At 34.6% G+C, this 118,156-nt stretch overlaps 9 protein-coding genes and 1 pseudogene across 11 annotated transcripts; 4 read left to right on the top strand and 6 right to left on the bottom strand.

Annotated features, from left to right (window-relative positions):
• Positions 1–15,137: 15,137 nt before the first annotated feature.
• On the bottom strand, positions 15,138–16,477 carry LOC140814408 (24-methylenesterol C-methyltransferase 2-like). The gene has a single exon (XM_073173368.1). The coding sequence runs from the start codon at positions 16,417–16,419 to the stop codon at positions 15,328–15,330; it is 1,092 nt and encodes a 363-aa protein (XP_073029469.1). The 5' UTR covers positions 16,420–16,477; the 3' UTR covers positions 15,138–15,327.
• Positions 16,478–36,922: 20,445 nt separating this feature from the next.
• On the top strand, positions 36,923–41,286 carry LOC140813928 (uncharacterized). Of its 2 annotated transcripts, none has more exons than XM_073172740.1 (13): positions 36,923–37,271; positions 38,618–38,729; positions 38,864–38,976; positions 39,095–39,217; positions 39,341–39,543; positions 39,684–39,759; positions 39,886–39,972; positions 40,100–40,180; positions 40,301–40,333; positions 40,441–40,494; positions 40,582–40,702; positions 40,812–40,882; positions 40,971–41,286. In XM_073172740.1, the coding sequence occupies exons 1-13, from the start codon at positions 37,107–37,109 to the stop codon at positions 41,052–41,054; spliced, it is 1,323 nt and encodes a 440-aa protein (XP_073028841.1). In that variant the 5' UTR covers positions 36,923–37,106; the 3' UTR covers positions 41,055–41,286. The 2 variants fall into 2 exon arrangements, with proteins under 2 accessions (XP_073028841.1, XP_073028842.1); XM_073172741.1 differs by lacking the exon at positions 36,923–37,271 and adding an exon at positions 38,415–38,540.
• A 5,611-nt stretch (positions 41,287–46,897) lies between these two features.
• On the bottom strand, positions 46,898–52,443 carry LOC140814084 (serine/threonine-protein kinase STY46-like; annotated as a pseudogene).
• Positions 52,444–65,046: 12,603 nt separating this feature from the next.
• On the bottom strand, positions 65,047–66,939 carry LOC140814310 (heterodimeric geranylgeranyl pyrophosphate synthase small subunit, chloroplastic-like). The gene is made up of 2 exons (XM_073173251.1): positions 66,471–66,939; positions 65,047–65,947 (listed from the first exon to the last, which is right to left on the bottom strand). Exons 1-2 carry the CDS (start codon positions 66,801–66,803, stop codon positions 65,288–65,290), a joined length of 993 nt encoding a protein of 330 aa, XP_073029352.1. The 5' UTR covers positions 66,804–66,939; the 3' UTR covers positions 65,047–65,287.
• Positions 66,940–68,780: 1,841 nt separating this feature from the next.
• Positions 68,781–73,468, bottom strand: LOC140815281 (flavonoid 4'-O-methyltransferase 3-like). The gene is made up of 3 exons (XM_073174404.1): positions 73,231–73,468; positions 69,313–69,950; positions 68,781–69,202 (listed from the first exon to the last, which is right to left on the bottom strand). The coding sequence occupies exons 1-3, from the start codon at positions 73,385–73,387 to the stop codon at positions 68,903–68,905; spliced, it is 1,095 nt and encodes a 364-aa protein (XP_073030505.1). The 5' UTR covers positions 73,388–73,468; the 3' UTR covers positions 68,781–68,902.
• Positions 73,469–83,569: 10,101 nt separating this feature from the next.
• On the bottom strand, positions 83,570–85,429 carry LOC140814255 (flavonoid 4'-O-methyltransferase 3-like). The gene is made up of 2 exons (XM_073173175.1): positions 84,326–85,429; positions 83,570–84,206 (listed from the first exon to the last, which is right to left on the bottom strand). The coding sequence occupies exons 1-2, from the start codon at positions 85,094–85,096 to the stop codon at positions 83,907–83,909; spliced, it is 1,071 nt and encodes a 356-aa protein (XP_073029276.1). The 5' UTR covers positions 85,097–85,429; the 3' UTR covers positions 83,570–83,906.
• Positions 85,430–88,872: 3,443 nt separating this feature from the next.
• On the top strand, positions 88,873–89,439 carry LOC140814407 (uncharacterized). The gene has a single exon (XM_073173367.1). The coding sequence runs from the start codon at positions 88,873–88,875 to the stop codon at positions 89,437–89,439; it is 567 nt and encodes a 188-aa protein (XP_073029468.1).
• A 5,902-nt stretch (positions 89,440–95,341) lies between these two features.
• Positions 95,342–96,656, top strand: LOC140814966 (putative HVA22-like protein g). 2 transcript variants are annotated; one of them, XM_073174062.1, is made up of 6 exons: positions 95,342–95,471; positions 95,615–95,660; positions 95,788–95,886; positions 95,995–96,051; positions 96,195–96,258; positions 96,341–96,656. In XM_073174062.1, the coding sequence occupies exons 2-6, from the start codon at positions 95,629–95,631 to the stop codon at positions 96,572–96,574; spliced, it is 486 nt and encodes a 161-aa protein (XP_073030163.1). In that variant the 5' UTR covers positions 95,342–95,471; positions 95,615–95,628; the 3' UTR covers positions 96,575–96,656. The 2 variants fall into 2 exon arrangements, with proteins under 2 accessions (XP_073030163.1, XP_073030162.1); XM_073174061.1 differs by having other exon boundaries at positions 95,342–95,660.
• A 1,242-nt stretch (positions 96,657–97,898) lies between these two features.
• Positions 97,899–100,990, top strand: LOC140814405 (COBRA-like protein 1). Its single transcript, XM_073173366.1, has 6 exons — positions 97,899–97,926; positions 98,895–98,974; positions 99,058–99,511; positions 99,703–99,862; positions 100,217–100,470; positions 100,560–100,990. Exons 1-6 carry the CDS (start codon positions 97,899–97,901, stop codon positions 100,859–100,861), a joined length of 1,278 nt encoding a protein of 425 aa, XP_073029467.1. The 3' UTR covers positions 100,862–100,990.
• Positions 100,991–101,000: 10 nt separating this feature from the next.
• On the bottom strand, positions 101,001–102,403 carry LOC140814940 (flavonoid 4'-O-methyltransferase 3-like). Its single transcript, XM_073174038.1, has 2 exons — positions 101,585–102,403; positions 101,001–101,422 (listed from the first exon to the last, which is right to left on the bottom strand). The coding sequence occupies exons 1-2, from the start codon at positions 102,353–102,355 to the stop codon at positions 101,123–101,125; spliced, it is 1,071 nt and encodes a 356-aa protein (XP_073030139.1). The 5' UTR covers positions 102,356–102,403; the 3' UTR covers positions 101,001–101,122.
• Positions 102,404–118,156: the final 15,753 nt, after the last annotated feature.

Raw genomic sequence — 118,156 nt, 5'->3', positions numbered from 1 at the left:
TCAAACACCTTGGTACAAAGTGAAGACACCACCAATTTATTTTCATGATATAAGAGCTGACATATATTCAAGTCTTATACACAAGAAAATGAGACTAGAAGATTAGTGTTCACAACACCATGTGATCACAAAATCATAGTCCAGAGACTTAGAGATGCATTTTACAGAAAATTGACAATCCAGTTTCGCAGCAAGCGTGGTGATTCTGGACAACTTCTGAACCCAAAAATGAAAGATTCCAGAAGGTTTGGAAAAACAATGCTCCAGTTAAGAGCAGATAAAGAACTCCAACCAAAAGATATAGAATTTCTTAAGATAACTCTACAGATGAATGAAGTAGAGTTTGAATCCAAGGTATCACTGGAAGATGTCAAGAAGAGGATCAAAGAAAATTATAACGAAGATCCCTTGGCATGGTGGGAAAGAAATCAACTCAAGGCTTGCCTTAAGATCAAGGAAGGCAAAGAGTATGAATTTGTCCGTTGTAAACCTATCCCAATGAACATCATTGATCAGAAGGATATGCAGATTATAATCAAGGAACATTCAGACCTTGGTTTGATCAAAGCAGGTATGTCACCATATAGCAGTCCAGGTTTTCTGGTAAGAAATCATGGTGAGATTAAACGAGGAAAACCCAGATTGGTTATTAATTATCAAGAAATTAATAAAATTCTGAAATTCGATGTGTATTTTATACCTAGTAGAGAACACTTGATTAGTTGTATACGCAACGCCAAGATATTCTCTAAGTTTGATTGCAAGTCCGGATTGGCTAATTCACAGCTTTCTCCACACCTCAAGGACATTATATCTGGGAGGTATTACCAATGAAATTGGCTAATTTACCACAGATATTTCAAAGAAAGATGGATAACTTTTTAAAGATTATTTTAAGTTTATGTTTGTTTACATCGACGATGTTTTAATAGCATCTAAAGATATGAATGAACATGTTAAGCATTTGGAGATTTTCTCTAATGTTTGCAAAAAAGAAGGACTGGTTTTATCTGAAAAGAAATCAGTCATTGCTACAAGGAAGATTGAATTCCTCGGAATTGAAATCGATGAGTCAGGAATAATTCTGCAAGAACACATAGTGGAAAAGGTGCAGAATTTTCCAGAAAATCTCAAAGACAAGAAGCAACTTCAAAGTTTCTTAGGAGTTGTTAATTTTGCTGGGATGTTTATCAAAAACCTAGCAAAACACAGGAAGGTGTTCAGTCCATTGTTGAAAAAAGATGCTAGATTTATATGGACAGACGAACACACAAAAGGACTTATCCATTTAAAGGATGTTTGCAAAAATCTTCCAAAGATGGCCATTCCTCGATATGAGGATGATCTGGTATTGTATACCGATGCCAATGATCATTGATGGGCTGCAGTATTAACAAAGCTCACACCAGATGGAGAACAACCTTGCCGATATTGTAGTGGTTTATTCTCCGATGCAGAAGCCATAAGATGGCATATCAACGAGAGAGAATTTTATGCAGTAAAAAGGGCTTTTGAAAAATGTCTATTATTTTTACTTGCAAAGAAATTCACTTTGAAATTTGATAACACACAAGTTAAAGCTTTTTTAAGGAATAGAATTGAGTATAAACCTGAGAAGGCTAGATTATTAAGATGGCAAGCACTATGTCAGAATTATATTTTTGATATTGTGATAATTAAATCTCATGAAAATATTCTTGCAGATTTTTTAACAAGAGATGGACAGCATTGACATAGATGCTATTATCAAGATGCAGAGGCATTTGAGGGAACACCTTGAAATGCTTCTAACCGAGTTCAACAAGTTAGCTGTAAACGCAGAAGTTGCGGGAAGGCTACAACAAGCTGATAAGAGAATTGTCTCTGATCGAATTACGGGATGTTTACAAGCATATACTCAGTTATGATCTGTAACACAAAGGCCTTTCCTCCAGGGCATTGAGAGGCCATTGGTTTCTCAAATGGAGAGTTTTCGAGTACAGGACTCTATACATGTAGCGGGGGATTCAAATACCCCTTGCACAAGTGTTAAGTCGGGATCATCACGAGATGAGTCGGCTGAAACAAAAATTGAGACTCCTGATCCTTATCTTGAGTCTTCAAGTCAACCCTTCACCTCGGGGATTGAAGAGGGGGAGATCAACCTTAGGCCTCGTATTGACAAAGGCAAATCTAAGGTTGATACTAATGAAGGTGTAATTTCTCCATTTCAGGTTTATCAGAATAACTGGGAGAAATTGAAAACACGCATTGGCATTAACCCGGCTACAAACAGGGTTGATGTTTCAGGCAAATATCCCAGGATATGGATGAAACCAAATTCATATCCAAAGGAGGTCAAGGCATGGTATGAATTCGGGGCTCTTGCATCAGTTTATACTACATCACCCAGCTTTCCAGAGATCTCAGGACTACCAAAATGGATCCAGGAAGCTGTTCATGAAACTTGGGCGAATAATGATTATTTGTCCAGAGGAGATATTTTGGAGCTATACTTTTTTAGTGCAGCACCAGAACCAGCAGGGAAAGGTTCTCACGAAGCCTTTCATTTCAACAAGTTAAGGAGGCCATATTCAAATATTCAAAAATTTATCAAAGATCCTCCAACAGAAAAAACACCCCTGGTCGCTTCAATTACTGAAGACGACATTTCTACACGAAGAGCATGGGGTTTTTGGGTCTGTCTCACTGAGATGGACAAAGTCAAGTTACCGTTCAAATTTTATAATCATTCAGTGAACAGATCATTCCTGTTAAATACAATGACAGGAAAAATCACTAGTTTTGCAGAAGATTTATTCGAGAAAAAGAGAAATCTTTTGTGGAACAGCAAGCTGCCGGCTAGTAAAGAAACTCGCCGAAATTTCTGTAACATGGCACATATAGGAAGATGGTCAGAAAACATCTGCCTTGAATGTCAAAACCAGAAGGAACCGGAATTTGGTAAAGGATTCAAGCCGAGATCTGATCGGAAACACTTTACCGACACAAACACAAGTGGGGATGGACCACAATCACGTTTTCCTCGAGGACAACGAAAGCCAAAGATTCCTCGACAAAATTAAAGGTGTGCATGTGATCAACCCACTAGCACAAAAGAAAACCCACCATGTGAGTGGAAAAACAAGGACCACCAATAATAGGTGGTATGTGACTCGTTAACCACTAATAATAAAGTGGAAAAAGACAAGAGAACATTGTATACCAAAACTAAAAAGAATCCAATGAAGAAAAAGCAAAATAACTGGTCCCAAAATTTTATCTATAAAAGGACATGATGGAACCAGTTAAAGAAACCAAGATCAAAACTTTAAAAGATATATCGGCTGTATCTAAAAGTTTTGAAAAAGAGAATCAGTTACAAGAGGAAGCAAGTGGATGCTCTGAAATGGCTAGTAAACTGTTTCCAGGAAAAAGGAGAGGAAATTACCGCATACATCCTATATACTCATCGTCAATGGTATCTCAGGGAGATAAAGGAGGATGAGAAGTTAATTTCTAGATTAATAATCTAGAAAAAGTCATAACAAGAAGGGACCACTCAACCACCGTAGGGTCCATATGCAAGCTGTAAAGGCTTATCAAGATTTGAAGTCCGAGTTTCAAATCCGAATTAGCCTTCTATAAATAAAGAAGCAGAAGGAAGATGAAGGCATCGATCAACCTCTTCATTTTTCTTCAAAATCATTTGTAATATTTCAAGTTTATGCGAGTAGTGAGTTCAGCTACTGTTAGTAGCTAAACAAGTTTCTCCTCCTCTACAGGAGGTTACGATGTATTAATAAATGTTTTGTGTTTGAATAAAGAAATCTTTGCTCTTAGCCCCTCTCATGTATTATTTTCAAAATTTTATCTTTTATCGTACACTCTAAGGTAGGAAACGAATTAGAGTTGTGCCAAGTACTGCTGAAGGAATCTGCGTCGGTAACCATCGGTTGCGATCGCGTGGTTGGGCTGTGAGGAGCAGTCTGTAAAATACGGTGGATATAACCCGATGGTACTCCGGTCAAAGTGGTAAAAGATTTAATTTATTTTACGGAAGCATGATGGGCTATTATTTACAAATAAAAAATCAATTATTCAAAATAAAGATATAAGGGTAAATTTGGAAATTTAAAAGATTGAAACAAAGTTTTAGTGGGATGGGGAGTAAAAATAAAGATGAGAATAGGTATAGGGAGTTATTGAGAGCTTGCCCATATTTTAACATGTTCTGAAAAATAATTAAAATTTTCAATCAACATTTATTCATTTAATAAATGAAAAAACTGTAACCTTTTAAAAACTATTAATTATTTAAAATTTTGATAAAAATAATATATGATTGTTTAGATATATTTTTATATTTTTTTTATTAGTAACAGTTTCATTTACTCAGAATAAAGAAATCAATTTAACTGCAAAAGATGGTTATCATAATTTAACTATTCTCTTAAATGATATAAACATTTTTTATATAATAATATTTTATAAATAAATCAAAATTTTAATAAATTTTAAAATGTTTTTTTATCCGATTTTCAAATGTTAATACTTATTAAATTTAATAATGAATTATATAAAACAACACTTTGTTTATCGCTTAATTATAAACAATATAGGATATTTTACTTTAATTAGTCAGGCAAGCCAATTATTTATTTAATGAGCAAATGCGTAAACCTGATATTTTGAAGGTTAGTTGAAACCGTGATTCATAATTGTTCGGCTGACTTTAGGGATATCATATCACAAAAGTTCATATGAGACGGTCTAGTGAGTTTATTTTATGAGACGGATCTCCGGCCTAACTCAACTCATAAAAAAATATCATTTTTTATAACAAAAATATTACTTTCACTATAAATATAGATTAAGTCAACATGTCTCACGGATATAAATCTGTGAGACTATCTTACAAGAGATCTACACTAACACGAGTGATATATATATATATATATATATATATATATATATATATATATATATATATATATATATATATATATATATATGACAAAAACTTATGTGAGACGGTCTCACGGGTCGCATTTGTGAGACGGATCTCTTATTTGGGTTATCCATGAAAAAGTATTATTTTTTATGCTAAGAGTATTACTTTCTATTGTGAATATGGGTAGAATTAACCCGTCTCACAGATTATGATCCGTGAGACGGTCTCACAAGAGACTCACCCTATATATATATATATATATATATATATATATATATATATATATAAAGAAAAATATTATAAATTTTATGGATAATCAACGTATAAAGCAAAATATTATAAATTTTATTTCAAATGTAAATTAAGTTAATTAATGTCATTTAATATCGAATTTTAATGTATGTCTATATGATCTGATTATAGGATAGGGATAATGCTGATCCAATATTTCTGAAAATGGCTCACCTTATGGTGTTTTTTGTTTTTTGGACTTTCATTGAGCATCTTATAAGATTTTTAGAAGATTAAAGATGGGTGCTATAATTAATATAGATTAGAAGAGCAATCAAAACTTGACATAATGAGAGTTGTTATACAATTTAAAATACGAGAACATCGTCAAGCTTTCTCGACTTAGGCTGAGATACAATCAGCTTTATTTGGATGTTAGATAGGAATATAGTTGATAAATACTGAGTGGAGGCGAGAATCCTTGCAAGAGGGGGGTATTTAAGTGGGATCGACCGGTCAAAGCCAAGTCCAGACGAGCTGGCCAAAAATCTCAGGTGTGAATCTACTGATCTATCTATCTATCTATCTATCTATCTGTATATAGAATCTATAGCATGTCATTTTGTCAACTCACTAGCACCTTGTACCAAAGAATTCGGAAATGTACCGGCTTTTTAGCACGTACAACCATCAAACCAGAGACCAAAGCAGGCTCTCCAACTGGGGTTGGAAATATAGACTTTAGTTGAATGGAATTGCCTGATTCCATGGTCTTGGCTTAAACATCAAATGAGCTGGGATAGGGAAGTTTCGAATGCCGACTGGAAACTAAAATTGAGTTGTTATACAATTTAAAATACGAGAAAATCGTCAATTTAGTCCTTTTCCACCAAGACGCTGATGTGACATCGAAAAAATGCTGACGTGGTATTGTGAAATGCCGACAACATCGGAAAATTTATAATGTTTCTGGTAGGGATGACAATGGGGAGGCGAGGCGGGGCGGGGATCTCTTTCCCATCACCATCTCAATCTCCGTTTTTTTTCTAATCTGGGATTCTCCATTTAATATTTGCAGGAATTAAGTCTCTACCGGAACCCATATCATTTTTTATCTAATTGACCTAAAAATCACCATCTCAACTTTGTAGACATTAAATCTTCATTCTAATCATCATCGCTTCAAATAATATAGAAATGATAACGAGATGGGCCGGATTTTTCAATATCATAATCAACCTGACGTGAATTAAATCACTGTCCACATCACCGCTTCAAATATCGATTGAATTACAACAAAAATCTTTAAATTCACTTTAAAAAATATTTACAAAATAATCCACTTGCATATATAAATACTAATGTTATTTAAACAATACAAAATTTTATAATTAATGGTTTTAATTTTAAAAAAATGAAACCACATAATTATCATGTGGTGAATAGTTTGATCGTGCATGATATTTGAATTTTATGAAATTGATTTTAATTTTTTTGTTAATTATTAGGAAAAATCATAATCATCATAATTATTATTACTACTAGTAGTAATAACATTCTCATACCCGTCCGTGATTTGCTTCGGAGATTTGAAAAATTCTCAAACCTGCACTATTTCGGGTTTGGGGCTTCCGGGTTTCTTTTGCTAGGAAAATTGTCATCCTTAGTGTTGAGCCACGTCAACACTATGATGAAATAAAACTAAAACACAACTTTGATAAGTTGGAGGACAAAAAAAGCAAATATAAAAACTTAGAGAAATAAATTGGTTATTTTCTCTTAAAAAATTTGAGCCGTACTGTTACCATCAACTAAAAATGTTAGTAAAATGACATATGTTTGATCCTCCAAATATTTAGTAACATTTTTTTAGATCATCTTGGTTTTTTAAGAATATATAAATTTTAGAGAGTTAATTTTATACATTATTCAAGTGAACTCACGATATTATCGAAAACCCTCAATGAAAAATATTATATATTAACTCCTCTCATGTTTTCAAATCTCGAGCACATATATTTCTGAAGAGTGGGTCTCATGTGAGACCGTCTCACGGATCATAATCTGTGAGACGGGTCAACTCTACCCATATTCACAATAAAATGTAATACTCTTAGCATAAAAAGTAATACTTTTTCATGAGTGACCCAAATAAGAGATTCGTCTCACAACTACGACCCGTGAGACTGTCTCACACAAGTTTTTGCCATTTTTGAAAACAAGTACATACAAGTGTGTGCCTAAATTTGTAAAACAGAGAGAGTTAATAAATAATTTATAATCTCGAGATTTCATTAAAAAAATTGGGGTTTTTTTAAAAAAATATATAAATTAAAAAAATGATTAAAATATTTCAAAAGTGAATCTGTTATCAAATAGTGCAATTTGGGGCAGACTCTTTCGGATTCCAATGTTTTTTTAAAGAAATTAAATCTATGATAGACTGTCACAGATTCTGTCTGACAGAGAATTACGGATTCTATGACTCCATCCGCCTTTATATTGCGCTCATTTCATCGATTCATTTGCGCAAATGAATCGGAGGAATTTTGCGCAAATGAATCCATGAAATGAGCGCAATATAAAGGCGGATTGAGTCTCTGTCAAGGATTCTGATTCTGTTACAGTGTGTCATTTGAATGACACTTTTACAATATTTTAATAAATAATTTTAAAATTTATATATTTTTTAAAAAATCCCAAAATTATGCGTAGGATCCCATACATTTTATTCAAGATAACCAAAAGTATCATTATCTTTATATTTCTAGATAAGTATCTGATACCCTCGGGATAGCCCAGGTTGTGCCCGAGTCATGGACGATTCTTGTGCCTGGGTCATGGACGACCCAAGATACTGGATAGATGGCCAGAATCAGGACAAGTCAGCAGGAAAGGTTCATCAGAAGCCGGACGAGTGAATTCCCGGGAAGTCTTCTCCCCGGGTGTAGTAGCCCGAATTCCAAATTGGGTAATTAACGGATTAATGGTGATTAAGAAGGTTTAATGTGTAATTTTGACCGTGGTCATGATCGGACGAACCGAAGATGGTTCGGTAGCACCGAAGAGTTCGGACGATCCGAAGTGGGTTCGGTGGATCCGATCATGAGGTGTCAAGAGTTGATCGACACGTCAGTTTACATGCAAGTTCGGATGATCCGAAGTGTAGGTTCGGTGGATCCGATCATGAGGTGTCAAGAGCTGATGGACACGTAGGAGTTCGGACGTTCCGAAGTAGGTTCGGTGGATCCGAACATAGCCTATAAATAGTGCTCGGATTTCCTCATTTTGCATTGCAAATTCTTGAGTTGTGTCTCATATTTGAGAGGTTTGGAAGGTTTCTAGGGTTAGTTGTCGGTCGAGCGATAGCCAAGAGCTGCCAGGATTGGTAGTGTAGCGACGCCTGAGTTACGAGGCAATCGACATCAAAGGGCTGTCGACGGACGAAGGTAAACCCTAAACCTTTGGTAGTACTGGTTTTGCTAGTCGAGCATGGTAGTATTGTTCATTGGGTATGCTTTTGATGCGTAGGCTTGTTCTAGACCTGATTAGCGGTGTTGCGTAAGGCTAGGCTTGCTGTGATAGAGGTACGAAAGTACTATCCGAGATATCCTGGTCGAGTATACATCCTTATATGTGTTGCATGATTATGTGGTGCATTGATATATGTCATATGATGCATGCTATTATGTCACGTTTTATGATGCATGTTGCATTTCATGTTGAGCCGTATCTCCTTCGAGATAGCCTTTACTGTTTAGCTGTATCTCTTTCGAGATAAGCTATATCTTGTGGGGCCGCTCAGCCCTGTCTTGTCTTGTGGACGCATGGACACCGAGAGTACACAGTGGCCGACGGGTCCGGAGGGCTTCGGTGATCCGGGACATTTTAGGTCAACGTCTGTTCTTGTAGTGGATGCAGTGACCCAGAGGAGTACCGCGCGGCACTATCCACTTGGCGCCTCTAGACTGAGCATTTTGAGATCCTTTGTTACTCCTGTTTCTTGACTACCCTGGTATCATATCATAGCATGTGCATTTCATATAGGCTTGTATACTCATGCTTTTGTACTGGGCGTTCTTATCGCTCACGTCCTCGGTTTTGTTTATCTTGGACACCCCATTCCCACGGGGCAGGCCTCAGGTTGGATGGCTCAGGAAGAGCAGGAGGAGGACAGTGAGTAGCTGGTTGGTTTAGTTTTCAGTACTCTTTGATTCGATATGGTTGTACCGTATACTTTCTTTTCATTCTGAGTTGTTATGGATTTTCGATGGGGTTGTATAACTATCATTTGTTGACCTTTTCCGCTATTATCTCTGATTGTTATTAATTAAGTTAATTGCATGCTTAGTTCTTGATTAGTAGGTGATTCTGGAACGGGTCACTACACCGGGCCACTGGACGACCGGGCTCTTGTACAAGCTCCCGGGAACTTTCTACACGAGCCACCTCGATATGAGCACCGCACTCGAGTATACTAGCAGAATAAGATGTTGGCGACTGTCCCATCTCTGACACCGGGCCGATGGGTTGACAAAATCAGGTGGGCTGGATGTGACTAGTGTGAGATTTGACATGTCAGAATATAGGGTGTATTCAGCCGTCCTACTATAATTAGTAGGTAGCACGGAGAACGAGGTCATCATTACTTCTCCTACTATAAATATCATGTTCTCTCTTTACATTTACATTCATTCATTCACACCATTATCACAACCATCACTTGGTTACATTGGTTCTTGGCTTGAATCATTCACTGACTTAAGCATCGGAGTGGCCACGCCGGACACCCCTCCGGCGCCCATTCACGTGGTTATCTCCTTGTCTGCAGGTTACAGTGGAAGCTATAGATCACATATACATCTACTTTGCTCATTTTCCTGAACAACATTATTGATTTGATCCGGTAGAGCACCTGACCCGGCTCACCCATTTCACCCGGATTGCATGAGTATCAAATTCATTTTTCTTCACCCTCCCTCTCGATCCCGTTCGATGGATTTGTTTTTAAAGGATGTCTCTTGTGAGATGATCTCACGAGTCAATATTCACAATAAAAAAGTAATACTTTTAGTATTAAAAGTAATATTTTTTCATGGATAACACAAATAACCGATATTCACATCAAAAAGTAATTCTCTTAGTATAAAAAATAATATTTATCACGGATGACCCAAATAAGAGATATGTCTCACAAAATACAACTCGTGAGACCGTTTCACACAAATTTTTGTCTTGTTTTTTATCCTATATACAAATTTAATCTTTAAATAATAATCAATAATTTATAAAGGCTATACTAAAAACCTATTAGAAGTTTAAAACAATTGTAAGCCAAGAGTATTTAGAAAGATTTAGATTGACAAATAAATACACACACACATATATATATATATATATATATATGCATTGTAAATATGTGTTCATATGAGAACACATTTTATGGATTTCGAAGAAGATATTTGATAATAATTAAAAAAAGTATATTTATAAAATTATACTAAATCTTTATGGTTGTAGCGATGAAGTCCTCCTTGCTCCAAAAAGTGAAATTGTTCATTTTAGGCACCCCTCACCCACGGCCCGACTGAAATGTGAGAGGAGGTAAATTATAGTGACTCAGCCAATCAGCAGCAGCTAGACCTTATGCTACACCGCGTACAAAACATAGCTGACAAGTGACCAAAAAACAAAAAGAAGAAAGAAAGTCATCCCCACTCTTTCGCCAATTAAAGTTGTACATATTGATTTTGACACGTGTAAACTTCCAATATTCGAGTCTATTTTAGTAACATCAATTTTACTAAAATTGATTAAGGTGTGATTGTTATATTCGACCTGACTTTATTGCTTTGCAGAATTTTCTTCGTCATACAATCACTCGAATACAGTTTGATGTATGATCCAATCGTCCTCATTAATTTTAAAATATATAGGGTGGATTGTGTTGGATTAAAGGTAGGTATGTAAACGAACCAAACCGTTTGTGAGCTATTCGAAGCTCGATTCGATAAAAGCTCGTTTGAGCTCGTTTAATGAGGCTCGTTAAGATAAACAAACCAAACTTAAGCTTTACAGTATTCGGCCCGTTAGCTCGTGAACATGTTCGTTGGTAAATTCATGAGTAATTTTTTAGATGAAAAAATAATAGTTTTGATATTGATTTTGCATATTATTTATGAAATATATAGAAAAATCTATTAAATTTATTTATTATAATAAATTTACAAATTTTAATAAGAATAATATATATTTTTTTAAATATATAATTTATTTTTTAATTAATTTAATGAAAATTTAAATGTATAATTCATATTTATGAAGCTTGTTTAGTCTCGATAAAGGCTTGAATAAGCTCGTGAGCCATGCATATATTCGTTAAATAAATCTCGAGCTCGGCTCGATTATAAACAAACTAAGCTCAAACATTCAAGAGTTCGGCTCGGCTCGACTCGATTACATCCCTAATTAAAGGTATATGTTTTTAGGTTTATAGGCTTTCCATGTGAGTGAATGAAAATTTGGAAAGGTGGGTTTGTCCCACATCGAAAAAATAAAGTGGCATAGTTAAGTTTATATTGTGTTATACTTTATGGAGGTGTAACACAGTTAGGTCAAGAGGCTCTCTCTCGCGCATGTCGGCACAGGAGTGCAAATCATGGGCCCGATTTGCCTTGGAAAAAGGCTTGACTTTGTGTGCAAGCGTACGAGCGCGACCTGTGTGTCGAATGTCGGACTGATCAAGCCAAAAATCAGCTCGTTTAGCTGGACTTCTGCTTTTGATTCCTCCACTGATAAAGTTCAGGTACTACTTTTATTCGCTAGTCGGGCTGCTAGTCTGCCCGTTGTATCCTGGGAAACAGACGTCCGCTGGAACCTCAGAGCACATACCGGAGGGAGCGAATGTGTTTTAAGGAAACTGTACAGGCTACAGGCCTCGGTTTGGTTTTCGTTTCTTTTACACGATACTCATACTGTAAGCATCACGCTTGTTTCGGTTACTTCTTTATCTTTACAAGTTCAATTTTACGATATTGTTGTTAGCATTTTTTCCAACAGATTGGCCCCCATCTTTAACCCATAACACAAATGTGTTTTTTTTTTAAAACTGGGTTGCTATAATCGTAATCCAACCCATTTTTTTTTACTTTGGGTTGGGTTGGGTCGACGAGCTTATGTCGCTCTTGATAATGACACTTTTAATTTTGTAAGCCGAATAAAGAAGCAATTATACCTCGGAATATGAACTTACATTGACAGCTTTAAATGGTGATATTAAATTTTCATTCACCACGAGGATAATGTTCTCAAGACAAATCGAACTCGACCAAATCAAATTTATGCCATTTGGATTGTCCATGATCTCATTTAACGAGAAGAGTATCTTTTATTTTATGAATTGGGCTGTATTGGGGTTTTGTAGTTTTGGCATCCAAATGGGCCGGGTCAAAAAGTTGGATAGTTTATCATACAACAAATTTAGGCTAAATTCAATTGCTTTATTTAGATTATATATTTTAATTAAACCTAAAAATGAGAAGAAATTATAATTTAATTTATATTTTATTTAGATTACATATTTTATGAGATGATATTTGGTCAATTAAGAATCAATTTTGTTGATTTTATTTAATATTTTTACATATATTTTACCATAAGATCAATGCTTAGCATTTATTGATTTGACAACCTCGAGGATAATATACTCATATGTAAGATAGAATGCCTAACTTTTAGTCAGCAAGAACATGTCTTTTGTTTCTTGATCATCAATGTACCTGCAGGATGATGTGTTTATGTTTTTTTTTTTTAATATTTATTTGTTTTTATCATAGGCAGTATATGATTTTCCAATTCCTAGGTAACGTACGACAAAGTTGCAATGGTATTGTACTAAAAATTGAGAGATCCAAAAACCAAGTCCTCTCTTGAAAAAAAAAGAACACTGTCTGCCAGCAAGTGTGAAGCACCGTACATGCCGGAGATTCAGGAAGACTAAACAGAAAAATAATCGAGACAAATTTACTACTTTATGGGGTGAGTGTTTTTGTCCACTCAAGACATGATAAATATTAATGATTGATGATGAATCATAGTCACTCATCCATGAATCATAGTTAAGAGAGTTGTCATGATTTACGCACCCAAGTCACGAGAAATCTAGATGTAATCACAAGTTATGTGAACGCGGTCCGCTTAAACGCACTTAAGCTTGAAGCTCGAAAAACACGTTCAGCTTCGGAGAAAAACGGAAAAAAAAGGTTGAATGATAGTTTGATCGAATTAAGTGTAATTAAAGTGTTTAATTAAATGTGATTAAACACAATTAATCACATTTATTTATTTTAAATTTTTTATTTTGAATTTATGTCTTTTTATTTGAAAATAATAATTTAAGTTATAATTTAGATGTTTATTTTTTAATTTTAATTATTGATTAAACATGTCTGATAATGATTTGACAAATATTTATATTTTTTAATATGATCTAATTGCAAAAATAAATAAAGAATGTAATTTTGAAATTTTTATGTTTTTATAAATATGAGAATTAATACATCAGACTTAAATTTATCGTATTTATGTATTATTTTATCTATTTAGGTTTGAGATAATAACAATTACACTAAAGATAAAAAACGATTTTTCACGCTTAAGCCTGTACTAATCTCGCTTAAACTTGAAAAATTTGGAGCTCGACATCCACATTTCGAGACGCTTCACGCTTTTTAGAACCTTGTGAAATTGTATGGCTCAAATAAAAATTTTTGTCCAAAGACAAGAGTCCTGGAAAACTGGAATGGAACGTGTACAATTAGAAAAACAATGGAACCTCACTTTATTAGTACCACAATTTATAACATTATTGATAAGTACAAATGATGATACATGATTCATACTACACCAAATTCACCACATTTAAAAGAAAAAGCTAAAGCAAATGTTAAATTCAAAATACAAAGGTAAAGCAAATGAATATTTAAGGCCATGATAATGCTTGTTCGATGAATCCACACAGATACTGCAACTTTACAACAAAGAAATGCATAGAGATCTGCTAAAATTATATTAAACAACAACCAAAAGCATACCACATGACACCAATCTTGACAAATTGGTATATTTTACTCGGAAATAAAGATGCAGCAACAAATAGATTATAGCCAAAAAACATGCTCTATTCCACCTTCTTTCAAACTCAACACAAGTTCATTTTCATGATTGGAATACACAAGAAGTTATCTATCTACCACGAAAGCAGGCGATCGAACAACTCAATAAATTTTAGCTTTCAACGTGTAGTTACTCATTCGATAGCAGGAATGATGAACATATACAACCAATCATCGTTCAAAAGATACACCCCCCCATACATATCTCAAATGCCCGGATAAAGACCAGAGATTCAAAAATATCCTCAATTTTCAACTGCAAGTGTGAAAAGCTAATCGATGAGAAAGTTCTTAATCTATCACTGGACGCTGATAAGATTAACATCATCAATTTGAGTGGAATACCATGTTAAATGACAATCTACACAAATAATAACAGCTTACATCACAAGAACAAGACAATAAGAATAGTTTCATTTCCATCTTAGTGTTACAGGCTGTCTTAAATATTCAGAATATTAAGGAACACAAATGGCCCTCCAAGAATCGCCTAATTGAAAGACACTGAGTCATTCGCTAACTATGGCACATGCCATGTCCACTAAATAAATTACTTGTAAGTTGTATCAAATTAAAAGACAATTTACAAACAGAATATACTAGAACTTGGAACAGCTTAAGCTGTTTAATCAGTCAACATGTTACAAGATTCTCATTGGTACAAGCTTAATTTCAGCATCTATCCTAATGAAGCTACAGGACATATAAACAGATGAATTTCATAGCACTTTTCTTATATAAGATAAGATAATTAAGGAAATCCAAGGCAATAATATGTTCCAAGATCCCAACTTTGAGAATAAATCAGATAAAAGCAGACTTGATTATCTGTAAAAGCAAGCAAATTACTCCAAAAATCCATAAAGCTGTTAAATTTGAAGTCCCATGAGAAACAAGATAATTAAAAGGTAATGGCATATAAAAGAGACACCAACTGCCAGAAATCGATCCGGGCCGAGTAATCTTGATCGAACTACAATACAATATCTCCTAATCCGAACTGGAAGCGGGATTAATCTCGGGCTTTCTGCAGAGAATCATATGCATCGGAGTGAAGATCCCAGTCTCCCCACCTCGAGTAAGGTAATCAGCGGTAACAAACAGCATCTCATGCACATCCACCACACCTTTAGGCGCAATCCCTATCCACGCAAGAACGGTAACTAGAATGTGGTTCCTCCAGTACGCAATCCGACCCATTTTGAGCCGGGTCCACCATGGATTAGCCGGCGGCTTAGCTAAATCCTTCTCCTTAATCACTTCGAAACCCACCCTTTTCGCCACTTGAGCTATATCGTTGTAACTCCTCAGACCCGGCAACGCGTCTCCCCTCTCGATACCTTGGATGACCTCCACGTGTTCCGGGTTGTCTCCGTGGTACAACTCTGTGGTTACCCATTCATAGGAGACGTACAAGGATCCAGGTTTCAAAACCCTGTAGATCTCGCTGTACACCTCTTCGAGTTTCGGTGCATGACACGTAGCTTCTATGGAGTAAGCCCCGTCGAAGCTGTTCTCGTCGAAGGGCATCTGGAGGAAATTCCCGCACACCACCTCACACAGCTTGTCAAGCCCAGCCTTTTTGTTATGCATCCGGGCCCGCTTCACCTGGTACTCATTTATGGTGATACCCACAACATTTGCCCCGGAGTGACTCGCAATCGCACGCATCGGGCCGCCGACGCCGCAACCCGCGTCGAGAATCCTGGCTCCGGGCTTGACATTTAATAGATCCACCGCCATCTCCTCGTGAACACGGGTAGCTTCGCGGTGTGATTTACCAGGGATCGAAGGCGAAAAGTGGAAAGACTGCCCCCAACCCCATTCGTAGATATCCGTGACCAGATTGTAGAAGGTGTCCACAAAAGCTGGCACCTTTTCCGCCGTCTCGATCTCTTTAGGGCGGCGGAAGAAAGAACAGTACTGTTTGTAATTGTCCTGGACTTTTTCCTTGGCGATGGAGCCGCCGGAGAGGTTCACGGCGCGCTTGCCTTTCTGCTCCGCCGAGCCGAGAATGCAGACGAACCAGTACAAGCCGCCAGCTATGAGTGAGACTGTGCACAATAGAGAGAGAATATCCATGGATGGCAAGAAAGTTGGGGAAGATTTGAGAAAATGCACTTCTTTGTAAACTAGGCCGTAAAGGGGAAGTGAGCTTTATTCTGCAGCGGGGTCGTGGAGTTTCAATTACATGCGTGCTGTGCACTGCTCCGGTGTATTCAACTCGATCCATTTGCGACACGTCGACAAGGAAAATATTTATGATTTTCTTCGTGTCATCATAATTAATCAAGGCAGTCTATCGTATAATTCTTCTAAATAATTTATCAAAAATTCTAATTTTTAAATTCATATAATAATTAAATAATTTAAAAAATTCTTTTAATTCCTAATAGAAATACAACAATTTTTTTTTTTCAATTTATATAATGGTGTTTATATATATAATTTAAATATAAAAAATAGTAATAAATAACTTGTCGTGAATACAATTAATTATCAATAATTGCTGTCGAATGAATATTAAATTAAGGGGTTAACGTTGACGGATTCCATTTTTTGCAAATAAAAGTTATATGATATTCATTCCACCACGGAGTACATATCTTCTAAGACGGTCTCACGAGTATTTATCTTTGAGACATGTCAATCATACCGATATTCACAATAAAAAATAATACTCTTAATATAAAAAATAATATGTTTTCATGGATGACCCAAATAAAAAATAAGTCCCACAAAATATGATCCGTGAGACCGTCTCACACAAATTTTTATCTATTTCATATTAGGCGGTGGGCTTTACATTTGGTAATTAGTTAATAGTTATATTTCAATTAACTATAATTTTTGACATAATAATAAACGTCATAATCATTTTTCATGAATAAAATGACGTGTAAAAAAAGTCCGACTATCCTCGTCAATACAAAAACCTATCATATGGATTGTCGAAATATTTACCATGATTTCTGTATTAATTATAAAATTGTAATTAATCGTACATGTGGAGTCAATCGTTGGAATTTCGTGTATTTATTAGCAAACTTTATGTGTGTATTTAATCATGAGAATAAAGATTTGTCCTATGAGCTGTTCCCATTTTCTTATATTAATTATTGATGGTTAACTCGATCCTACCCCTGCGGACACTGTCCACAGAGGTCGATCTAACGACTAGAATTTTTCCGAGTCAATTTTTTTATTTTTTTTTAACATGGAGGTGGGTCCGGATCACTCATGTGGAGTGATCCGGACCGTTCATTACCCATGCAAGCAGTGCCTGCACGGATAGGGTGAAACAAACCATTATTGATTATCAACAAAATGACTCATATCACAAGGTCCGCAAGTACAATTCCTAAGATTTTTATTGGATAATAATTCAACATAATAAAAAATTTATGTACTTTACACACATACTTTATATTAATATTTTTATAATCGAATGATTGATCGAACTAGCCTATTTTATAAAATCGACCGTTTAATTAGACGGTCAGATCAGAAACTGTTAATTTATATAAAATAAAAATATTATGTAGTAAAAACTATATTTCAAATTTTAAGATTTTAAATATATATATAAAGAAAATAAATATTTATCAAAATTTAAAATCTAAACAATATATATATATAATCAAATATAATTATATATATATATTTCAAACAAAAAAAATCAAAATAAGTTATAATACTATTAAAATATTTTTTTAATAAAATTTAAAATTTTAATAATCATGTATATAACTAAAAATAAAATTTTAAATACAAAAACAATTTTTTGAAAACATATATATAAAAGAATAATCAAATTCTAAAAAAAATTAAAACATGTGAATCGGTTGAACCGGTTTTCACTTATTTTTTACAGTTTTTGACCGATTCTGAGGAGTTTGAAGTAAAAATGTTTTTTAGACTAGGTCCGACCGGATTTGTGATCGATTTCAGGTTGAACCAACCAATTCGACCTGATTTTGAAACAATGCTAAGTATAATACTCATATGTCGTGTTACGCTCGCAACGATTGTATTTTAGCTGCTAGTTATTGTTTAAATACCAAGTAATTTTGGAGGCCAAAAAATAATTGGAATTATAATTACAGAAAAAATGTCCATTTTAGAGCAATATAAAATTTTCCTTTGAGAATTATGAAAAGGGACGATGACTAGTAAGTCATTTTTCATTTGAGATACTAATGAAATAAAATGAACAGTATTTTTAATCTTTAAATTTATATGAAAATATATCAACTGATGTTTTACTAAAAAAAATAATTAGAAATAATAGTAAATTCAATCACTTCCAAGAATTTTTTAAAAAATAATGTTTTAAATATTTTAATTTATGTGTTAAAAAAATAAAAAAATATTCGAATAATAAGAAAAAAAACATGGACATGAATTAATTATTATTTGATGAAAATGAATGATATTTTTGTAGAATTTTGAAGGATATTTTTGGAGTCTTACAGGATAGATCCCACTCATTCAACATCCCTCTCGGCCCACTGTACAAAAATAATGGGCCTATCCGGAATTTAGGCCCGTTTTGACCACTAGATCCAATTTCAATACGGAAAAAATACTTCATAAGATGCAAACTTGCAAATCTCATGACTATTGTCTATTATCTGGTTTTGAATCATTTCAAAGTTACATTGGAGTTATATTGTAACCGTCGATTATAATTTTTAGTAAAACGACAAATGATATATTTTACAATTGATATAAGATTCACAGTCACGTTTTCAATTTGGAGTTTGAGTTTTAATTTTTACATTCAAACTCGATTAAATTTTTATTTATTAAATACAAGATTTTTAGAGTTTGATTTTCATCTATGAAGTTATCTTTTATCTTTATTTAATAATATGTTAAAATACAAAAAAAATTTTGATATCTCATATTCTAGTACTTGTGAGCTGCTTGTTAAATGTTGGGAAGAATAATTTGATTTTAAGTTTGACTCAAAATATGTTGGAATATATTATAATTTGACTCAAGTGAAATAATATCAAAAAATTAAATCAATATAAAAGCTTTATGACAAAAACTTGTGCGAGACGGTCTCACGGATAGTATTTTGTGAGACATATATCTTATTTGGGTCATTAATGAAAAAATATTACTTTTTATTCTAAGAGTATTCTCTTATTTGAGTCATCAATAAAAAAAATATTACTTTTTATGCTAAGAGTATTCTCTTATTTGAGTCATCAATAAAAAAATATTACTTCTTATTCTAAGAGTATTAATTTTTATTTTCAATATCGGTAAGATTGATCTGTCTTATAGATAAAACTTCATGAGATTGTTTCACAAGAGACTTACTCCAATTTTATTTAGTGCGTAATAAAATATGAAATATAACCGTTAAAAAAAACTAATATACTCGTGGGGGCGAGTCGATCCTACATTAAATCAATATGTCTTTTTTTTTTTTTTCCTTTTCTTACTTTCTTGGATATTTGAAACGTTATCTTTGATGATTATTTTTATTTTTTATTGAAAGTTTTCTTTCAATAATCGTTTTAAAAAAAATTATGAGATGCTTTTTCTATTTTCTTTTTCAAGTTTCACACTATTAAAATTGTTTCTTTATTTCCTTAAAAAATCTCAACGAAATTTATTGTTGTCACATCATTATTCTAACGAAACAAAAAATGGAAAAAAAATTCAAAATTAGTGTAACAAAATCAAAATTTGAAAAATTAATAGAATGAAACGCTGAAATATATCAAAAAAGTTATTTTTCCACGCACAAAGGTTTAAACTCTAAAATTTTAAGTTATTATTACAATATAAAATATTATATATATATATATATATATATATATATATATATATATATATATATATATATATATATTCTACTCAATAAATGTGAGAGTCATCTTATTATTGCTAAAGCACACAAATGTTGTAAGTACAAAAATTAACAATAAATTTAATGTGTAGAGATTTGAGGTCATTATTTTTATTTAGGTTGGAAATTAATACGAAATGTTAGTTTAATTTGGACGAAAAATTAAATAAGAAGTAATTTAATAAAATTTTAATATGTTTTGTTTAAAAAAATATATGAGAGATATTTCTTAACTAAGAAAGGCTTTACCACATGATAATGTCTTTTGTGAGACGTTCTCACGAATCTTTATCTATGAGACGGGTCAACCCTACCGATATTCACAATAAAAAATAATACTCTTAGCATAAAAAAAATTACTTTTTCATGGATGTTCCAAATAAGAGATCCGTCACACAAGTTTTTGTCTTATCCACAATACCAAAAATCATTTATTTTACGACTTTAAATTTAATTAATAATATAGATATACACTCTCCTAGCTCATTTTCAATAACATGTATTTGTTATATTATACAATCAATTATTATTATATTTGGAAAAATAATTTAATTATTTAGTCAAGTCTCATTGTCAATTAAATACTCACCAACTCTGAAGGAGACCAAAAAAGACCCTTCAATAATTGATGTCTTATTTCTCTAAAAAAAAAAAGAAAAAAAAGTATAGTTGATGTCTTGTTTTCAACCAGTATAAAGTATAATACGCACTTATATATATTTATTTATATTATATTATATTACATTATATATACGAAGAAATATATTCGATGTAATATAAATAATAAGCATCTCACAGATGTCAGATTTTATGTCGTGTAGGAGAAATATGATCTGGGTACAGTTGGTTCTGAAGAGAATTTCGAAGACTCGGTCCAAGTTATCTAATAGGCGTGATTTTTAAAGAAGAAAAGTCAAGATATAAAAAATAGAATACTTGAACAAATTATGCCACACTTTTGTTGTCCATTTTGTTATATACACATGATACCCTCGGATCGAGGATGGATCAGGCCTACTCTCGATAACCCAGATAGTGGACTAACGTTCAAAAACTCCTGAAAGGCCATTTACGCAAAAAAGCCCTGACAAGAAGTCATTTCTCTTGCACGAAGTTGGCTGAGGTCATCCATACCGACCTCCCAAAACACCCTTGATCATGGCAGAAAAGACATGGCCGACCTCCATGCCGAGCTCTCGCGAGTTTCCGAGCCGACCTCTCATATGGTGTTATCGCACCGATTGGACATATTCTGGCCGACCTCCTGAGCCAAGCTCCAACAAAGTCCAGAATATGGACGAACTCTTGCCTAGGAGAACTTCTATTCAGACATTAACGGGTATCCCACGTAAATAAGGCCCAAAAGAGTAAAGCCCGTCAAGATCTAACTGTTGGATAAATGAATAATGAAGAGGTGTTGAGTTGTATAGGGAAGTGGGATGTCTCAAGATGGCTTGTCCCACATTGAGAAAATCACCACATGAAGTTTCCCTAATAAGCTCCAAGTTGAGATAGGGGTTTGGGCCCCAAGGGGTACCAGAAGTTTTTAGAAGGGGGAAGACGCTAATACGATGTATCTTGGTGAAACACACACACGCGCGCGCTCGTCTCGTCTCGAGTGCGGTGCGGTGCGGTCTTTGACAAGTATTAATCTTTTTGGGTCAAATTTATTTGAAGAATAAATTGTTCAGTCACAAATTGATATACTTGGGCAGAAGTACACGCGCAAGGGCGCCAAATCCCGCGCGGATGCGCGCCTGAGGCTGTCTCGACCAGAACAGGGCGCGACTTCTCGCGCGGGCGCGCGCGCCCTACTGTCCAGAAACAGACCAAGACACGGCCCAAAAACAGAACATGGCGCGCGACTTCACGCGCAGGCGCGCGCGCCTTGCTGTGCGTGGCAGTGTGCTGCGCGCGGCCGCGCTCGCGTCCCTTGGCTGTGATGGCATCTGGTTTTGGCTCAAACAATGTGTCTCTTGACTGAAATTGTGTCTCTTCAATGTATCCAATCTGGAAAGTCATGTCTCCTCTATACATCCATTGATCATCTATAAATAATCCCTCCCATCAAATTTCGAAGATTGCTGGAAAAATCACTACACTTGTTCTTGCAATTTTCTGCTATTTCTCATACCATCTTGCTGCATAATTTCGTCCAACACTTGAAGGTTATTGCATATATATTGTTCGCTGAAATCAAGACTTGTAGTGCTGCAAAGTCTTGACGTGAAGTCGTTGTATCTTGGGGACGATTGCCTGCAACGTATAGCACTTTATATACGGGCAATTTCGTCTTGCGGAGAAAGGACTTTCCTTGCCTCGACTTGATATTATTGCTGCTAATTGTTCGTGACTACTTGGTTCGTGAATCAAATACGTCTCCAGGGTAATATATTTTTATAACAATCGCAAGACGAAATTTATCTATCATTGATATTCTGGATATGTCGACTCCTCCTACTGCTCCTGCGCCGGTGCACACCGCCCATGCTGCTCCTGCACACGGCGAAAAGCCTGCGAAGTTCAATGGTGCCGACTTCAAACGTTGGCAGCAGAAAATGCTATTCTACCTCACAACACTAAGCCTATCTCGATTCCTTAAAGAGGAATCCCCTGTCATTGATGTGGACGATGATGACTCCCAACGAAGATCTGCTGTGGATGCGTGGAACCACAGTGATTTTCTATGCCGAAACTACATTCTAAATGGACTAGACGACACGCTTTACAGTGTCTACTGCTCTGTTAAGACTGCCAAGGAGTTGTGGGACTCGCTGGAGAAAAAGTACAAGACGGAGGATGCAGGAGTCAAGAAGTTCGTAGTTGGCAAATTCCTTGACTTCAAAATGGTGGACGCCAAATCCGTAATAAGTCAGGTACAACAAATTCAAATTATTATTCATGACTTATTGGCAGAGGGGATGGACATCAATGAACCATTTCAAGTGGCGGCTATCATTGAGAAATTGCCACCGATGTGGAAAGACTTCAAGAACTACCTTAAGCACAAGCGCAAGGAGTTGAAACTTGAAGATCTGATTGTGAGGCTTCGTATTGAGGAAGATAGTCGATCTTCTGAAGCAAGAACCCACAAAAGAACAATGGAGGCCGAGGCCGAGGCAAATCTAACAGAATCGAGCACTAGCCACAAAAGAAAGCGCCCTCAAAATGAGAAGCGAGGGCAGGCCAAGAAATTCAAAGGAACTTGCTACAACTGTGGCAAGCCGAATCATATGGCCAAGGACTGTCGTCTTCCAAGGAAAGACAACAGAAATCAGAATCCAAGGCAAGCCAATGTCATCGAAGATAGGAATGTACCAATAGACCTATCACGACTTGATCTATCCGCAGTTGTGTTTGAAACCAACTTGGTGGATAATCTAAGGGAATGGTGGGTAGATACCGGATCCACTAGCCACATATGTGCTGAAAAAGAAATGTTCTCATCCTACACTACTGTAAGTGATAGGAAATTGTTTATGAGAAACTCCACGACGTCTGAAGTCGTAGGAATTGGCAAAGTGGTGTTGAAGATGACTTCCGGCAAAGAGATGACATTGTTGAATGTGCTGCATGTGCCAGACATTCGAAAGAACTTGGTTTCTGGATCGTTGTTGAGTAAGGCGGGTTTTAAACTTGTGTTTGAGTCGGACAAGTTTGTCCTTACTAAGGCTGGTGTATTTGTAGGAAAAGGGTACCAAGATAATGGTCTCTTTAAACTCAATGTAATGAATGTTTACCGCGATGAGGCGAAGAATAAAGTTAATGATTCTGTTTACTTGGTTGAATGTTCTAATTTATGGCATGAAAGATTAGGACATGTTAACTTCAACACATTAAAAAGACTTGCAAATTTAAATGTAATACCTGCATTTAAAAGAAATCCACAAGAAAAGTGTGAGATTTGTGTTGAAGCAAAGATGGCCAAAGCCCCATTTCATTCTGTGACAAGAAGTACCAATCCACTTGACTTAATTCACACTGACGTATGTGATTTAAAGTTTGTGCAAACTCGAGGTGGGAATAAGTACTTCATAACATTCATTGATGATTGCACAAGGTTCTGTTACGTCTACTTATTGAAAAGTAAAGATGAAGCTATAGAAGCTTTCAAAAACTATAAGAATGAGGTTGAGAATCAATTGAGTTCAAAGATCAAAATGATTCGAAGTGATAGAGGTGGAGAGTATGTCGCTCCATTTGAAGAATTGTGTACTAACTTTGGCATAATTCATCAAACAACAGCACCATACTCACCTCAATCGAATGGAGTTGCAGAACGTAAAAATCGTACTCTTAAGGAGATGATGAATGCGTTGTTGATAAATTCGGGCTTACCTCAAAACTTGTGGGGGGAAGCAATATTATCTGCAAACCACATTCTTAACAAAATACCACACAAAGGGAAAGATGAAACTCCATATGAGTTATGGAAGGGTCACAAACCATCTTATAAATACCTAAAAGTGTGGGGGTGTTTGGCTAAAGTAGAGATACCAAAGCCAAAACAAGTTAAAATTTGACCCAAAACCGTTGACTGCATTTTTATTGGATATGCCTATAATAGTAGTGCATATAGGTTTTTGGTGCATAATTCAACGATTCCTGATATTAGTGAAGGAACAATTATGGAATCAAGGAATGCAATATTCTTTGAAAACAACTTTCCTTGTAAGGAAAGAAAAGATGGTTCATCTAAACGGTCTTATGAATCTACTGTTGATTCTAAAGAAGTCAATGAAGAACCAAGACGTGGAAAGAGAGCAAGAATTGAAAAGTCCTTTGGTCCTGACTTTATGACTTACATGTTAGATGATGAACCAAGAACTGTTCAAGAAGCTCTATCCAATCCCGAAGCTCCTTTTTGGAAAGAAGCTATAAATTCTGAAATAGAATCCATCATGCATAATAATACATGGGAGTTGACTGATCTCCCTCCGGGTTGTAAGCCTTTAGGATGCAAGTGGATCCTTAAAAGGAAATACAAAGAAGATGGATCTATAGACAAATATAAAGCCCGTTTGGTGGCTAAAGGGTTCAAACAAAAAGAAGGATATGACTTCTTTGACACATATTCTCCAGTCACTAGGATTACATCCATTCGTGTTCTCATAGTTATTGCTGCATTGCATAACCTAGAGATTCACCAAATGGATGTAAAGACAGCCTTCTTAAATGGAGAATTAGAAGAGGAAATATACATGGAACAACCCGAGGGGTTTGTCGTTCCCGGACAAGAAAAGAAGGTGTGTAAACTTGTGAAGTCACTATACGGACTCAAACAAGCACCTAAGCAATGGCATGAAAAGTTTGACACTACAATGAAGTCAAATGGTTTCAAAATCAACGAATGTGATAAATGCGTTTATATTAAAGGTAATGCAAGTGCTTATGTCATTGTATGCCTTTATGTAGACGACATGTTGATTATGGGAAGTAATCATGAGTTGATTATAAATGCCAAGGACATGTTGAAAAGGTCTTTTGATATGAAAGACATGGGGTTGTGTGCTATAATTTTGGGGATTAAAATCTCTAGAATACCTGAAGGAATAGTGTTATCACAAACTCACTATGTTGAAAAGGTGCTTGAAAGATTCAGTACCTTAAACATTCGACCTGCTAGAATTCCTATAGATTTAGGTGTTCATTTAGCAAAGAATAGAGGAGAACCCAACTCACAACTGGAATATGCAAGGATAATAGGTAGTCTAATGTACTTGACTAACTGTACTCGTCCAGATCTTGCATATTCAGTGAATAAATTAAGTAGGTTCACAAGTAATCCAAGTAAGGATCATTGGAAAGCCTTAACGAGAGTGCTTGGATATTTGAAATATACATTGAACTATGGTTTGATATATTCAAAATATCCTGCAGTTCTAGAAGGATACTGTGATGCCAATTGGATATCTGACACAAAAGACTCCAAGTCCACTAGTGGGTATGTATTCACAATAGGTGGAGGAGCGGTGTCATGGAAATCGTCTAAGCAAACGTGTATAGCGCGATCCACTATGGAATCCGAGTTCATAGCATTAGACAAAGCCGGGGAAGAAGCCGAATGGCTAAGAAACTTCCTAGAGGATATTCCTTGTTGGAATAAGCCAGTGCCTTCCATTAACATTCACTGCGATAGTCAATCGGCAATAGGAAGAGCACGAAGCAGTATGTACAATGGTAAGTCTCGTGACATTAGACGGAGACATAATACCATAAGACAATTGATCTCGAATGGGGTTATTTCTGTTGAATATGTGAAATCAAAGGAAAACCTAGCGGATCCGTTTATTAAAGGTATAAATAGAGATCAAATGTACAAGCTGTTGAGAGGAATGGGCTTAAAACCCACAAAATAAAATATTTATAGCGGTAACCCAACCTTGTGAAGTGGAGATCCGATGACCTTGGTTCAATGGGACAACTAAGTTATAAATATTAGTATGAGTACTTGGAATAAATAAAGGCTCATTCCTACGAAATCCAAGTAGAAAAGACCTGCAACATGTGGTGAGGTTAAGTCTTCTTTTAATGATTCCTATACCTAAGAGGTAGAGTATGGCAGGATACTCTAGATAGGAGATCACCTATATAAGTGAGAAGTAATGGCCGCTTCAATGGAAAACACTTATGAATCTAAGATATGGTCCAGGGCCGAAACGGACACAACGTGAGAACAAGAATATGTTAGAGTTATTATTGTGTAAATACTATTGACTTGGTTTACATAAACGGTTGACTAGTTCAAGACATCGTGTCACTACTCAACTAGTAAATCCTATGGTATATTACTAAGAAAGGTTCAAAGTCAAAAGCTACCTATCCTAATGCAATAATAATTCACAATAGCTTTCAAGTAAATCTGCATACATGTATTAAGTTCATTTATGTGGGGGAATGTTGGATAAATGAATAATGAAGAGGTGTTGAGTTGTATAGGGAAGTGGGATGTCTCAAGATGGCTTGTCCCACATTGAGAAAATCACCACATGAAGTTTCCCTAATAAGCTCCAAGTTGAGATAGGGGTTTGGGCCCCAAGGGGTACCAGAAGTTTTTAGAAGGGGGAAGAAACTAATACGATGTATCTTGGTGAAACACACACACGCGCGCGCTCGTCTCGTCTCGTCTCGTCTCGTCTCGGGTCGGTGCGGTGCGGTGCGGTGCGGTGCGGTGCGGTCTTTGACAAGTATTAATCTTTTTGGGTCAAATTTATTTGAAGAATAAATTGTTCAGTCACAAATTGATATACTTGGGCAGAAGTACACGCGCAAGGGCGCCAAATCCCGCGCGGATGCGCGCCTGAGGCTGTCTCGACCAGAACAGGGCGCGACTTCTCGCGCGGGCCCGCGCGCCCTACTGTCCAGAAACAGACCAAGACACGGCCCAAAAACAGAACATGGCGCGCGGCCGCGCGACTTCACGCGCAGGCGCGCGCCTTGCTGTGCGTGGCAGTGTGCTGCGCGCGGCCGCGCGAGTTGTCGCGCGGCTGCGCGCGCAGCGCTGTTTCTGAAGGCACTCGCGTCCCTTGGCTGTGATGGCATCTGGTTTTGGCTCAAACAATGTGTCTCTTGACTGAAATTGTGTCTCTTCAATGTATCCAATCTGGAAAGTCATGTCTCCTCTATACATCCATTGATCATCTATAAATAATCACTCCCATCAAATTTCGAAGATTGCTGGAAAAATCACTACACTTGTTCTTGCAATTTTCTTCTATTTCTCATACCATCTTGCTGCATAATTTCGTCCAACACTTGAAGGTTATTGCATATATATTGTTCGCTGAAATCAAGACTTGTAGTGCTGCAAAGTCTTGACGTGAAGTCGTTGTATCTTGGGGACGATTGCCTGCAACGTATAGCACTTTATATACGGGCAATTTCGTCTTGCGGAGAAAGGACTTTCCTTGCCTCGACTTGATATTATTGCTGCTAATTGTTCGTGACTACTTGGTTCGTGAATCAAAGACATCTCCAGGGTAATATATTTTTAGAACACTAACAGTATCTAGAAGATCTAGCCAAATCTACAAGATTTAACTAAATTTTTCACAAGATTCTGAGGATTTAAATCTACTAAATCATGACTTTATTTCTCTCCTATAAAAACCAGGTTTCGTTCATTGTTTATTCATTCAGATATTCAAATTCTCTCAGTACACACATTACTCTTTCAATTTTCTATTCTCTGACTTGAGCGTCGGATGGATTACGCAGGAACAACCTTTCGGCCCCCTTCGAACGTTCTTGTTTGGGTCATCGGGAGTATCTGAATTGGTAGAGTTGGTTGATGCTTGATTAATGATCATATATAGTGCGACTTACATGATTATCTTGATTTACATGTTACAGTGTTAATTTGGATGTTATCCAGTACACTAAACATAATGGTGGCGGGTTCCTTCGTCATGGAAAATAAAAAAAATTAAGTTGGTGGTAGAATATTGTATGAACTAAGATATTTAGTAGTCAATTCTCTTTATGTCGTACAAACTTATCCTTTTTACACAATGATTAAGCATAACTAGAAAGAATCCTTGAATTATTATAATGTTTTGTTCGGTAAAACGTGATTAGTTTAATTTGGTAACATGTCACCTTCTAGTTTATTAGGTGAAGTATAGTTGTACGTACCACTGAAGCTGTTATCTTATAATATAATTATTGTATTTTTTAAATGGTTTTAAAATTATATTTGGCGATTATGAATTTTTTTTTTCTTTCCCTTTTTTATTTTGGTTGTGTTAACTTTTGTTCTCGCGTTGTGCAAATTATCTCGTATCTCGTACATAACCATTACGATATTAAAATATTTATGCCGATCGGTAAAGATACTAAAAATACTGTACCATTACGTATTTGTCGCCTTTACCAAAAATTATAGTCGGTAGTAATAGTGTAACATGCCAACTATGTTCAAGTGCATAACCAGCTCCCCATCGTTGGTTCGATTCGTCTACCCAGTAAGACCCTTGTCAACCTCAACAATATTTATCTCATTAATTCACGCAATCAATTGGTCCAGCGCTCACCATTACTTGAGTTTAATTGGCTTTTTAAAAATCATTATAGCCCAATTTTTAGCCCAATATTTAGCCCATTTCTTGAGGGTTTTCTTTCACAGCCGTCTCCCAAAAATGAAAACAAGAGGATGAGAGCTGCTAGTCTCCTACTGGTTGAAAATTTCACATGAAGGAATTTTTAAATATTTGATTATATTATTTGATGTTGTTTATCTATTCATTCAGCCCAGTATAAAAAAAATTTCTGGCTACGTCCCTGATTACACTCATTGCAATCAATGAGAACCGAACTAATGACATCGACTCTGATATCAATTGTAAGACCGAACGCTTTTCGTTTTACCAAAAACTACAGCGGATGATAATAGTGCAACTCAAATACTTTAAACAATATATTAGTCCAAGCATCATGATTCGATCACTCTACCAAAGAACACAATTATTACACTTATATATATATATATATATATATATATATATATATATATATATATATATATATAAGTGTAATATTGTGTGAATTGGATTCAAAATAATTACACCAGAGTCCAAGATATGGTCAAAGCCGAAGGCTGACATGTTGATGAGATATTACGCGGTAAAGAATACTTCTCCGCACTGCCTCTCGTTAGCCCACGCCCACCACTTTATTTTCTAATATATATACTTTTCTCTGAATAAATATATATGGTGTGAATCTGTACAAAAAAAAAAATTATTATGGAAAAAAAATTAAACATAAATTTTATGTGAACCTAACATTATTTTAAAAAATGAACAATGTATTCAATGCTTATGTTCCCTTACATTGTGATAAAATATTTCAAAAAATTTGATAATTATAATTTTATTTTTAATATATATCTATTAATTTAATTAATAATATAGCTCACTCACAAATTCAAATCGATATATATATGTACGTGTTGAAATTGCTCCTCCAGTCTTAGCATAATCTTGGTTTGATTGGTTGCTTAGTTAGGTGAAGTCTTGACCAACGTGATTTTCATTGGGAAATTAGCTTTCATTTGAATGGATTTTACTATATATACGATCAATGGTTTTTGGAATCGGAGGGGTTTGATACGAACGATAAGACATTGATTTAAATACATACTGAACGTTTGTTTCGAGTTATATGGTTTTACGTATCTGTGTTATTCATATATTTTGCATGTAAATATTTTTCAGTAATTGAACTATGCCATATACACAATCTAAATTTTAGTTGTTTCTTTGTTTGTGGAAGACACTTAAAATGTAAAAATGGATCATATTAAAAGTAATCCAGAGACAATTTATATTCAATATAATTCAAATAATAACTCAGGAAACATTTTTATTCTTTTATACTTGTCTGGTCTACATTTTTAACTTATTATTTGACTTTAAATTTCTTTTAAATATTATTTAAAATTTTGATGTGCTCCTTTACCAGATGAGAGCATCTTTTCCAAGTATGAGTTTGACTTATTATTATTATTATTATATTGGGTATGGGAGCTAAATTTAATCTTATCAAATCGGAAATTTTTTTCACTTACCAAACAATTTTTTGATATATATCCAATGTAAAACTCCATCTTTATGGTAGAGTGTTCCATCACTCGATTAAAAATAAGTCTTTTCTGATATGGTTTCATTGCTCCAAAAAGGTGAAATCGCTCACCTTAGGCGCCCCTCACCCCCGACCCGACAGGATTATGAGAGGAGGTAAATCATGGTGACTCAGCCAACCAACAGCAGCTAGACCTTATGCTACGCCGCGCACAAGGAGCTCCCCCTCATTGGAGAGAATTTAACTCCCACACTGCCGCTTGCGAGACTCGATCCCTGGTCATTGCTCCAAGATTTACTGCTGCTGACCAACTGAGCTAAGCCCATGCGGGCCTGGTATGGTTTCATGATTCTTTACTTATGAGACGGGTCAACCCTACCGATATTCACAATAAAAAGTAATACTCTTAGCATAAAAAGTAATATTTTTTATTGATGATCTAAATAAGATATCTGTCTCACAAAATACGACCCGTGAAACCGTTTCACATAAATTTTTGACATCGATTAAATAATTATCCATGTTCAATAATGGATTTGCACTTATATATAATTAAATCATATCTCCAATATAATTTATTTCTCGTGCCTCTAACATAATTATTACAAACTATTTCTATGAGGGTTGGGATTTGTACATTTAATTAACATAACATAAAAACTTCAGTGAAATGGCTTCATTAATCAATTTTGCGAAATATATATTTAACTCGACTCGATTCATAAAAAAATCATTATTTTTATGTCAAAATTATTATTTTTCACAAAAATAGATATGTGAGACCGTTAAAAAAAACTACTCATTAATTAAAAGGAGACAAACTAACTTACAAATTGGGGTTTAATTACGCGTAAAATTGTATATTATGTCATATTAAATAATTAATTTTATGTGATATATATTTTTTGATTGGGTAATGTTCGAGAGTGTGGTGTCAATGAGAACTCTTCCGATAAAAAATTGGGTTGAATGTTCTTCACTCACACATGTTTGAAGGAAAAAGTTTTGAAGACTTGAATTTTATTTCTATAATCTTAACCACAAACTTTTTATGAAAACACAATTATTATACAATGATATTTCCTATTTTTTCAACCTTTTATTGTAATATTTTATTTTTGCATACAAATTTTCCTTGATCACTACCGTATCAGTCATCAGAAAAAATAGTAAATGGGTCTTCTAAGATGATCAAATTATGTTTTTTTTAATCATCTAACTAGTGAAATTTTGATATTAGTTCGATAAATTTTCTTCTTCGCAATTTTTATTATTGAGTTACAATAACTATCTTATAAAAGTGGTCAGCACATAACGTTTGAACTACTATATGATTTAAAATATTAATATTATACAATTATCATCGACTACAATTTTTGGTAAAAGACAAACACATTATTCTTCGTTTAGATTTAATTCGGAAGATCCGGATATATAATATTTATAAGACATAATGAAATATATGTTAGAGTAGATGTCTAACGAGTGAACTTGTGAATTGGACTTTATCGACTCTTATAAACAAACTATTTATTTTAATATTGTTTTCTGAATTTATCCAATTATGATTTTTACTTTATTTGTATACTCATGTAAACTGCATATACATTAATTGAATATGCAATAGGTACCACGAGGTTTGTCTTTCAATGTAAAATTATGAAACTCAATAAAAAGCGTAATGTATATTTTAAACATGTTCCTAGTCCATTCAGCTGTCTAAAATAAGTGCAGACCGCTCGAGCTTAAGACTAACATCTGCTATGTAAATGTTTCATTGGTAAGAGCATGAAGATGTTCATTCATACAGATAGACTACACTAATTATATTTTCCAGTTGATTATTTGGAATTAACCTTTAGATTTGTATTTAACCTCAATGGTGATGTTGTCTCTTATAAAAGTTTCATGCAAGACACTATAACGGATTCAGTCAATGAGACTGAATCATAGCCCAAATGTCATCTAAGAGTTGGACGTAATTCCTAACGAGTTTATCTAGTTCCAATGTATTGCGACACCAGCGGTGCCGCTGCGCAAGCAAATGAGCAGATGTCACATCAGCGATCCAAATATATACTGAATAAGTTTCACATAATCTGTAAAATTGTGGCTAGAGGAGACATATCATTAGAGAGAGTCGTCTTTGTAGATTACATTGTTGATCTACTGATGAAGCCTCTGCTAGGACAATTGTTTGATAAGCATAATGACCAAATGGATTTGAGATCTATGTGTAGTTGGCTATAGATCAAGTGATAGATTGTTAGAATACGTGTCAAGTGAGCCAACTGGTGGCTTCTGTTTTATTGACTTTTATGTAAACATATTCTTTATTTTAATATTATTTTATGTTTTATCCAATTATGCATTTATTTTATCTGTATAATCATGTAAGTTACATAGATAAAGTCTTTGAATATACAATAGGTATCACGAGATCTGTCTCTAAACGTAAGATGATGAAACTCATTAGGAATTGTACTGTATGTTCTAAAATGATTCCTAATTGATTTAATCACCTAAAATAAGGATAAAGATCTCTCGATCTTGAGACTAACATATGTGATGTAAATGTCATGTTTCATTGGTTAGGGAATAGATATGTCTATTCATACATCTAAATGATAATTTGATGAGGCACTGAACAACCCTCCCTCGGACTTTCCAAGTGGTTATCATTTATCGATTGAAATAATCTAAGGTTATGGTTGTACATCATTAGTCCTTTGACTTGGGATAACGTGGAGGCTCTACGTACTAGCATGCACTTTGATCTATTTACCGACTCCATTGATGGTGATCAGGTGACGAAATTGAGTATAGTTTTGAAACATATAGGAGTCAATGTATTGAAGTCAGGGATTCATGACTCACATACGATTGAAAATATCTTATGTGATATGATGAGTTAATAATGTAAGAAATATCCGACCACAGTAACACATGTGCATTTTGGAAAGGTTCTTCCTCAGTTGCACATATCATGACATTATTATTATTCAAAGATATATCACATCGTTATCGAATTTATTTGCAACTCTCGATATATCAATGATTTTAGATTCAATTGAGATATATGAGTTCAAAGAACCGTACTGTACGCTAATTATAACATAATGTTCTTGCAGACACTATCAATGATACATAGAGGATCATTGGACGATGTTACTAGACCTCTTAGCACGATCCTATTGGTACAATCAGACTTGAGTTCTGACGTTCTTGATCAAGAAGTTGATGAAAAGAATTAGGTTAAATAAGGTAGCTCAAATAAAAACAAATGTTGTTTTGAATTATATGAAGTTATGAATCCATGACTAGTTGTATATCTGAATCATTGATAATCTCACAAGTATTGGATTATGTGTTCCAGTTAAGATAGTCGAATTCAATGAGTTGAATTTGGCGAGTAGATGGAGATAAAACATATTGTTTATAAAAGAGTTTATAAGTAGATTCCACAATTGGCCATCAAAGTTAAGCTTGAATGCTAATTAAGTGAGGAGATGTCAACTGCCTAATTTAGTGAAAGAAATCACAAAATATACAGATCCAAAAACTGAATTAACGGAAAATATTGTTTTTTTAAATTTTAGTTTTACATTATATGAACGATACCCTCGTCATATTGGCGCTATCCGATCTTCGATCAAATTATAACGAGTTGCTGATTATTTAATAAGGGAATTTAATATATGCAAATTAAATAATAATTGAGTAGTAGTGACTACTATGTAAGATTTTCATTATATATTTTAGAAGAATCTAGAATTAATTAATTAATCGATTAAGTAAATAATGATTATTTAATTATGTAGGATCGAGTGATTACCGCTTTATCAAAACTATAGCTAGTGCTAACGGTACAATTCAAATCTTATAAACCGCACAGCAGCTCAAGGACAATTATTGCATCCAACAATCTCCCTCCTAATAATTGCACTCCTTGCAATCAATGGGAATCGAACCCGTGACCTTGGCTCTGATACCAATTGTAGGACCGAGTGCTTATCGCTTTGCCAAAAACTATAGCTAGTGGAATGGTGCAACTGAGCAACTCAAATATTTTAAACTGCACAACAGCTCAAGCACCACGGTTCGATCGCCCTACCAAACAGGGACAATTATTGCACCCAACAAATTATACCATATCATGTTTTATCATTGATGAGATTTAATTATATATGGTATTATCAAAAACCGAAAATACAACATGAGATCATGAATCATCCATGGATTAAATAATATGATTGGAGAATCTTGATGCAACTCTAATTAGTAAGAGTCCTAGTTAGATTAAAAACCTAGTAGAGTTTTAACATGAAAAACACACAAATTAAGAGTCCTAATGAGATTCTAATTCAAGAGTACTCGTACTATTCTAATTCATGAAGGCAAAAATTTGTGTGAGACGGTCTCACGGATCGATTTTTCACTACAAAAAAATACTCCTACAGAAGTGGTTTTTTTCAATTTGTGAGACGAATTTCTTGTTAGGTCATCAATGAAAAAAATATTACTTTTTATGTTAAGAGTATGAGTTTTTATTGTGAATATTGGTAGGGTTGACTCGTCTCACATATAAAAATTCGTGAGACTGTCTCACAAGAAATCTACTCATCCATGAAATCTATAAATATAACATTGAATGTCATATTTAGGAGCTAGATTTTTTTCCTCTCCCTCACAATAAAACAATTCGGCCATGCAATTTGATTAAGAATCAAAACAAAGTTTAAGCCATGTCGATTTTTCTTTCAAGAAAGAATTTCTTGGATCACCACCACAACGCCACCATAACACCGCCGGATAGACGCCACCTTCCCGGGAATGGATCTCAATGCCAAATATTTTATAATTTTTTTAGTACAAATAAGAAACTGAACATCGTCTTCAATCATGCATGGACCAATTTGGAGAATTGAAGAAAGAGTTTATTCCAGTTGAAAGTTCGTAAGGATTGGATTTATGAGATAAATCAACTTCGTTCATCCCGAACTGGTTTGGTATCTGACGTTCTAAATACTATGGAAAATCAAATTTAAACGCCCTACGAATGGTTTTTAATCATACGACGCCCATGTACGTTTTGAACGTCAAAACAAATTTTTTAAAATTTTCGTTGTGTATTGGGTGCAATAAAACATTACACCAACAATATCGTTATCTAGCCATTTAACGTGTCAACAGAAAATATAGCATTGCGAGCTACCAATTGCGCCGCACCATTTGCCTTTATATTCTCTACTTAGGTGAGTTTGTCTGAGTAAAATAATTCGAGCCTGCCCGATTCATGAGGTTATTGAACTGGATCGAATCGAGCTCGATTGAACTTGAACGTTAAACTAATTAAACTAAAACACTTTCACTCAAACCTTAAGCTAAAGCTCACAAAAATATTAATAAAACTTAACTTTTGAGCTCGATTAGGCGAGCTAGCTCCTTCAATTCGAACCTAATCAACTTGAAGCCAACCTTGAGCAGTTGAGCTAGCTAGCTCCATCTTAATTAATTTCTTGAAAATATTTACAAAAAACAGTCCAATAAATTGGCTTTTTACAGCATTTAATCTCGATTTCTCAAAGTTTAATCTTATAAATCCAATGATTTTTGTTAATTTAATCATTTTTCATCGAAATGTTAACATGGCGTCGTACACATCACATCTATCATCTTCCATAACATATCAGCTAGAGCACATATGTATATATATTTTAAAAAATATCGATTTGGGCTCGACTCATTCGCAATTTAAGACTGTTAGTTGTCCCTACAGCATTCTTTTGAAAAAGAACTAGTTGAAATATTTAATCCAACATTTTTGACTAAAAGTACAGAGAGTGAAACACAAACGCAGATTCGCAGAAGGCAACAATTTCAGCTCACCAACCACCAATACATAGGAAGAAGAATATTTCAAAAATCTCAGGTTCATTTGTTACGACCAAACTCAGCTCGACCTACTTGCAATATATATCACCAAGTAAAAATATTATCTACTTTCGAAGACTAAAAATATATTTTAATAATATATCTCAACTATGTTGCGTGGCAAGAACCCCACGCTGATTCTTTCGGCAGTTGGCCTGGCTTATTTTGCAGTATATATAACCCTCGACTTCATTCAAAATCTTCAACATTCTTGTTTTCTCCAATATTGCACTGTTTTTTTACCACTTATAAATTATATTCAGAACAAAGCAAAAAGGTGTTTCGTTCTTTAATTCTTTCCCTTTTCCATTCTTGAATCGAAGGGTATATATATTCCACACACACACACACACACAGAGATATATACATTTGAATATACCCAAGAATGGATAACTGGAAGAATTTGATCCACCTGTTCGTGACGATATTTCTATCTTATTTCGCGTCTTTACTGGTGAACCCGACGATCGCGGACGTCACCCTGGCTGCCGTTTGCCCCGGAGAAGATGAATGCTCCCTCGCCATATATCTTACAGGCTTCCAGCAGGCGGTATGTTAATATATATTTATATAGCCGTCACCCCTTCCTCTATATATGTTATGGCCGGAAGTGTGTGTTGTGTGTGTATATAATATTTGATTTTTTGAAATTTATTTTGTAGTTCAAATTATAAAAATTGATCGAGATTATTTTGACAATTTTTGAAGTTGGCCTAAAAAAATGAAAAGAAAATAAATAAATGGTAAACTGGGAAAAAAAAAAAGAAAAGATAATCCATATCATCCGACCAACTTCGTTATCCTGGACACCTACTGTGCAAACTTTTGTGAACATCGATGAAGTGTCACTCACATATTAGATGTGATGAAATATAGAAAAATTGTATATCTAATGAGTGAGTGACACCTCATCGGTGCTCACAAAGGTGTGCACGGTAGGTATGCAGGATATCAAAACTATATATATATGTGTGTGTACGTGCGTTTTTCGAGGCGAAAAACATCGAAAATTTGAATCAAGTTTGTTATATTTTAATTAGAACTCGTTACATGATGAATTGATTTTCCCTAGCAAGATTATGGGATTCGAAAATTGGTCATCGATATGGTGTATGCATGGACAAGAAAAACTTTGTCATAGAATTATATCTTATCAATTGGATGTGTGTGTCAACTAATTTTGACTGTGTCCGCCTATGATTATTAAAATGATAAAGAATAATTGACTCTTTCTCTCTCTATATTACTTATTTGGCATACGCGATACATGTATATAACTTTTTTTTATAATTATAGATGGATTAAAGTGAAATTTGACAAATTATTAAGAGACTAAAGTGCTATTTGAATTGTTGTAATAAAAAAAATAAAAAAAAAGTGTTTGTTGAAATTAAAAATAAAAATAAAACAAAAGTATAGTAATAATATAACATGAGAGCAAATTGGAAGATCAAAAAACAGATGAAGACATTTTTTGGTCTCTACTATATATATTCTTAATAATAGTAATATATATATATATATATATATATATATATATATATATATATATATATATATATATATATATATATATATATATATATATATATATATATATATATTCACAATTTGAGGCCCCAAATATTTTACTAAAGGCTAGCCCAGATATTAATAAAGCCCGTTATAAAGAGAACTCGGCCCATTAATGTATTCCACGGACTGGCGTGGGGAAAAAAAAATGCCGAAAGTGGAAGCACACTCCGGTGAATCTACACCACTTTCCGACGAATGATGGATAACATGAAAATCTTAGGAAGAGAAAATTGTTCGATTCGAAGTAATGCTTTGCTTTTCTTATGATTATGAAACAAATAATATTGTTGAGTTAATGGTTTGGTGTGATTTGTAATGCAGATTGCAGGATTAGGTTCTGTGATTATGACGCCGCTGATTGGGAATTTGTCCGATGCTTATGGTCGGAAAAGTTTGCTCATGATCCCCATGATCCTCTCCACTATCCCGTTCTGTACGTAATTCTCATTCTTTCCATGTTTTTTTTTCGCACTAATTCAGCTCGTGGAGTTGATTTTTCGATTGTTGTAGTTTGTTTTAATCATTTGCGGAGTCTTTTTCTAAAAATATTTGTTCGTACACGTGCAGCGATATTGGCGGTGAAGAGGACTACTGAATTCTTCTATGTGTACTATGCTTTGAAGACTATAACATCCATGGTTTGCGATGGCGGCGTTATTTGTCTTTCTCTCGGTTATGTGGTAATTGTTAAGGATATTTCTTTGTTTTTTCCATTGCAAGAGCAAAAATAGGAATCGAGTTACGAAGCGGATTTACCTAATGATGTTTATAACTCAAGAGAATTACGTATTACTGCAGGCGGATAATGTATCGGAGGGGAAGCGTGTTTCTGCTTTTGGAATGTTTTCTGGTGTAATATCTGCTGCAACAGTTTTCGGTACATTAGCCGCTCGATTACTTCCGACTGCTCAAATTTTTCAGGTCTTTCTTCTCACATTATTTACACATTGAGTTGAATTTTATTGAACTGAATGTGCCATCCCATTTGGGGCAAAATCAAAGATGAAGGGATTGATCTAAACTTCCGATTGTATCACCATTCAGGTAGCCGCAGTTTCATCTGTAGCTGCAGTTGTGTACATGAGAATTTTTCTCAAGGACACTGCTCGTGATATTGAACCTCTAGAGGAACCAATCTTGAAGCCAGGGAAGGAAACAACTGAAGCTGGTAATGAATCATTGGAAAACACAGAGACCGTCAAAAAAATATCTTTGCCAAAGCATATAATTCGCTTGTTGAGTAGCAGGTAATGTGAAATTTCAGATTTTTGCAATCCTCTTGAATAAAAAGAATATGAAGATAGTGTTTTTTGATGGATTTTCTTTGTTATTGGCGTAATGAAATGTTAATCATGACATGTTATAATCTGTGATCCTCATATTGCAGCGTTACATTTTCTCTAGCATCATTTGTTGCTTTCTTCAATAGCCTGGCAGAGGCGGGGATTCAAGCTTTCTTGATGGTACTCTCTTTCTCTATATTGATGTAGCATAAGATCGTTAGCAAGATGTGCTGATAATTTGAAGTTATATGATGTAAAATCTCTTTTGTTTAGCGTTTACATTGTTGTTACCTTTCTTTACTGCAGTATTTCTTGAAGGCACGCTTCCACTTCAACAAAGACCAGTTCGCTGATATATGGCTCATTACCTACATTACAGCAACCATATCAAATGTAATCTCAAATTGCCAATTGTTAATATGTCATGCCACAATTGTCCGTGTTTCCTCGTCAAAGTTTAAGTGGTACTTGTTAGATGCACTGGATTTGTTTTGCTCACTACTCATTGGAACTTGTGCAGATGGTCTTGATGCCCGTTTTGGGTTCACTCCTTGGAGAGGAGACATTACTTTGTTTAGGACTTTTTGCCGGATTTGTTAATGTAACCACGCCTTCCAACTCTCTCAACCCTCTGTTTATTTGCAATAATTTTGTGGTAACTTCGTCAAATGTGGCTAATTTAATAACAAAGAAATAACATTTACTTTCTGGTTTTGTGCAGATGCTACTCGACAGCATAGCTTGGGCACCATGGGTAAGCTATTTGGTGTCATCTACAATTTTATATATTTATTTGAGTTAGCTGGACTTATGGTTCAGAACCATGGCATCGTTCTCATCATTAAATTTCACTATCTGCAGGTACCTTACGCTTCTGCTTTGTTGGGCCTCCTCCTTAGCCTTGCAAGTCCTAGCGTGAGTTGCTCATAATACATATCAATCACACTGTTTCACTATTATGGTAACTTAATGCTGATGAAAAGAATTGTTTTTCAAACACAGATAAGATGCATTATTTCAAAACAAGTCGGACCCTATGAACAGGGTATCGCTCAAGGATGCATTTTGGGCATATCAGCATTAGCCAATGTCGCGTCTCCATTAATTTTCAGTCCTCTTTCAGGTGATTTTAGAAAAAAATTATTTATTTTCTTATTCTCAAATTCGCGTAGGTAGAAGGCTGTAAACACCTATCTCGAACTAACGTTTTAACCTTGTTCTTCTAACTCCAGCCATATTCTTGTCCGATTCCGCTCCATTTAATTTCCCTGGTTTCAGCATTCTTTGTGTTGGCCTTTCTTGGGTAAGCACAAATCTTTGCCTCAAACTTGCAACAAAATTTTGAATTTTTTTTTTAAAATGCTAATCATTTGCTATTATGTAATGTGCAGTTCATTGGTTTCCTTTTAAGTACAATGATCAAGATTCTCCCAGTTTTGTCAAGACGACGGAATCAGCCATGCACATTGGCCTAAGTACTACTACTACTACTACTATACGTGTGAGTCGTAGGTTTATATTTTTGTTTCCGTCGTGTATTTCGCCGTGAACTTATTGTCATGGTTTGATGGCATAATGCCAATGAAATTTGTAAATGATGATTTCATTTATTTATGTTGAGAAGAATGTGTAAATATTATATGGTATATGCTATATGATTCTGCATTTGATGTTTTACAAGCAAATTTGGCAATTAATAAAATTTGTTTATCACGATTATCCTTGATTATTATTGTTTTTTCCTCGTTCAATTAAGATTTACTCATTTAACTATGAAGACAACGTTGTAAGCAAATTGGTCATGAGTGTTAATAATTAAAGCATTGAAAATTTTGGGAATATTTCAAAATATAATCTCGGTCAAACTATTTTTCTTAAAACATAGTCTCATGTTTTTTTAAAAAAAAATATAGAAGTTTGACCCATGATTTGTTTTTCAATATATGTTAACAACCATCTGGTTTTATTAGTCATATTCACTCTAATTATGTGTATAAACTTGATAAACCATTGTACGAACTGAAACAAGCCACTTGTCCGTGGTTTGATATGTTATCTAGATCATTGTTTGACCATAATTTTGTTATCGGAACCGTGAATACAACCCTATTAAGATTACTAAATGTTATCATGTTTTATTAGTACAAATATATCTTGATGGTGTTATCTTTGGTTTTACTAACTACAAATTATGTGAAAAGTTCTTTAAGTTGAAGCAAGAAAAAATTAAAATGAACGTGATGAAAATTAACATTTTTTCTCGAACTACAACTCAAATAGCTAGAAAATGAGATCTCCATCAATCACGCCAAGTAAACCAAAGAATTATTAAATAATTATGTCTTGGAAAATTGTGACGTCGCTGCTAGCCCTAAAATTTGACAAATATAATGGGAAAATCTCAATGGACATAACCATGTATTGAGGATTAGTTAGTTCGCTTCTGTATTTGATCGCTATCCAGCTAGACATCATGTTTGTAATTTGTTTATGTGCTCGTTTTCAAGATAATATGTAACAATCTCATTTTAATGCAGCTAAACCGTAAACGTATTCTTAAATATCTTAAGGGTGTGTGATCCTTGAGTGGGTCTTTGGTATCCCAAATATTCAAGCTTTAACCTCATTGAATACCGAGGTGCAAATTATGCATGTTGCAAAATTGATAGAAAGAGTACAGGTGGATCATGTCATTTACTTGGTGATAGACCGATATCCTAGTCCATCAAAAAGCAAACATATATTGCTACATCAACAACTGAAGCTGAGTATCTAGCCGTCAGAAGTTGTTGTGCACAACTGCTATGGGTTCAACATCAACTCGGAGAATATGATGTTCAAGTTGTTGAATCTCCAATCTTCTATGACAACAAAAGTGCTATAACAATCACCTACAATCTTATATTACATTCTCGGATCATGCATATTGATAAAAGATATCACTTTATTCGAGACCATGTGATGAAGAAGAACATCCGACTAGAGTACATCTCCACATATCAAGAAGCCTCTAACATCTTCCTTAAGCGATTACCACCAGACGCTAAGTTTTATTTCTTTCGTAGCATTCTTGATCTAATAAAATTAAATTTTCATAAATTTAGGGGGAATCAAAGTCGAGATGGTGAAATAGTATGTCAAGCTTGTACGCAAATCTGATCGTTCCGAATAGAGTTTGTGGAAACTTGACTCCATCATACGCTCTGGCCGCATTTATTTTTTAAACATATTAATCTTCTCGAACGGTTCAATATCTTTAAACTTTCAAATTATTTTAAATCATGCATTTATTGTTTAATCGACTATTATCCACATTTAAAATGTATTTATTATCACGCGAATATATAAACAGTCGGAAGTCTTACAAATTTTCTAATTTAAGCACGTGACATGACGACACATGGACTATCATGCAATCATATCGGACCATTTATATATTTCATTTTTTTAACTCTCATTGATCTTTACACACACTTATAAATTCTTTGCATATTTTTTGTTTTCTTGTTTCCTAACTTTCTTTTCAGAACAACTCGAGTCGTTCCACCTAGCTTTTCAGAACCAACAGTCTTGTAGTTCACTTCGAATCAGTCTTGGCAATGAAGGATGAACCAAAGGTCATTATGTTCAGAAGCCTTGGACTGTGAAAGTTTTTGGGCTACAACACAAGGGTCTCTAAATCAGAGCTCAACGAGCTCTTTGCCAAGATTGAACAATATAGAATAGGTTTCTCTCTGTTTGACTCCCCTCTGTCATCTCCCACTATTTGAAGAAATACCTCAAGGTGGAATACATGCTGCTTCCTCATCTGGTGAGAAAATCACTGCTAACAAAGGTTGGAGCCTTCGACAAAGTGCCCACGGAAAAATTTATGGGCATGGCGACCATTGTCTCCAAAGTAAATGTCAACTAATCGAACATTTTTTAAAAAAATTCATTGCCATGGTGAAGGGAAAGACTCGGTCTCTGGGTTTTGCAGTTATTTTGTGCTATCTTCTGGAACAACACAAATCAAGTCGGTGGATGTCCCCAAGTTCCACCCAATCAAGTTGATGAATTTCTCATTCGTCGAAGCATATAAGAAGAAAAACTTGCTAACAAGTGTTGAGATGTGGAAGTGAAGAAAGAAGAAGGAAGAACAGGAGCCCGCCAAGAAGAAAGTCAATCTGGCGAAGACACCAGCTAAAGAAACGGAGAAAAATCTGGTCTTATTATCTGACTCAGATTATGATGAGGGAAAGGAGAAGGTTCCCCTTACCCAAGTGTTTGGAGGGTCTAGTGAAGTTCCTTCTGTAGATGCAGTCCCTCCAACTCAAGCTGTCACCATCCTCTGCCAAAAAGAAGGTCTCATAACTTCATTCGAACATTTGTTTGGTTTTTTTGACAATCCATCCTCTGAACAACTCACCAAAGAGATTTCACTGCCACCTAATGGCCTCACCAACGCATTTCCTCCATCTCCATCCCAAATGTAACAGGTGCCGGAGATGATATAGTGAAGTCTCTATCCAAGTTTTATTTCGAACAAGTCCAATTGGAACCTAAACCGATAGAAGATGTGGCTAAGCCGTAGCTAGAACTGGAGCAAGACGTTGAAGCTCTCACCTATCCAATCAACAATCTAGTCGATGAACCAATATATAAGTCAAAGATGAGGATCTCTCTTCTACTATCTTAACCGGTCAAGAGATGGTACATCGGACCATTTCCCTGCCACTTGAACCGCAACCAGAACCGTTCAGAATCATTCCTGATGCCTCTTCATCTTAGACTCCCGCTTATTTATCGGAGCCCGATGATGAGATCTGTTGCCTCAAAAGCTATTGGACCAACTTCAATATCTCTCCAAGTCTGTCAACAGTCTAAAAATCAAGCATTTTGCTCACATTGTGGCCTTTGATCACTTCAAGACTCAGGCCATAAAAGATATAAGCTTTCTAGGCAAACATGCCATGAACACGAGTCTTGATCAAACAAATATGAAGAACCAAGCCACAAACATGAATGAAAACTTTCGGTCCAGATTACACAAGTCAAAATCATATGGACGCTAGGCTTGATCAAATTCAATCAACTCTTGGCAGCAAGTTGCAAGAAATTCTCAAATATATATAGCATGCTGATGTCAAAAAAGGGGAAATTGGTTACAAAAATCGTGAAGAACATAAGAGAAGAGCTGAGAGGGCTAAGTATGAAAAAACCAAGAGGGTTGAGGAGAAGAAAAGGCAGGATGAAGAAGCCAGGAGGAAGAGAGGTGGTGGAAGTAGTGGTGGCATTTCAAGTTTCTGTAGATAATTTTGTTCATTCTTTTCTGTAGATGTAATAGGTCTTTAATTTCTTGCAAGTTGTATCAATGTTATATATTATCTCAATGAAAAAAATTACTTTGTCTTAAGTCCTATTTTGTTAAAACTAGTTGATGTATTAAATGAACATAGTCTTGTAAAATTGTTAAATATATAATGCATGAGTTTTGGTAATGAAAAAACAACATCGAGATGTTTCAGTTTCCATATGTCGTTTTTATTTGTTTATAGGATTCTGGCATGTTGACAAGTGAATCCGTTTATTGCATTAACAGAAGTTCAAGCTACTGACATCATCATGAAATTTATCACTTAGATTTGGTTCTAACTAGATTCGTTAAAATTCTAACAATAACCCAAACGGTCAGACATCATCAGATCCAAACGAATATAATAAACTCAGTGTGCTCGATGTTATTAGATAAATTGGCATATACAATATCTTGCCAACTCCTAATTGACAAAATTGTTTCCTAAAATTTAAAGAGTCAACTTATCAGAAGTTAAAAAAGCCAAAGCCATAAAAAGCAAAAAGCAAAAAGCAAAGAAGCATTTAATGGAATGTATGATGAAGAGAAACTAACAATACCATTTTGTCAGGAGATAGAACATATTGTTGAAAAATTTTCTGACCGTTGGAAAACTTTGAGTATAGATATATAGATTCAGAACATCGAAGATAACAATCTTTCTAGTATATTCAATCTTCCACATATAAGATTTCGAGCACTCCAACACTTCCAATATCATACTGCTCACCCGACACACGCTTACTTATTTATATCAGAACTTCAAGAATCAACTTATGCTACCATTACCAACTGGAGTCACTCAAGCTTATCCATTGTAAAATCTATTGTTACTTGAGAACTAAGGGTTCTTAAACAAACAGATTAAGAGTTTCAATTTAGTCAGTGATAAGTTTTAATCGAAGTGAGTTTGTACAAAGATTGTACTAATTAAAGTCTTTTAGTATGTTTATTCCTAAGTAGAATAAGATGTAATGTAAGAGTTATATCTGAACATTCATGAAATATCGTTCCTTTTATTTACACAATTACTTCTGTTTGCCTGTTTATTCTTCTAGCCGCTAAATTAATTGATTGTTTTCTTTGAATATATTAAATATCACTTATCTGGTCAGACCGTTTCCGCACTCAAAATTCTCTTTAGCAGTCCAGTTTCCGTCTATCTCTTCAAGAAAATGTTTTAATAGCTAAAAACGGTTTAAGTCAACTAAAGTTTAGCAAAATATTATAAAAAGTTTGTACACCTCCTCTAAAATATGTTCCGATACTAACATGGAGTTTGTTTATTTAACTAATAAAGCACATAATGATAAGAAATAATATATGACCAAATTGATTCATCTCATTTAAAATTTCATAAATTTATCCATCTAAACTAATTAACATAAAAAATCTTTGTTTTTTTTTAAATGCAAAAATCTTTGTTATGTATTATTATTTTTATTACTTTCCAAAATAGTACGTATTTAAAAAAAACTACCAAAAATTTATTTTTTCACAAATTTTCTCATTTCAAATTTCAGACTCGATTCTTCATTTTTTTTTATGTTATCATTTTTCTATATGGGAACAATGGGCGCAAAACACCTCACCCAACCTCAATTTGACAAAAAATAAATAATCAGGTTAAATCAAGTTGATTTTCAACCTTGAATGCAACCTCAAGTAATTCTAGAATTCTTCCAGCTGCAGCTATTAATTTTTAGAAAACAAATATTAAAATATGCCAGTCAAGATAAAATACATAAGAGGATTGTGTTAATGAAATCTCACAGTAGTAGGACCTTGCAGATAAATGATCATTATTAGTCCAAACACACAAGTTACATCCAAAAAAAAGAAAAGAAAAGAAAAGAAAAGAAAAAGGTTCACGGTGACTATCTCACTACCAAAAGGCAGCACCAAAAGATTATTCGTGGAAGCCAAGTAGATATGTGGATAAACAAAAAATTCGAAAAAAAGAACATTAATCAAGATGAATCATATCTTAAGGCCTTGGCAATAAACACTAGAAAATTAAATAAAAAAATCATGGAGAACATTTACTTTGAAGGAAAAAACATCTAATGAAATGGAAATAAGACATTTTGTACATTGCAGATAAAGAGTTAAATCAGACAGGCAAAGACTTTAAATTCATGTTTTCTCATCAATGGTGATGTCCTCGTCGCAGAGCAGAAAAGAATCCTCCAGGTTTCTCCTTTCGGCCTTCTCCATCGTCACCCACCTGCCCATTGTGCAGGTAAATTAGTCGACAACGCGAGAATGCACTAGTGAATGACAGACATCTAAACCTTAAAAAACAAAATTGCAATGAATGATATAAATACCTCTTTGGATATCTTCTGAAAGATTTCTGTTAGTTCAGAAAAGTCAGGTCTCAAAGTCGGATCTTGCTGCCAACATCTCTCAAGAAGCTCAGAAAGCTTTGGATTAGTGTGCTTCGGAATAGTTGGCCGCAGGCCCTTTTGGACAACTCCAACTGCCGCTTGTAGAGGTGTCAAGTACTCGTAAGGAAGCTGGCAAGCCAAAAATAAAAGCACTTAGCCCGAAGCGAGCCAGAAGAATACCGATCCCAAGATTTCAAAAAACAAGGTAGTAATTACCTTTCCTGTTAGTAATTCCCATAGAACTACGCCAAAGCTAAATACATCGGCCTTGTGGTCGTAAGGTTTGTGTTCTATGACCTTCAACAGAATAACTACGAGTTAGAAAACTCAAAAGCACAAAAATATCCTACTAGAATGAGTGTGACAGTAATGACTAGAAAATTGTAGAGTAGAAAAGCATAAAAAAGAGCACACCTCAGGAGCCATCCACCGATATGTCCCTGTTTCAGCAGTCATAACACCTGTTTCTGTTTTCACTCTGGCCACCCCGAAGTCAGCAACCTTGACAACCTAAAACAAAAGCTGCTTTGAGATCTTTACAACTACAGAGCCTAAAAGACATCACCAAACTTGATAATCCACACGTCGCATGTGAAATGACGAAGTTTTTAACAGTTTTAAATTATAAAAGATGAAATCCCTAATACTTGGAAAAGCTAATGAATAAGATGGGTAAAAAAGGTCACAAAAAATTATCTCAAAATTTCAGAATAACTGTTTTTTGTCTTGTACATACATCATATCCAGCTCGAATGGTTTTTTTTTTTTTTCAAGTTGAGGATAAACCAATAAAACAAAAATTATCATGCATAGACCAAAAATAAATTACACAGATTTCTTCACAAGGATACAACATTAACATGGATGAACCTGTGAGGTGAAAAAAAGAATTCCACGAATAAAATCATGGTCATAAGTTTAATACCGTCGAGATAATTCAACGCATTTGAAGCATTTAACACTTACTTCATTTTCATCCATCAACAGATTTGCAGCCTTGAGGTCTCTGTGAATGATATTGTTCTGATGCAAATAGTTCATCCCCTTCGATACATCAATTGCTACTTTGAGTAAAGATGGAAGCTTAAAAGTACCCCTTTGCTTGTGTAAATAATCATAAACACTCCCTCCTGACATGAATTCTACAATTCAAGAAGCAAGTACAAAACAATAAATTTTTGAGCCAAGATTCCAAGTTGTAAGAATAAAAAATGTATCCAAAATTAACATTTTGAAAAGCTATGGTTACGACATTGACAAATACCTGTCACAATGCACAAGTTTGGAGGTTTAGTACATGCCCCTATAAACTGCACAACATTTTTGTGCCTAACTTTTCTGCAAGAATTACATACTGATAAAGCAAGAATAAAAGGAAAAGACGAAGGAAAACGACCGTGAAAGTAATGACTTCAATTCAGAACAACTCATAAGCATAAGTTAACTTAGGCAAATGAGTCAATATCAAAGTCTAACAAGAAATAGCATGGAAAAACTGATAAAACCTAAACAGCTAAACCAAGCACATGTAGAAATTCGTAGCACCAGAAATGTTTGCATGTTGATTGCCACCAATAAGCTACCAGAAAAGATAGTTTCCTAATAACAATTAAAAAATTATGCATTCACAGGAAGTAAAATCAAGAATAAAAAAAATTAATATTAGATTAATTTGATTGGATTCATCTCCAGTGTTTTCAGTAATGCGACTTTGAAAATGTGTGGTTGAAGAATAACATGTATGCTTGATTCCATTTTCTTACTTTATGGAATATTTCAAAATTTGAAAATATAATCAAAATGATTGATATAGATAGTAATATCATTATTTTTGGGAATATAGGAAGTTGAAATGAAATAATGACTAAATAAAAATGTGACATATGATGAAAATGTTTAAGAAAAGGAGGTGAAAGTGATATCTTTATTCCCAGAAAACAAAAAAGTGTTTTTGAAAGTGAAATCAAACATAGTTTTAAATTTTGGCCACTCTTGTGGTGACATAAATCCCTCTCCTACAACTCATGAATTAAGAATTGTGACAACAAAAGGTCTACTCGACAAGAATGAATTAGGCAGCATGAACAGTCTGCCTAATACCGGTGGTTGGACAATGAATCAAGAAATATATCACAAGATTCAAAAACAACCTCATTATATATACTTCTTGCGCAAACTCCTTCTGCAATTCTGTATTCAATCGTTCTGTCTTGAGAATTTTGATTGCTACTTCCTGACTGCAGTAAGTACCTTTATATCTGAAACAATTTTTCAAATGAATGAACACTTTACCTGTGAGCATAAGCTTTAAAAGAAGCATATCTTATACTTACAGATCACCATATGAGCCTGATGCTACTTTGGATTCAAATTTCAAAAATTGGGGATCTATCTCCCAGACATCAGAGCCGTCGGTAGGTATTTTCAAATGATCAGATTCACATTTGGTCTCCAATTTCCCACGCTCATCAAGAGGAGGTAAAGATTGTGGATTGGGCCAATAATTTTTCTGCAAGAAATACAAAACATAGATCATGACAACAGCATCAAAGAAAACTTGCAGTTGAAAAATCACATACAAGCTTCATTCAACCCCCATCTATAGTAGCCAACATAACTGAACAGCACTTGAAAATCACATCCAAGCTTCATTCAACCCTTAAATAACAGTTGTAGTATTTTTACTCTCTCATACTTATCTAACCATGAACAAGCAAGCATAAGAAAAAAATACCTCGAGCTTTAAAACTTGTTTTTCAACCTCAGTTCGAAGTTGTTCAACCTCCTGAAAAGTGAAAATATTAAAGGGTCAGTCAAAATTCTACCACTTAATGAACAGAAGGCCCTACAGAGGACCATTTTGTTTAAAGTTCAATTAGCAAAAATTACTCACTCAAATCAACTATATTCTTTTAAAGGAGAAACTATATATGTGCAGACATCTAAGAATATTATTCAAACAGACATCACTAAAAAATAAAATAAACCAAAGTTCAGTCGGAGAAGATAACCGACGCTTTCGCTCACTAGTTCTTCACAACTAATTGCTTCATCATGTTCAAGGTATTTGGCATTTATACAAGGTAAAAACCATTGGTCAACAAATAGGAGGAAGAGGAAAAAAACATTGCTCCAAGAAAGTACGATGCTCGTGAAAATGAATGGAAGCAGTTTGGATCAGAGATCGAAGATAAAAAAATAAAGTACCTCGAGCGGCCAGCCATCAACAACAAAGACGTCTAGTGAATAGCCATCCATTGTGGAGAAGGCATGTGCTTCCTGAATGTTAAGCCCAATTTCAGCTAAAAAAGAGGTCAGCTGCAAGGCCCAAGTAAATAATTCAGTCAAGAGGTACAAACATTAAGTGATCATCCTAGAGTAGTACCAATTACCTGACTCAGAAGCTTTGGTTTATCTTCTGTTGAGAAAGTAATCTCATGCATGGGCCTACATTATTGGTTACAAGGAAAGGTAAGTTCCAAAATGCACACTCCAAAACACGCCTGGTTACTTAAATGAACAGTACAGCCTTTAAGATCAATTATCAACAGTTCAAGAAAACGACACACAGGCCAATCCAAATATAGCACAATGCATTAGAGATTCAATGGCATGATGCTCGAACAATCCGCAAGCAAGGATAGAAAGAGTCGGATCAAAGCTCAATCGTATTGTTGCCAGGAAGAACTCAAGGGACAGGGAAAATATAAATTCATAAATTATTTTGATGTTGACAATGTTAACTCCAAGGGTTGAGCAAGCGCATTGATAGAGTGACGACTCAAAAAAGTATACCTTAGAAACTTGCCTCCACCGTCTACAGCACTGTCTCCATCTGGATTTTCTGATTTGCTAGGTTCCTAGCGCAAGAGCCTCAAGATTTGGAGAAGAACCAAAAGCAGGTGGGGGATGGATGCTGACCAAATAATGGTGGTAGATCAGCACATCAAATAAAACATAATGCACTCACTAACTGCTGTAAATAATTGAATAGATGTAATAGCAAATGACATTATTAAGGGCGACATTCAAGATAATTCTAAACCGAAGCCATACCTCCCCCTTTTTGGTGACTGTGAATGGACTGAATCCCCTATATTCCCTTCAGCGGCAGGTGCAACCTGCACAAGCCGGACTTCAAACGCCGGCCGTTCAGCAGGATCACGTGCAAGATGCAGTAATCGCTTGTGAGTGATTACATCCTCCGCCCTTTCCACATTCACATCCATCGCATACCTTGAGTGTCGAAACAACCAAACCATGAATCACAAGGTAATTTACAAATCAAATGGCAAAAAGTTTGTTATACAGAGAGAAATAACGAAAATCATCCACATGCAACACATCACAAAAAAGACGTCTCGTCGATTCATATCATGAATAGTGATTAGATCTGAAAAACTTGCTTACACATCAAAAAAACAAACATCAACATCAAAACATCGACAATTACATCCGTTCCGTACCAAGAAAAAAAAAGCTTTCGTTTTCTTTTTGAGAAAAAAAAAAACAGCTCAAAAATCTCCATACAAATGTATTTTTACTTTTACACACACAGACACACACAAAAAGTGTATACATGGGGCTATAAACAACACCAGATCAAAGTTTCACCCATTAACAAAAAGGTAAAAAAAAGCGACCGACCTCGCCGGAAGGCGATTAAAGTGCGCCCACAGCTGATCATCGAAAGCCGGCTCATGCGTCTCCGGATGGTGGGCTTCCTTGAGTCGCCTCAAAACCTCATTGTAAACCTCCACCTTCTTCCGCTGCTGACGACTCTCCGACGGCGACGATTCCACCACCCTACTCCCACAACTCTCGTTGTCTTCCGTCACCATTTGAAATTCAATGACAATTCTCACAAAATCCGATCAGAACCCGTTACGTATCTCCTCTAAACTCGATCCAATGGCTTCAGAGGTTGACGTTGAGACACAGGAGAAATGGGTTGATGTTGTATGCGGCTATATACGCAGTAGATGCAGAATTGAGACCCAAATCTGAATATTTTACGAGTAATTAGTGATTAGGATAATGGTGGAAAAGGTGTTATTTATAATACAATATCCTGTTTGGGTTTTGAATTGATTTTTTCTTCTACATTTCCTTCCTTTTCTATCTCGGAAATTGTTTGCTTCTCACTGAAACAATGAGTATGTTTTTTTTTTTTAATCTTTTTATTTAAAAGAAAAATTAATATTTTTATCTTAAACGTAATAATTTTTTATGAATCGAGTTGACTAAAAATTTTATTTTATAAAATGGATTTGTAAACTTTTCTCATGTGAGTTTTTGTATAAAGATCAGTTTTCTTGTGATACGGTGTGAGATCGAACTTTTGTCGTTTTACCAAAAACTATAACTGGTGACAATGGTACAACTCAAATATTTTAAACAGCACAGCAACTCAAGCAACACGGTTCGATCGTTCTTCCAGCAGTGACAATTATTGCAACCAACAATCTCCCTCATAATAATTGCACTCCTTATAATGAGTGAGAATCGAACATTTGACATTGGTTTCGATACAAATTATAGGATCGAATGCTTCTTGTTTTACCAAAAGCTATAGGTGATGGTAATGTTACAACTCAGATCTTTTAAACCGCACAACAGCTCAAGTATCACGGTTCTATCTCTCTTTTAGTAGGGAGAAATATTGCACATAACAGACAGTTTTGCGGATTTTTATCTGTGAAACGCGTTGATCTGATCTATAGTTATCATGAAAGTAATACTTTGATATAAAAATTATATTTTTTCACGATTTGAGTGGGTCAAAAATCTGTATGGTAAAATTAATCAGTGAGAATATATCAGAAAAATTATTATGGTTTATTTATCATTCTTTTGTGTACATAATTATAAAGTTTTTTGTCCCGATGATGTCCATGCTAAACATTATATCTCTAACATACATATACTCTATGATCAGTAGTATTTAATATAGGCATATTTCGATCTATAGGTGTAACTATTGCATTCAATATTTCTATTTTATAAGATTATTTAAAGTTTTATCACAATTAATGTATCCCTTATCATATATTATTTTTAAAATATATTATTTTTCAGGTGTGTGCCGTTTTTTCCTCGGAAATATTAGAGGGAAACTCGAGTAATTTAGTACTCCTTTAATCCAATTTATAAAAGACAAGATTTACTGAATAAAATTTTATGCTTCATTTAAAATGGTAAAAGTGAATTTATTTTATTTAGAAAGTGAATAATTGAAGGATATTTTTTTTTTTTTGACGCACTTTGAAGTGGAGAGTGACTTAACACAGTTTAGATAAGAACGTGGCAATTTCCATATTTAGTGGGTTCAAAACGATTAAAGCAAATTATTTATCAAAAACTTGTGTGAGACGGTCTTACGAGTCATATTTTGTGAGACGAATGTCTTATTTGAGTTATCTATGAAAAAATATTACTTTTTATGCTATTAATATTACTTTTATTGTGAATATCGGTAGGATACTAGGATTTACCCGTCTCACAAATAAATATTCGTGAGACCGTCTCACAAAATACCTACTCTTCATTTATATGTATTTTCACATCATGGTCAATTACGAATATAATTGATACAAATTTTATTAAAAAAAAATCATTGATGACGAGATATCAATTTATATCTATATCTCCTTCTATTTTAAGAAGACATGCAATAAACAAATTAAAACTAATATTTATGAAATTTCACGTTTCTCTCAAAGAAATAGAAAATTATTTTATAAAAATTGGAAAAATAAAGATAAAATTCATTTAGCCAAAATCTCGTGATATAATATATGAATATATACTGAGCATTATTTTGTCTTTTTATGTAAGACATTTTTACATGATTTTGATGCCTTCTGATTTACATTTTACATTATTTCCGCAATATCTTTTTACATATATATATATATATATATATATATATATATATATATATATATATATATATATAATATGTAGTGATATTTTTTATTGTATTTATTAGATTTATAATTTTATATCTAAATAAAAAATCACACACAAAATTATTAATTTTGTATATTTTATAATAAAAGAGATATTTGCTTTATTGAGTATATGTTTGATTTTACTATAAAAATTTTATGTAAACCAAAACGAAATTTAGACTTGATTGCAGGGGCGGCCCCATAAATCGGTCGGAGGAGATTATGATCTTCGAATTTAATATTTTCCACGATTTTTCGCTGCTTATTTTTATAGTTTTTTTTAAAAAAAAAAAAATCAGCTACAGTAAAACATCACTAAATTGAAAATTGATAAGATTGTTTGAAATATTTAGAAAGATGGTCGAATAAACACTTATATAATTTTATTTTTTTTGGTTAATTTAGTTCAGTTGATAAATAAATTATATATTCTCGAGTGTCAATGTTAATTGACTACAAATAAGTACGGAACAAAGCAAAACCGATAGGTTAGAACAAATCACAAACAAGGTTCATTAAGTAAACTGAAAGTGTAAAATGCGCAGGTATATTTCTGAATGTTCAGAGACTCAAGCTTTTATGTCACACATTCTCTTTGTGGAAAGCTCATACTATAATTAAATTCATGAAAAAACATACAACATTAAAATTAAATTCATGAAAAAACATACAACATTAAAATTAAATTCATGAAAAAACATACAACATACAACATTACTTTTTATGCTAAGAGTATTACTTTTTATTGTGAATATGGATAGGATTGATCCGTCTCACATATTGAGATCCGCGAGACGGTCTCACATGAGACATACTCTACAATTTATATATAATATGACAATAGGACAATAATTACTCTTTGATACGACTTTAAGTCGAACCTAATAAAAATTCGTGAATATCGGTAGAGTTGACTCGTCTTACAAATAAATATTCGTGAAACCGTCTCACAAAAGACCTACTCTAGGAGCTTTCGTGTTTCATTATATTGTAACGATTTCATATAAAGTGATTATGAATAGATATCTTGTGAGATGATTTCATAAATCTATATTTATGAGACGGATCAACTCGATTGATTTATACATATCTTGAAAAAATCTACTTTTAACATAAAATTTGATATGTGAGATGATCTCATAGAAGTTTTCGTGTTTGATTATATCATAACGATTTCATATAAAGTGAACCAAATCTTTTGACTTGATTGTTGCTTTAAGGAGATTTTCTTTATATAGCAAATCAAATTTCATATTTTCCAAGGTATTTCTCTGCTTATTTACAGATTTTTTTAGAAAATAATTTGAATGAACAATCGTAACGAAAATGGCAGTAAGCACCTAAAATACTTATTAATTATTTTAGTCAATGCTCGTTGAGTTAAATATGAAGAACGTGCTACAATTTTGTGTGTTAATTAATTAAAAAACCCATAATTATTAATTAAAATAGACATTATTTTCGGAAGCAATGTATTAAATAGACTTTAAATAGAGTACGCCCATAATATTATATACTATACAAAGATACACAAGGGATCAATCGTACCGATAATCCGATTATTTATGTATCTTTACATAAATAATGCATAATTATATCTTTATAGTTTGTTCATACTCGTAATCGTGTCCTCCAGTTTTGTGTGTGCTAAGCATATCCCTCAAGTTTAAGATTGTGTCTCAACTTCATCTCAACCGTTAGTTCGACATTTGTGACACCCTTGTCCCACGTCTTAAAAATGAAAAAAATTTAAAATAAGTTTATAATGAGCGACAGTGGACTTCTATAACAACTTGGGTTAATAATTTTCGTAAAGCGAAAACGAATACGAAGTAGATGATATAGGGGCTCATTGTGCAGTCACGCGAGCTCGGGCTCGGGCTCGGAGCCGGTCATCGGGATGGAACATCAGGAAATAAGTACTATGCGAGGTAACAGATATATGTATCAAAATCTGAAACATAAACAATCATAGACTGTCAACAATACTCATAACTCTATCATTCAGACTAGACTCAATCCTAGTCTAGGGATCCCGGTTTCCAGATGTGGTGTTCCTATATCGAATTCCGTAATAGAAGGAACAGTAATTCCATTACTCGATATAACCAAATATGGTGTTCCTATATCGAATTCCGTAATAGAAGAATTCCAATCCTATTTACTCGATATAACCAAACATCCGGTGTCCTGACCTAACCATCATGGACTGTAGCTCTATCGCTAATATCCTATCTTGAGACATCGTGCAATGTGCCCGTGGCGATCCCGTCACTGTCAGGCACTTCCGTCCCAAGATTTCTACACTATCCTGTGACGTCGTGCAATGTGCCCGTGGCGATCCCACCACTATCAGGCACTTCTGTCACAAGATTACTCGTTTAATACCTGCTATCTATAATTCAAGAGAACAAGTACATCAGTCAAATCAATGCAAATATCATTGCAATAAAGTAAAGTATGTGATTTAGGGAAACTCAAGTCTAAACCGACTCAGTCGATCTCCCAATACCACATTGACTTATACCTTTCTTTCGTCGGTTTCTGGCTCAGTCGAAGTCCTGAATTCACAGTCTGTCTGGCAATGACAATATCAATAATCTCATGTCAATATACCTTTCAAATCAATAACAATCTGATCAATCTGGATTTAATTCAAAATCAACGGCATAACGGTATAATTTCAATATCCCCGTCAATACAATATCCTCAAATCACAGTTACAATATATAACCCATATCCAATACAATCCGTAATTCAATCACAATTCAAATCTGTCTGGTATAAATCAATATACCCTAAAAATTCATAACAATTTCATAATCAGTCTGTTTCTCAATCTGACTTCGATTCTACGATGTCTAACATGTCAAGAACATCATATATGAATTCCATTCAATTCTGACAATAGCATAATTTCAAAGCATGTCAAAACGTAGCAAAACTTACGTCCAGTTGTAGCCTACGTTGCTAGGAACTCGGTACCGAAGTCGGATTACAATTTGGACGGACGGATTGATCGTAAATCAAATTCTGAAATTCAAAAGCGATTCTTCCCCGAAGCTCTCGTTTTTGTTTCTGAGGAATAAATTGCATGTATTTATATATATATATATATATATATATATATATATATATATATATATATGTGTGTATATACCTCGCGCATGCATCATGGCAAATGGCGCACTTTACGCGCAACACGTCTCGCGCATATGCGCGACTTCTTCGGCGCATATGCGCGAGGCCTATTGGTCTCGGCGCTTGGCTTAACAATCGCTGGCGCATATGCACGACACCTTTCCGCGCAAATGCGCCCAACTCTCTGGACCTCCCGCGCATGTGCGCGCATCCAGTCGCGCATGTGCGCCAACTTCTCTGGACCTCTCGCGCATGTGCGCCGATGCTACTGTCTTGCATCATGGGCTTCTGCCCTACTCGCGCAGATGCACGCCTACTCTTCGCGCATATGCGCGAGACCTTCGGCTCTCGCACATACATTTTCACACGTATTCTTATTTCGTGTCCCGATTATTCCTCTCATAATCATATCAAATTATAATTCAATAATTACAGATTATTAGGATTAAATTCTTGGGCATTACACATGATCTCTATTTTCAAAAACCTTCTCCAACTTATATCCTCTAAATATTACCAAATACTCTATTTATTTCATTTTCAACCCATATCCTCTAAATATTACCAAATACTTTCTTTTTTTAATTTATTTCATTTTCGAATACACATACACACACATAATTAATTAATTTCATAATATAATATTTAACCGAACTTAATTAATTCGCTAAACATGACACAACTACATGTGTATTCGACTATAATTCTTTAATTTATGTCTAAAAATATCACATTTTTATCAATTTAAATTAAACCAATAATAAGTGTTTGTAATAAATTGTGTTACGTATTTCTTTGTGATTAAATTGTTCATTAGTTTTATTTGATAACTATTATAAATAGTAAATTATAATTAATTTATTAAAAAAATTAAAACAAAGTTTGATTAACAAGATTGACCCACTTTGGTGCTTTATCTTGGTCGACCAAAACAAGACACCAAAGCATCTTGCTTTGGTCGACCATCTTGCTTTGGCAGCCAAAGCATGCTTTGGTCGACCATGCTTTGGTCGACCAAAACACAAACAAAGCATGACCAAAGCACCACCAAATCTGCTTTGGTCGACCCAAGTGTGGGTGTGTGAGTCGACCAAACTTGTGTGTGGGTGGATCCCTTCTTCTTCAAGCCACCAGTCGATCAACAAAATGACTATATTATAATTTTTAAATTATCTATTTTGTAATTATTTCTAAGTTCTTTTCAATCCTCTATATGAACAGTGATACTTTATAAATAGAGGATCACTGTTGCACACTCTAAAATGGAGGAAACAAATAGAGTACGGTTGGAGAGGATTTCATCCTCCATAATGAAGGATTCCTTCGTTATTGAGGACGGTTGGAGATGCCCTTATAAACTCTATCTCTCGTATAATAATCATTTTTAAAATCATTTAAAATAATAAATAATTTATTATTTTATTTTCCTGAGAGATGTATATTTTTTAGTAATTTTTGTTCAATTTAATTTAGATTGTAGAGAAAAAATATAATTAAAATATATAAATTATATCATTACCACTATTTTACACACACAAAGTGTCAAAAAATATTAAATATTATTATTATTATTATTATTATTATTTATGCATGATAAGAATCTTTCATTTTTATGTACTCCAACTGTTACAGCTATATATTCTTATTTTTTTCAGTTGTCACAAATATATAGTCCAGTTTCTATATTTTTTAACATTTTTTCGTGTATTTTACTAAATGATTCTATTCACCGTTTTTGAAAAACGTTATTTGTAGATCTTGTTTTCCAATAATTTTCTTAATATGTGTGAAAATTAACAAATTTAAATATTTAAGTCGGAAAAGAGATAATATCAAAAATACATATTTCTAACGATAATTCGAATGAAGGAAAAATTTTGTGTGAAACGATCTTACGAGTCGTATTTTGTGAGACTGATATCTTATTTCATCCATGAAAAAGTATTACTTTTTATGCTAAGACTAATACCTTTTATTGTGAATATCGGTAGGGTTGACCCGTCTCATAAAGATTACTTTCTCGTGGATGAATCACAATCCTAACGAAAATGGCCAACAAGAATTGTTTTAGTCAATGTTTGTTGAGTTGAATATGAAAAGGTTGCTGTAATTGTGTGTTATTTAAAATCAGTTAATTATTTATTAGGAGGTAATTTATAAGAATTATTGGGCGAAAACGACAGCGTACTTTCCGAAGTATTCCACGATTTATAAAAATAAATAATTATTTAGTTAAATAGACGTTAAATTAAATATAATTAAGATCCCCGATAATATATATTTATCTAGTCTTATGTAAAGATAGATGCACAGTATTTACGTGGCCAATCAGCATATTAAATTGAAAGTCGACACATTCGAGGATTGATTCGCATAATTTAAGGTATAAACCATGTAATTTGATATTTTAACACAAATTTCTAAGATATTATTTGCTAAGATATAGTTTATTATGAATCCAATCGCATATGCGGTCCATCGATAATGTTATTCGGTCCGTATTACATAAACTAAACTCGTTGACACGACTCGTATATATTCGAATAATTCGAAAGATCATTCGTCTCGTACTTCTGCAGCGTAATCCATATTTAAAAACTATAACAGAACGATACAAATTAAAACATGTTTAGCATATTTTGAAAGAAATCTACTTAATCAAAACTCCCATAAAATAAATATCGTGCTTAATCATTAAGAATTATTTTTTCAAATTTTTTTGTTGTATTTTTCCACTTGTGTAATTGGTAAAAAAAGAAAGAAAGAACACATCTTTTACTATTTATTAAGTTTAAGCATATTAGAATAACTGTTTTTGGTGTCTTTGGTCTGTTTTTTGGTTTCCCTATTTTGCCCCTATTTGATATCAAAATTATATTTTTGTTTTTTTTTTTAAATTTCAAAAAACATTTTTGTTTTTATTTTTTTTATTACAATTATTCAAATAGCACTTTAGTACCTCGATAATTTGTCAAATTTCATTTTAGTCCATAAATAATTATAAAAAAAAATTGTACACACGCGCACCGCGTGTGCAGAGTAGCTAGTATAAATAAAATGTTTGTATGTGTTAAAATGAAGGCTAAAGCAGCCCTTTGACTTCACAACGTTGTAAACATGTATGCGTACGTGAGACATGGCATCATAAGTAAGATCGAACTGACCATTTTAGAGATAATATTGAATATAGTGGTGCTCTCAAAGAAAGTGTTCGAGTCGATGGAGTCGATGAACAGCTGTTGATCAATAGTCTGGAGTTCGTCTCTCTCTACCAATACTTTCTTGTGAGAACATCTCATTCTGACTTGTCCAATGTATTTTAACTGATTAACGTAATTTACAAGCTATTGTATTCGAAAATTTATCAGCAGACACCAAAAAATAACGATTTCGAATTCTCACGATATAATATATTTAATAATAAGGTACGAAAATAAATAAAGTATATTTCGATGTGATCCGAAACTCGACATGAAGATGAGGAAGCAACGTAGACTGGATGATGGACAACTGCTGACATGGCAAAAGGTCCCCTGGGTTTCTCCAAAAGCCATTCCATCCTAGATTAAATACTGAATTTATTGCGTGTAATATAATAGTCGGCGGCAGTCCACGCGGCGGCTCGACGACGACGTCCAGTATTAGAGAGAATCGCCGCCGTAATCTGCGATACCAACACCAGTCTGAACTTCCCTACGAAACCACCCTATTGTGAAACATGTCTCGACACGATCTCCTCCACATATATCGGAAAAGAGTTTATTTTTTGTAAAATAAATTAATGACATAGACATTTTCCTGAATTAGTAGGCATACTTTCGTATGACGTTTGGAACAGGTCGTAATTATTTTTCGATGTATACCGAATAAATTGGCATTTACTTTTGTTATGATATTTGGAACACGTCGTCGTTATTTTTTGATGTATACTGAATAAATTTTTAGATTAACATAATCATTTACAATTCATGTTTTTAATCTTGTGTGACGTGCATGCTTGTGTATTTGGTTCACAAAATCATACAAATGATAATATATATATTCTATAAGATATGCTATATTATCTTTGAGTGAGTCTCATATGAGACCGTCTCACGGATACTAATCTGTGAGACGGGTCAACTCTACCCATATTCACAATAAAAAATAATACTCTTAGCATAAAAATTATACTTTTTCATGGATGACCCAAATAAGAGATCCGTCTCACAAATTCGACCCGTGAGACCGTCTCATTCAAGTTTTTGCCATTATCTTTTTGTCGCCCTCTTGAATTATATTTAGGAATTACGAAAATTGTGAAGAAACTAGCTAGGGAATCTGTTTCTCAAACGGTCAAACATACAAGAATAGGTGAATCAAATGAAACATTTATTTAATCTTATTGATTACTGAAGTTAAGGAGGCAAAAATAATGTTAGTTAAATATGTAGTAAAAAAATTATTATGAAATAATAATAATAATAATAATAATAATATTAATAACAATAATTTTATGAAATTGAAAGTAGTGAAGGTAACAACAATAATAATAATAATAGTAGTAGTGAAGGGACCAAAATGGTCCTTGTCGCCACTCCTCTTTACGTGAAGTTATCGAACATAAACCTAATTCATTTTAAGTCCATTATTCATGTGGACCACGTGTATTTTCAATCCAGCCCCAATATGTGGGGGCACCTCTCTCGTCTTTCCGATTAACCATATGTGTGTGTATATATATACATATATGTGTATATATATTTGATATGCTGCACACTTATATAAGTACCGATAAGATATCACTCACCTATTAGATGCATAGATGTGCACGGTATGTGTGCAGCATATCAAAACTGTATATATATATATATATATATATATATATATATATATATATATACACACACATATATATATATATATACTGATACTCATATATTAGGTATAACGAAACATAGAAAAATTGTACATCTAATAGATGAATGTCACTTCATCATCTGCTCACATAAGTTCTCATGATGGATACGCAACATATATATATATATATATTTAACTGTCGCTAATTTTAGCGACAGTTTTATGTAGCGACGGTTATAAAAAAAATCGTCATAATTTTAAAATCTTGCGACGATTTTGCAATTACCGTCGTTAAGCCAAAACCGTCGCAAATTGTCTATAAATATCCGCACATTCGGTCTATTTTCCTCCACACCACTTCATAACACTTAAATTTTTTCTCTCTTAAATGATTTTGGCTTTGATTTAGGATAAATTTTTTCGCTTTAATTTTTGATAAATATTTAAGTGTTAGTTAAGTTCAGAATATTGTTAACCACATGGACTTTAACAACGATTTTTCAGGACATACGACAACGATTTTTCACCGTTGTCGTATGTCTTTTTTCTTGTAGTGATGGAAGCTGCACTATCTTTTAGGTGTGCAACAAAGTCTACATAAATACCAAAATGTGCATTGCGGATACACTCAAAGCAGACAAGACTTCTGAAAAAAGAAGTGACATTTTTTATCACACAGTGAAGTGTGAAAACCACACAGAAAAAAATGCAAGTAAAGAACACTACATTTTAATATTTTATGATATGGATAGAAGTGGACCTTCAACGTGTGAATCCCCAACGCTAGTTTTGCTTCACATGTTTCCTATGAGGCAGCCTATCTTAATTAAGTTTCTTATATATTTGATTTTTCTATACATGTAAATAAACGTTTGTTTATTTTTCAATTTAAAATACAAACAAAACATAAGATTATACTGTGTTCTAACTTTTTTAATGAACTTGGACGTGATTAGAAAATTCATTGAATCTAGACATTTGGGTAACTGGGTGTTAGTCACACTAAAACGTGAGAAAACTATATGTTAGACCTATTATTCTCAATAATATATATCTTCTTCGGAGATTTTTTTAATAAAAAAATTAACAATCCATTATTAAAAAATTAACAACGTAATTAAATAATGGGAAATGAAAAGATGAGAAACTAAACACTTGTATTTATTCCATAATTCTATCCACGTTCAATCTGATATCTGAATAGTGATCGGTTTCATGAATTGGTGTACATGTATTGTAATATTAATTTGTAAAACAAAATGTCAACTCTTACAAATAAAAAATAATTTTAGAATTCATATATCTAATATGAGTAAGTTCATGCGGTTTCACATATCTATATCAGTGAGATAGATTAATATGAATTATATTTACAAATAAAAATGATATTTTTGACATAAAAGTAATATTTTCTCGTTAACGGAGTCAGGTTGGAGCTCAACAATCTTCCTCACAATAATTGCACCCCCTTGCAATCAATGAAAATTAAACATGTGAAATTGACTCTGATATCAATTGTAGGACCGTGTGCTTATAACCAATGGTAATTGTGTAGTCAAATCTTTTAAATCGTACAACAGCTGAAACACTATGTTTTGATTACTCTACTAATCACAAAAAGTTATCTCGCTTAATATTATGAGAAGCTTATTGTATGAAAAATATAATATAAAAGTTATAATAACTAGGAAGTTATGATAACTAAGAAGTTGGAACGTAGGAAAAGATGAAATTTTTGTAAGTTATTTTATAAACTACTTTGTTTCAATTATATAAAGCTTGTTTTTTTTATCTAACTTAATAATTCATTGGAAATATCAATTAAATAAACAATTTTTCAATTTTATTCTTTATTTAATGAGTGTTTATATATTAATGACTTGTTAAATTTCCAATAGTTTGTTAATCGCAAGATGTCAAAAAAATATAGGTATATTAGGGAAAAAAAATAAAAGAAATATTACCAAATATTGATACATGCAAGTTTGAAAATTTGCTGAAATATGCCAAAAATGGGTTTTTTTTTTTTAAAAAAAAAACATGTAGGTTTATAATATAGTAAGGATACAAATGATATGGTGAAAGTTAAAATATATTATATGAGTTTTACTAACTTTATTTCACATTTTTATAATAATGTATCTATTATTTATCCTAAAAAAAGTGCAATTAGAATTTTTGAAGCATTTATCAATGAAATTAGGAAAAGTGTGGGCTAAGACAATATTAATGGGCCTTTAAGTGATCCATAAACAGCTGTAGACTCCAAACGCTCCAGAAAATCAACGAACAATACAATGATTTGTCTTTCTTACCAGTCTTGTATATTAGATATTACCAACTATGGCCATAATGTGTATCCTACAAGGTCTTTAGTTGTATTTTAGGTAATAAGAAATTGTTTTCTTAACATTAAAACAAAAGAAAGAGATTTTCTCAAGGCGGGAAATCAAATTTAAGTAAAAACTTGTGTGAGACGGTCTCACGAGTCGTATTTGTGAGACGGATATCTTATTTGGGTCATCCATGAAAAAGTACTATTTTTTATACTAAGCGTATTACTTTTTATTGTGAATATCGATAAGGATGACCCTTCTCACATATTAAGATCCGTGAGACGGTCTCATGAGACCACTCCATTTATCACAAAAACTAAGGTAGATTTCATTTTATTTTTTGGGTCTTGCATATGAGAAGATTCCATGATCTAGAAGATGCAAACCACTATTTTTTCATAAATAACTCCATACTCTAATAAGCTGGACATAACACCCCATCCCAAGATTTCTATAAAAAGAATGGAAATATCGGACACAAACAACTACAGATTCGGGATCACACGAGTTACAAATGTATGATTCGTCTTTCAATAACGTCGTAAGTTTGCCCTCTTAGGGAAGAAAACCGATCTGATACAATTCTTTTCTGATAGTATATCAAAGCCACAGACGAGAGAACCCACCCAGCCATACAAATGGTGGGTCGCCTCTAGTCCTCCTATATGATGGAACAGTGTTGTACTACATTAGTTATCTAAATGTAGCTGTGACTTACACTGATTCGCCAATGCTAAAACCTCTATCAGCAGCATAATCTACAAAACTGTATAAAGGCAGAACTCTCTCACCGTATTTCTCGAATCCATCCAATGCCCTTTTAGCTTGAAACTTCAGATCCTCGGCTACTTCTATCGCCTTCTCAACACCGTATGCAGATACATAACTTTTAGCTTTCGTTTTTTTCTCCCCACCTCCCGTCCCTGATTTTGCTTCCAGAATATCATCAACCACCTGATACATAACACCCACAGCCTGGCCATATTGTCTCAGATGCTGAATCTCATCATCCGAAGCACCAGCTAAAAGGCCTCCACAAACTGCTGAGCACTGACCCATCTCACCAAACTTCTTTTCTTGGACAAAGTCAACTGCATTTGGTCCACCCTCGAGGTCCATAAACTGACCAGCAGCCATGCCAGTGGACCCAACTGCTCTTGCAATCTCAGCAATTACCCGAATGAGGCGAGCCTCAGGGATGATATCAGTTGGGGTGTGTGAAACAATGTGGCGGAAACCAAGAGGGAACAATGCATCCCCAGCTAGTATTGCCATGTCAACTCCAAATTTCGTATGATTAGAGGGTTGGCCTCTTCGAGATGGGTCATCATCCATACATGGCAAGTCATCGTGGATAAGCGAAGCAGCATGAACCTATTTATAGAGGCAGGTATGCCATATTTCATAAGAGATACAAGAATAATCAACTAAATCGATTGGTGAATCGAACCATTGCATTATTCCATACGGGAAGAACTTCCTTTTGGATTAAAGGTTTAGATACCTGGTTCTCAATAAATTTAAAACCTCAAAGGAAACATACTCGTGCCCAATCATATCTACCTGTAGCAAAGAAACGATTTCTTTTCGCGCATACTGCCAAAGAACAAATACTGAACGCCTAATTAAATAGTTTCAACTATCTACGAACCATTTCCCTGTTTCTAATCAACTCCAATCCATTTCTTGCATGACCGCGAAAATTATTCCAATTTTTTTTGTAATACAGGTAGTAAAGAATCAAATTGACATGAACATAGTCCACAAAGAACTAATGCTGGCACGTGATTCTGAGATTTCAGCAGTCAGCGCCAAAGGTACCAGTTAATTAATTTGGATGTCATATAGTAATAATCCACGAAACAGAAGGAAACAAAAATAAAGGAAGAAAGCTAACCATTTCAAGAGCACAGGCAGTGGGGAAGGCGGCTTGGCGATTACCACCAAAAATCTCACAGGCGGCGACACACATGACCGGCGGCGATCTTTTGGCGCCTTTAGCCAGAACCGAGTAGCGCATGGCTTCATAGATCCGCTGCGGGTACTGCACTGGAATAGCCTCATCGAGTTTCTGGTCGATCTCCTTAATCAGAGAGGTCCAGTAGGTTTTGAGATCAAATTGAGTAGAAACCGAAGCGGAACCGCACCGGATAGGGCGGCGTATGATCTGCGAAGTCGTCTTCGGGAAGGGAACCTGTGGAGATGCTGTGGTTATCGTAGGGAACACCATAATTGAGGCGAAATTGGAACAAATCGGCAGATTTTTTCTCAGACTCGGCCAAATTTCGACGATGACGATAAGGTGAAAGTAAGCCAAAGCAACCAAGCAAAAATTACATGAGCTACGTGGCAAGTTTTGGTTGATTAGATATGTCTGAACCTAAAAATGACCTAAAACACAGTGAGTAAGAGTCGGTCTAATGAATTCTTATTTATGACACGAGTCAATCTTATCGATATTCACAATAAAATGTAATATTTTTTCATGTATGAATCAAATAAAAGATCTGTTTAACAAAATACGATTCGTGAGATCGTCTCACACAAATTTTCGCCAAATAATAGTAGTATTAAAATAAGGAAAATTGTTATAATTTAATTGAGTAAAATATTTAATACAATAATTATTGATAAATTAAAAAATTAGAAAATTTGTACTTATGATTTAGTTAGCACTTGAACTAAGATAAAAATCAATTTTATCATTAACTTTAATAGTTTTTAAGCCAAATTACGTTTAAATACATTCAATCAAATGCACATTTTTATTTTAAAGATCATTTAATTTAATTTATTGATTAATTTTTTTAAATATATTTATTTACAAAATTATATCATGATAAATAATTACAAATCAAATATACCACTAGTTTTTTTATATTAAAACAAATATAATAAATAAATATCTGTCATCAGAGCCCGGAGTTATTGTCTTCGGTGGACCGAAGCAAAAATAATTACAATTTTTTAATTTTTTAAAAAATTTGGTATTGATCCGTTGGAATTCGAAAAAGTATTTAACGTGAGAGTTATAGTCGTGAATGAGTGAGATTTTTAATGTGTTATTGTATAGATGTTTCCGCCGCCATGCGCCGTCAATTTTTTTCCAAGAGATTCGTTTTATTATTATATATAACTTTTATATTGAATATTTTTTCGAATTTCAATGTATCAATAATAGATTTTGAAAAACTAAAATGATATATTTTGCTTCGATCTTTCGAAAAAAATATCTCAGCATTGTAATGATATATATTTATTTATTATATTTTTATCAATATGATAAAAAAAATTTGTATATTTGAGTTGAATACTTATTTATCAAATATAATTTTTAAATAATTTATTTTTTAAAAATATTAATTAATAAAATAAATTGAAATAATCTTGAAAATAAAAATGTATATCAATTAAATTTATAATGGTAAATGTACTTAAAAGCTATATAGGTTAAGTATGAACTTGAATTTTTAGGTTAATGGGTTCGAGGTGGAAATATTTTCGTAAGAAAAATAAATAAATTTTAAATTTATTTCTTGCAGGAGGAGCTTCAGTAAATTGCCCACACCGTTCGCCGATGCTCTAGGTTTTTTCTATCTGACTAATATTCCGATACACACATTACGTACTTCTATAGTTCGTTTTTTTAAATAAAAAATAAATCGTAAAATTTTTTTTTAAAAAAAAACAAAAACAAAAAAAAAAAACAAAACGTAGCGATTTCTTAAACAAATAGGCATTAAAACGCGATAAATAAATCAATTTTTATTATTTTAAAAAGACAATTTGTAATTTCGTAAATAATAAAACATATAATGTCTAAAAAAAGATGGGACCATGACCATTAAAAATGACTCATTTGTGATTTGACAAATTATTTTGGTTTTATTAGGAATTAAGTTAGGATATGTAATTTCATCTCAAATATGATCTATCGCGATGCACCACACGTTGAATGTCGTCTTATGGTACTATTTGGCGACGTATAATGTGCTCAGCATCGCTCAAATAGCGAATCGTGTGCGTTCATTTTCCCACCTTTATTTTGGTTTATCTGTCGACTAGACAAAGCTAACGCGTCACGAAATGTAAGCATTTGAGGACATAGAGCACACTCAACATCGCTGACACGTAGCAGGAAATTTTCAGAGATTAATTGAAAAATACTTTGACGTAGCTTGACTTATGAATAATGGGAAAGCAAAAGTAGAGCATTGAAGATAACGACATTAATGGATTCCAAGATTATTACATTTCGAACTCTAAAATCCCACGACAATAATACAATCAAATCAGGAACCACCACTGTCTGTCATTTCATGATATCCATCATGGATAAGCTTCTATAACAGAGACAATAGCTTTGATATGTTTCTGGGTGTATTTTGTGAAACCTGCCTCATTTATCAAGTGTTTCCACTCTTTACAAGTCCTCTCCTTTCCTCTGTCAGTGTGAGCCATCATCACCATGTCCAACGCAAGGCGAAACTCGCTGTACTCGTCATCCCCTTCGCCTTCTCTGACCACCGCCTCCACGATGATCACCTTCCCCTTGTCCTTAGGAATGGCGTCCATACAATTTCGCAATATTCGGATGCATTCTTCGTCGCTCCAATCGTGTAGCACCCACTACGAGTACATTGTCATGAACATAAGAGAAATTTTATACGTATTTGATCATGACTTAATATAATGAACAAGTATAAAAAAACTATTTATAGGTGTAAGATTATAGGTACCATAAGAAATGCGGCATCACCCTTTGGAACCATTTCGAACATATCCCCACCAACATGCTCCACACCTTCATGATGTGGAGCAATGGACACGACATGAGGGAGATCGTAGTTAATCCCTCGAATCCATGGGAAAGCATTCACCAAGGTTTTAAGAGCTGTCCCATCGCCACCACCAACATCCACCAGGGAATCAACCCCCTCGAATGCCTCAGGATATTGATCGATGATTGCTGAAACAGCCAACCTCGCATGGCTTGCCATCGCATCATTGAATAATTTACTATGATCAGGATTTGCTGCCGCATATTTCCACAAGTCGAGCCCGCCATGTGCGGCCTCAAACGGATAAGCACCTTTCAGCATAGCACGTCCGCGTAGGCCATGCCATGGGGCGAGCATCACCGGGCTGCTTTCGAGCAGGATGAGAGCAGCCATGCCATCTTTCAACAGCAATCGAGATTTCGGTGTCTGGGTGTAGCAGACTGATGATTCTCGGTCTCGAATTATCCTAGTTTGCACGAAGAAGCCATGGTGAATCAAGTATCTCATGATACGGTGGAGGGCAGAGGGGGAGCAGTGTAAGGCGACGGATAGCTCGGGGAGCGTGATGGATCCGCCGTGTGATTCAACGGTTTCTGTTAATAATACTTCAGGCGTGATTCGCTGATGGAAACCAGAAGAACTTGTCTTCTCTTCAGTGTGTGCTACGTGAAATAATTGGGAAGAAGAAGAGTAGAAGAAAAATGCGTAATTCTCCTTTCTCATGGAAGTTCAGAATACAGTTGGTTATCCTCAATTATTAGAGGGAGACTTTTATATACAACATGAATCTATCATAACTGCTATGTCTAGTATATGTCTAGTATATTCCCTCTTGGCCAAGATGAAATCTCAGCCACTGATTTAACAATTCTCCACCTTGGCTAGATCTTCATCTTCCTCCAGACGCAGTGACCTTGTGCAATATCTGAACTTCGAACCAGGTAAGGACTTAGTTAACATATCCGCTGAATTCTCACTCGTAGAAATCTTCTCCAGCTTCACCTTCCCTTTTGAGATCACCTCTCTTACAAAATAGAGCTTGACATCAATGTGCTTAGTTCTTTCATGATAAACTTGGTTCTTGGCAAGGTGAATCCCACTTTGACTATCACAATACACTTTAGCTATTGCAGTCTCTTGTGGATGTAACTCTGCAACCATCCCGTTTATCCACAAGGCTTCTTTGATTGCCTCTGTAACAGCTATAAATTCAGCCTCTGTAGTAGATAGTGTCACAACTTGTTGTAAGTTACACTTCCAACTCACCACATTTCCATGATATTTAAACACATAGCCTGTCAACGATCTCCTTGAGTCCAAACAACCAGCATAATCTGCATCCACATGACCTTCAATAACCTCTGTACTCTCCTTTCTTTTTCCATACAGCAATCCCACTCCAATTGTTCCCCTGAGATACCTAAGAATCCACTTCACAGCCTCCCAGTGGTTCTTGCCTGGTTTACTCATATACCTACTGACCAGACTTACCGCATAGGCTAGGTCAGGACGGGTGCAAATCATGGCATACATGAGACTGCCCACAGCGTTAGCATAAGGGATTTTCTCCATGTACAGCACCTCTTTCTCAGTTTCAGGAGAATCCTTAAGTGATAGTTTAAAATGTTGAGCCATAGGGGTTTGGACTGGTTTTGAGTTATCCATCCTAAACCTTTTCAACACCTTCTCTATGTAAGTCCTTTGTGAAATAAAGAGTTTACTTGTATCTCTGTTTCTCTTGATTTCCATACCAAGGATCTTACTTGCTGGCCCCATCTCTTTCATTTCAAACTCATTCTTAAGTAGTTGTTTTGTTACCTCCACTTCAGTTTGACACTTAGATGCCACCAATATATCATCTACATAAAGTAATAAATAAATGCCAATTCCATTTTTATTTCTTTTGAAATGAACGCAATTGTCAAATTCACATCTGTGAAAATCCACTTTGATCATATAAGTGTCAAACCTTTTGTACCATTGGCGCGGGGATTGCTTAAGTCCATACAAGGACCTCTTTAAATGACACACCTTCTCACCTTCCCCTGCTTTAGTAAAGCCTTCGGGTTGTGTCATAAAAATGTTTTCTTCTAAATCACCGTGCAAGAAGGCTGTTCTGACATCAAGCTGTTCCAGCTCCAAGTTCTCACTTGCTACTAGGGACAATATCATTCTGATTGAGTTGTGTTTAACCACAGGGGAAAACACTTCATTGTAATCCACTCCTTCACTTTGTAGATACCCCTTAGCCACTAGTCTTGCCTTGAATCTTGCATTCTCTACTTCTGGAATAGCTTCTTTTATCTTAAACACCCACTTGCAACCTATCACTTTCTGTCCCAGAGGCCTTTTTTACCAAAATCCATGTTTTGTTTTTCTCTAAGGACCTCATTTCATCTTTCATTGCATCTAGCCATTTATCAGAATTGCTGCTGCTCATTGCCTCTTTAAATGACATTGGCTCTTCTTCAGTAACAGATGCTGTCATTAGAGCAAATGCTATCATGTCAGCATATCCAAACCTCTTGGGTGGTGTAATGTTTCTCCTGGTCCTGTCTCTTGCTAGCAAATAATCATTTTTGACTTGGTGATCAGTTTGAGCTTTTCCTTGTTGATTATTATCATCATCTTGGGACAATCCTGTTTGCTCCACCTCAAAATGAATTTCCTCATTTTTTCCAGAATCTCCTTCATTCGTCTTGGGAGCAGGTGAGTGATACATCTCAGTTTCTCTGAACACAACATCTCTACTAATGATTATTTTAGATTGACCCTTCTTGACCATATTATATTGCTTTAGATCTGGGCAATCCATTTTAAGATGACCCTCTCTTTTGCATAGGAAACACCTCCTTTTATCCTTATACTTTGGTCTTGAAGTGTTCTTAAATCTGTGATCAAATCTGTGATCAACAACTTTATGATCCTTCTTCTTAATTCTTCCTCTGACATTGAGTCCCTCACTTCTTGACTCGTCTATTACTTCTGATCTTTTCTTTAATTCCTTTGAAAAAAGGGCAGATTGTACTTCTTCAAGTGTAATTGAATCCCTTCCATACATCAATGTGTCTGATATATTATCAAACTCGCTAGACAGTGATCGGAGGAGGAGGAGTGCTTGATCTTCGTCTTCAATTTTGATTTCAATATTTTCAAGATCCAAGATGATCTTATTGAAATCATCCAAATGATCTTCCAAAGATCTTCCTCCAGACATCTTGAATGTATACAATTTCTGCTTTAGATACAGCCTATTGGCTAATGACTTTGTCATGTACAAGTGCTCAAGTTTCTGCCAAATTTCGGCTGCTGTCTTCAGCTTAGAGACTTCTCGTAGCACTTTGTCACCTAAAGAAAGGATCAGAGCGCTATGGGCTTTATCAAGAACATTTTTCTTGTTTTCAGCCGATAGCGAAGATGAGAATTTATCTTCTCCAACTAGCGCTTCCTCGAGACCCTGTTGCACCAGAAGGGCTCGCATCTTGAGTCGCCATAGGCCGAAGTCATTCTTTCCCGTGAATTTCTCAATGTCATATTTCGCAGATCCCATTCCTTACTAAAGAACACGCCGGAACCAACCTGGCTCTGATACCACTTGTTAATAATACTTCAGGCGTGATTCGCTGATGGAAACCAGAAGAACTTGTCTTCTCTTCAGTGTGTGCTACGTGAAATAATTGGGAAGAAGAAGAGTAGAAGAAAAATGCGTAATTCTCCTTTCTCATGGAAGTTCAGAATACAGTTGGTTATCCTCAATTATTAGAGGGAGACTTTTATATACAACATGAATCTATCATAACTGCTATGTCTAGTATATGTCTAGTATATTCCCTCTTGGCCAAGATGAAATCTCAGCCACTGATTTAACAGTTTCAGATATTTGGAGTTCGATGGCACATTTTAGTACTGCCATTGGAGTGAAAGCAAACACATACTTCCATATATCCACCTGGGCAGCCAGTGCTTCTTTTTCTTTCACTTGTTCTTGTGTTTTGCCATTCGCTTCCATCGTTTCTTCTTTATTTTTGCTCATGATCAGGATGAATACTATATACAATATACTGTTTATATAAACTAAATTTGATTTCTGGGGTACCGAATAAATAACATTATTTGAGACCGGGCTTGTAGCTCAATGATCTCACCTCCCGTCAGATTAGCTGACTCTACGAATTCGAATCTCCCGCGTGTTGTAATAAAAAAAATAACATTATCTCAAAATATCCTGGAAGTTTGTAGAGTACACAACCACATCGAACTAAAAACAAAGAAAAAAAATACACTATATTAATTTGTAGCATATAAAAATTAAATATTTCACATAAAATTTTCATACATACCAAATTAACAAGTTTCAATAATTTATAGAAATAATCATATAACCGTACTTGATATATGCATGTTAATGCTTATTAAATAATATATAATTTTTCAGAATTCTAACTGTAACAGATGTTAATTGTCCTACATCGGTAGGATAAATAATTTGAGAGTTGTATATATGGTCTTAGACAATCCTCCTCCCTTGAGCTAACTTTTGGGTTGAGTTAGGCCCAAGTTCTATTTTTAGAGGTTCCACCGTTATGTGTTGTGAAAGGAATTCTATTACTTGATATATTTTCCGTTTTTATTTTTGATATTTTGTCTTTCTAGACATTAGGATAATCGTGAAATCAACATGTGATGCAAGACTATATTTGATATGATATGATAATATCTCTAAGATATGATATAATCTTTAAGATATGCTATCTTTGATTAAAAAGAGTTTGTTTCCTTATAAAATTGGTTTTTCCATATTTTTATAGGACAATGAAGACGAGTTAGTATAAGGAGTAGAGAGATAGAGCGAAGTTGCTGGTTGTTGAAGAGGCGAATTCATACGAAGAGACTTTTTCTGAGTAAAGCAATCTCGCGTCATTAATAAAGTGTTGCTGAGAAGTGCTGACCACATCCATAGACAACACCTAATCACTGTTTTGATTAGTGTGTTGAGTTTTGAAGATTTGTCACTTCTCAGTTGACGCATCCTATATAGTTTTGTTATACGGTTTGTTAGAGGTTTAGGATGCAATTTGTTACTCGCCTTTATGAGAGAGTTGTTTTATTCTTTCACTAGTATTGGTGTTTGTAAACTTACAAGTTTTTCTAGTGAATTGTTTTGCCCCGAGGCACCGCACAAGTATTTTATACTTATGCATAATCAACTAACTCATCTCTCGCATTCTTATTATTCCAATTACGTGTTGGTGTGTTAAAAGTATATTTTCCGCTGCATGTTGTCGTAGGTGTTACAACATCTACGCACAACACCTACATTCTGATACATACAACACTCACCCTCATCATGCTCACACTGTGAAAACGGAACTTTCATGTTGGACTTGTCGACAGGCTCAATAAATGGAGCAGACAAGTTTGACAAAAGGAAAACGTGGTTGGCATTGTTTGACTCAGGAAGTTTCGCAGAATTGATGGAATACGCGTTTTTAACGCATGTTCACACGGTTAGGGGCTCTATAAATAGAGCTCCCTCCTTCATTCTGAAATCATCCCTTCTTCGAGTTTTCTCTCATCTTATAAGCATTTGAGTGCTTAGTTCTATAATATTTGTGAGGTGTTTTGTTTTCCTGTATTAAGAGAGTTTGTGTTCTCTTTGGAAACACAGTGAGTGAGTTGTACACCAGTAAAATATTATAGTGGAAATTCTTTTCATCTTGCCCGTGGTTTTTACCCTAATAATTTTTAGGGGTTTTCCACGTAAATCTCGGTGTCCAGTTTATTCTTTATTTTCGGCTTTTATTATCTCAAATTCCGCACGTGGGACCAACAAGTGGTATCAGAGCCTTGGTTTAAAATTTCTTAAGATTCTGAGTATGCTCTGTGGTTGCAGCCTAGACTGATCTTCCACATCAGAAAAGATTTTTTGAGATTTTTTATTTAAGGCGGGATTATTTTGTCCGGTCTACTAAAATTGTCGTAGACATAATGGCGGGAAGGTACGATATAGCAAAGTTCAATGGAAGCAATTTTATGCTGTGGAAAATAAAGATACAAGCAGTTTTAAGAAAGGAGAATTGTTTGGCGGCTATTGGAGATAGACCGGTGGAGATTGCGGATGATGGAAAATGGAATGAGATGAATGACAATGCTGTTGCCAATTTACACTTGGCTATAGCTGACGAAGTTTTGTCAAGTATCTCTGAGATAAAAACAGCCAAAGTTATCTGGGATACTCTGACAAAGATGTACGAGGTCAAGTCCCTACACAATATGATTTTCCTAAAGAGAAGGCTTTATACTCTTCGGATGGCGGAATCTTCATCGATGACCGACCATATCAACACACTAAATACTCTATTTGCCCAACTCACTTCCATGGGGCATAAAATAGGGGAAAATGAACGTGCGGAGCTTCTACTTCAAAGTCTACCAGATTCATACTATCAACTTATCATCAACATTACCAACAATATTCTTATGGGCTTTCTAAGATTCGACGATGTCTTAACTGCGGTTCTCGGAGAAGAAAGCCGGCGCAAGAATAAGGAAGACAGGTTGGTAACATCAAAGCAGGCAGAGGCGTTACCGATGATAAGAGGAAGATTTATGGACCGTGACTCCAGTGGGAGCCAAAGACGAGGTAGATCAAAGTCCAGAAGTAAGAAGAAAAATATTTACTGCTTCAAATGTGGCGGTAAAGGGCACTTCAAGAGAGAGTGTACGAGTATCGATAAAAGTTCTCAAGGAAATGTGGCCAGTACTTCAGGCAGTGGTGAAATATTATTCAGCGAAGCAGCAATAGTTGCGGAAGGCAGGCACAAATTTTGTGACACATGGATAATGGATTCAGGAGCGACGTGGCATATGACGTCTCGGAGAGAATGGTTTGATCATTATGAACCAGTCTCAGGAGGATCTGTATTCATGGGAAATGATCATGCCTTGGAAATCGCTGGGGTCGGTACTATCAAAATTAAAATGTTTGATGGCACCATTCGCACCATACAAGAGGTACGACATGTGAAAGGACTGACGAAAAATCTTTTGTCCTTGGGACAATTGGATGACATCGGGTGCAAAACTCGGATCGAGAACGGGATCATGAAAATTGTGAAAGGCGCGCTTGTGGTTATGAAGGCGGAAAAGGTTGCTGCAAATCTGTAAGTACTTTTGGGAGAAACACACAAAGAGGCAGAAATAGCTGTTGCATCAATTGGTTCAGGAGAAGAATTAACAGTGTTATGGCATAGAAAGCTCGGGCATATGTCAGAACGGGGTTTGAAAATTCTCTCAGAACGGAAGCTGCTGCCGGGACTTACAAAAGTGTCACTACCCTTTTGTGAGCATTGTGTTACCAGTAAACAACACAGATTAAAGTTTGGCACTTCTACTGCCAGGAGCAAAAGCATATTGGAGCTGATTCATTCGGATGTTTGGCAAGCACCGGTTGTATCCCTAGGAGGAGCGAGATACTTTGTCTCGTTCATTGATGATTTCTCTAGGAGATGTTGGGTGTATCCAATCAAGAAGAAATCAGATGTTTTCCAGGTCTTCAAAGATTTCAAAGCGCGGGTTGAACTTGATTCAGAAAAGAAAATCAAGTGTCTGAGGACTGACAATGGAGGAGAATATACCAGTGACGAGTTTGATGCATTTTGTCAACATGAGGGCATCAAGAGACAGTTCACGACGGCTTACACACCTCAACAGAATGGAGTGGCGGAGCGGATGAACAGGACCTTGTTGGACTGAACAAGAGCTATGTTGAGGACCGCAGGTCTAGAAAAGTCATTTTGGGCAGAAGCAGTCAAAACCGCTTGTTATATTATCAATCGTTCTCCTTCAGTGGCGATTGATCTGAAAACTCCGATGGAGATGTGGACCGGGAAGCCGACATATTATTCTCATTTGCATACATTTGGAAGTCCGGTATACGTTCTGTACAATGAGCAAGAAAGATCGAAGTTGGATTCGAAATCCAGAAAATGTATCTTCTTGGGTTATGCTGATGGAGTAAAGGGGTTTCGCTTGTGGGATCCTACTGTTCACAAGCTTGTCATCAGCAGGGATGTTATCTTCGAGGAAGATAAAGTAAAGGGAGACAAAGGCACACTGAATTCAGAAACTACTATATTTCAGGTGGAGAATAAGACAGATGAAGGTCAAGTTTCTTGTGAAGCACTACCAGAGCACGAAGAACAAGAACATGTTGAGTCTGAGGTTTCCAATGTGAGGCAGTCAACTCGAGACAGAAGACCACCAGGTTGGCTTTCAGATTATGTCACTGAAAGCAACATTGCATATTGTCTATTATCAGAAGATGGTGAGCCATCGAGTTTCCACGAGGCTACTCAGAGCTCGGATGTATCTTTTTGGATGATAGCAATGCAAGAAGAGTTGGAGGCATTAGACAAGAATAAAACTTGGGATCTTGTTACATTACCTCGAGGGAGGAAAGCCATTGGAAACAGATGGGTCTATAAGATCAAGCGTGATGGCAATAACCAAGTGGAGCGATATCGTGCTAGATTGGTGGTAAAAGGGTATGCTCAGAAAGAAGGCATTGACTTCAATGAGATATTTTCTCCTGTGGTTCGGCTTACAACAGTCAGAGTAGTGTTGACATTGTGTGCGGTGTTTGACCTACATCTAGAACAGCTAGATGTGAAAACGGCATTTCTTCATGGAGATCTTGAAGAAGAAATCTATATGCTCCAGCCAGAAGGTTTTGCGGAAAAAGGCAAAGAGAACTTGGTTTGCAGGTTGAAGAAATCTCTGTACGGTCTCAAACAGGCGCCGAGGTGTTGGTACAAGAGATTTGATTCCTATATCACGAGCCTTGGATACAACAGACTGAGTGCAGACCCTTGTACGTATTTCAAGAGGTCTGGTGATGATTATATCATTTTGCTGTTGTATGTGGACGACATGTTGGTAGCAGGCCCCAACAAAGATCAGGTCCAAGGATTGAAGGCACAGTTGGCTAGGGAATTTGATATGAAGGACTTGGGACCAGCAAACAAGATTCTAGGGATGCAAGTTCACCGAGACAGAAGCAACAGAAAGATTTGGCTTTCCCAGAAAAATTATTTGAAGAAAGTCTTGCAACGCTTCAACATGCAAGATAGTAAGCCAATTTCGACCCCTCTTCCTGTTAACTTCAAGTTATCCTCCGAGATGTGTCCTAGCAGTGAAGCAGAGAGGATGGAGATGTCTCGAGTACCGTATGCATCAGCAGTGGGAAGTTTGATGTTCGCCATGATATGTACAAGACCGGACATTGCTCAAGCAGTGGGAGCAGTTAGTCGGTATATGGCGAATCCTGGAAGAGAGCATTGTAGCACTGTTAAGAGGATCCTTAGATACATTAAGGGTACCTCGAATGCTGCATTATGTTATGGAGGATCAGATTTTACACTCAGGGGCTATGTCGATTCAGATTATGCAGGTGATCCTGATAAGAGGAAATCTACTACTGGTTATGTGTTTACACTTGCGAGGGGAGCAGTAAGCTGGGTTTCAAAACTGCAGACAGTTGTGGCGTTATCTACAACAGAGGCAGAATACATGGCAGCTACTCAAGCTTGCAAGGAGGCAATATGGATTAAAAGGTTATTGGAGGAGATCGGACACAAACAAGAGAATGTTCCTTTGTTTTGTGACAGTCAGAGTGCCTTGCACATCGCAAGGAATCCAGCCTTTCGTTCCAGGACAAAACACATTGGAGTACAATTTCATTTTGTGCGGGAAGTAGTAGAAGAAGGAAGTGTGGATATGCAGAAGATACATACAAAGGATAACATAGCTGATTTTCTGACCAAGCCAGTGAACACTGATAAGTTTGAGTGGTGTAGATTCTCAAGTGGCCTAGTGAAAACGTAAGCAGCAGGGAATGGCAAGATTGAAAGGATGTGTGGAGATGTGTTTGATTCTCAATCAAATCTCCAAGTGGGAGAAATGTCGACAGGCTTAATAAATGGAGCAGACAAGTTTGACAAAAGGAAAACGTGGTTGGCATTGTTTGACTCAGGAAGTTTCGCAGAATTGATGGAATACGCGTTTTTAACGCATGTTCACACGGTTAGAGGCTCTATAAATAGAGCTCCCTCCTTCATTCTGAAATCATCCCTTCTTCGAGTTTTCTCTCATCTTATAAGCATTTGAGTGCTTAGTTCTATAATATTTGTGAGGTGTTTTGTTCTCCTGTATTAAGAGAGTTTGTGTTCTCTTTGGAAACACAGTGAGTGAGTTGTACACTAGTAAAATATTATAGTGGAAATTCTTTTCATCTTGCCCGTGGTTTTTACCCTAATAATTTTTAGGGGTTTTCCACGTAAATCTCGGTGTCCAGTTTATTCTTTATTTTCGGCTTTTATTATCTCAAATTCCGCACGTGGGACCAACAGGACTGCCTATAATTAGGCCACCTGTTCTACCCGTAATTGGGTCATTTGTAAACTCCACGCTCCAGATGTTCATTCCTGGGCGTGAGAGGGGTGTGTTAATTGTCTCACATCGGTAGGATAAATAATCTGGGAGTTGTATATATGGTCTTAGACAATACTCCTCCCTTGAGCTAGTTTTTGGGGTTGAGTTAGGTCCAAGTTCCATTCTTAACAACAGATTTGTTTTTTTTTTTTTTTTGTTGTTTTTATCTTAATGTCTAAAACCTACACTTACGTGAAAATCTTATTCAGCTTAGGGTTTCCTTGAGTTTCTAATTTTTAATAAAGTTGCCATAATTGGAAAATCCAACCTAATTAAATTACTAGGAATATTATTTTATAAATGATTTAGCCAAGTTAACTCATCAACAAATGAAAAAGCAATCTATCAAGTTCTGGAAATGGAGAACAATATTAAAAATACATGAGTGATTATAAGAATTTGTTGCACGACAACTACATTAATCAAACTATATATGTAATGGAAAGTACTATTAAAATGGAGAATGGAAATTATATATACATAGTAGAAAAACGACTATAGGTCTCGAATCGTCGGCGTTTGGTGGAAGAAATTAACCATGGTGAATCAAGTATAATCTCACGACACGGTACTGGAATATTGGTGAAGAAGGAACATCAAAGGGCAATGGATGTCTCAAGGAGTGTGATGGATGGATTTGTTTTGGCTTAAGAGCAATGTCCTAATGTTAGTTCCAAGTTGTCCAAAATCAAGATAACATAATCAAATCAAAATTTGATCGCGTTATCCTCTTGCTAACATCTCATTAACCCATATGTTTCGACCGCGAAATTTTTATTTTTAATTTTTTTATAGCTGTTTTGTGGCAGATTTTTGTACTCCCATTGAAAGTGAAAGCAAACATCCACATACTTCAATATATCAACTCGTACAAGCTTCTTCTTCATTTTTGTGGTGCTCGTGCTTTTGTTTTGCTTCCATCATTTTGTCTTTACCAATGCTGTTGCTATGGAATTATTTTAGAAGAATTATAAAGAGAAAATCTTATTTTCAGTTTTCGTGATTATGATTATGTATGTTGTCAAATTCATTTTTAGTTTGTTCTCTTTTTTTACAATTTTAGTGATCTTTATGACATTAAAGCAAATTTGGCACCGATATGTCGTTGACCTAGCGTCAAGATGATATTGACGTATACGGTGACATATCAACACTAACAATAATAATATAATAAGTAAATATACACCACAAAAAATAAAATTCGACAATCAAAAATACAAGTTCAAAATTATAATTTGATCTCTTACAAATTAGCAAGATCTCACATCATTTGTCTTTCAATTGTATACACTCAACTAAACCATTTGTTATTTGAACTGTAATCTTCTTTGGCATCATTATACTAATAAATTTGACTTGTACCAAACTTAAGCTAATTATTGATTCGCCAAATATTTTGGGTGGATTTTTTGTCGTCCCCAAACTATTTCTTTAATCTGTCCATTCATGTATTTTTTAAATAAAAATTCGAAAAATCAACAATATTTAAGACAAATTGGCAGGATATCAATATTTTTGAAATTTTCACTTTCATTAATTTTTTAGGAAAACTTGTATTTGTGGCAGGGGCGGAGCCAACCTTGAGATAGGGTGGGCTCCAACATCACTTATTTTTTTTTTGAAAAAGAAATTAGTATTTTAAAATTTTAAATTTGTTTCAGTCGCATATTAAAAATAGTACAAATTTATTTTTTTTATTTATTTTTATTTTTTTAGTGACATGTTTAAAAACTAAAAATAAGACAACTCTCATAAATCATAATTCATTACTGTATATTGGTTGGTTTATTGTCGTATGTTCTGAAATTATGCGACTTTGAGATAAAAATTCGACGACTCTGAAATTATGTTAAATATTTGGTTGTGATTATTCGAGTTGCAATAATATTGTCTTATGATGTATATGAATTTTGGAGTTTAAATTTTCACCATAAAAATTTATTGTTACATATTTTTAGAATAATAATCAATTGGCTGAAATGTTTGATGATTATTGTTGTGCAATTATTGATGGGCTTGTTTTGTGATTTTTCTATTTATAATAACCGAAAATTGAATAAGTATGAAATTTGAAAAATAATTCTTTTTTGTAAATTTTTGAGAATATTGAATATTTCTAGTTAAATAACTCAGGGGATGAAGAAAATAAAAATTGTCAAGTTATTTTTAAACCAAAAGAGTGCATATCAAAAAATTAATATCGAACAAACATCAATTACAATCTAATAGTGAACAAAATATCAGTTCAACCAGAATAATAGACCAAAATAAATTAATTTGAAAATTCGGTTCGATGTTGAGGTGCAATAATTGTCCCTATTAGGTAGAGCGATCGCACTATGATATTTGAATTGCTTTACGATTCAAATTATATTTGAGTTGCATCATTACCACCAGCTATAACTTTTGGTAAAGCAACAAGCGTTTTGTCCTACATTTGGTTTATTTGGAAGTTCGGTTTAAATTTTATAAAATATATTTTAGTTCCGTTTGATTTCAATGTTTAATATAAAACTTCGGTTAACCTAACAAATTGAACTTTTACAAATAAAATTAATATTATTAAATTGTCTAATAAAGTTTATAATGATATAAATACAATTTCTAATAACATTTAATGGACAATAGAACTATAATTTAAAATATTTTTATAATAAATTAAATTTAAATTTATTTAATCTAATTTTTATATTGGACTTTTTTTTATTTAAAACATGATTATTTAAAAAAGATTATAAAATTTTGGTTAATTGTGTTACTGACCGAAATAATTGATTTTTTCGATTTGATTTGTTAGGTATTCATAATAAACTTTGTCGAAAAAAAGTTCAGTTAATTCGATTTTAGAAAATTCGGTTCGATTTTAATCGAACCTATTACTGTCTAATACATTATGGAGTCAGCCCCAGGTACTCATGAATCCTGGCTCCGCCCCTTATTTGTGGTCATGTGTATTAGCTTCTTTTTAATTTTAGTCATCTAAATTATCAAATTTCGGTCTTAGTACCTCAAATTTTTGGTAAATTTAGTCATTTTTTATCTGGAGTACTGCTGATGTAACATTATACATTAAGTGGCATGTCAGAAAAATACTAAAATTATAAAAAAAAGATAACAGATTAATTCTAAAATTTGACAACATATATGATAAAAATCGTAAAGAGACAAATATAAAAGATCAAAATGCAATAATTTTTTTAGGGTTTGTTAAATATGCTCTTTACTAATTTTAGATGGAAAAGGATGAGCAAAATGCGAAGTGATTTTTTTTTTACTTTGAGTAACATTTCACTGTTAAAAATGAAATAAAAAGAAAAGCTATTTTAAGAAAATAAAACATATGAATAACAACATAATTATTACATTTGGTTAGGGGTGTGCAATCGGTCAGAACTGAACTGACCGAACCGAACTTTTTGAAAACCGAACCGACCGAATGTTTTTTTGGAAAACCGAACCGACCGAATTTTGAAAAGAAAACCGAGGAAACCGAACCGATAAAAATTCGGTTATTTCGGTTTTTGATCGAAATAACCGATTTTTTATTAAATAAACTTTTTAACCATATTTACACAAAACTACAACTGAATTTAATACATGATTTAAATATACAGAGATATTTACACAAAACTACAACTGAATTTTATTACCGAGTTAGGGTAGCCAATAGTTGGGTTTATTTCAATAGAATTGGGTTTCCAACTTTCCATCATGTAAAAAGCCCAGTAGAAATAAAAATGCATCATATCCAAATTTGAGGCCCAACATATATATTATATATATGTATATATATTTGGTTTTATGGGTCTAACCGATTTTTTTCCCAAGAAAACCGAACCGAACCGAATAAACCGAATTTCTAAACCGAATAACCCGATTAAGTCAATTAAACCGAACCGAATTTCTAAATTTTTTCGGTTTTTTCGATTTTCTCAGTTTGACCTATATTTTTCTCACCCCTACATTTGGTGGATGTGAATTCACCACAACATTACATTTATTACATCACACACTTTTGACTAAATTTTACCAAGAGGATGTCCGTTTCAAGATCCATCATATCATGGGTAAGCTTCTATAACAGATACAACATCTCCAATGCGTTTCTCTATGTATTTTGTAAAACCAGCCTCGTTCAACAAGCATCCCCATTCTTCCCAAGTTCTTTCTTTTCCTTTCTCCGTGTGAGCCATCATCACCATGTCCAACGCCAAACGAACCTCGCTATACTCATCAACCCCTTCGCCTACCTCGACCACCGCCTCCACGATGATCACCTTCCCCTTGTCCCTAGGAATCGCTTCCATACAATTTCGCAGTATTTGAATGCATTCGTCGTCGCTCCAATCGTGTAACACCCACTATAGTCAAGAATATAATTAAGCGTTTTAGTTAGTGGGTTTACACCCCTATTTATATTTTATACATACATGCAACATGTCATGCTGTATCAATAAATATATATGTTGGAGAAACGCACCATAAGAAAAACGGCATCGCCCTTGGGAACCATTTTGAACATGTCGCCACCAACATGCTCCACACCTTCATGATGCGGTGCGACAGAAGTGACATGCGGGAGATCGTAGTTAACCCCTCGTATCCACGGACAAGCCTTCACCAAGGCGTTAAGGGCCGTCCCATCCCCACCACCAACGTCCACCAAAGAAATGATCCCCTCGAACGCCTCAGGATACTGATCAACGATTGCTGCAACAGCCAACCTCGCATGGCATGCCATCGCATCATTGATTAATTTACTATGATCAGGATTTGCTGCCGCATATTTCCACACGTCGACCCCGCCATGTGCGGCCTCAAACGGATAAGCACCTTTCAGCATAGCACGTCCGCTTAGGCCATGCCACGGGGCGAGCATAACGGGGCTGCTCTCGAGCAGGATGAGAGCAGCCATGCCATCTTTCAAAAGCAATCGAGAATGTGGCGTCTGGGTGTAGCAGACTGATGATTCATGGTCTCGAATAATCCGAGTTTGCTTGAAGAAACCGTGGTAGATCAAGTATCTCATGATACGGTGGAGGGCAGAGGGGGAGCAGTGCAAGGCGACGGATAGCTCGGGGAGCGTGATGGATCCGCCGTGTGATTCAATGGTTTCAGATATTTGGAGTTCTATAGCACATTTTAGTACTGCCATTGGAGTGAAAGCAAATACATACTTCCATATATCCACCTTGGCAGCTTGTGCTTCTTTTTCTTGGAGTTGAGATCGTGTTTTGGCTTTGGATTCCATTCTTTAAATTTCTTTATTATTGCTGTGTGCAAGTAAATGTATGCAACCACGCACAATAAATAGAAGTGAAGTAAAGGAGAGTGTGACAATTTATTGCTCAAAAAAAAAAAAGGCGTCCCTCACCCCGCGGCTCGACAGGATTGTGAGAAGAGGTAAATCATGGTGACTCAGTTAACCAACAGCAGCTAGACCTTATGTTAAGTCGCGCACAAGGAGCTCCCCCTCATTGGAGGGAATTTAACTCTCACACTGCTGCTTGCGAGACTCGATCCTTGGTCATTGCTTCAATATTCACTGCTAGTGACCAACTGAACTAAGCCCATGCGGGCAGAGCGTGACAATTTATTATTTTCAAGTGGGTTGGCTAAAATATCCATTTATGTCTGACACATTTGTTCAAAAAGGAAAAAAACTAAAATTTATTCACGTATATCTTTTTTTTTATTATTATTATTGGAGGCTAAGAAATTATTATTATTTTCTTTATTCAGAAATAATAAATAAACTTCGAAAATGAATACACACAAACGGCCTATAAATAGAAAAATAGGTTATGTTTACAGAGAGTCCTGCAATTTATAATTTTTTTCACTTTTATTATTATTAACGATGAATTTGCATTTTTAGTAAATTAACTTGCATTTTTTTTTTAATTTTTGGTCGTGTTACGGTGAATTTCTGTTTTTAGTTCTATAATTCATATAATTTTCACTTTTGATCTTGTCCAGACCGTAGTTCGTCGCTTTTTTGGAATAAAAAAGAACATGATATAAAAAAAGGCCAAAATATGAAACAATCATACAAGTGAATGACCAAAAATGAAAAACACATACAAGTTACATGACCAAAATTGAAAATTCATCTTAATAAAATGATATAAAACGAAAAAATATACAAGTTACATGATCAAAATTGCGATTTTCCTTTTTTTTTTGAAGTTGTTCTTTCGTTATCAATCATTTGAACTAAAGTACCTATTTTTCTTTTTTTCATTTGTATTTATCATGAATATTTTGCCCCTTTCTACTCATATTGTTTAATTTTCTTATTACTGTGATCTATCCATCTTTATTGTGCTAATAGTGTAGCTTATAAGTGATTACTAAGCTTCAACTAATTATTAAATAGATTACTAAAGTAAGTGAATAAGATTTTGATAGAATCACGCTTATATAAAATATATGACCAGAATAAGTAACATAAGATTTGAGAGTGGCACCTGAATCTAGCATACATATGATATCCTGGACACTCGTTGATGGGGACACGAATGTCGTGAGATGTTCGCACGAATATCTCGCAGAAAACATTAAATTACTGTGCTCAGAAGCAAGCATCCAAAATATTGATTTTCTTGCATTAATTTTTGAATAATATATGAAATTGTGTGAAATAGATAACTTATGAATTGATTATGTGAGAATTATTGGGTAAATGAATAAATGTTTTAATAATTTACTCTGATAGATTTTTGTTATAATATTTAATTAAAACGTGATCTATTTTTGTCCTCTCATTAATTAAGTATCTCAAACTTATAATTTTAATAATAAAAAATTTAAGAAAATATATAGCAAATTAAAGATTAATTAATTTCCGGTTTCACCATTAATTGAAACCGGAAACATCTATTTTGGAACCATGGTGATGCCTAATTGTAGTGTTTTCAAATCAAATTGCCATGTTGCCATAAGAGAGGTCTCTTGTGAGACAGTCTCACTAATATTTATCTGTGAAACAGGTCAACCATACCGATATTTACAATAAAAAGTAATACTCTTAGCATAAAAAATTATATTTTTTCATGGATGACCTAAATAAGATATCCATATCACAAAATACGCCGTCTCATACAAGTTTTTGCCAAAAGATAATTACAATGATATCTTTATAGTTTCTAATGTTATTACAATCAATTTCTAAATTTTTGACAAAGAATAACTTTTACAAAAAAAATAAATAAATCGACTGTATATGCACATACCGCGAGCAGACTAATATCCATTTAAAAAATTCATATAATTGTTATATATATATATATATATTATGTAATTTGAAGACAACACGAAAATTAGTACCCATCAATGAGATTACCAATGTGACATCTCAATAATGCTTAAAAACATAATATATATATATATATATATATATATATATATATACACAAAATGTGAACTCTTTGTTTGCGTGATGCTTATTGATACGTGAGGTACCTGTCCATACCCTTATCAAGATCTTATGGAATCGAGCCTTTCCTAGTGATTGAGCAATATAATTAAATCAAATATTTTCATTATTCTGGTTAATGTTAATCTAGAACAGTGTTTTTTCCCGGTATGTAGCTCCACAAAAGGTTCATTCCCAATCACAAGAGCAATTTACATAATTTTCGTCATGTAATTGGAGTGAATGGCATACAATGACAAGCCAGATACGCGGCCGCCAGCTTTCCCAAATTAAGGGAGATCTGCACTAATTGCTCACGAACATGGATGCTATCTGAGACACCAACTACGTTAATCCTAGGTTATATGTAGTTCAACGGATACAATCATTGTTTTTTGGGTTTAGGGTTATAGGTTCAATTCTTAGTGATATCATTTTTTTATTCTTTTATATTTCAATTTATTTTTTAATTTATATATCAAAATTACAGTGTAATCCCTTGCTATTTCTTATAGTTATATTTTGATCATCATTTAATATAAATCAAATGAATTATAAAAAATATTATACAAGCACACAACGCGTGCGTCGATGCACTAGTCTAATTTAAGTCTAGGATCTCAAACAAATCACATAAAAATATTTCACGAATTTCTAATTTTTTTTCCCATTTTGCTTTCATGATATAAATACATTGAAGTAAAATATCATCATTTTATTTAATGTGTTTACTAAAAATACATATCAGGTTGCAATAATGTGTTAAAACTAAATCAGAAATATGATAATAAATAATAGATAATTGGTTACTGATATCATTAAACATTTTTACATTTTCACAAATACTAGTACATATATTTCATTGATTTGAAAAAAATATCATGAACTTGAACATATTGATGAAAAATATACATAATAATTATTTTGATTCATAACAATCACAATTTATATGTTGAATTTCAACGTCTCGTGTAAACCTTTTAGGCACCATACCATTTATTTTGCAAAATTCGTCTCATAACTTGGTGATGTGTCCTTGGATAATGAATTTTTGTCATAATTAGTTTAATATATGATTTTAAATTTTTAGTTATCTTAAACACACAAATTTAAAATACGACGTGTGCACCTGATATGAAAAAATTTACCATATTATAATGGTTTACATATTTAAATGAGTTCACTAATACTAAAAAAATTTGCACTAGCATTATCAAAAGAAATTGAAAAAACTTGAGAAGTTAAACCATATTCTTCTAAAATAACTAATATAAGTTGAGAAATATTTTGTATCATGTTTGATTCGTTAAAATATCTGTATGCAACCTATCTCTTTGAATATTCCAAGAACTATCAATGATATGTAATACTCATAGGGTTCGCTTGGTATGTAGGATGTGATAATTGAATGATTAATAATTTGATTGATAAATGTTTGATAGGATAAAATTAATAATTTGATAAATATATAATATCATGTGTGGTGTGAAATAAATGAGATGGATAAAATCATGATAAATGTATTAATGACCAAAATACCCTTCCCACTCTCTTTTCTTGGTCATCACTCGCAACCCACGGAGGAAGTTTTTCAGTAGTGATCCCTCAATATGAAGGCTTCGATCAAGTTTCGCGATGACCGGAAGCCTTTGTTGAGAGCTAAAGTCCCGATAAACATCATGAGTTTCCCCTTTCAATCCGGAGTTGTGGCCGGAGAATCCAAGGAATTATGCCTCAATCTCGCCACTTTCTTTGATTCTGGCCCTTCGCTCAAATTCTCGTATCGTCCGAACAATTCTCAGAACCCCTTCACCTTCGTTTTCAAGACTGGGATTGGGAATTTCGGATCCCCGAACAGAAGCCCTCTGAACATGAGCGCCGAATTCAACTTGATTGGTAGCCGAAACCCTAGCTTTTTCATCCATTTCAAGCCCAAGTTCGGCGATTTCACGCTCAAGAAATCGCACTGCTCCGAGATTGTCAAGGGTCTGGGTGGCGAGAAGTTCTACGGCGGCGTGGGGAGTGGGGACGGTTTTGTGAATAACGGGTATTTGAAGGGGACTGGTTTCTTCTCGTCGTCTGTTGAGTCCAAGGCGGCGGCGGGGGTGGTGTGTGGTTTGTTGAAAGGTGCCGAGATGAGCGCTAGAAAGACGTTACCGGGCTGCCGCTCTTGGTGATGAACAAAATAGGAATCGAGCACATGACGAAATCAAAGCCGATAGTAGAGAAAACAGAGCCTGGACCCAAGTATGCTGAAGTAGCAGACACACTTGCAAATTTGATTTTTTAAGTGAGGGGTATTTCGGTCACATATACTTTATGGGATTGTCGGATAGTTTTTATCCTGCTAAATTTCATGGATTTTTTGTCCAATTCAAACAGTGAGATTGTCAACCATATAGTCAATGTAAAATTCAGAAAAGGAAGCAAACAAAAGACTAATAATTAATCCATCCTTAATCAGGCTTACCAAACTGGGCCATATATGAAAAACTTTGTCAATGATCATTAAAACTATTCGAACACAATTTTTTTTTTATTTAAAATGATATAATTTTTTTAATCAATTCTGTTTGTTCAACAACTAATTTTTTAAGTGTGTGTTTGAGTGTATTTCATGGGATACGTCTAAATAAATATTTGTATTTGTTGAAAGTCAATTTTCGAAAGATAATTTTTCATTAAAACTAAAAAAACTTGTTCGCACAATCTTTATCTTTTTTTTCCCTCTAAATTTATATTCAAAAAAAGTAAAAAGTTGAGAATTGTTACCAGTTTGAGACTAAACTATCAGAATTTGAGTTTGAGAACGATCAATATCAATTTCAACCAGATGATTTTTATCAACATGTCACATTAAATTTTCATAACAACCTCTTTGTTCAAATTTTAACTTTTCGAACAATATTTTCATTTGGTTTGTAAATCACAGGAGTTCCACACAATCTTTTCGAAATTTTTGGTAAAAATATTATATGTGTGACGAGGCACCGCTAGTGACACGTCTACTCATTTAAATGTGCGGAAATAATTTTTTTTTAAAACAAAAGCTCGCATTTTAAAAATAACATTTAAACGTTTCGCATGCATACGCTCTACAGAAAAATATAACATTTAAAAATGATCTTAAATATTTGACAGTAAAAATTGTGCAGTTTAAATTTATCAAACTCATCTAAAATCGTACGTAAACATAAAAGTAAAAATCTTAAAATCATCAACGTATGAAAATGTTTAACTCATCTCAAAACTCGTAAATCATAATGCGGAAAAACATGCGGTCCTCGGGTCGTGTCACCACACTAGGTCTGCCTACTCAGAGTCCGGCACCTCCAGTCCCCTCATTCTCAGGCTCACTTGAATCACACATTCCTAGGGAGTCTAAAGACTCAACACACTGTACCAGGAATAACAAGTACATATACATGAACACAGCAGTGAAAAATATCATACTCAACATAACTTTCATGAACTTAAAAGCATAACGTAAACGTGTCGTGAAAAATCGTATCGTGTCAAATCATGTCATCATATACCTTTCAAAACAGCTCATCGTATCAACATAAACTTAAACATTTTCTTTTAATTGAATTCAGTTCATTAGTTGTGACTTTCATATCAACTCTATCGATGGATCCATCTATATGTAACCACGGTACTGGACGGCGGGGACATCATCGACAACATTACCCGTCCACTGAGCCCGGGCCTAAGCTCATCATATCTCATGTCATTGTATACATATACATTGTTAGTCACAACTAATCCCATCTGTTGGAACTTTTCAAGTTCGCGATCTTGATTTTGATGTTAAAAAAACTTGTTATTGTGTTTCTAACATATTTACTCAAGTGTGAAGTTGCAAACACAAGAAGCAAGCTGAAACTGAATTTTACACAAACTGAATTTCTGACGAGCTTTGGTGTTTTGATGATATCTACCAGCTGGATGATTCAAATGACAATCCGCCAATTGGACTGATTAGAAAACTCAATTTGGAACAAATCGTATTTCACGTCAGTTGGGAAAAATCGGATGTTATCATGGTCTAACTGATCGCTCAATTACCGAACTGATCACACGAAAACAACAATCAGTTGGGTTTGAGCAGCTGCGGTATTTTGGTCATATCTCTCAGCTCGATTATCGAAACGAAGCGATTCAGTATGCGTTGGAAAGATAAGACAAAGATCTACAAATCATTCTCAGAAGTCAAAGTCTGAATCGAAGCTTACGATGCTGATAAATGACGATGAAGCTACTGGTTCTGTACAAACTGAAATCAGCTAGGCTGATTTTAGCACACCAGCTGAAACTGAACCAACTGCTGACCAGCTGACCAACCAACTGAACTGAACCAGCAGTTGACCAACTGAACTGAACCAGTTGCTGACCAGTTGAACTGAACGACCAGTTGAGTTGACCAGATTTGACCAGTCGGGAAAATGCCCAGTAATCTGAATTTGACCGTTGCAATCTCGGAAACAATACAGAAATTTTTCAAACGGTCATATTCTTGTGTCTAACGTATATATCAGTGTTGGAGCCTATAAATACAACATATTGAAGATCAAACAAGAGCTTTGGAAGGGGATTCAAAGCATGGACAGTTAGCATGAAGAAATCAGTTAGTTGAGAGCACAAGCCCTTGTGTGAGGATACATTTGAGATGTACAGTGTAACTGATAAATTCCTCACACACGATCACTCACACATATAAGAGAGAGTTGAACTTCAAAGATTAGTTGAATGAGTCTTGCACAAAGACAATAAACTTGTGTATGTAGTCTTTACATATGAGACATTAAACAATATGCTGATTGTGAGGTGCTGCCTACAATCTTGAGTGCTAGGAGTTCTAGTTGGATGCTGCCCTTCCGAAATGGGTTTGTACAAGTAGTTGTATAAATCAAAGTCTTCTAGTGGATCCTTCCCAAGGGGAAGAAGGGGTGACGTAGAAGTGTTTGAAATCTCCGAACATCCATAAACAAATTCGTGTCTATTTGTTTATTGCATTTACTTATCATTTTCATAGTTTTAAAGATGCATTGTTGAAGCATTTTATGTGTTCTTCAAATACCACAATATTGCTTACCAAGTGTTTGATAAAATGCTTCAACTGAAATACTTTTACTCATTCAACTTCCATATATTTTAAATGCTTTACAAAATATTTAATCGGTTTCTACGAAGAATTATTTCGAGTATCTTCCGCTTGGTTTTTAACCAAACTCGATTTAATTCATCGGTGTTCAATATTTCAAGAACCGAGCTATTGTAGCTCAACGGTGCCCCCCCTAATCGATCCTAACACCATCCTTAAAAAATATCATCATATTCACCACTTAATAAAAACATGCATTTACGTAACTTTTCCTTTAAACCAACCATGTAACGTATTTATCACAACTCCATAAAATTCATAAACATGATGCATAAACATTTAAAATATCATAAACTTGTGCTCCGGGTGCTCCAGGACCGAAATCTCATCCCGGGTGCAAAATGACCATTTTGCCCCTGGAAACCCAAAAATTATCGTTTCACTACTGGACCTCTAAAATTGAACCGAAACTTACCAAACTCGTGAAAATGTCCCAGAATATTTTAAAAGCATTCCTAGACGTAAAATCAAGCCAAATTCACAAATTAACCGATTCGTTTTAAAACTTGGACCAGGTCCCGGTTTTAACCCGAATCGACTCAATACTTAACCAAAATTTTCTCAACTTTTTACCACACTTAATGAACATCTAAAAGACCTTAAAAATATCCAGACCAGGCCTCTACACCCCTTGGCCATGACCCCTATGTTGTTGGAAAAATTGTCCATCACATGTTCGAACCTCTATGCGTAGCAACTCCCCAAGTTTTGGTCTCGAGCCCAAAACCAGGTGGACCAGCCATGACTAGACCTCGTCTAGACCACCCTAGGACCCTACTGGACCCCTTGAACCGAGCCTACAACCCCATGTATGCTGCAACTTGCAAAGGACCGAGGAACACCTCACGCTCTCACCCGTGACCAACCCCGACTCCAAGTGGTTCTAAGGACGAAACCAGCAGGTGGTGGACCTCCCATAGCTCGGTTGGACCCTCCTGGATCGTACCTTAGCATGGTTCAGCCCTTCCCCAGCCGCGCCTTCCCGAACCCCCACCAAACACCAAGGAAAGTTCTAGCTAGCCGCCTAGACAATGAATCGGCCCTCTCCTATACCATGCACCCTTAAACTTCCAGCACCGTGTTAACTCGTCTTACAGCATACACACCCCTTAGAAACTCTGAAAAATCGATAGCCCCTTGCAACAAATCAATAAAACATGAGTATGCAACGTAAAGGTGCAATTTTCGTGACAAAACTTGAACAAAATGTAACCACACGTTAGATCAAAGGATGAACATGCATTTACATATATTTCAGCAATACTATGGCGTGAATGATGAGAAAAACAAAATACAAGCGTGTCCTAGCGTTTATATGATCAAAAGCTTGAAGAACTACGGGCGAGACGTGAACTGGAGAGCCGGGAAGAAAGCTTTCTTTGAAAACTTGAAGGGCTGAATGTTGCTGATGTTTGCTGCTGGAATTCACGTAAGAAAGGCTGCTGGAGGATGAGGTGGGCGGCCAAGTGGTTTTAAAATGGGTTTAGGGTTGCTAATGAGGGTTTTTAAATGATATAATTAAGTATTAATGGGCCATAATTAAAATTAAATGGATAAAAAAGATTTTTGAGCCCATTAATCATTAAAATAAACTCATCAAGCCCATATACACTCACGGAAAATATTTCGTTTTGATATATTTTAGAAAATATTGCCCAAACCTTCAAAAAGTTATCCGAATCGATAAAATTTACATACTTCTAAAAGTAAAATCATGCGGGTCAAAATACCCAAAAAAATCTCATTTTTGAAAAATACCATTAAAAACATCTTATGATAATTAATCATGTAATAAAGAAATTTTTTCCAGAAAACTCTCCGGTCTCCGTTCCTCGTTCGAGCATGAAATGCAACTTAAAAGCCATTATGCATGAAATTTAATAACCCATGAATTAAAACACATAATTATGCAATAAACATACATTTAATGCTTTAAAACAATTTAATAAAATACCAAATAACTTTAATAACTTACATGCATGTGGTTCATGTAGACTTTCAAATTTTCGGGATGTTATAACTAGAGTTTTAGGCGTCTTCGGATTGCTCATATTTTCTCTATTTTGATGATCATGTGTATGTTGAGCTTTTTTTCCTTGATGTTGTTCCTCATCGGAAAAATCAAGAGATCTTTGAACTTGGACATGATGCTCTTTTTATTATCACCCCTACCACTTGATCTAATAACATGTATAAATATAAAATTGAAGTAATTAAGAAAATAAATGAAAACTGAACAATAAATCAATAATCGAGACTTGATAGCTTGATAATTAAAAAAGAATTAGGAATTAATGATTGAGAACCGAGAGATAATTGTGTGAAAAATGAAGGAGGTGGGGAGTGGTATTTATATAATAAAAATTCAGCAAAAATTAATTAAATAGTCGAATAGCCGGTCCAGGTCCGGGTCGATCGTTGCACAATGGCCACGTCAATGTGACTGTTGATCTTAACCGTTAATCTCGAATGGTCATGTGATCGGATGATCGTGGCTGTACAATTTTTTTTTAAAATAAAAAACAACCGACCCGTCGGGTGGAACGGGTCCAACATAGAAATTCTAACACATTCGATACAGCGGGTCTACAGATTTTTAATCCTAAAACCGTAACTAGACAGCCTTGGGTCGACTACAGTCTAGATTTCGGGACAAACTTGTTGTCCCGATTAACCGACCAATTGACCATCGATTGAGTCCGATTCGGGTCCGGGTCCGGGTCAAGGTCAAACTCAAACTGTGGTCAGGTCTATGTATATGCATATATGTGCAGCAGCTAGTATTCAGAAATGAAATATGAAAAATAAATAAATATTGATTTGAACATAAACGCGACTTCACATAATTACGTAAAATCGTTCTCGTATTGTTAATAAAACGTTGGCCGGGTGCTTAGCCGTTAATGTGCCCTTCCTGATATTCGCGACGTTTCGCTCCTTAACTCGAACCCCTCTCATATTCAGACGCTCGTGTCCTTAATTTCGAAGCAGAGTCCAGTTCAAGATCTCTACAATTAATTTTAATCTATTTTTTTCTTGAAAAAGGTGATTTGGTTCATATTTTCTGCCATAATTTAACAAATATAATCAATTTCCCACGCAGTATGGTATCAGGAAGATGGAACTCGATATTTCTTTTTGTTCTCACTGATCCCAGGTTGATTTTTTTTTTTTTCGCATGATTACAGTTTGAGGAATCAAAATGATGGGTTCTTTTCTAACAAGAGTATTACTGTAAGTTTTGCGAGAAATTTCAACTTCTTTTCCTTATTTTTTTGGTTGGTTTATTGTAATTTTGGATTTCAGACAAATTCATAAACTTGCCTGGTTTTTTTTTTTGGTTCCTACTTTTGTATCACAGGATGGGATTGGGATGTGTTTATCCAGCGTATGAATGTTACAAAACCGTGGAAACACATGATTTAGAGATCGAACAACTCAAATTTTGGTGTCAGTACTGGTATATTATTTTCTGTGTTCCTCTGTAAATAATTATGTCACTTCAATTTTTCCAGTTCACTGCAAATAATTTAGCAACATATTTTGTTCTGTTTGCTGATTCTTGCAGGATTATAGTTGCATTACTTGCAGTGTGCGAAAGGGTAGGCGATAACATTATATCATGGTAATCAACAAATATTACTTCATGTCGTTTTCTATCCACATTTACACAAGTTAATTCGATCCTTCGACCCTCGAATAATTTGAAATAAAGAGTTGGATAGCGACTAACTCAACTAGTCACGTGTTGTGCTGTTCTATCCTAAGGTTACCTCTATATGGTGAAGCCAAGCTTGCACTAGTCTTAAGCCTTTGGCATCCTAAAACAAGAGTAAGTAGTCTAAATGCGATCTTTAGAGGCTAAAGTTCGAGTCTTTTTTTCCAATGGTAATTGTGTTTGTATGCTTTTGTAGGCAACTGTGCATTTCTACAGTTCATTTCTGCGGCCATATGTGGAGAAACACCAGCAAGAAATCGATTTAAATTTGGCGAAGCTGAAGGAAAATGCAGCCATGGTTGCAAATTTAGCTTGGCAAAAGGCTCTGAGTTATGGACAGAAGAGATTCTTGGAGGTCTTGCAATTTAGTTCTTATCAATCAGCAGTTTGCAGATCTCAAACTCATCAAGAATCCACAAGCAAATTATGATACAATTTTGGTTTGAAAGATAAAATGGAACTAGAATATTATTGGGAAACTAATGGTAATCCTAGAGGAGATTATTTTGCTATTGTTTTGTGCCAAAAAGTAGTAATAAAGAAATTTCTATTTCAAATATTTTTTTTTTTATTTTTTTGCATTTTAATTTTGATTTAAAAATATTAGAATGTAAATTTTGTTCTTTATCAGTATTGGCATATGAAATACGTGCAATCTTATTTTAGTGCGTTTGGGATTGAGAAATTGACTTAAGAAATATATTTTTCCAAAATAATACTAATAGAGAAGATACAATTGAAAACGACAAAATTTTTTGTGAGACGGTCTCACGGGTCGTATTTTGTGAGCCGAATATCTATTTGAGTCATTCATAAAAAAATATTACATTTTATGCTACAAGTATTACTTTTTATTGTAAATATGGGTAGAGGTGACCCGTCTCACCGATAAAAATCCGTGAAACTCTCACATGAGACCTACTTATGAAAAACACTTAAAAAATCTCTCTTAAATTTTATTTTTTATTTTTCCAACTGTAAATGTTTTTAGTTCAAATTTGTCTGAATATTTGGTGGGCTTATTGGGTCACTTGGGGAAGCCCAGATCAGATATGCTACTTTTATGGGGCTTTCGGGTCACTTAAGTGAAGCCCACAGTCGGAGCTTGCAACTTGGATGTTGGGACAAAACCAAAATATTAGAAAAACAAAGAAAATGAGAAAAGAAATCGTCCATGTTTTACTCGGAAAAATTCTTGATGAGAAATTTAGATGCTTGTCAGCAAACGAAACCCACCATCAATTCTTGATTATCACTATACTCTGAATTCACTTATGATTTATTTTACTTGAACATTAATTTTGCCGGTTGTTAGAAGTACAATCCAAGCAATATCCATGATTGGTAGTTGTTAGACAAAATGCTTGAATAAAACAGTATTCTTGTCAAGAATACGCAGCAGAGGTGATGAAGTTCTTGTTGAGCAGGTAAAGTCGGCATCTTTAACTCCTTGGCTGTTTACTTTTTGCGATTCGTCTGTTTATTATAGGGAATTTGGACCCACCTTTTCCTCGTGTCATTCTCATGCACCGTCCTTGGATCGTTTTCTTTTTGGAATGTGGGGATGAATATTCCAACATCTGGTTATTAAAAAATGTGTCTGCATTAGATTTTTAATAAATTGAGGGATTTTTGGTCCGTATTTTCTACATATGCATTTGGCTGGATCGTCATTTCAGTGATGCTTTTATATTGTTACGTTTTGTATTATTTTTAAGATCGTATTATTTCTTGCATTCTATTTTTTATTGCCGATGGAGTTTGATGAGGGGGATGACGATTGTTAAGTATTTAAAATTTTGGTCAGCATAAATAATTTGATTTTTCAGTCCACTGTGGCTGAAATTTGAACATGCTATTTTGACCTTCATTTGATATTGTAGTTAAGCACAAGTTTTATTCTGTTGTGTGATTCATGATAAATGCATTTTGTGTTAAACTTAAATAAAAAAAAATTAGGAATCTATAAGCAGTCACTCCTCAGAGAATTCCTATCAAAATAAATCGAAACAGTTGAGTAGTTGATTGAAGAGTCGAAACCATTTAGTTATCGAGACTTGAATTGTTGCCGGCACGCGGTGGTGGAATTTTCAGCTTAGGACATAGATCTTGGGAATCAAGTAGCAAAAGATGTAGCATGAGATTTCTTTCTGGCTGTGACTATGTAAATTCCTACTAGTTTCTGGGAACTTTTATATGCTACTTGTTGGTTTATCTGTATAATTTGTAGACAATTATGACATGCCTTGATATCCACGTCAAGTTTCACTGAGCTGATGGTGGAAAAGACAACAAAAGTCTGCCAATTATTTATGTTTTGTTGCTTAGTGTACAAACATCTTAGGAGAATCTACCATGTATAACTGTTTGGTATTTTATGATTTATGCCTTCATTTTGTCCGTTATTATTTATTTGGTGTTTTCGATGATTCTTCTAGTATTCCATTTTCCATCTTCCAAGTTACCATGGTACAGAAAAAAATCTCTTGCCTAGATGGACAATCCTTTTAGGTTTAGAGCATTTTCTATCTCAAGCCTATAGCTCTTGAAGATTCATATTACTCAATTGCAAAAACGGAAATGAATACAATCACTTCGCATATATGGCGTTATTTTCAGTTACTACCATTAGTTATAATTTGCAGACTTTCAGGCATGCTACCTTCTTGTCATCGCAATCTGCCTTTCTCAAATTCTGAGCTCTGGAGGATTAACTTTTTATTTTCTCACCTGAAATTTTCACACTGCAGATTGCTATGACCCATTGGATCCAAATGGAAATTTTACTGTCACCTTTGACACACTTAAGTACACACACGATGGCTATGTGGTTAGTCATTCTTGCAATTCTAAATTATGTGAGTTTAAAGTCTGTTACTTTTCCAAAAAAAATTATTCTCTTTGTAATTTCAGGCCAGAGTAACCATCCAGAATAACTATAGGTATTGTCATGTGGAGGAACCAGGTTGGAAGCTTGGGTGGACGTGGGCGAAAAACGAGGTTATTTGGTCGATGGCTGGTGCTTTTGCCATCCAACAAGGAAACTGTTCGTCCTTCAAATACCATGTGCCACATTCTTGCAAACCAGATCCTGTAATAGTCGATTTGATGTCAGATGCAACAGCACAAAACCGTTCTGATGGCTGTTGTCGAGGTGGCATTCTTTCTTCCTGGTTTATTAACCCTTCTGCATCTTACTCATCTTTTGAAGTTACGGTTGGTAATGTGGAGGAGAATTGCACTGGATACAAGCCTTTGAATTTGACCTTAGCTGCCCCAGGACCAGGTTACACTTGTGGCCCAGTCATGGACTCCAGTCCCACAGTATATTCAGTCATTGGAGGCAGACGAGAAGAGCAAGTCTCGAGTAAGTGTTTTAATTATAACATGAATGGTAGAATGAGTGTGATCCAACTTTGCCTATCACTAAACCAAAAAGTTTACCGACTTAACATATTAGGCCTATTTTATCTACTTTTCACTATTCAGACAATTGGAGGAAACTAAGCTCATTCATACGCTAGGACTTGTCCAACAGTATATATTCTCATTTTACAGGAACATGGATATCAACCTGCACATACTCCAGTTATATTGCGAGCAAAACACCAATTTGCTGTGTTTCACTTTCAACATTTTACAATCCCACCATCACATCATGTCCGTCATGCAGCTGTGGGTGTCGAGTGGCTGACCCGCTTACAACATCATGTATAAGGTGTGTTGTTGTAATAATATATGAAGCATACCTCCCCTTCTTCAAAATTGCATTTCTGATTAAGATATATTTTAGAATTACATTTGATATTTTAATATTATCATGCATATTTGCTACGAGTTTATTTTGATTCAGTTTTAAGAGATATTTTCCTCTATCTAAAGGGATGAGAAATGTATTTTAAAATTTAAAAAAATGCAATAAGAGATTTTTCGTCTATCTGGATAAGGTATAGTTGATGTAGCCCTATTAGCCTTATAGCCGAATCATGTAAATTATGTGTCATGTTCGTTTGCTTTCGGTCATATTTGTACTGTTTTAAACTAAACAGTCTCTACATATGTCCCTGATTAGTGAAGGTGTATTTCCATCGAATTTGCTGGACATTAATCTGATCCACTGCACCGACCACATGTGTCCGCTTCGGGTTCACTGGCATATTATGAACATTTATGTTAACCATTGGAGGGTGAAACTAACGGTCTCAAATTTCAATTATGGAAAAAATTACTTGGATTGGAATGTTTTAGTTCAACATCCTGGCTTTGGTCAGCCTTCGACTGCTTTTAGTTTCAACAGTACCATAGTTCCTACTGTTGGAGTCCCAGGTAGTTTCCATAGCAGAATTTATATTTTCAAGAATCGGAATTTATTTTTTTAATTACAAAATTTCTGATGAAGATAATATATTTTGCAGAAGATATTGCCCTTTTATGGGGAAAAGCTTTCCATAACACGAACCTCTTGAAAGCAGACAAGGGCGAAGTGGGATCCGTTACCACAGAGATACTTTTGCAAAAAGATTCAAGTTCATTTACACTTAGCAATGGATGGGGTTTTCCTAGAGCAATATATTTCAATGGTGATAACTGTCGAATGCCCCTTCCGGACACCTTTCCGATGCTACCAAATAGTAGCCTGAATCGAAGGACTTCAAGCTTCCAGTGTTTTCTAATGCTTTCCTTCTACTTATTATACAGGGTGTTTTCTGTGTTTTGAATCATTTTTCCTTCTGTAAGTGTATTATTATGACATACTTGAATAGAATCAAATGTTCATATGTAATCTTTTCAGGTATAGACATCACTCTTGTTAGACAAATTTTGATTTTACTATAGTCTATAACTATCTAAAACAGTTAAAAAAAATCACACATTTATTGATACTCTTTTTGTGAAGTTTGAGAAACATTTGATCTTTAAAAAAGAGTTATATGCCTCTTATTTTTGAAGAGAACCACCATTCCCATATCAAGAAACATCATGCATAAGCCTCTATAACAGACACAATAGTCTTGGTGTCTTTCACGGTGTACTTGGTAAACCCGGCCTCATTCAGCAAGTATTCCCATTCTTTAGAAGTCCTCTCTTTTCCTTTCTCCATGAAAGCAATCATCACCATGTCCTGTGCGAGATGAATCTTGCTATACTCGTCCTCCCCTTCACCTTCTTTGACCACCGCATCCACTATGATCACCTTCCCCTTGTCCTTTGGGATCGCGCCCATACAATTTCTCAATATTCGGATGCATTCTTCGTCGCCCCAATTGTGTAACACCCACTATAATATCAAGAATGCAACAGTTTCAATTAGTGCTTTAAATCCCTGGCCTACTTATATAGATATGTACTTGGCAGTGACTTGTAATATAAAAAACTCTGCCGACAGACATTTAGCGTATAAGACATCAAGTTTAGAACAAAGTCTCGAGAGAAACCGTACCATAAGAAAAATGGCATCACCCTTCGGAACCATTTCAAACATGTCACCACCAACATGTTCGACACCTTCAAGACGTGGTGCCATGGATATGACATGAGGGCGATCATAGTTAACCCCTCGAATCCATGGGCAAGCCTTAACCAAGGTGTTAAGAGCCGTCCCATCACCACCACCAACATCCACCAGAGCGCGAATCCCCTCAAACACCTCAGGATACTGTTTAATGATTGCCGACATAGCAACCTTCGCATGGCACGCCATCGCATCATTGAACAACTTATTATGATCAGGATTCGCTACTGCATGTTCCCACAAATCAGCCCCACCATGCGAGGCTTCAGATGCAGAATCATCATTCAGCAAAGCACGTCTGCTTAGGCCATGCCATGGACCAAGTGCCTCCGGGATGCTCTGAAGAAGGATGAGAGCAGCCATGCCATCTTTCAACAGCAATCGAGATCGTGGCGTTTGGCTGTAGCAGACTGATGATTCTTGGTCTCGAATCATCCGAGTTTGCTTGAAGAAACCATGGTGAATCAAGTATCTCATGATACGGTAGAGGGCAGAGGGGGAACAGCCCAAGGCGGTGGATAGCTCGGGGAGCATGATTGATCCGCCGTGGCGTTCGACAGTCTCAGATATTTGGAGTTCTATGGCACATTTGAGAACTGCTATTGGAGCGAAAGCAAACACATACTTCCACATTTCCAACTGAGCATCTTCTTCTTCTTCTTCTTCCTGATGTTCTTGTGATTTCATTTTTGCTTCCATGGTTGTCTTTTTTGTTGATATGCACAAGAAAAAGTGTGCAACTGCGCTCCATAAATATAAGAGAAATTAGGTATATAACAACTTCCTCTCTCTGTATAAATAGATAAGTTCTAATTTTTTTTTAAAAAAGGATTAAATTAACAAAAGGATTTGATATTACAAAGTATGTGGATAAAAATACCATTCATTCGACCATTTAACAAAAAATACATAGATTTATTCATTAAAATTCTTACATATTTTATTTTTAATTAAATTAATAATTAATTAACTATCTATTTTTCTATTGCTAAGTATGTTGTTATTTTTTTTTATTTTTTTGCATTTACTCTCAATAAAAGTGGGAGCAAGTAAAGTTGGAAGGCCATAATAAATGAAAGTTGGCCTTTTTCAAATTAAACTTGGAAAAAAAGGAAAGAAGATATAAAATGCATTAAATATTTTCACACTGAGGTAGCTTCCTATGAATATAAATATGAATATGAAGAGAGACATGTAACTAACACTCAAGGGAAAATTATACTTTTAATCTTTTATGAAGTGTGTGTGGTGCATTATAACACTCTATATATATATATATATATATATATATATATATATATATATATAGTTATATATATAGTTATAGTTATAGTTAAAATTGAATATCAGAAACTTGTATTATTAGCAAATGATAATAAACAAAACACATATAAAATAATATGGATTGAAACAAACTCAAAAAAATATTTATCCATCCACACACTATACCTTAGGGAAACTAACCAAAAAAAGTAATAATTTACATGGAGAAGAAATGACATGCAGAATATATAGATAATACAGCATATGACAATTCAAATTTATAATTTGATCTCAATCATCTACTAACATTGCAACATCTCACTAAATATATATACTAGAAGTAAATAGTAAGCACGATAAGGAAAAAAATGATGCCATAACACTTGAAAATTTTAAAACACGACGAAAAAAGAAGTAAGTTAAATAAATAAACTGATCTATCTTCCTTTTGCACTTTCCCACTTACAATTCTTTGAGAGAAACTCGAGGCCAAAACTATGATCCCAAATGCGATTTCAAGAAAATATCAAACTTTTCACTTTTAAGCCCTTAGCAATTTACAAATACTTCAAAATTAATCATATTCAACTGCACATTTCAACCGCACATATCGAAATCTTTTTAGTAATGAAGTCAATTTATTAAAGAAAAATGTTTGATTACTTTTTTGTCAATATACCTGTCATTATATATGTGCATGAGAATAACTCTACAAATGCAAATAAATTACCGTGAGATTATTGTTATAATTAAGTACTATTTGCTAATACATAATTATGGAGAGTAACTATGGAGAGACTTAAATAAAATAGAATCTATGAGAAGAATTGAAAAAAAATTAATTATTCAATTTATTTTATTTATTATTAGAATTAGCGGGAAAAGCTAATAAAAAAAAGTATTTATTTTCTACATATGTTTTTCTCATTTTAACAGCTTTACAAAAATATTGTTCTGGTAACATATCATATAATATATGTGGATAAACGATTGATTCATCCACACTTTTATATGTACTTCTTATTCAAATTTAATAATTTTTTGATTTCTAAAAACACTTAGACTTTAGATGTAGATCGACGTCTATTGTAGACATTCGATACAGCATACCAAAATCTAAATTAGATTGAGATCCCTAGGTTAGAAATAAGATAAGATAAGATAACAAGTCATTGACTTAAATACAGATTCGTATTTGTTCATGTAGTCAGATTGGATACATGTTTTAATAATTGTTTATGCTTTTATATATGTTTTATATGATTGCATTAATACAATGTTTATACTGAGATATTTATATCTCACCGAAGTTATCCGGCTGTTGTCTTGTCTGTATGTGTGCATGGCAACAGGTGAGACAGGTTCAGGGTCACAGACGTGAAGAAAGATCGAGATTAGAGTGGTGATTCCGGACTTGTATATAGATAGGTTTTATTACTTGATTGTAGTAGTTGAACCTAGTTTTGAACTAGATGCATGTTATACATGATTTGTATTTTTATACTGGTTTGTATAATAGAATGATTCCATTACCTTCCGCATTTTAAAAAAAAAAAAATTTAGACCCTGTTTATTCTAATTGATTAAATTAGTCCCAATAATGATTAAGAAGATGATTAGCGTCCGGGTCCCCACAACAGGCAACTTCAGCCAAGACGACAACTCCCAACTAATCCACAACCCAAAGTCTGCCGATCTTAAACAACTTCTTCAACCAAACATCTTCCACTTGTGAGTTGAGGTTGTAAGAAGGTTGAAACGTGTTGAACAATAATGATTTTGAATGATTTAATTAGACATAGAAACGGGGTGTTCTGATACTCGAAATACTCCGAGTTGATTTAACAATTAAGAGCTAGTAATAAACTAGATGTTTCTATGCTAAAAAGCAGAGCTTGTCTGCACTCTAGTCACAGTGGCAGAGCCAGAAATATTACTCCATCCGGATTGGAATTTTAAACTCTAAAATCTTTTAATATTTTAAATTGATCTACCCGGACTAATAGCATATTATTCCAAAATTATACAAAATGTACTACATATACATTTTTTTTAAAAAAAAATCCGGCCACCCGGGCTTTACTCTGCCTCTTACTCTAGATGACGTTGATCTACAATTGTGTGTGATTCTATATATATATCAATAAGTTCTTGGCTAGTTGATTGAGTCCTTTCGTCGGTTCATCAGTTTTTGGCTTAGAATGTTTTGCTTGATGTTTTAAGTTTGTAACACTTCTTATTTGATGATCAAGATACATCCCGAAAATCGATTTTTTTTTATCAATGGTCAGAGATGATCACTTGATTTATCAGTTCTTACACCAAAACATAAAATCCTATAACTTATAATCTGCATGTTTTCATTTTTGATCTTGTTATCGATCAATTCATGGTCTTAGTACACTAATCTACAATTTTTTTCAATTTCAATAATTTATCATTGAAATGCTGACGTGACACCAAAAATCGTTAATGTATCGGATTCCACACTAGCAGTCTGATAAAAAATACTACAATTGAAAAAAAAAAATCAACTTAATGGACTAAGACATTGAGTTAACTAATAAATTTATCAAAAAAAAAAAACTTTCAAATTAGAGGACCCCAAATATAATTTTCACAAAATTTAAATCAAAATAAATTATAAAAACATGTTTGTTTATGAAAAAAAAAAATCATTGAGAAATTAGAAGGAACAAAAAGTAAATTGCAAAAATATTGACCTAACTATCGTTAAATTAAAACACTATAGATGTTAATGATGGTAACCTAGTAAAAGAGTTGAGAAGCTTGTTATTATTCAATTTAATTTTAATGATCGAAATAAATTCCAATAATATTTATTAATTTTGCATAAACATGTGTTTATAATTTATATATTTAAATTAGAGTTTTCATATTTAAATTTTCACAAGCTTGTTAGTAATTCAATTCAATATAATCTATACAAAACCAAATATTGCACAAGAAGTTGAAGTAGTTGGTGATATATGACGAATCACATTCCTCAATTCTAACTTCTAAACCAAATTGACCTTGAAGACGTACACTGAAAAATATCAAACCTATATAACAAAATATACTTTAATTAAAATATATTAAATATTTCATGAGTTATGATTTTTTTTTATATAAACAACAAATTAAAAGGGTGAGCAGTCGTATATAGCTGAAGATGTTTAAGATTCGAATCAAAATAAATTTGAAATAGTTGAGTAGTTGATTATGTAGATTCGGATATTTTGGTTCAGAGTTGTTGATATAATCATAAAAAATATTAACATAACATCGAAAAAGCTGATGTGATATCGAATTGTTAGACTTGTAAAATGTCACGTCAGTCGTTTGATCAAAATAGTTCGAGAGTAAAAATGTAGTGTAACAAACCAAACTTAATTGATTAAAACCTAAATTAGATAAGTTAACGGATCAAAAAATTATTTTCTCAATCAAAAATCGTGGTACTATTATATAAAAATTACATGATATCATACAACCTTTAGAAGACGAAATTATTTCAGAAAGCTAAGATAATGCACAACATATTTCTTCGAACTTGTTTTAGATGTTTAAGATTCGAATCAAAATAAATTTGAAATAGCTGAGTAGTTGATTATGTAGATTTAAGATATTTTGGTTCAGAGTTGTTGATATGGTTATAAAAAATTCTGATATGACATAAAAAAAAAGTTGGTCATATCGAAAATTGTTAGACTTGTCAAATGTCACGTCAGTAATAAGACCAAAATAGTCGAAATAAAAATTTAGTATATCGAAACAAAACTTAATTGATTAAGACCTAAAATTAGATAAGTTAACAGATCAAAAAATTATTTTCTCAATTAAAAATAGTAGTACTCGAGATAGCTCACATCTTCTTACAATATTTCGGCCTAAACCCACGCATTCTCTTACATTTGAATACTTGTTATATTCTAAATCACTAAGAAAAAAACGACAAAAAGACCTCCTGATTTTATTCCTAATAAAATCGAAATCTATAAATAAAATTTTTGAAAAATTCTATTTTATTTGGAACTCGCTTTCTTTAGCAAAGATCCTAGGTAAAAACAAGATAATTTGTCTAAGAGTAATAGTTAGAGTTATACTAACTAAAGAAATTAAAGAAAATTGAAATAAAAAAATTAAGTAGACTGGAAATAGGATAACCACTCGGGCATCGACCCAGGAAGAATCACACCCTATCCTAGTGGAATAGATTCAGGTTTCCTGGCATGGCTATGGCTATGCTTCCAATGAGAATAGCCGGCACCAATTTTGGTTTAAAGATAAGCCTAACTTTGTGGTCCAATTGGTTTAAAGATAATCTAATCAAATACTCAACTTTGTCTTGTTTACTGGTTATTTATGCGAAGGTAAAAATTTGTGTGAGACGTCTCACGGGTCGTATTCGTGAGACGGATCTCTTATTTGGGATATCCATAAAAAAGTATTACTTTTTATGCTAAGAGTATTACTTTTTATTGTGAATATGGGTAGGGTTGATCCATCTCACATATTAAGATCCGTGAGACGGTCTCACATGAGACTCACTTTTATGCGAAAGATCTCATGCTGAGCTTTTTCTAGAAAATTGGAGACTCTAGACTAATTTATAGGATAAAGTCCTATATAATTTTTTTTATTAAACATAAAATATTATATACGATCTGATAATTCAATATCCAATATGATACTTAAATTTATTAAATTATATGAAATACATATTTAAATTAAATATAACGACAAAATGTTCATAATTTCGCACTTTTTGTTGTGCAATCACCGTGATTAAGCTTAGCTACCAGCTTTTTTTTTATAATTGACAATATTTTCAAATCATTCAATCTATGATGTGATATAGTTGATCGGAGATAGTTCTTTTCTCGTTAATTGTGTCGGGTTGGAAATCTGTCTCACAAAATTGACTCTTCTGATGGTCTTATGACAGTTTTTGTGATATGATATTTTTATGTGTTTATCGTCCTCCCCGTATTAGTTGGAAGCAATCTTGACAACTAAAGTTACGAAAAGCGAAAAGCTAGTGTTAGTATTTTTCTTTTGCAAAGATTTTGTTATATACTACCGCCTGTTATGCACAAGTTATAAATGTTTGTAACCTGTGCTCTTTTTATCTTAAAATTTTCATAACAATGGATTATGTGATATACAACAATATATATATATATATATATATATATATATATATATATATATAACAATGGATTATGTGATATACAACAATATATATATATATATATATATATATATATATATATAATGGATTATGTGATATACAACAATATATATATATATATATATATATATATATATATATATATATATATACTAGAAAAGTGCACGTACGTTGCACGTGGAAACGATTTTATTTGAGATAAAATTAGTTGATATAATAAATAAAAATGAAAATTATATTTTTTATAAATTCATATTAATTACATATATGAAATTTACATGTTTTCACATGTTTATTTTAAATAATTTACTTTTCGTTATGTAATTTTGTTTTTTATTTTTGTGTACATGTCAAGTTTTAATAACAAGTACGGATATCGTCCGACAAAACTTGATGTATTACAAATCTACATTAAAAACACTTCTTTAATTAACTTGAACAAAAACCTGAATAAATTAATAAACTAAATTGAAATTAAAATAAAAAGATGAAACAAACACAATTTAAATAATTTAATTAAAATAATTAATAAACGACTGTTCAAATATCGTTTATGCATATATCAATTCTTAAGCAATGCTTTTGAAGGAATTCATTATTTTATCAATATACTATGTCAAATTATATTTAACTAATTCAACAACATACAATAACCAAATGTCATTTTGTTATTCAATAATTGCAATTGCAACAATGAATCGTGGATTTCTCTAACTTTTGTTTTTTAGTCTATGACTATCAGCATGTACTCAATCTCATATGTTGTTAGGACCGGCTAGATGTTTAGAGGGGGTGAATGAATACCTATTAAAACTTTCGGTATTATTGATTTGAGCTAACAAAATACAATCGCTTTATCTCAACTCAGTTGAGTTATAGGTCAACAAGGTAAAATATATGCGCAAAAAAAGAATTGTGTTCAAAGTTGAACCAAATAGATACTAACACGATAATCGGTAGATGCAGTTATCCCAATGTCAAAAGTAGTCATGATGTTCCGTAGTTTTTTGTTGAGGAAAATACTGTTAAACAACCAATTCAAGCTGATTTTTTGATGGAGAAAATGGAGAAGAAATGCAGCATCCTTTGGACTTTGGAGGATGCATAATATGTAGAGTACAAGAAACAATCAATAATCAATCAACATATTTCAGTCAATGAGAGAAAATGAACAAAGATCTCAACGATTTAGAAGAAGAGCAACGTGGAAGAAACCGTGGTAAATCAAGTATCTCATGATACGGTGGAGGGCAGAGGGGGAGCAGTGCAAGGCGACGGATAGCTATGGGAGCGTGATGGATCCGCCGTGTGATTCAACGGCTTCAGATATTTGGAGTTCTATAGCACATTTTAGTACTGCCATTGGAGTGAAAGCAAACACATACTTCCATATTTCCACCTGGGCAGCCAGTGCTTCTTTTTCTTGGAGTTGTGATTGTTTTTTGGCTTTGGATTCCATCCTTTAAATTTCTTTATTATTGCTGTGTGCAAGAAAATGTCTGCAACCAACACACAATAAATAGAAGTGAAGTAAAGGAGAGTCGCACAATTTATTATTTTCAAGTGTGTCAGCTAAAATTTCCATTTATGTGAGAAAAAGTTATCACATTTATGGTAACCTAATAAAAGAGTTGAGAAGCTTGTTATTATTCAATTTAATGATCGTAAATAAATTCCAATAATATTTATTAATTTTGCATAAACATGTGTTTATAATTTATATATTTAAATTCGAGTTTTCATATGTTAAATTTTCAAAAGCTTGTTAGTAATTCAATTCAATATAATCTATACAAAACCAAATATTGCACAAGAAGTTGAAGTTTTTAGTGATATATGACGAATCACATTCCTCAATTCTAACTTCTAAACCAAATTGACATTAGGCCATCTCCGACCCCTGCCCAAAATGGCACGCCATTTTTGCGCAGGGGCATTCTCCAAGGCCTTTTTAACCGTTTACCGTTTAAAAAAAATGAAATTGTATAAACAATGTAAGGGAGGGGAGTTTAACAATATACTGTATCACGCCCGATTGGCGTGAAAGATTTTTGATGAGAAAGTCCCGCCGTCTCGGATGGCGGGATTTTTTTTTATTATCAATCAAATGGCAGGACTTAATTTTTTTCTCAAACTAGTCCCGCCGTCTTGGATGGCGGGACTTGTTGAATTTTTTTTAATTAATAATTATAATTGTGGCGACAGATTGATGGGACGTGACGAGCATCACAGAGATAAACACGCCATTTTGAATGGCGTGTTTTTGACCGAATATTTGGTTATAAAATCGATGAACGTATCGAGAACATTTGTTATTATCATTTCTTGTTGGTATGAAATTTTTTGAAGCGTCTTTCAAATTGTTTCGGCCGATTCTTCGTGATACATTTTTTTCAGTGTTGAATCTATTTCATTGTTGAAGGTACTCAATATTAGTTTCTTTTTCCACATACGAGGTAAAATACTTATACTCGAAATTAAATTTTGTAGTTGAATTGAAATTGTTAAATTCTTTATTTGTGATTATTTTTTGAGGTAAAGTTTTGATTATTGTTAATTTTGTTTTTAACTGCTTACATACAAACAAATATTATAATTAACTTCATTATTTACTAATTTATTTGACAATGCATAGTATGAAAACTTATTATTATAAAAATTATTATTTGTAGTATTATTGAATATAACTAAGAAATATAATTTTTGTAATTTACAATACTAATTAACGTTTTTTAGAAAATAAATATGATAATACTTATATTTATAATTAGTGAAAGGAATATTTTATTCCTTTATTATTTTGTTAAATTGATAATATCAATTTAAGATTTTGCCTTTCTAGACTAAAAAGATTTTACTTGATAATATATTGGTTTACTAATTTCTATATGATAAGATCTTGATTGATATATGTATAGATATTATATGATTTGTTTTAATATGATTTTTATCTCCAAGATATTTTATCTTTGTTTAAAAGAGTTTTATATCTAATGAAATCTTGTTTCCATATTTTTTAGGACTCTTTTATGGAAGTGTTTCTAGGTCAAGCATTGGATATATATACATAGAGGATGGACGGCTGCAGTAGAGTTTTGTGGAGAGAGTTGGAGAGTTGAAGCTTTTCGTGTGAGTCCTTTGCTGTGACTCTTTCGTGAGGTCGGCAGAAGAGCGCATACATAGAAGAAAAATACAAAAGTCGAACCTATATTTTGTTGAGGCGTTTTTGTGTGATTGTGTGATCACTTTGTTGTGGAGAGCATCTGCTGGAGGTTTTTCGGGAGTGCACATACAGAGTTCAGATTGTGAAAAGTTTGTGTGATTGATTCACAGTTATACTGTGTTGCCGATTGGTGTTGCCAACACTCAAGAACAACACTGACGCAGAGTGTTGATCGAAGAGTGTCGTCGTTTGGTTTTAAGCAACACGCCTTTTTATGTTATGCATCTAGTTTTTATGTGGTTTGTTTTGATGCATTTTTAATTCCTTGGAGTGTCAAGGAATTTGGTTTTTTTTTTCTCACTAGTATTGTTTTGGTGTAAACGATTTACATAATTTTTCTAGTGAATTTTTTGCCATGAGGCATCGCACAAGTATTCGTACTTGTGCATAATTTAAATCTGGTGTTAATTTATTAAAGTTATTTTTGTGTGTTAAATACTTAATTTCCGCTGCCGTGTTGTGTACAGTGTTGACAACACCTGACACAACACTAACTTCTAATACACACATTATAATATTTTATATTTATTTCCTGTACAACAATCCCTTACAAGTGGTATCAGAGCCAACGCTTGATACACTAAGTGATTGATTCTGGTTTATTGTTGTTTTTTTTTTCAGGAAATTTAACAGAATCCCGATGGACATATTATCTACGAACACTGCTGTTTTAAAGGAAAAATGCTGGCTGCAAGTCAACCCGCACGGTGTTGCCTCTGGTGTTGCAACACCGGGCCGCAACACCACTTCAAAATCCTTGTGTCTCAATGCTAAATCTCACAATGACTCAGGTAATCATGAAATCCAGGATAATGATTCTGATGAACTCACATTTGAATGTGTGCAGGCTATGTATGAGGAGCTATACGAAGATTGGATCAAAAGAAATAAAATAAATTCAATCCTCTCTAAGGATAATGCTGATCTGAAAGAATCTGTGTCTCGACTTGAAGTTGTGCTTAGCAAGAAAGATCTTGAATTGTGCAAAGTCAAGGATGAGCTTGAGAAGGCCTCAAAGACTATTGGAAAATTCAACTCAAGTTCGTCAAAACTTGACTCAATGCAAACAATGGGAAAGGATGGCAGAACTGGTCTTGGATATGTTGAAAGCGCATATGAACATGGTGAATCTTCCAACTCCGGATCAAAATCAACTGTGTTTGTAAAGGGAATTAAAGACAATTCTGTCCCTTTAATGGTGAACCCTCCTATTGAGAATCTGCCAATCTCAAAGCTAGCATCGGAACAAAGGCCGAAACAAAATAGAGCTTCTTCCTCTCCTTTGAAAGTTGATCCTCCAGTGAAGATATCACAAATCAAGAAATCAGTGTCAACTTCCAAACCAAAGCAAAGAAAGCGACATTTTATCTGCCACTACTGCTATAAGCTTGGGCACATCAGACCCTTATGCTACAAACTAAGAGACGACTACTTGAATTTGAAATCAAATCGGGTGTTGCCCACCGTGTTGTCCAACACCAAGCGCAACACCGTAGTCAAGAAATCTTCCACAAGGAAAGTTTGGGTACCTAAAACTGTTAATCGATGCAATATCATTTATACTTCTTTAAAAACTAACATTGCAGGTGCATGGTACTTCGACAGTGGGTGCTCACGCCACATGACCGGATCTAAAGAACACCTCACGGATTATGTTGAAATAAAAAGTGGGCGTGTAACCTATGGTGGTGGTTCTAAAGGAATAATTGTAGGCAAAGGAACCCTGAACGTTGATGGGCTTCCTGAACTTCACAATGATCTACATGTTGAAGGACTTAACTCAAACTTAATAAGCATAAGTCAACTTTGTGATGATGATTTACATGTTAAGTTCAATAAAAATAATTGTGAAGTTTTTAATGATGCCAATGTTTGTGTAATGTCAGGTACTCGTTCAGCTGACAATTGTTATCAATTGGGAGAAGGTGATGGTGGCCGAAGTGCCAAGGTGAGTGAATTAGACGTATGGCATCAAAAACTGGGACACATGAGTATCAATACCTTGAAGAATCTGCGTAAGTTTGATGCTGTGAGAGGTATGCCCAATTTAAATTTAGGTGTTGTGTATGTCTGTGGTCCATGCCAGAAGAGTAAACAAACCCGTGTTGCGCACCCGGTGTTGCAACACTTTGGGAAAACACAGTGCCTTGAACTTTTGCATATGGATATACTGGGTCCAATGGATTTGAGAGTTTGGGTGGTAAGAAATATTCGTTTGTTTGTGATGATGATTTTTCTCATTTTACTTGGGTAAGTTTTCTTAGAGAAAAATCAGATACATTTGATTCTTTTAAGAAGTTGCATGCTAGGATAAAAAATCTGTATGATATGAGGGTGGTTAAAATAAGAACCGATCATGGTGAGGAGTTTGAAAATTCTCATTTTATTTCTTTGTGCCATAAGAAAGGTATCACTCATGATTATTCATCTCCGAAGACCCCTCAAAAAATCGGCATAGCTGAAAGAAAAAACCAAACCCTCCTAGAAATGGCTCGGGTCATGCTTAGTTCTAAGAATGTGTCAAAATGTTTTTGGGCCGAAGCTTTAAATACGGCATGTCACATTTCCAACCGTGTTTATTTAAGGAGTGGTTCTACAATGACCTCATATGAGATTATAATGGGAAGAAAACCAAACCTTAAATATTTTCATATTTTTGGATGTGTAGGTTATGTGTTGAATGATAGAGAGATCATCTAGCTAAATTTGATTCAAAAAGTGATAAATGTCTTTTTCTTGGATACTCTACAAATGGTCGTGCTTATCGTGTATTTAATCTGAGAACCAGGACTACAATGGAATCAATTAACGTTGTGTTTGATGATCTTGCAGATCTGGCAGTTAAAACACCAGAGGCTGATGTAGAAGAATTGCTGGATATAAGTGAGGCACTGACCAGAAACAGTGTTGAGTCTGGTGTTGAGACTAGTGAAGCAACACCAAGCACAACACCGCCTCTGAACCAACCAGAAACTGTGGATAATGATAACGATGATAATGATGATGTGGTGATCAATTGTGAAAGAGAAATTCCCAGCAAGATTCAGAAGAATCATCCATCATCACAAATCATTGGTGAATTACATGATGGTGTGCAAACAAGAAACAAAGAAAAGGTGGATGTAACGAACCGTACTTTTCATACTTAACATTTGCGGAAAAATTAAAAATTTTCTTAAATAAAAACATCCACACGGTCGTCACTCATCATTCATAAAATATCTTTAAAATCAACCATCACAATTAAAATTTGCTAAAAGAGAAGCTGTCTCGAAAAGTCTCACAACCCAATCATAAATCAGTGTATAAATGTATTTTCTTAAAAACTTAAAATAGCGTATGCGGTCCTCGGGTCTAGCCTCCCGCTCAGTCCAAGCCTGCCCCTTGGTCGCCACCTCCCGTCTCCTCATCAACATAGTCACCTGCATCGATCAAGTCTAGTGAGTCTAAAGACTCAACACGTATAAACTGGGATAACAAGTACTACGTAATAAAAATCGCATGCATCTTAAAAATAGAACGTACATAACTTGAAACTTGAGCTTGCATAATAAACTTGAACTTGCATACATATATAGACGTGCCATAACGTGAAACTTTCATATTCATAACTGCATACTTGAGCATACTAAAACATACATGACTTCATCATTTTTCGTAGAGGATGTTTGAAGCAAGTGACCCATACATAATAAACGCCTGATCAGACACACCACAGTACTGGGCTGACAGGGACGTATCCACTGCCGCATACATGATATCCCCGTTCATAATTTAAGGGGCTGGTTTGTCCCCGTTCATAATTTAACGCTTTCCAACCACGATCTAACCCGTTCATAATTTAACGGGGCGGAGAGATCCTCGGCCACGTTCACCGACTTCCAAACCCATTCATAATTTGGTCACAAGACAATTAGCATACCTCAAAAACTTAAAATATTTTCTTTGCACGTCATACATACTTACTTGGCCTTGAGGGGTTCGTTGGACTTCGACTGGGGCCGTTGCTGCACATACTAACATGAAATTGCATACTTAACTTGCATAACTTAACGTATAAATCATACTTACTCTCGAGTTCAATCATTACTTAGGACATTCTAAAATTTCCCATGACGCGACCTTGATAATCCTTGCACTAAACCATGACGTCTAACCTCAAAGCATACTAAATTATTTTTCCCAAAAAAAAGAAGGACACGGACCCCGTACCTACATCCGTGTAGGGGTCCGTGTAGGCTCTGGAAATAGACACCGAAGGAAAGCAAAGGTACGGACCCCGTGTCAGGGTCCGGGTGAGGGTCCGTGTAGGTACTGGAAATATACACTAAATGAAACCCAAAGGCACGGACCCCGTGCCCTCATCCGTGTAGGGGTCCGTGTAGATACTGGAAAAAGACGCCGAGAAGAAAACAAAGGCACGGACCCCGTGACTGGGTCCGTGTACCCACTGTAATCGCGAACTTACGAAAATTATGTACATGCTTCGCTCAACTTTCTAGACTCGGTTGCACGGACTATGAAACAACACACCGAGACTCACCTTAGCATGCCATAACATCAACTAAATTCGTACAAACACCCAAATCAATGAGTTCACCTTACAACACATACAATTCAAAGCATGGCAAATGACACCAATTCGTTTCCTACGACTCCTAACGCATTCGAGCGCCTATCGACACTATACGACGTATCAACTAACATCCCAACCTCATACTAATCATACCTAGACGCAGCAACGATCACCCGTCGATCTCCAACGAAGCCTGCAACACTGAAACTTCAAGAATACATCAATATCATAACTTTCTGAAAACGCAGTTTGAGCAGTCCCACGAAAAACATCATAACTCACTCAATTTTCATCCAAAAATCTCGAATTTTATATCAAATCGAAGGCATCAAAAAGTTCTACAATTTTGTAGTTGAAAGTTTTCTCAAACTCCCGACAGAAAAATCGCAGTTTTCAACAGAACAGTGAGTTACGAGTTTTCAGATCTAAAAAGTATTTCAAACGCATTCAAACCATTTTGCGCTCAAACGACGAATGTCACACATGGATTTTCATGCATAAAAATACACAACGCATACTATGACAAGTTCGATGTAGAAAGAACAGAATATACGTGTCTTTTGATATTTAAAGATACCGCAACGACGACACCGAAGCGGAGATGAAGCGAGGCTTGATCCGGGACGAACGTGGCACCGTTTTCTTGCAATAAAATCCACCAAAAACTCGATGGAAATATAAGGGGAAGGGACGGCTGCTTTTCTTTTAGAACCCTAGGTTTCTTTCTTGTTAATTTCTGAAAATAAAAATGTGAATGTGTGTGTGTGTATGGTGCTTTCACGTTTCTAGTGTGTGTAGAGTGTGTGTGTGCGTGTGTTTTGTGTTTAATTAGGAGATTAGGATTAGCTTAATTGACCTATTAAAAGGATATATAAAAAGAAAGGCTAACCCACACCAATTATCAATTAAATTGATACACTCCAATTTAAAATAACTCTTCAATTAACAAATTAAAGAGAGTACTAATCAAATGCTAACTTCACTAAAAATTTCTTTAATTATAATACAACACATAAAATACTAATTTTAAAAGTTTTAAACTCTAAAATTCCCAAACAATTAATTTAGGCTTTAAAATGCTAAAACTTAATAAACCATTTAAAATGCCCCATCCTCAACCTTAAAATAAAATTACCACATTTTTAATTTTGCCAAAATCGTCATCGGGTCTTTTCCTCAATCCCGCCTCGAATAATCGCCTGAAACATGAAACTTGAAAAATATATTTTAACGTGTATCCCATAAACATGAATAATTTAAAAAAATGCATTTTCATAAATTATGCATGGCTAAAACTCATTTAAAAAAATATAAATGATCTAATAATTAAATAAATGCATGGGTTATACGTGTACTGAATTTGGGCACTACAGTTCCTCCCCCACTTATAAAAATTTCGTCCTCGAAATTAAGTCTTACCAAACAACTCCGGGTAGCGGAGTCTCATATCTGTCTCTGACTCCCATGTGACTTCCTCCACTGATTGGTTTAGCCACCGAACTTTGACTAGCTTAGTCACCTTGTTCCGAAGCCTACGCTCTTGCCTGTCTAGGATTTGGACTGGTTTCTCCTCATAAGACAGGTCTGGAGCAAGCTGTAACGGCTCATAACTCAGAATATGCGAAGGATTAGCCAGATATTTCCTCAGCATCGAGACATGGAACACATTGTGCACCTCGGCCAGATTCGGCGGAAGGGCAACACGATAGGCTAGTGTCTCAACTCTGTCTAAAATCTCGAACGGCCCAATGAACCTCAGGACTCAGTTTGCCTCTCTTTCCAAATCTCATAACACCCTTCATAGGTGCTATCTTGATAAAAACGTGATCTCCTACGGCAAACTCAAGATCTCTTCTCTTTTTATCGGCATAGCTCTTTTGACGGCTTTGTGCGGTCTTCATTCTCTCACGAATCTTGACCACTACGTCTGCAGTCTGTTGAACTATCTCTGGACCAAGCTCTGTCCTCTCACCAACTTCATCCCAATGAACTGGTGATCTGCACTTCCTCCCGTACAACGCCTCATAGGGAGCCATACCAATAGATGCTTGGAAGCTGTTGTTGTATGTGAACTCCACTAGAGGTAGTCTAGACTCCCAAGTTCCTTGAAAATCAATCATGCACGCTCTCAGCAAATCCTCTAAAATCTGAATCACTCGCTCAGACTGGCCATCTGTCTGCGGGTGAAAAGCTGTACTGAAAAACAACTTTGTCCCCATGGCTGCATGTAAGCTCTTCCAG

This window comes from Primulina eburnea, chromosome 15 (genome assembly GCF_022965805.1).
Source record: "Primulina eburnea isolate SZY01 chromosome 15, ASM2296580v1, whole genome shotgun sequence".
In the NCBI taxonomy this organism is placed as follows: domain Eukaryota; kingdom Viridiplantae; phylum Streptophyta; class Magnoliopsida; order Lamiales; family Gesneriaceae; genus Primulina; species Primulina eburnea.
Note: the sequence above shows the minus strand (reverse complement) of the source record. Positions and strands in the feature narration are given on the sequence as shown.

What these genes read in the sequence shown, in the direction of transcription:
- LOC140814408 (XM_073173368.1), bottom strand. Translation starts at nt 16,419, where the DNA reads ATGGATATTCTCTCTCTATTGTGCACAGTCTCACTCATAGCTGGCGGC.
- LOC140813928 (XM_073172740.1), top strand. Translation starts at nt 37,107, where the DNA reads ATGGATAACTGGAAGAATTTGATCCACCTGTTCGTGACGATATTTCTA. An exon ending in CGACTGCTCAAATTTTTCAG is followed by an intron (nt 39,218 to 39,340) that starts GTCTTTCTTCTC and finishes ATCACCATTCAG; the next exon opens with GTAGCCGCAGTTTCATCTGT. An exon ending in TTTGTGTTGGCCTTTCTTGG is followed by an intron (nt 40,883 to 40,970) that starts GTAAGCACAAAT and finishes TGTAATGTGCAG; the next exon opens with TTCATTGGTTTCCTTTTAAG.
- LOC140814310 (XM_073173251.1), bottom strand. Translation starts at nt 66,803, where the DNA reads ATGGTGTTCCCTACGATAACCACAGCATCTCCACAGGTTCCCTTCCCG. An exon ending in CTGCCTGTGCTCTTGAAATG is followed by an intron (nt 65,948 to 66,470) that starts GTTAGCTTTCTT and finishes CTCTATAAATAG; the next exon opens with GTTCATGCTGCTTCGCTTAT.
- LOC140815281 (XM_073174404.1), bottom strand. Translation starts at nt 73,387, where the DNA reads ATGAGCAAAAATAAAGAAGAAACGATGGAAGCGAATGGCAAAACACAA. An exon ending in TGCCATCGAACTCCAAATAT is followed by an intron (nt 69,951 to 73,230) that starts CTGAAACTGTTA and finishes AAGTATTATTAA; the next exon opens with CAGAAACCGTTGAATCACAC. An exon ending in GTGATGCCGCATTTCTTATG is followed by an intron (nt 69,203 to 69,312) that starts GTACCTATAATC and finishes ATGTACTCGTAG; the next exon opens with TGGGTGCTACACGATTGGAG.
- LOC140814255 (XM_073173175.1), bottom strand. Translation starts at nt 85,096, where the DNA reads ATGGAATCCAAAGCCAAAACACGATCTCAACTCCAAGAAAAAGAAGCA. An exon ending in GCGATGCCGTTTTTCTTATG is followed by an intron (nt 84,207 to 84,325) that starts GTGCGTTTCTCC and finishes TCTTGACTATAG; the next exon opens with TGGGTGTTACACGATTGGAG.
- LOC140814407 (XM_073173367.1), top strand. Translation starts at nt 88,873, where the DNA reads ATGAAGGCTTCGATCAAGTTTCGCGATGACCGGAAGCCTTTGTTGAGA.
- LOC140814966 (XM_073174062.1), top strand. Translation starts at nt 95,629, where the DNA reads ATGATGGGTTCTTTTCTAACAAGAGTATTACT. An exon ending in TTTCTAACAAGAGTATTACT is followed by an intron (nt 95,661 to 95,787) that starts GTAAGTTTTGCG and finishes TTTGTATCACAG; the next exon opens with GATGGGATTGGGATGTGTTT. An exon ending in AAATTTTGGTGTCAGTACTG is followed by an intron (nt 95,887 to 95,994) that starts GTATATTATTTT and finishes TGATTCTTGCAG; the next exon opens with GATTATAGTTGCATTACTTG.
- LOC140814405 (XM_073173366.1), top strand. Translation starts at nt 97,899, where the DNA reads ATGGAGTTTGATGAGGGGGATGACGATT. An exon ending in CTTACAACATCATGTATAAG is followed by an intron (nt 99,863 to 100,216) that starts GTGTGTTGTTGT and finishes GTCCCTGATTAG; the next exon opens with TGAAGGTGTATTTCCATCGA. An exon ending in TCCTACTGTTGGAGTCCCAG is followed by an intron (nt 100,471 to 100,559) that starts GTAGTTTCCATA and finishes TATATTTTGCAG; the next exon opens with AAGATATTGCCCTTTTATGG.
- LOC140814940 (XM_073174038.1), bottom strand. Translation starts at nt 102,355, where the DNA reads ATGGAAGCAAAAATGAAATCACAAGAACATCAGGAAGAAGAAGAAGAA. An exon ending in GTGATGCCATTTTTCTTATG is followed by an intron (nt 101,423 to 101,584) that starts GTACGGTTTCTC and finishes TTGATATTATAG; the next exon opens with TGGGTGTTACACAATTGGGG.